The 144,179-nt window shown below is 36.9% G+C and overlaps 3 protein-coding genes and 1 long non-coding RNA gene across 17 annotated transcripts; 2 read left to right on the top strand and 2 right to left on the bottom strand.

The window, feature by feature from the left end:
• Positions 1-27,792: 27,792 nt before the first annotated feature.
• Positions 27,793-55,045, bottom strand: LOC149791061 (uncharacterized). 4 transcript variants are annotated; one of them, XR_016423921.1, is made up of 5 exons: positions 54,563-55,045; positions 48,730-48,844; positions 31,427-31,646; positions 29,085-29,212; positions 28,796-28,872 (listed from the first exon to the last, which is right to left on the bottom strand). XR_016423921.1 is itself a non-coding variant. In XM_089972984.1 (4 exons), exons 2-4 carry the CDS (start codon positions 48,842-48,844, stop codon positions 28,856-28,858), a joined length of 300 nt encoding a protein of 99 aa, XP_089829110.1. In that variant the 5' UTR covers positions 54,563-55,042; the 3' UTR covers positions 27,793-28,855. The 4 variants fall into 4 exon arrangements, 3 of the variants coding, with proteins under 3 accessions (XP_089829110.1, XP_089829108.1, XP_089829109.1); XM_089972984.1 differs by lacking the exon at positions 29,085-29,212 and having other exon boundaries at positions 27,793-28,872; positions 31,479-31,646; positions 54,563-55,042; XM_089972982.1 differs by lacking the exon at positions 29,085-29,212 and having other exon boundaries at positions 27,793-28,872; positions 54,563-55,030.
• A 5,850-nt stretch (positions 55,046-60,895) lies between these two features.
• On the top strand, positions 60,896-100,481 carry LOC149791060 (uncharacterized). Of its 4 annotated transcripts, none has more exons than XM_089972979.1 (6): positions 60,896-61,154; positions 94,070-94,149; positions 94,522-94,598; positions 95,699-95,974; positions 98,750-98,857; positions 100,141-100,481. In XM_089972979.1, the coding sequence occupies exons 2-6, from the start codon at positions 94,096-94,098 to the stop codon at positions 100,286-100,288; spliced, it is 663 nt and encodes a 220-aa protein (XP_089829105.1). In that variant the 5' UTR covers positions 60,896-61,154; positions 94,070-94,095; the 3' UTR covers positions 100,289-100,481. The 4 variants fall into 4 exon arrangements, with proteins under 4 accessions (XP_089829105.1, XP_089829104.1, XP_089829106.1 ...); XM_089972978.1 differs by having other exon boundaries at positions 60,896-61,159; XM_089972980.1 differs by lacking the exon at positions 60,896-61,154 and adding an exon at positions 64,186-64,384.
• Positions 100,482-101,442: 961 nt separating this feature from the next.
• Positions 101,443-115,133, bottom strand: LOC149791059 (uncharacterized). The gene is made up of 2 exons (XR_016423920.1): positions 108,765-115,133; positions 101,443-101,773 (listed from the first exon to the last, which is right to left on the bottom strand). It is a non-coding gene; the product is annotated as an uncharacterized LOC149791059 (long non-coding RNA).
• LOC149791058 (uncharacterized) lies at positions 101,769-143,142 on the top strand. Of its 8 annotated transcripts, none has more exons than XM_089972975.1 (8): positions 101,769-104,522; positions 107,828-107,904; positions 132,955-133,074; positions 133,545-133,621; positions 134,316-134,591; positions 138,708-138,782; positions 139,887-139,997; positions 141,296-143,142. In XM_089972975.1, exons 3-8 carry the CDS (start codon positions 133,018-133,020, stop codon positions 141,438-141,440), a joined length of 741 nt encoding a protein of 246 aa, XP_089829101.1. In that variant the 5' UTR covers positions 101,769-104,522; positions 107,828-107,904; positions 132,955-133,017; the 3' UTR covers positions 141,441-143,142. The 8 variants fall into 8 exon arrangements, 7 of the variants coding, with proteins under 7 accessions (XP_089829101.1, XP_089829099.1, XP_089829100.1 ...); XM_089972973.1 differs by having other exon boundaries at positions 132,925-133,074; XM_089972974.1 differs by having other exon boundaries at positions 101,769-106,147.
• The last annotated feature ends 1,037 nt before the right edge of the window (positions 143,143-144,179 follow it).

The following is a 144,179-nucleotide window of genomic DNA, read 5'->3' as shown; positions in this document are numbered from 1 at the left end:
AGAGGAGAAAACAAATCCCAAATATAATATCCATACAAACGTACGCGAACGCGTCCAAACCTCAGATATACTATCAACACAAACGTATGCGAACGCGTCCAAACCTCAAATATACTATCCACACAAACGTACGCGAACACGTCCAAACCTCAGATATACTATCCACACAAACGTACGCGAACCCATACAAACACAATATCTGCTATCCACACAAACGTACGCGAACGCATACAAACACACATTCTACTATCCTCACAGATTGGAAGGGTAAAAAACTCAATATCTACTATAAAAAATACCCTAATATTTGCTATAAAAAACACGAATATCTACTATCCACACAAACGTACGCGCACGCATACAAACAGCAGCAGAGAGGGTGAACAGACCACTTGCTGGAAGGTCCATTTTCGAAAATAAAGCTTTCTCAGAAAAATGAAAATAAAAGGTCAATAACGTCAAACCGAAGCCTCTAGCAAAAACTGAGTTTCCCTAATTGGGTTAGTTTATTTTGTTACTCTATTTTTGTCGTTTTTGTGTTTCTAAATTTGTGTGTTTATGTTTACCCACCGTGACACTTATTTGTGGTCGCACCCTGTTTGCTGCTGTATTGAATTTAATCATGTCCATATCCCCACTACATCAAGTCTGATGAATATCTCGCTAGATTTGATTGTTTGTAAATCGAGGTCATCTACAGATGGGAATTCATCAATATCGGTGATAAAATAAAAAATATCATTGCCATCCTCGTTCAACAATTTTGCATTTTCATTAAAATCTTTAAGTACATCGTAACATCTCTGATCATCAACTGACGGAGATACTAAATACAACTTATCCCATTTGAGCCATCTCATTATCAGATTAAGTAACAATTGTCTTTTACCAGACCCAGATGGACCTATGATAATTGCTCTGATAGCATTTGGTAGATCTAGATGATGTTTTACTGGCTCTTGCTTTCATGTCGCTTAGAAATAAATGACATCCTTGTTGTAAAAATATAATAAATAACATGGATCTGTATTGTGCTCGAGGCATAGCATCCACTCCCACAAGTGGATTAACAACAATGATAACAAACAAAAAAGCGAGCACTTATAGGCAAGTGTGTGAAATGTGGTATGAATAAATATAAGTTTGTTTCGTCTCGTATGAAGACAGACGGTGGCATTGCTGCTTCATTAGGAATATTACCAGGAACTCCATGGGCTAAGTATCCAGGAGAAAAACATCTTCCCTGATATAATTATTGTGGTCCTGGAACTCGACTTTATATCCGACTTGACGAGCGAGATCAACCAAGACATGGATAGTATCCAATAAATGCAATTGACCAAGCATGTCATGTTCATGATGTAGCGTATAAAACAAGGATTTACGAAAACGACATATTGCATATGTGAAATTTATTCACTCGATAAATTCCATAAAAAAATAAATCTTTCAGAGAAATCATTAGCTAATTGGTTCGTAAGATTTGCGATGAAAGGACAACTAGTATTATGGGCTGGTAATTAATCAACCGATTATTACAAAATAATGGAATCGATTTATTATAGCCCAAGAGGATATTAGAGGGGTAGAACAGCGATTAGTAAATTTGCTGATGCAGCAAATGTTATCCGTTCTGTTGCTGAAAATTGGTTAGCACGACAGGCAATATGGCACAATTAACTGCCACCACCTAAACAAACTAAATACGCACATTTTGATGTCAGCACTCCTAATGAAGTTCATCAAGCAGATATTTTATTTTTATCAAAAGATACTATTAAAATTGTTAGACGTCAACAACGTCTACACAATTTACGCGTTGACTGTCGTTGACGTTGCAAGTAGATATAAAGAAGGAGAGCCACTATCAACTAAAACAGCTGCTGAAGTTGTAACTGCTTTTGAACGAATTTATCAACGAGGACCCTTGCGATGGCCACAGTTACCACAGGTTGATCATGGCAAGGAATTTCTTGGTGCAGTATCATGTCTGATGAAAAAACATAACGTCAAAATCAGAAGACAACATACTGCAATTCATCGTGACGAGGAAATTGTTGAACGATTTAATCGAACACTTGCTGATCGGTTATTTGGATATCAATATGTGAAAGAAATAATTCGGAAAGATATGAGATCTCGAAAAGGGTTGCAAGATTACCAAGTGTGATAGCTGCGTTAAATAAATAAATTACTAGTGTAATTTCTATGAACCTAGTTAATGCTATTACAAAACAAGAATACGAATACAACGACATGACTTTTCAAAACAACCAGTGACTGCAAGATATTTATATGAACTAGATGAACTTAAAGGTGGTAACAAAAGAGCGACTGATCCTATTTGGAGTACTACGACACATACATTTTTCAGCGTGGTAAGATCTACGGGTAGAACTGCAATATACAGATTAGATTCAATTGCTCCTCAACGTGGATTTGTACGTGAACAATTACAAATAATTCCTGAAGACACACAATTACCACCGCATTCACTTTTGTAAACTAGCACCTCGACGTCGATTTCATTCAAGACATGTCAGCATCAAATTTTCGTGTGTATGACCAAACCAGTAAATACCAGGATGAGAAGTTTTATCGAGATTAATAATATCACTTTCAACATTTGGTTATTTTGGCAATTGATCACGCATACAAACACCTCTGAAATTTATTGTATTTAATTTTTTTATCAGCATCAATTAAATCAAAAAGAGTGAGGAGTTCCTGGCAGTTTTAGACCCCTTCCCTTTATTTTAGAAGTCTTTATTCCTTTTCCTATTTCTTCCTGTAGCCATTCCAGGAGCAGTTCCAACAGCACAAGTGCATCTACTTTTCCAACAGCTGGGTCTGCAGCGGCTATTAACGCTGGTATAGCTGCAATAAGTGGAAATATACCGCCTGTTTTGTTTGAGTGTTTAATGGCACCAGCAGACACATTACGTCTAACACCAGCTTTTGATTGTTTGGCGTCATTGAAATGCTTGCGATGACGTTATGACAATGATAGTTTATTTTGATCACCTGTGATCTGATCTTTTTAAGTGATATTTTTATCCCACATTTTGTTGCTGATTTTGATTGAAGTTTTTTAAAATTCTGACCAGGATTCGGACTGACACTAACATGATGATATGACATTGTAAATATCGTGCGTGATGGAATCACATGTTTTCTACTGGAGCGTCAGTAACTCCATTCGTCCACCAGAACCTTCAAGGTACAGCCTTTAGTCTGAAAATATAACAGCAATTGCTCTATAATTAGCAACAGCATCTGGGTTTATATGAGCTCGAAAATGAATATCAATAACAGATTGTGTAAATAAAACTAAATTTTTCCAGCGAAAAGTAATAGATTGGATACAGATTTGTAAAATCTAACTGTGATATTTGCAAACCGGTATCTAAATTTTAATCACGTCCCATGAAAGCCATTAAACGCTACATAATTTTGATCAAAATTTAACATTTTATCTTCAGATGGTTCTTGATATCCGTTTATTATTAAGGAAACTTCGTTATCTCCAAGTTTGTCAAATATTATATGGCTATGTGTTTGTGAATTTTGTATAGCAATAAATATATTTCTTGGTGCAGAAACTCCTCTTTGTGATGCCATTTGCCATGTAAACAAACCATTAACATTACTTTGAACGCTATTTGTGGCCACCGGCAACCACGATAACAATGATTTACCACCTGAATTCATAAAAGCAATTAAGTTTTCTTCTTCAACAAGTGATGGAGTCATTACTGGCATCCACAGTACAAGTTTAAATACTATTAGTTTGCCAGCTGCAACACCAGCGTTTTGTCGCCAGATTGCATCATTATCATCACCCTTTCTTACAAGTACATTTGCATGCTTAGCTCCAAAACTAACTTTTCTAGCATTTCTACAAAATCAAAAGATGTGGGATAATGGAATTGCGCATGACAATCTTCTACGAGCATCTTTCAACATCAATAGGCGTGAAGTAAATCCTAATTTGAATTCTTGATTGGCGCTATGTAATGTAAAATAAATCACCAGCGGGTCTATCTATTTCAGCTGGTTGTGGGTCACTTGCAGTATTTCATGATGTTTGTACTTTAAAATACTGTTTGTCATCAGGATGATCAGAATTATCCTTAACAAACATCAATGACGGGTCAGCTGATCTTGTATAATCACTTGAATATCTTCCTAGACCCAATATCGTTGTAGCAACATCAACATTATCCTGAACTGATTCAATCTTATTTCCATTGTCACAGAATTAGGCAAAGAAATAACTTGGTTTTGTCTTAAAACAATTCGACTATTTCTCGTTGTACATGCGTACAACGTTATCTAGGGTGAATGTGTTTTTCCAGGTAAGCGACTGTATTAACATGTACCTAGCCACAGAGAATACTTGTGACAGGTATCATGACTAACATGATATACACGGGTATTCTACCCTGACTTGTACTCACTCTCCTATGGATTTAAGTAAGACCAATTTCTAAAAATCACACTGGTCATTTTTGGATCACGTCAAGGACTATACACTCTCCATTGTTCTCCAGCCATAGGGGTAAGTGTTAAATTTACATTTTTATTTGATATGCGAAGCTTATTCGGTTTGTAATGTCTTATCGCGTAATAATGTGTTTATTACAACGCAGATTTAAAGTATTATCATATATCTAGAAATTATACAGAAACTATTATGTCCAATTTGGTTTTATTGTAGCTGATTCTGACTGTGTTCGTAGCTAACTGTGCTTGTAGCTGCCTGTTATGGTAGATGACTGTTATGGTAGCTGACCGTGTTTGTAGCTGTGATTGTCTATGAAATGTGATTGTGAATATGACTAGAGCGGTCTGAAGCTGTCCGAAGCCGTCTAAAGTTGCTTGGAGCTATCTGGAGTTTCCAGAATTATTAATGCTACGTGCTGTCGATACGTATGTACGTATGTCTGTGCTACGGACGTAGACGTAGCAAAAATTGAAAAAGTGCTGTCTGCTGTCTGTACGTGTAACGTATGACTATACTCGTAGTGGATTCATAAAGGGTGCGAGCGGTCGATAAGAGTGTGGACCAACCCAAGGAATCGTGCGACTGTACAAGGGTTCTAGCAGCATACGATTGGATCAATTGTTGTTCCATTGCATTTTTTGTTGTTGTTTATATTCATAAGATTATTGTGAATCTTAGTTGTGGTAAGATTATTGTGAATCTTAGTTGTGGTAAGATTATTGTGAATCTTAGTTGTGGGAAGATTATTGTGAATCTTAGTTGTGTTAAGATTATTGTGAATCTTAGTTGTGTTAAAATTACTTTGAATCTTAGCTGTGTCAAGATTATTTTTAATGTTAGTTGTGTCAAGATTATTTTGAATCTTAGTTGTGCTAAGATTATTTTTAATCTTAATAGAATTTTTGTTCGAGATTATGTGAATCTCTTGTTGTGTAAAATACTGTTTGAAGCGTATGTGCAGTCCATGAGGTTTCTTGGATCTGTACTTCATTTTGATTTAATATTTTTGGTTTATTTTCGATGTGTGAATGTTGTGTAGAGTGATTTGAGTAAATCTTATGTTGAGAGCGTGAGAGAATCATTGTATTTTTACATCATATATTTATCATTATTAATTCATTCATAAATTTCCATCTTTCCCACATTGTGTTTGTCTTGTTCATTTAGTCCAAAAACCCACTCGGTTGCAATTCTGCGACATCCATCCAGCATGTACACAGCAGTTCTGAATAATGTCATAATACCAATATTAACAAAACCAACTCTAACATCAGCTCCATATTCAGTATTAAGAACAACGTTTATTACAAGTTCTCATTCTACTTCAGTAAACGCTTCAGCAGGTAAGGAATATCTACTTGTATCTGGAACTTGCAATTGAATTCGTCCACGCTGATTTGGTTGTCGTGCTTCATAAGAATAATACTGATACTTACGTATTGATTCATCTTTTAGAATTGGTGCGTCCATATCAAAAGGTTTCGACAATTTCTACTTCCTGATATTAAACTTGTATTTATTTCTGACTGAGGTATATCAGCCAAGTCTGCTAGTTTTTTATTTGCAGCCTGATTTATTATTTTACTGATATGTGCAGGCATAACTTCAGTGCTGGATAATTTAACTGGCTATGGTGGTCGTACTAATCGAGCTAATCTTTCTTTGATTGCTGAAAATGCTTTACCGGCAACATTACCCACTGCGCTTGGAACATCATCCACATTATTCATTCCTAATTGTTTTGTAACCGGTATTGCTTTTGGAGCTATTTTCTTAAATAAACTTTGAACAAGAATTCCACGTTCATCTCCGTAAATCGCTTTGTGCGTTGTTAATCGCGAATTTATTTTTCTGACCATTACAGGTTCACGTTGAGCATTGTACAATCAGTTTTATTAATAATTAACCTAATGATTAAATTACTGATTTCAATCGCTATTATAATCATCAACAATTTCATGAATGAGAGACTCATAAACATTGCTATTCATAACACCGCCTGTAAATAATCTCCGACAAATATCAGATAGTTCATTAAAAATTTCTGGAGAATTATTTCCAGCTCGTTGTCTTCCGATCAGAATTTCTAATTGGTCATCATCAAAAATAACACTGTCAGAACAATTAACCTGATTAGAAAAACCACTTCCGGTTCTTGGACCTGATCTTGGCGTCTGCTTCAACAATTCAGCAATTAATTCGTCTTCTTCTTAGTCTTTTTTCTTCTCGTTCTCTTACAGAACTTTGAAAACATTGATAAGCAGTGCCATAATCCGCCATTTTATAACTATATTTAGCAAAATATACATTTTAATCCAATCATCTTTTTCACACGATTTAACAATATTCAGGTTTCACATAATTTTATATTTCATCATATTTTGCAGCAATATCTATTTCTTTGACCTTCTGCTTTCATAATAGCGCTTAAACCATCAGTTGTAAATTGACTTCTAAATTCAGCTTCAGGTATTTGTGGTTTAGGAGGTTATGGTAATTTTAATTCTTTTCTTCTTACATCATTTTGTAATGTTGAAAAATACGTGTCATTTGCTTTGAGAGAACTTTGACTTGTATTGATGAGATTAACATTTTTAATCCAATCATTTTTGTCCAAGATTTATCATATTCTGGTTTTACATAATTTTCTCTTTCATCCTATACTGCAGCAATATCTATTAGTTTTTCTTTTCTCGCAGTCACAATATTTCAGCTTCAATTTTAGGAGTTTTTTTGTGGCTGTTGTGGAATTTGTGATTTAGGAGCTTGTTGTTGCTTTTGTCGATTTTGTGGCTGAGTTTATTGTAATTGTTGCTGTTGTTCTGCATCTAATCTGTTTATTTCTCTAATATATCTTTGATGTGTTACATCAGTATTTCTAACACGTTTTTTGTTGTGATATATACGCTATATATATTTAAGAAAATTATCAACATTTATGCATTATCAAGCTTTAAAACTTCAGACTTTCGAAGAAAACCTAATTTTGCAAAACGACTTGAATCTTCCTCTTTAATATTTTTAAGTTCTTGAATAACACGTTCTGTACATTTTTTAATCAATTCAACATTTGTTTTTACTTTAGGTTTTGGTTCAAGAGCTTTTTTTATTTCACCAATATCTTCAAGTATTTCTTTTTCTTTGCAAGGTGGTTGAACTATTTCGCCTGGAAGATCTCTTAAAATACATTTTCTTCGTTTAGTTCTTCTTGTTATCTTTTCAGCTTGCTCATCAGTTTGTTTTACGTTGGACGAAGACCTTCAGTAGCTTCTACAACATTTTCAGTAGCATTTGTAACAGGTTGAAATAATCGTTCTTTACCTTCTGCATATTTAACTTGAGATTCTTAACGTTCTTGCAGTTTTCATTTGACAGAATCACGAACAGGAAGATAATTGTTTCTAATCTTCTAGAAGTATAAAATTCCATTGATATAATAATGATTTAATTACTCACACAATACAGCAGCAGAGAGGGTGCGAGCACAAATAAGTGTCACCGTGGGTAAACAAAAACACACAAATTTCGAAAAACACAAATGGCAAAGATAGAGTAACAAACAACAACAACAACAAAAATAACCCAATTAGAGAAACTTTCGGTCTTTGTTACAGGCTTCGGTTTTGTCGTTATTGATCTATTATTTTCATTTTTCACAGAAAGATTTATTTTTCAAAAATGGACTTTTCAGCAAGTGGTCTGTTCACCTCTCTACTGCTCAAACACAAGCTCTACTATTCACACAAACTTACATGAACTCACACGAACACACACACACACACACACACACACACACACACACACACACAGAGCAAAAGGAAGAACGAAAAAACCCAAATATAATATCCGCACACGGAAAGAGGAAAACACAATCCCAAATAGAATATCCAACAAACGTACGAGAACGCATACAAACACACACAGAGAGGAAAGAAGAAGAAGAAGAAAGAAACCAAAATATATTATCCACACAGAGGGAAGAGGAGAAAACAAACCCCAAATATACTATCCACACACAAGTACGCGAACGTTTTCAAACCCCAAATATACTATCCACACAGACGTACGCGAATGCATACCAACACACTCTACTATCCACACAGAAGTAAAGGGGAACAAACACTCTCTACAATCCACACAAACACGATCGCATACAAAGACACAAATACACACACATCAGTAAAGGATTTAGTGTTTATAGTCACACTACTCCACACTCATACCAACTGACAATTTGAATAGTCTCTAGAATATTGGTTAGCCCTGAATAGGGCTGTTTTTGTGGATGGAGATTTATGACAATCTGTTTTCGTCTACGACTGCGTACCCGTCTGGCGGCATTCTTTCCTACAGGATAGGGTCTGCTTCTTGGAAAAGAGAAGGAAAACTAGTTCATGTCCATACGACAGTCGACAAAACCTCTGTCTGGTTCCTGCTTTTGTTGCTGCTGCTGTCTCTGCTTCTTCGTCCATTCTTCTTTCTCCTTCTTTATTTCCTCTCTGAATACCTCTTCTATCAGATTTGCGAGTACTTTCAGTAGCCTAACATTGTCTCTTCAGGTTTGGGTATCAGGCTTTGCCTGACACGATGCAAATGCACGCATGTTTGGTTTAGTTCAGCTAAATTATAAGTCATCTGCAGAGGTGAACGAGTCAACAATGGGTGGTCAGACTGGAGACTGCCTCGCTTTAAATGGCTCAAGCACGGACGTGATAGAAAACATCCTTACGATTTTTTTGTTGGGTCGGAATATTATATAGTTGATTTTAGGGTGAGGGATAGAGAGAAGTCAAAAGACATGTATAAAGATAAAAATTGAAGAAAACAAAACCACAACATTTTTATACAAACAACTAAGAACCAACAATTAACCATAGATATTCTTTTCAAACAAACAAACAAACAAATTATCAAAAACAATAAACTATTTTGGACAAGGTTGACAACGTTGTGAAGTGAAGTTAGACTCCCACTGATGGATTTATTGGGTCATTGATTTACACTATATTTGCTAACCAAAGACAAGAGATACCCATAATAGTCACAAAACCATCGATCTACTTTGTCATTGTTTCTAGAAGAGTGATGATCATAATAAGTTATTAAATGTTATAAAGAATATCCAAGACTGCATTGATGAATAAAATACACACAACGATGTCCACACACCCTGATTCTGTGCCTTGTAATTTGACATTATTGAGTCGTGTCGTCTGGGCATTTCTTCGCATAAAGCCGAGGTCTTCCAAAGGTGGCAATCCATACGTATTAAAATGCTCCTCACAACCTTCGTTAGGAAAGTAGACGGCTACCTAGTTGGTTCCTGGCAGATGGTTGATGATATAAGCTGGATGATCTTGAGGTTTGCGATGAGACAGTTCATCTTTAACAAACACGACATGATTCCAAGAAGCAGTGTACAAACTGTTATTCAAAAGGTAATAAAGTATACAGGTATTCATTTTATATCTTGTTGGAGTTTCTTTTCTGTTTTTTTTACAGTAATGATAAGTCATCAATTCAATCCTGACTTTTTTCTTGAAATCTCTGACAAGTAACCCTTTGATATGTCCTTGCAATAGGACGTTCATGATTTCGACCTGGAAAATGTTTTGAGTTTAGTGATGTTTTAGATTTTTGTATGGTAAATAATCTCCACTAAAGCCACTTCCTAATGGGCTTCGTCATCTAATTTGATGGCTGAGGTGCTTTGGCTGTGTAACAACACAATGTATTGTTGGGAAACACCTCCATGGAACTGACACTGAGTAAAACGTTAATTAAAACTGGTTGTTGTCCATAATTCCATAGCTGTTGTCCGAGGGGTCACTCGAAGTCAGAGGAGTGTCTAAAAGAGGATTGCTGTTGTGGTTATGTTGGAGTGGTGACTGACGTTGGCCACAAGTCTCCCGTTGTTCCCGTTTGAAGAGTATTGTAGGGAAGGATTGGGGATAAGGTAACTGAAGTAACTGCTCAGTAAAATGATCCACCCTCCAGGTTAAAAAAATTATTTGCTTTTTGGTTTGAGTTGAAATGCGGAGATCGGCCAGTTGCGTCAATGCTACATTGTTTCTCTAAAGAAAAAGCGTTTGGTTTGATGTGGAATGTGAATGATGCCTTTCAGTAAGTGACGTGCTGTCGCCGTAAGCCATCGTAAGACTTCTGTGAGACTGGCTTCTAAAATACGAGCACGTATTTGTGGATTTTTTTCGCGACTGATGCCGAACAAGGCACGAATCAATTTGACGGGAAGCTGAGACGGAAGGGACGTCATGTTGACGTATGTGAGAGAGACCCAATGTGTCCGAGTTTTTTTGTTTTATAGATTTTTGTTGTTACTGTTAAGCCGCCGAATGAGACGTGTACAGCACAAGCCATTCGGTGTTTGAGTGGCATCGCAGTACGCATGAGTCAGCCAAGGTGTTCCTAACTGTTTGGATAAAATGTTCACTTGCGAGTTATCTATATGGCTTTTAAACAATACCACATCATGAGCATTGAGACTGATGGTGCGATGGGCTTTATTTTGTTGAAAGAAATTTTGGGTGATGTAAATGACAATGGCGTTACGATGATGTGTTTGCGTGTAAACCACAGTTTAATTTCTGCTTCGTCTTTTCATAATATGTCGTCGAAGATGACAAGATGAGTTTGGCTAGGGTCAGACACGATCACGTCGTCTTCGCCAGGAATGCCTTCCACAAACACGATATAATCTCATTGACTTTCACTCGAGAGACTGTATGCCGATTGCCACTCTTTGTAACACGACACGATCCGTTGAGGTGGACGATCGATCAAATGATGTTTATGTTCGATGAAGCGTTTGACAAATTCGGTTTTGCTTGAACCGCTAGGTCCAGCAATTACTATGTTAAAGGGATGGCCAAGATAGAAGGCCTCCAAAACAGCACGATCTAAGTGTACGTCGATGACTTTGAAAGCGGAGGAAGAGGGAGCGGAGAGAGCTGAGGTAGTTATAGTGCAGGGAATGTCACGTTTGACACGAAGACAACAAGATACGAATTTTATAAACAAAATTAGGACACATTTATTTCAACACGTGTTTGAAATGGAACAACACGAAAGACAAAAATACATAAAAGTCAAATGGTTAAATACAGTGTTGAAATATGCATGAAAACGATCAAATTGGTGTATAAACATATAACTGTACAACATGTTTTTGCTACCGAAGGTGTCCCCAGGACAGTGTGTAATATTCTTACAATCTCTTAGTGTCCTCCCATTATCAATATTCGTTTACTTTGGAAACGAGCATAGTTTAAAGATGGATAAATGAATTTTAGTTTACGTTTGACTTGTATTTTGACCAACTCATAATAAAAGCGTTCTCTCAACTCCACAGGAAAACCAGAGATTACTGAAGTCGTCCCACTAAAGGTTGGTATTGACAATGCGGAGACCATCCAGTATATTCCAGGCACCCGAATCTTTCTGCTCCCACTCGTGATGTAACATACCGCAACTGAAGCACTTGACTTTATCCCCTTAGTATATTTTGGTGTTTTTTTTTTCCCTCATTGATGTGTGTGTTTGTTTGTTTGTCTCTATAAAACTCCCATTATGCCTATCAAATTTATTTCACCTTCCTACCTACAATAGTGCGCATTCAGGTCAGCCCCTTGCAACACTGTTGCCATTATTTCCGTAGTTTCCAGTATAGTGGCGTCATTGAAGCTGGAAATTTTAAATATAGACTTAGAGTTTTCCACAGGTTGTAGCTATAAATAGATAATAGCGTTTTAAAACGGGAACGTCACACAGCTGAGGTTATAAATAAATAGTGGGTTTTTCCAATGGAAATTTCCCACAAGTTTTAGTTATAAATAGATAGTGGGATTTCATAGGAATTTCAACAGGTTATATCTATATATATATACATGGGTGTTTATCCACGATCGTCACAAAGTTGAGACTATAAATAGTTGCTAGGTTTATCCATTTTAGTCTAAACCGATGTAGTCTAATGTTCGGGATATATTAAGTTTCCTTTAGATTCTTCCACAATTTCGTCATTTTAGGGTTACTTTTAGTCACATCCATTTTGACGTTGATCTTTTCCTTGATTATATATACTTATAGCATCATTACAATTATGCAAATTTATGAACACCGCCAAAATAATTTCCGGTCTAGGTAATGATTTATATATAAATCTCGGGCTTGTATTATTATATGTCTGTCTCTGTTTCTGTTGTGTTTGGCCCTGTACCATCCTTGTCCCTAGACGGGCCCTATACAACGTCCCCGCTGTCACTTAACAGGCCCATGTTCAAGTTACCCTTACATAGATAGTCCCATGTTCAATTTCCCTTGTCCTTATACAGTCCCAACGTATGTTAAACTTTCCCTTGTCCCGCAATAGTCCCACCCACGATAAATTCACCCCTTGTCCCTATACGTTCCTATGGTGTTTTTCCTTATATGTTCTCATTTTATCAATCTATGTATATGTGTTATATCGAATCTATGTTGGGGTTTGGACAAGGAAATCGGTTGCATTATCCCCCCCCCCCCGAGGCTTGCCGAGGCGGGAGACATATAATGTAACCCTGCGACTGGGATTTCCTTGTCTCGGTCCAAACCCCAACGTAGATTCTTTTTCTCACCCAATTATTTCCTTTAAAGTAAAAAAGAACTTCTCACTTGTGCAATATAGTTCACGCGTCAGTGTTTACATGCGGTGCATTAATACAACTAAGTTAATGAGGACTGTGGTGTGACTGTGTCATCCGAATTACACAGTTTTTATGCGTGAGCCAAACAAAATAACAACATAAAACGTACCATAGTATTGAGGCATTATCACATTTAATATATGGATGCTATATGAAATTAATCAATAAATAGTTGTTCTTAAGGTCAGTCTGTGGAATTCATGTATCAAATTGTACAGTTTGTTCAGATATAATTCGAGAGGAATTATGTGTTTAAATTAGATTTACTGTTACCGACTTTGGATTACAACATTATTTTGAAATTACGGAGAACTTCTTCATGGTATTCTGACAATTCTATACTGTTGACTTATGATAAGGATTACCTGATATTTAAATCACAATTTTTTTCTTCATCTTTTAATACACGTAACGTATAAATGGATAACTTGAAACTGACTATAGTCTAACAGCATGGCCGTATATGATACATAACTATCTCTTTAAATCAGCTCATAAAAACGTGAAAAGAATGTGATCGTGTATTTCACTTAACCAACCAGTTTGTCTCTAAACGTTATTAGCGTATGTCTTAACCAGACGACAATCAACACCTGGTTTGGTTGGGCACATACGATTTTTTTTATTTTTTTCATTAATTACCTCACAAAAGTGAGGCTTCAAAATAATAATCTATAGACTCATTGAATGTTCCACCAAGGTAATCATTATTTGTTTAACTAGCATAATACCAACCAAAAAAATTACTAACTGTGACCGACTTTGGATTAAAGCATTATACTGAAATTACTGAGAACTTATTGAAAGACATTCTGGACTGTATCATGGTAGAACATCAGGATATTAAAGACTATTGGAATTTATTCTGAAAATTCTATATTGTTGACTTATGGTAAGGATTACCTGATATTTAAATCACAAAACTCTAAGTGTCTCTTGAATTTTCATTTTCGATTGCAGATAAATAAACATCTTGTTGAGTCCATTTCCGTTACGTTACCCGATTCAGATCTAGAGTCTTAACATACGTTAGGCATGCGCACAAATGCATCTGCTTCACATATATCATCAAAACTACTGTACGAGATTATTATTGTAATAACGAGGTTGGTACCTGATCTGTTTCTGACATGGATTTGGTTGTGTTTTTTCAAATAGCTGTAAAAAAAAAAATATCAGTCATATCGCTACGATTTCTGCAGTGTGTCAGTTTATAACGATGTCCGAGCACTGGGCCATCATGCTGCAGACATGTAGCGTGATGTCCCACCCAATCACATTATGCTGACAACAGGCCTACCAGTCCAACACTGACCTCTTAATGCTGAGCGCCAAGTGAGGCAGCTGTTAGTACCATTTTTCTAATATGACTTGGCCGGGGTTGGAACCCGCGACCTCCGGCTTCCGAGGCAGACGCTATAACCACTAGGGCACAGGTGTGGTCTTGTTTCTGAGACGAATAATCTCACTCATTTATACAAAGTCGAACATTTTTTCATCCTTTAATGCACGTAACGTATAAATGGATAACATGAAACTAACTCTAGTCTAACAGCATGATTGTATATGATACATAACTATCTCTTTAAATCATCTCATTAAAACGTGAAAAGAATGTGATCGTGTATTTCACATAACCAACCAGTTTGTCTCCAAACGTTATTAACGTATGTCTTAACTAGACGACAATCAACACCTGGTTTGGTTGGGCACACACGATTCTTTTCTTTTTTTCATTAATTACCTCACAAAAGTGAGGCTTCAAAATAATAATCTATAAACTCATTGATCATTGAATGTTCCTCAACGGTAATCTTTAGTAAATATGTTAACAGCTCTTAGCCCTTTTACAGCATGTCTTGCTATATAGGACTTAAACGTGACACCCATACAGTGTTTGGTGTTGATTTGTTTCAGATAAATAATAACATAAATAGTATATGAATTTTGCAGGGTTGCTTTTTGTTTTGCTCATCAAGTTGTTTTAGTTTCTTTATCCCATAAGCCTTAGAAATATTACGTACTCCCTTTCCTTGGCTTTGACTGCCCTTGGGCCTGGTTTCCGTTTTCCCTTGGCTTGGAGCTTTGGTCTGTACTCCCCACCCCTTGGAACCTTTTATGCCACGGGTGGGTTTCCGTCCCTTTTCCCATTGGTGGTTAAGAACGCGTAGTTGCTTTGCCAGTCATTTTTTCCTGTGATTGTAGTTTATGTGTATGTTTTGTTGTTTCTGTTTGTGTTATTGTGAGGACTGGCGCTATTTTGCTTAGCTCATGTATTGGTTTGGATGCCCTATCTATTCATACAATAAGATTTTGGAATATATAAGGATTTAAGCCGAAATGGGAAAATAATAATGTCTACTTGTTATGGTCTGTATTATGTGTGATTGTATGCATTTCTGTTTATATTGTATTGTTTCGTTCCGCTGTTGTTTTGAATTGTATTTTGGAAGAGGCATGTTTTTTTCTTCCCTTTTTTTCCCCTATGAGTTTGGATTTAATATTGAATAATTTGTTGAAGAGTTTAAGTTTGGGATTTGTAGGGTGATTTACTACAGTTGTGGGAGGCTCAGAATTTACGATTCTCTTGAGATGGCTCATCTAAGAATGGCCTTTTCGTATTTGAGCTTCCCCCTTCTGTTTTCCATGTGTATATTACTGAGTGTTTGTGCAGGTAACGTCAGATAAGTAGGATGCGGACATCGTGGTACGCGTTTGCTGTATAGTATTACACTTGAGTGAGCGCTTATGGCTTTTTGATATACATTGTTATTGGGTTTATTTAGGTTGATATATACATCATCATCATCATTTAAGTTATAGACCTTTTCACCATACGGACATGTACGTCTGGTTAATGTCCATAAACGGACTATTTAATTGATCCCGGGGGAAGCAATTAGAGCCTCATCCCCCAAGCATTACTGTGCATAAAAGGCACTCTTTAATGGAGCCGTCAGGTCTTGTGTCAATATGACAGGCTTCATAGACCCTAGCGACCTGAATGTAAGGCTATACACGAGTGGGGATAGACCCAGCACACACTCAAGTTACAGGTAGCAATTCAGTCTGCATTAGCTGCGCTAGGTCTCAACCAAGAACTATGTGCGCCAGTAGCGATTGGTCGTCACTATGAGGTCACATCAGGGCACCTAGGCTTTTATTCCCATGCGGAGGTTAATTAATTGTTGATGAAGAAAGCAAAAAGTGCCTCTCCCTTCATGTATTTAATATGTGTTATGCACGTTTATTAATTTAATGTCAGGTGGTGGCGAGGAGGAAGGTTCGGTTAGGGAGGAGTTTTCTCACTAGGAAGGCACCTTGGTTTATCCAGGGTATAAAGTTGTTGACTCCGTTGCCAAAAGGTTAAAGAATTGTCGTCTTGACGGATTTTTTGGAGACATATTCTGTTACGTTTTTTTTAGGGGCCCCGAGTGGCCGAGTGGTTTAAAGCGCTGTCCGTTACGGATCACTGCCATCTCACCTCTGTCTGCGTGGGTTCGAGTCTCGGATTTTGCCAATGTGAGTATGTGAAAAAGCTTGCTAGTAGCTTCTCGTGGGTCTGTGGTTCTTTCAGGGGTTTTCCCGGGTTCTTCCTCCACCATTAATACTGGCCACCATGTATAGCCTATCGTGTGCTTACAAATGGCATTAAATCCTACAACAACAACAACGTTTTTTTAATTTATGACAGTACCGCACCAGTGATCGCTTAGTGATAGTCTGTAGGGTTATTTAAACTTTATCTATTGAGTCGGATTTGGGTGGGGTGATTCTTGGTTTGTGTTCACCCTTTTATGTATGGTTATTTAAACTTTCCTAGGTTTGATGGTGCGCCGCTTTGTGCAGCTGGGCCTGATGGTCCTTGCGGTTTGGATCACCTCATATATTCTTAAGTTTAGGGTCCTAACTAGTTTCGCTAGGTATTTGGTTGCCACATTATGCAGCCGGGACTCATGGTCCTTGGGGTTTGGACCACCTTATAAGTATTAATTTTGGGGTTATAGTAAGTTTTCCTATCTTGATAGGCCTTGCCGTCTTGTGTAGCGGGGACTGATGGTCTTGGTTTTTTTTAGACCACCTTATATATTCTAGTTTTTTGTGGTCTTATCTAGAAGTTCTAATTGTTTTTAGTGTCCCGAGGACAGGCTGTGCCTTGGTGCAGTTGCGTTTGTTGTACTAAAGATAATATTCGGTCACCTTGGGGTAGAAAAAGATGTTAGTGTCCATAATTTCATGTTGTAGGATTGTGGTGCCCTAGAAAAATAATTAATTAATATGTTTTTTTTAAAGGTTTATGGCTGGGCTAAGTACGTGCTAATCTATCTTTATGTTTGATTTATTTTCCTAGTTTTATTGTATGAAGCTATTAGTATATTGTTATTTTATTTTCAGGCTAAGTCCATTTGATTAAGACATATACCTTTGCCGAATATTCGGGTCTCTAAGACATATAATGGACATCTGATCTTATTTATTCCATCATTTTAAGTTTATTAGCATGTCTACTAGTTATGATAATTTTTCCGATTTCGTTTTATTTATGTGATTTTTTAAACTATTTTCAGGCTAAATCTATTTTGATAAGACAGATATCCTTGCCGAATATTCGGGTCGCTAAGACTTGTCAAAGACATCTGTACTTATTTATTCCCTAATTTTTTAGGTTTTTAGCCTGTCTACTAGTTTTGGTAGGCTTTGACTTATTTTGCTTTGATTATTATCCCAGCTTGTGGATAGAGTTATTTATGTGATGTTATTTTCAGGCTAAATCTATTTTGATAAGACAGATATCTTTCCAAATACTCGGGTCACTAAGACATGTCAAAGACATCTGGTACTGTTGTTCCTTACATTTAGTTTGTTAGTCTGTCCCCTAGTTGTAATTTATTGAATGGTATTTATTTATTGTTTAGCGTGTCATACACTTTTGTTTACTCCCCCCCCCCCCTTTCCCAATGTCGGTGAAAATGTTCATAATATTTTTGTAAGTAATGTCATTATTTAAGTTTTGTTCTTTGAGGAAATCTGGATAGGTCGGTGGGGTCCCTATTTTATGTTGTTTAGTCCTAAACCTAGTTTTTGGGGTTCCATACTTATGGCAGGTGTTAAAAACATGTTCTAAATCTTCTTGGAGTGGACAGTGTGGGCATTTGCCATTGAGTTTATGTTGATTGTCAAATATTTCCCAAAGCTGCTGGCTAATTTAGTTTTGCCTATTAGTATCCTATTGATAGGATTTGATCCTGAGTTCTAACGTGTTGTGGTGGATTGGTATGTCTTGCGACCCTATAGTATGGAGTATAGCTTGCGTACCTTTTTGCTTTTAGCTACTTATTGTCGATTTTAATTCTGGTGATGCTATACAATTCTTGGACACTGTAGTATAATGCTATGGAGTCAAGTTCATGGAGATATTGTTTATCTACCATGGTCTGCTTTATCATTACCTGCTAGTCCGATATGGGAGGGCACCCACATGAACTCTGTTATATGTTTGTTATTTAGCAGTTATTTAAATAAGTGGTTGGTTTCCTACAGGAAGTTGCTTCTTGTGATAGAGTGATTTGATTTAATCGGGTTGATGATGCTAATTGAGTCGCTAATGATAGCTGCTTGTCTAGTGTTTGTTAGCTGGATCCATTCTGGAGCTTCAATAATGGCCCAGATATTCGGCTGTGTAAATGGAGCATGTGTCGGGTAACCTTGTTCCGAATTCTGTGTTGGTTTCAGGGATTACTATAGCCGCGGCAGTTTTGTACGGTTTTGTAATTTTTAAGCCATCGGTGTAAATCTTGGTGTATCCTATGTATTTTTCTTCTAGCTCGGCTAATATTTTTGTCCTTATATCATGTACCTGGTCTTATTTGTTGCCATAAGTAAGGGTTATTGTATTACAATAAGAGTTACCTCCTGTTCATGGTGTTGGGTTGGGGTAACTGCATTGTTCAGCTTGTAGAGGGGGTAGGATAAGATCTTTAGTTAGTTCATAATTTTTTATTTGCACCGGGTGGTTGTGGTTTCAGCTTTCTTATTGAAAGGGATATTGTTGAGTAATTTTCCTGGTGGGGTGGCTTGTTTTGTGGATCGAAATTCGTGCGGCATATCTTAAGATGCGTTCGTTTATTCTTAGTTGCATTGTAGTTGTCCTATCAGTATTTAGAGCTCTTCTAGGGAGGTTGAGTTTAGTGCTCTAGTGCAGATAATTAGTGCCTTATGTTGTATGGAATCTAGTTTACTACGTGATGTTTGGTTAGCTCATGCATAGACTTGGCATCCGTAATCTATTTTTGCTCTTATAAATGCCTTATGTATTGTTGAAAGCGTTTCTTGGTTGCCCCCCCCCCTCCCCCATGTAGTTCTTTTGAGGTTTCTTAATAGACTTAGATCAGCTTTACATTTTTGCGTGAGCTCTTTAATGTGGTGTTTCCATGTTTGGTTTTCGTCAAAGAACATTCCTATGAATTTGGCTATTTTGACAAATTTTATTATTTTCCCTTGTATGTGCAGTTTAGGGTATTCTATGGTATTTCTATTGTGTGGCGAGAACATAATGGCTTCTGTTTTAGTGTTGGATATTTTTAAACCCCATATATCTGCCCACCGACCTATTTGGTTAAGACTATCTTGTGTTTGCCATATGACTGTTTTGCTGTTTGGATTGCCTGCTTTCCAAACCCCACTATCGTCAGCAAATTGGGATACATCTACCTTATTTTTATTAATTATAGTGTCAAAGTCGTTTACCATGGTGTTGAATAAAGAGGGGCTAAGCACGCTACCTTGTTGCGTACCGTTTTCAAGGTTATACATATCTGAATATCCATCCCCTAGTTTTGTCAGTATCTTCCGATCTGTTAGGAAGTCTGCTATCCAGTTATGTATGCGGCCAGTTATTTCGTATAGATTCAGTTTTGCAATAAGACCTTTTGTCCAGACCAAATCGAATGCTTTCTCTAGATCGAAAAATACTGCGATTAGATGTCTATTGCATTTGTTTTTTGCATTAAATGCTAGTTTGAACAATTGGTCCATGGTGGATCTTTTGTTTCGAAAGCCGCTTTGTGTTTCTGCAATGTAGTTGTTGCTTTCTAAATGGTATTTTAATCTGTATTAATCATTGTTTTCATTATTTTGGTATCAGAGATATGGGTCTATAAGCATTGATGTCATTTTGTTTTTTTCCAGGTTTGGAATGACGATAGCTTTTTACCAACTTTTGGGTAGTTGGTCCTTCCGCCAGCTATTATGAAGTAGATCTAGTATGATTTCGGTTATATTTTCCGGGATGTGTTTGTATATTTCATAGCCATGTTGGTCTTCTCCGGGTGAGGTTGCTTTTCTCTTAGCAAGTGCAGCTTTCCATTCTGCTATTGTGAATTCCTCGTTTAATTTAGATTGATTGTTTGGATCCTAGGTTTGAGTGGAGGTTTGGATTCTTTTGTTCTACATTTTGGCGGTGCTCATGGAAATTTTGGGTATGGTTGGAGTTGCTGCCCATTCTTGCCAAGTGTGTTGCCAAGCAGTTTGCCTTTTCTTTGTTGGTTAGATTTCCAATCAATTTGGGAGTTGGTTGCTTGCTTTTCCCCTTTATTGCTTTTATCTTGTCCCATACCTGTTTTGCGTTGGTTTTGAAGTTTATGTTAGAGCAGAAGGCTTACCATGACTTTTCTTTTGCATTTTGAATTATTGTTTTCATTTCTTTTACCCATTTTTTGTAAATCCTAAAGTCATTAGAGTTCCCCGTGTGTCTAAATCGATTAAGGGCCTTTTTATAGTTTTTTGTTCAGCTACTTTACATTCTTCATTCCACCATGGGACAGTGGGTTTAAGTTGCTATCCTGCTCTGGGTATACTTTTTTTAGCTGCCTCAGTGAGGGCATTCATTACATTTAGATTGTATTGATCCATGTTATCATTATAAAGATCTACTAGAGTTATTGTACAGAAGGCGATTTTAAATTTATCCCAATCGGCTTTGTCACACATGCACCTTGGTATGTTGTTAGTTGGGTATGATTGTGTCATTATATTGAGGGTTAGTAGGATAGGGAAGTGATCGCTTCCAAGGGCGATGCTTTGATCAACTTCACAATCTGAGATTTGGGCCAGTTTAGGAGTGACTATGTTGAGGTCGATTGCCGATAGTGCAACTTTGATGAGGTCTAATCGTGTTCCTGCTCCATTGTTAAGGATAATTAGATTGGATTCGTTTGTCCATTTTTCATTTAGTTTTCCCCTTAGGTTTTGCGTTATTCCTCCCCATCTTATGTTATGTGCGTTAAAATCTCCGCATATGATAAGAGTTTCTTCTTAGTCAGTGGTCATTTTCGTATAGTGATTGATTGCTGTTGGATTATCCCCCCCCCCGGTCATATACGATTAGCAGTTTTATAGTATGCTGGCCAGTCTTAATCATGATGGTTTGAATTTCTGTTTGTTCAGGTGCGTTTTGGTTTTGATCTGGGGTAACTTCTGAGGTGTTTGGAAGTGAGTCAGTAATATAAGTTGCTAGCCCCCCCCCCCTTTTAATTTACCATTTGTTCTATTTTTAGTATATACAATTGAGTATCTTGGAATTTTGGGGGTGGTCTGAGAGGCCTGAGTTAGATGGGTTTCTTGTAAGCAGATAATGTCAGGTTTAGGTTTGTCGGAGTTTATTTTTTGGATTAGCTCGGAGATATTCTTAATTATTCCGCGGCAAGTCCACGGCCACAGTATCAAGCATTTACGTTAAGTTGGATACATATTGATTATTGATATTTACTATTGTTATGATTTGGGTATGGTTTACTATGATCTCGAGTTTTGATTGGGAAAGAATTTGTTTATTAATTTGGTTACCACTTGATGAGTCATGTCGACTGGGACATGATCCTTTCTTGTATTGTGTACAATGCTATTAGCAAATTCACTAATGAACCGGAGGACAACATATGTAGAGTACCTATTTGATTTGGTGGCGTGATTAGTCCTTTCCTCTGGTGTGCTAGTGGATTTGGGTAATTGGTTTGTTTGATATCTGGCTGCCTGATTATTATTATAATGCCTACTAGAAGTTATTGTAGGGGTTTGTTTGGTTTGGACGGTGCTGTTTTGCTTATGTTAGTTTTCCTGGTTTCTTTATTCTCATTTTGGCTGTTTTTTTTTTTTTTTGGGGGGGGGTCTATTTTGTTTGATTGGTGGTAATGTTCTGTTTTGAATTTGTGTATTTTGGGGGGTTGGGGTTTTCGGTTTTTGAATGATATTTAGTCATGCTTCTTTATATGATGTGTGGTTCGAATCCATATGTTGTACTATAGCAAATTCACGAGCAGTTAGGGGGCATTCATATGATTTAGGGTAGTGAGGTCCTGTACAGTTAGCGCATTTAATTTCTTTCCTCCTGCGCCGGGGCCCCGAGTGGCCGAGTGGTCTAAAGCGCTGTCCGTTACGGATCACTGCCATTTCACCTCTGTCTTCGTGGGTTCGAGTCTCGGATTCAGCCAATGTGGGTATGTGAAAAAGCTTGCCAGTAGCTTCTCGTGGGTCGGTGGTTCTTTCCGGGGTTTTCCAGGGTTCTTCCTCCACCATTAATACTGGCCACTATGTATAGCCTATCGTGTGCTGAAAAGTGGCGTTAAACCCAACAGCAACAATCTTCTTGCGCCGCCTGTTATGCGTGCCCCAACAGTGGTCGCATTTTGAATTGTTTTTGCAAGAGCTAGTGAAGTGGCCCCACCCTTTGCAGTTTCCGCAAAAGCGTGGATTCTTTCTGTAGTTTTCCAGTTTGTATAGCTTTCCGTAGGGACCTAATCTTACCACTGGTTTTGGGTGGGTATTGAATTCGATTATAGCAATTGGTGTTTCCTGTTTTCGGAAATTCTCGAGTTTGTATACCCTGTTTATATTAAACCCACAGTATGCCAGGTCTTCTTCGAGGTGTTTGATTGTTCTTTGGCAGCCTAAGGACTTTTTTGTATACTGTTGATGTACTGTTTTGGGTTGTGTTTTGATTGATCTCAGTACTAGTGTTTGCAGTTAGTGTAGGTTTCTTACTCCCCATGTTTCCTTTTAGAGCTGCGCGTCTAGTTATAGCAAATCTAACTTTTGCGATTTGTTCAATTTCCATATACATGTACTTATTTACTTGTTGTATTGTGCTGCATCGGATTATTATATAGTTTGTGTTGGGTCTGATGATTGAGATCTCCCCTCAGTGGGCATTTGTGAGTTCTCTTGCTATGTTAGTTTGGTTTAAGTTGATGCATTTTGAGTTTTTGCTAGAGATAAAGATTGTGAGATTGATAGGGTGAAATTTTTGCCTATGTCTTGGGTTTTGCTCTGTTTTTGGGGTAGGTTTTGGGTCTGGTTTGATGTTTCATTTTGTCCCTTGTTGATCTGTTTGGTATTTTAGTAACTGGTTGGTAATTTATGGTTTGGTATTTGTGGTTTCTAATTTTGGGTTCGCCTGTTTAATTCCTTCACGTTAGTGTTGTTTATGGTCATTTGGCTTGATTTTGCTCATAGTTAGTCAATTTTGGTGGGTTTGTTGTGGGTTGCGTCTCTTTGTTTAGTTCTTTCATGGGTAGCTTCCCTTTACCTAAGTATGTTTGTTTAGTCACTTGTTTTTTTTAAACTTGTGTTCCAGAATTGACTATCTAAACTATTTAAGAGTTCTGCCATTTTCCTTTGTTCTTGTTCTATGGTTTTGGTGTCTTTTGACGGCCTTGGGGTTTGGCTGCTATAAATGGTTTCTTTACTTTTTTGTGCTTTAAAGGTGTGTCAAATTGTGCGGTTGCTGATTGAGAGATTGATTTTGTTGCTGCATGATTTTCCTTGGTTTCTGGGTTTTGGATTTTGTAGGTTGTGGTGGGGTTATCAGTTTCCTTATCCAAGTTTGTTTTGGTAATTTTGATTGTGATTCGTGGTTTTCCGGCGTGTGTTAATGAAAGTTTTTGGTTGATTTCGTCTATCGAGGGTTTGACTTGTGTTAGTTTTGTCCTTGCTGAGTCATTAATTAAAATCGAGAGTGTGTCGTTATGGTCAGTATTTTCTGGTCCTGTACCCGGGTGTAATTTGGGAAAAGTGGCGGGTGAGATAAAGGGACTAGGAAAGGGAATCTGATCAGTATCCTCCAATTCATATTATTCCAATGAATCCGTACGGAATGTGGCGCCCACGACCTCAAGGTAATTGGTACATTATGCCTCCTTGGACTGCTGGACCTTGGACCCTGCGTGGAGACGATGCCGCATCTCGTGTCATACCACCACCTCTTCGTCAGGTGGCATCAGCGTCAAAGGCTGGAGATATAGCATCATCCAGGAGACACAACCGGTCTCGTCTTCATCACTGATGTTCTAGAAGACAAAGAGCCCATACTCACCATTACGAGAAAGGGCACAGTGCTCCTATGTCACTCCCTCCGAAGGATGTAGTGATGCACATGATCTTTTGGCACTGATGTGGGGAATATGAAAATTTCAGATACCGTTTCGGAAGCTAATTTTTCCTTGAAACTGACTACCTGCCTCTAAAGTGAACGTCGCCAACGCAAGATTAATGCTTCAATGACATTTATTTATCAGCACATACAGACTCCAAATCCCATTACGCTGCATCAGAATTATGTGGACAAAAATGTGTGGAATTATTTAATTATACGTTTTTCTTTCGTAACTTCACTGATACATGTTGCATATTACATAACTGAAACAGACTGGATATCCATATTACCATAATTGTTAGATATTTCTTCACACTCAGAGTATTATCCTCCACCCACTAGCAATGAATCGTGCATTATCAATAGCCCTTATCTTATATTTCTATCTGACTTGATGAATGACAATCTGTTCACGCAACATATTTGACTTGTTCATACACGATGCATCCGTACTTATATTGTCAGCCTTGGCTAGTTGTATACCACAATCACCTCGTGAAAGTTGGCCAGGACACTTTGATTTTCAATCCTTGCCTTTGACACTTACGAGATAGCATTTTAGGCTTGACCGATCCGGCTATACATTGCTCTGAACATCAATACGCCATTCAGAAAGAAAGTTTGGGACAATAGCGCGTACAAAACAAACTGCACGAAAGTCTGCTGGAGGGAAATAAGTACTGATAAGAAATGCTCAAATTATAGGGAGGGATACACGAGCTAAACGCACTGAATTGCGTATCTCAGGGCTACCCAATGAGATCTCTTCAGAAGAGATAGATATAAATTAGAATATAAGTCCGGAATACACTGTCTGTTAAACAAATATGCTACCGCTGTTGGGGGATATGGGTCTTTACTAACCTTAAAGAAGACGCGAGAAAAGCACCAACTTTTTCTATATGTATGGACTTCCTTCTCAAAACTTAGTACAGGCGTTCTAAATGGGACAGGAAATGCCCGAGATGCCAAAGAACTTGTCATACCCCTAAGGACCGTAAGAACTCAACAGAAAAAGGCAAGGGAGCACATATGCTGATAGGACAGGAAATGGGCCGATTCAAGCACAATGCCCATAGATAGTGCAGGAATAGAAGGGGAAAGGGAGTTTGAATAAATAGTTGCTGAAATAATCGGGGACAAAGATGTAAAGGAACAAATCTTTAATATCGATGCATAATGAAATACTCACCCCACATAACAAAACAAATGAAAATTCACAGGGCATGGCGTAGGAAAACCTCGGCCAAAGGTAGGGCGTCGCAAACGTTCAACCTGTTCCCGCTTGGAAGAAAAAAAAGTTCTAAGAAGAAGAAAAAAGCGCTAAAAACAAGAAGCAGTGGAAAGAAGTACAATATATCTCTTGGAACGTAATAAATTTTACATACTACAAGGTCTCTCAGGACAGTAGAGCCTCAGAAGAAGAATCTGAGAAAAGGGGGAAACTGGAATAAAGGACACGGCGTCAACCACACGAACAGCACAAAAGAAAAAAAAGACAAGCACCATTTCAGAAGAATGACAGATTGGAAAGGGATCAAACCCCAGCTAGGTGGAATAAAATCCCACTTACTGTCATACCCATGCAGGTTGTCGTGATAGAAAAGTGTAGGGCATGCAGAAAAATAAATTTAGGAGACCATGCCAATACTAATTCTGGAAATTCTGGGAACATGGAAATAGACGTGTAAAACGGAAATAGACGTGTAAAACGGTGAATGCATTGACAAAACTACTGACAGGGAATAGGACTCGGACACGGACATGGAAAACGATGAACACTTAAACAAAGAAACCGACGCAGATGGTGCTAATATTGATAATGAAAACGAAAATGGAACAAAAAGAAGGAAGTAACATCGATCAGGATAAGTCAGTGGAATCCCACAAAAATGACGATAAACGGGGAATGGGTGCGGAAATACAGAATTACTAGCTTAGACGCTTATAAAATAACTCAGATTTCTAAGTATCATCACAGTAGGAAGAGACGGAGGAAACGGACTTCCGGATGCTCTCTCTAAATTTGAGTGGCATTAATAAACTTTTTTAAAAATCTCATGCAGCTAAAATTTCCAAAATTATGATATAATTAATTTTCAGGAAACACGCAGCATAGACGACGAAAATAAATTATGTGTGGAAGAAAAACTGAATGCATTTGTAATGACAAATAATAGCCGTAATGACCCGCATGCATGGATAGCAAATGTAATAAATATTAAAGGGAAAGCACTGATATGAGAAAGCTTTAACATGGAATTTTTTAACGGGAAGACTTAACCAATTTAAAGTAAATGGGTGACATGTATTAAATATTTGTGTACCATGGGTGACATATTAAATATATGTGTACAATGGGTGACGTATATTAAATATGTGTACAATGGGTGACATATATGAAATATATGTGTACAATGGGTGACATATACTAAATATATGTGTAAAATGGGTGACATATATTAAATGTATATGTTCCTTCTCAATACAATACCTAAAAGGTAGACTTTATGAATGACTATACAAAGGACAACTCTATGGAAAATTTTATCTTGGTAGGTGATTTGAATAAAATAGAATAGCAAATGTAGCGTTATGGTAGCTTTATTTAATTCAAGTCTAAAATAGAATAGCAAATGTAGCGTTATAGTAGCATGTAGCGTTATAGTAACTTTATTCAAGTCTGAAATAGAATAGCAAATGTAGCGTTATAGTAGCTTTATTCAATTCAAGTCTACAAATAGAATAGCAAATGTAGCGTTATAGTAGCATGTAGCGTTATAGTAGCATGTAGCATAATAGTTGCATGTAGCGTTATAGTAACTTTATTCATTCAAATCAAGAAACATAATAGCAAATGTAGCGTTATAGTAGCGTGTAGCGTTATAGTAGCGTGTAGCGTTATAGTAGCATGTAGCGTAATAGTAGTATGTAGCGTTATAGTAACTTTATTCATTCAAATCTAGAAATATAATAGCAAATGTAGTGTTATAGTAGCTTTATTCAATTCAAGTCAAAAATAGAATAGCAAATGTAGCGTTATGGTAGCTTTATTCAATTCAATTCTACAAACAGAATAGCAAATGTAGCGTTATAGTAGCATGTAGCGTTATAGTAATTTTATTCATTCAAATCTACAAATAGAATAGCAAATGTAGCGTTATAGTAGCTTTATTCAATTCAAAAATAGCAAATGTAGCGTTATGATAGCCTTATTCAATCAAAAATAGATTAGCAAATGTAGCGTTATGGTAGCTTTATTCAATTCAAGTCTAGAAATAGATTTATTTCTCTAGAATACAAAGTGAAAAATGAGAAAAAAAGAACTTACGGTATTCCGAATTAAATCCGAAAATAATCTAAGAATTAAAGACACAAATCCTGGTAATAAAAGGTCCTGAATGAAACTGAGATCAAGTCCCGAAGAGATCCAAAATTGAAGGTGATGACGAGTATTTTATAGCCTATGAAGTACTGATGAGTTAACAAGTCTCTTGGTTGAATCACAGAAATATTAATCCAGTTTTTAATTCAGTATAAATTTCAATAAATGTCTCTATACAAGAATTTTGTCAGAGCACTTTTTTATTTACAGAGAAAATAATCCCTTGAATTCAATGATTTGAAGAAAATAAAATTCAGCCCAAACTGTTTACTACATAATATAAGTGCTGGATGTTAAAGCACGACTGGTAAACTTCTTAGTCACAAGATAATATAGTTCTCTGCTTGACCTTAGGTCACAATTATTTTTTTTTTAAACAACCATTACCGAATGGAAAATAACCTTCTAGATTGGTCTAATGAGTCTTGTTTATTTACAACACAATAGCCTATAAAATTCATTTAGGAATCTCCAAAACCCTGACCCTGATAAACATATTTACTCCTTCTTTGCTTACCTGAATATTATTCCTGATAATAAGTTTATACACATAGAGAATAATGAAGCTATTTATTAGTTCTTTACATTAAATGAAATAAATATTAAAAAATTATTTAAAAAAACAAGCAGTTCAAGCAGAAATGAACTAAGGTTTGGACAAAGTCAAGTCCAGCATACAGTGTTACATTACAAGAACATATAATGGAATACAACATTTTAAAACTGACAAACAAACAATTAAATTAAATATTCATAACAATATATATACATGTCATCCACTCAGAATTGTCTCGCCAGGCGCGTGCTGGTTTCTCTACTTCCTGTACGTCCGACTAGGGGCTCCAAGGACCTGAAAGAATAAGAATAAATAAATTAATGACCGAAAAAGACCTCTATTTTAATGCACAGTTATACATCTTTAACTCCAAACAAAAAGTATACTATCTTTATTACGATACCGATCACGATCAATATAAAAATAGAATCGCAAACATAGTATTATGATAGCTTAGACATTACATTTCTGTAATCTGTCTCCTATACACACATTTATTTTCCAACCTGATTTTTTGTTGTTGTTGCTTCTTTTCTTCTCTCAAATACCATGTTTATAGCGATCTAAAAAGGACCTCTATAGAATAATGGGAGGTATCCCACCCCCTATATATCCAGTTAGGGGCGCCATAGATCTAAAAGAAAGAAAACACTTATAACTTAACAATATGTTTCAGAGGATATATCTATATAATATAATGTTGAGACATAATAAAATTATCTTATATAATCTGAAAATGGCTCCTCTATCATCGCTTTCACCACTATATTTGAGAGCACCTAAAATATAAATTTCAAGGAACTTTCTAAGTCTTACATAAATGCTAGTCACCAAGTTTTACCTATTCTAGGTACAAAATGTATTTTGTTTAAAAACAACATTGGGAAAGGGATCTGTGTTTTCAAGAGACGTCGATCCCGCAGGACTATGTTATGAGGCGCTAAGCGAGGTAGGCAGGCCTGTGTGGGAGCCAGTGAAAATAAAAAGCAATGAACATCGACAAACAATACAAAAATACTTGGGAAACAGAATGTGAAGTTTCGAATTTTAAACTGCAGTGACCTTTAAAGTTCAATGCATTCAGCATTAAAATTTTATCACATTTAAGCCAGAAAAGTCTTTGTGAAAGGTCACTTCAACCTTTCTTCGTTCATCTCCCCCCATGCTAGTGTAAACTTCAAACTGGAAGCATTCCAACTCAAACAACTCCGGTGGCCTAGTGGTTAGAGCGTCGGACTAGCATGCGGGAGGTCGTGGATTATATCCCCGGCCGAGTCATACCAAAGACTTACACAAATGGTACTAACAGCCTCGCTTGGCGCACAGCATTAAGTGGTCAATGTTAGGACTGGTCGGCCTTGTGTCAAGATAATGTGACTGGGTTTGAGATCATGCTACATGTCTGCGTCACGATGCCCCAGTGCTAGACATAACTATAAACTGCCACACTGCAGACATCGTAGCAACACGACTGAAAAATTGTTAAAGCTACGTTAAAAAAACCAAATCCAAATTCCAACTCAGTGAAAATTTTATACTTTATTGTTCTTATATACAACTAAACCATACATCCAAAGGGAGGAGAGGGAAACGTGCACCAAAATACATGTTTAGAAAAACAGGGTGTCACTTCTAAATTCTTACCAGTCACAACCATAGCTAAAGTACAGAGAGGTGCCCACAAATTAAATGGCACATACGACGAAAGAGGTCGGTTTGTGGAAAGGAATCGCACAATGGCGCTTTAGGAACGATTACACTTTGCAAAGCAATTGCCCAACAGTGATAGATCGAATACCGTGACACATTTTCCTTGTGAGTTTGAGTAGATGAGTAGCAAACTTATATTTTAAGTACGCATGACTCAACAGACACCATTATGTCCTTACTGTCACTCAGTTGGTATTATCTGAAAGATTTACAGACCAGAAATAGGAACTGGACTGAAGCTTATGGGCGGAACACATTATGCAATGGAGGTCCTTAGAAGTTGATATCCGAAAATCCATATCGACAAGTTATTACACCGTACGATATCCATTAAACATGTTATTTGATTATCCCTGCCGTAAAGGAATCAGTAAAAATATCACTGAAACTAGGTCACAATCCCCATCCATAAGATTTAGGCATTTTGTTTTATGTATTCTTCTGATAGACAATTGATCAATATAACCTAACAAGCATATTAAGTCAAAACTGGCTACATTGACGTTCAGGAGGTATAATTGACTCATTGCAGTTTAACTGCACTCAGCAGAATATGGCTCGGGATAATTTGTTTGTTAACATTTCGGCCTAAAACAAGATTACACACACACACACACACACGAGCGCGCGTGCGCGCGCGCGAAATTAAACGAGTAGAATAATTGTTATTTACATTCTACCACGATAAAGATAAATATATCCAGATAAGAGAAAACGACAAAACTAAAGTAAAATAATTAATAGCAGAAGAATTAACTAGATGTATATAGAGGATTTATTATTAATGTACAATTAGTGGGGAGGGGTAAGTGTTTGTATTGAGAGAGAGAGAGAGAGAGAGAGAGAGAGAGAGAGAGAGCGAGAGAGAGAGAGAGAGAGAGAGAGCGAGCGAGAGAGAGAGAGAGAGAGAGGAATTAATGGATGGGTGTACTCTTTTGTAAGGTAGCAGGGGAGAGTTTTGTAAATCGTACCACGTAAAATTTCTTAACTAACGGCTATGGTGTGACTTTCTGCGTTATTATTGTGTAAATGTGTGCATAAAAAGTGTCCTTTGGACCTAACGTCTGACTCTGTACAGTAGGCATGCGTTTTATCTGTTTGATTCGCGTTCTTTTTCGAGTAGAGAAGAACCAATTACCCATAATATGGTATAAAACCCAACAGATCCTTACTGACCACTGCCATCTCACCTCTGCGTGGGTTCGAGTCTCGGATTCGGCCAGTCTGGTTATGTGAAAGCTTGTCAGTAGCTTCTCGTGGGTCGGTGGCTCTTTCCGGGTTGTTTCGGGTTCTTCCTCCACCATTGATACTGGCCGCTATGTATAGCCTATCTTGTGCTAAAAACATGGCGGTAAACCCTTTAACAAAAACAACAGTGATCAATGCTTGATTAAGCTAGTGCGGGGCCTGTAGCATATGTTATAAAGGGGCCAAAATTTAAAAAAAAAGAAAACACATACATATTAAAACACATACATTTTTAACTTGCATATTTATGTAATTGTAGTTTTTCATTTGCTAAACAGCCAGATAATACGACAAATATGTCTGACATTTCTGAAGGTGAAGTCAGTATAGTACCATAGTAATAGAGTAAGTGCTGAATCAATGAACCGGAATTGATAGCTCGAAAGCATTTAGCGCGGGGCTCTTGAATGTGCAGGGCCAGTAGCATGTGCTACTTTTGCTAATATGATCCTCCGGCACTGTGTAATATCCAACACGTCCCTATTGACAAGGTTTGGATAACGGTGTAATATCCAACACAACCCTATTGACAAGGTTTGCATTACGGTGTAATATCCAACACGTCCCTATTGACAAGGTTTGGATTACGGTGTAATATCCAACACGACCCTATTGACAAGGTTTGGATTACGGTGTAATATCCAACACGTCCTATTGACAAGGTTTGGATAACGGTGTAATATCCAACACGTCCCTACTGACAAGGTTTGGATAACGGTGTAATATCCAACACGTCCCTATTGACAAGGTTTGGATAACGGTGTTAGATTTGTTGTCGTTTTTGTTGTTTTGGGGTTTAACGCCATTTTTCAGCACAAGATAGGCTATACATGGCGGCCAGTATTAACGGTGGAGGAATAACCCGGGAAAACCCCCAAAAGAACCACCGACCCACGAGAAGCTACTTGCAAGCTTTCTCACATACCCACATTGACCAAACTCGAGACTCGAACCCACGCAGACAGAGGTGAGATGGCAGTGATCCGTAACAGTGAGCGCTTTAGACCACTCGACCGCTCGGGGCCCCACGGTGTAAAATCCAAGACGTCCCTTATTTGAAATGCTTTTGATTACGGTGGATCAACAAACCCGCACCCCCACCCAGTCCCCAGTATAAAATAGCGTAATCAGCAGAACCGATTGTATTATAAGAACAAGACAAATGTGTAGTTGTGATACAAGTCTGATTTGATTAGTTTCAACTGGATTGGTGTTCATGCGACACTTTCTGCAGATATGGCCAATTAAAAATTGCCAAAGGAAATGACGTACTTGATCTATTTATAGCTTATTTTCAGTTGGGCAACGAAAAGGCAGTATTCCATTCAGTGCTTTGCACTTGCATATTAAGCGGCCCCTGGTCGTGGGTGTGGTAATATACGTTATTAACATTCTGTTCCTACAAATGGTCTGAGAGTTACAGGTCACCTAAGGTCAGCTCCAGGCCCTCACTCAGTTGTAACCCTATATGCCTTATGATAACATTGGCGTGAGAAACTAGTGTGCGTGGGTATTCTCCGTTTGAGTCAGTCGAACCTGGTCATTAAAGTAGTTAGACCAAGCCATATTTTGTGTTATTTAGCAAAACATAAAATGGTGTCAGAAGTGAAAATTTTGGAATAAGTTCGATTTATATCATTAAGAAGTATATCTCCATAACAATACTAAAATTTGGATACAGACGTTTATGTGTTAAATGTGACATGTAGAAACTCAATCAGTCACCTGAAATGGACTTTATTTTCCACCATCTAGCAGAAACTTAGAGGAGGTGGAAGCAGACTATGCAGTTTTACTTAGATGTTGCTCTAACGGATAAAGAAGACAAAGAACAATTCAGTGCTTTCCTATATATTATTGGTCAGGATGGTAGAGACATTTACAACCCATTTACATTTGAGGCCAATGAAGCTGAAAAAATGGCTCCACTTATTAAGAAGTTTCAGGACTACTGCTGTCCGAAGCAGAACATTACAGTAGAAAGACACAGATTCAATACAAGAATACAACAAAAGAATGAAACCATTAACCAATATGCAACTGAACTTAAATTGATTGGAAAGAACTGCAAATTTGAATGGTTAGAGATACAATTGTCTGTGGGACTAATTCTGAAAAGTAAGAGAAATACTTTTACGAGAAGATCAACTGACATTACAAAATACACTGGGTATCTGCGGAGCAGACGAAGACTCCAAAAGCAGATTCAAAGTATGCAGAATGAAGCAGCTGCATCAGAAGTTCATGGTGTCAAAATGAAGAAAAAAGAAACGAAAATGTCACAACCAAAAATAGTGGAAATGTTTAATATATGAAATCAGACTCCATATTATTCAAATGTGATATATTTGGCAAATTACATGCAAAAGGTAGGTGTCCAGCTTATGGAAAAACTTGCTACAGGTGTCGAAACCAGCATAATTTTCTGAAATGATGCAAGACAAAACGGTTGCATGGCATGCAAGAATACTCCAGTGAAGAGGAAGAAACATCTTTTGTAGGAACTGTGACAAAGGCAAACACCGAAATCAGTGACAAAGAATGCTACTTCATGATACTGATGCCAAATTTAAAACGGATACTGGCTCGCAAGTTAACATCATTCCAAATCACATTTTTGAAACAATGAACATCGACAAGGTTGAAGTAAAACCAACCAAGACCTGTCTCACAAGTTATTCCGGTGACAAACTAATTGTCATAGGCAAATGCAAATTAAACTGCATGAATCAAGAACTTGATTTTTATATCACAAAAACAAACAAACCGCCCATTCATGGGTTGAAAGCGTTTCAGGATTTGCACTTAATACAAGTAGTTTGCAATGTTCACAGGATTAAGGACAATCGTATCGTGAAAGAATTCCCCGTGTGTTCAAAGGTCTAGGATGCCTGAAACAAAAATATTATATCGCAGTTGACAACAGTGTGAAACCTGTCATCAATCCACCAATGAAGGTTCCTACAGCTTTACGAGAACCACTTAAATCAACTTTGGAAGAGATGGAACAGAAAAATTTAATACGTAAAGTAGATGAACCAAGAGAATGGGCCAGTTCATTAGTAGTTGTTGAAAAACCCAAGTCGGGAAAACTACGAATTTGTCTAGATCCGAGAAACTTGAATCAAACTATCAAACGAACATTATCGACTTCCTACAATTGAAGATATAACCACAAAGATGGCTGGAGCCAAGGTTTTTTCGAAACTAGATGCCAATCATGGGTACTGCCAAATATCCCTGGATCTGGAAAGCCAGTAATTGACAACATTTAACACCCCGTTTGGTAGATATTGCTACCTGAGAATTCCATTTGGTATTGCATGTGCTCATTAAGTATTCCAGAAACGCATGGCACACTGTTTTGAGGACCTGCCTGGGGTGAAGACTGATATAGATGGCATAATTGTTTGGGGAACTTCAAAGGAAGATCATGACGGAAAATGAAAAATGCTTTAAAGAGATGCCAGGAAATAAATCTGACACTGAATTTTGAAAAATAACAATTTGGGCTAACAGAAGTGTGCTACGTCGGACACATGTTGACATCATCAGATATTTAATCTGATCCAGAAAAAGTAATGGCAATCACAGAAATGACCGTTCCAACGGACAAGAAAGGAATTGAAAGATTTTACTAGGTACAGTCAACCACCTAGCGAAATTTACACCAAATACGTCTACAGTGACAGAGCCAATCAGAGCACTTTTGAAAAGTGAAACTGAGTTTGTTTGGGAAACTGCACAGAAGCATGCCTTTGAAGAGATCAAAGAGTTTCTAAGCAAAGAACATGTGTTGAAGCCTATCATTGTTAGTTGTGAGGCATCAAAATCAGGACTTGGAGCAGTGTTGATGCAGTCAGGCAAACCCACAGCATTTGCATCAAGTTCTTTGACAGATACAGAAACAAGGTATGCACAGATTGAAAAAGAACTGATTGCTATGTTATTTGGTCTTCAAAGATTTAATCAATATACTTATGGGCGTCAAGTACAAGTTGAATTGGATCATAAATCTCTGGAATCAGTTCTCAGTAAACCTCTATCTGCCGCACCGCCTAGGCTTCAGAGAATGCTTTTAAGACTACAGAAGTACAGTTTTGACTTAACGTATTGTCCAGGAAAAGAGTTAATTGTAGCAGATACATTATCGAGAGCATACAGACAGACGAACACATCTGAGAGGAACATGGATAATGAAATTGACTGCAATGTGCACATGATCACGTGAAATATACAGATTGCAGATACACAGAAGCAATAACGAATGGAACTAAACGTGACAATAAAATGACCAAATTATGAGAAATAATTCAAAAGGGGTGGCCAAATGATAAACATCTCGTACCTTTCGAAATAAAAAATATCTGGAACTGCTGCTGCACTGCAGAGATGAACTTTCAGAAATGGACGGATTAGTTTTGAAAGGAGAGAATATTGTAATACCAGATGCTCTTCAGAAAGAAATGCTAAAAGAGTTGCACAAAAGTCATATGGGCATTAGTAAGACAAAGCAAAGAGTAAGAGACATTATGTATTGGCCTGGCATGAATGCACAGATTGCAGACACAGTATCGAATTGTTCTACTTGCCAGGAATACGTAAAGTCAAATAAAAAAGAACCATTCTTGTCTACACAACCTACTGCGCCATGGGAAATGGTTGGAACAGATTTACTTATGTGAATAATTACAACTATGTCTTGACAGTAGACTATTGCTCCATATATTTTGAAGTTGCCAAGTTAGAATATACACGAGCAAGCACAGTAAACACACACACACACACACACACACACACACACACACACACACACAGAGTCAGTTTTTTTGCAAGACTCGGAATACCACGAGAAGTAAGGAGTGACAATGGACCACAGTTCTCAAAAGAATAAAGTCAGTTTTCAAAAACCTGGGGGTTCAAACACACTACGTCAAGCCCCAAGTATGCAGTCTTCTGGACCATTCAGACTGTCAAAGGAATTCTCAATGAGGCAAGGAGAGATGGAAAAGTCCATATTTATCGATATTGGAGTATCGAAATACATCAATTGATGATATAAGATCTCTGACACAATTACTGATGAGTCGAAGACTTCAATCGACTTTACCTACAACCAATATACAGCTACATCTGGAAGTTATAAAAGAGAGAAACTTAAAGTGGAAACTGGGTGAAAAGAAAAATCAACAAGAGAAACAGTATGACAAGACAGCTAAAGAGCTTCCAAATCTGATTTTTGGAGACAAAGATAGAATCAGAAGACAAGATCATTGGGAATCAGTTGTAGTCGTCAGAAAAAGTAGCACTCCAAGTTCGTATGATGTGAAAATCCAGGATGGTGCTATATACAGGAGAAACCGAATACATCTGTTACAAACAAAAGAGACTACCAGAGATATATGATACATACGAAGATACTAACAAGGAGGTCACTGAACTGAATGACAAGACGCCATGCATTAGTTATCAATGAGCCAAACCAGACAAGAGATATTCGAACAAGGAGTGGACGCTTACTAAAAATAGCCTGCAATATGCAGATATTTTGTTACATGGATTCGATATTTTTTCTCAATTACAAAAATTGTGTCTTGTGCGTATTAGAAACTGGAAGTGTTTAAGAACATAATAACACATCTGTTATATCACATCAGTTTATATGCAGTGATACCAACTGGACTGAATAACAAAATATTAGAAATATAGGTTTAAGTGAGAATGCCAATATATCACCATATACCACGAAACTCATTTGTAGGGGAAGTTGTGGTAATACACGTTATTAACATCTCAGGCCTCCCTCTGGAAGTAGAGACCATAGAAGTGTTTACCAAAGTTGAGCGTAAACTAAAAACCAAAGTGATGAGAGCAAAAATGGCCACAGTTTGGGGCTTCGAAAATGTAAAGACAGGAAAACGAATCCTCACTGTGGTAAAAGAAGATGCCCCAAAAATTCCAACATTTTTTTTATGTAATGGGATTTAGGTTGAAAAGCTGGTTTCGGGGGTGCGAGAATTACTGGAAGTGCTCTAAATGTCAGCAAACAGGGCATAACCCCAAGGAATGCACAAACTAGAAGGTACAAACAACAACAACAACTTACGCTAGCAATGTTGCTAGTAGTCAACCAATAACCAACATTGACATTGACACACAACTAAGTAGACTAATACAGGAAATAAGAAAAGAGGGAAATGAATGGGGAGACAAAACTGATATCTTTGTAAATAACGAACTCATGACCGGTAAGGTAAAGAAATTGACGTAACAGAGATAAGGGACATGTCACCAACCCCTGAATGGGAGATAATCTTAAATCCCAATAAAACAGGGAAAATACAATTTCCATACAAGGGAAACCCAATAACACTAATAGGTTCTCTCACCCACAAGAGGAGGAAAACTCCTTGGGAGACGAGAAGGAAATAACGGAATGTGAAGACAGAAGGGAGCATGAAACACCTGACCTCTACTCCCTTACCAAAACTGAGACTAAAAAAAAGGAAAGCCATCTCCAGGTCGAGTTCATCCCGGGAGAGAGTCAATAGTGATACAGAACATGAAAGTCCACAGACAATTTATGAGAACAAGGAGGATAAGATCGGGGGGAGGAAAAAATTAAGACAGGAAAGTGACAGCGAAGACCAGTGTGAAGTGGACAACAATAAAGACTACAGTGAATATGACATTATGACAGTAATGGAAAATGAAACGGACTCAAAACTCACGGAACACGACAATGGAACGGAAATTGATACAGAAAATACCACAGACCAAACGAGGATAGAAATGACAGAAGACAATACAACGGAGGAAGTTACTCCAACATATATTTAAAAAAAGGGGGGGGGGATCCAGCGCCCCCTCAAACAAAAACAAATTATTTATTCAATAAACTAACATACATACTATACTTTTATAACTATATTTTAAATAATAATCACGGTATAACCGAAATGCGGTAACCTGGAAGGAAAATGAAAAATGGAGGGAAAAAATGTTCGTGTTTCATCTATAAATGTAAATGGGATTAATAAGGATAAACTAATTAAATTATGTAATGAAACCAATAATGACATTCTATTTATACAAGAAACACATAATGGGTTCACTAAAGAATTAATGGCACTATGTGAAGATAAAATGAATGGTGTACTGATTTTAAATGATTTTAAGGGGGAAGATGTAAGAGGAGGGGTAGCAGCACTTATTAAAAATAAAAGGGGATTAAACTGGAAAAGGGAAAACGAAGGAGAATTTTTTAAAGGGAGGATGATCCATATTATAATAGAAGATGTCCACTTTTTAAACGTATACATGCCCGCGAACAAATATCGTAAACAACAATTTTTAGAAAATTTATCTAAATACATGGAAAAATGTACCATGGAAAATTTAATTTTAGGGGGAGATTTTAACTGGGTGGGGAAGAATATAGATAGAGATGAAGAATTAACTACAAACGATGTAAAGTTTAAACCAGAGCTGGATTTTTTCTTAAACAAACACAAAATGGTAGACGTATATAGAAAATTAAATTTACTTACACGGGAATACACGTATGAATACAAAATAAACAAAAGGAGTAGATTAGATAAATTGTATTGTACCAATTATAAAAAAAGATATATAAAGAAGCAGGCATTACGGATTTTAAAGTTTCAGATCACAAGTTAGTATATTTAGAAATAGAATTGAAAAATAAACATAAATGGGGTAAAGGGAACTGGAAAATTTTGGAGGAGAAAGATTTTATCGAAGGAATTAAATTAGAAATTAAAAAAAATTATAGAGAAGGGGAACATAGAAATTTTAAATGAATGGGATAAACTAAAATCTATATTTAAAAAGAAAGCTATTACATATTCAAAAATTAGGAAGGAAAAAATGCGAAAAGACGCGATTAAAAGACAGCTAGAAAAAATTAATTCAAATGAGAGAGAAAAAATACTCAAAGAGAAATTAAATCAGATATTAGATGAAGAAAACGACGAGAGAGAAGTAAGGGCGGGAAAATTTACAATATACAAAAAAGCGGAGGGCCTATATAAAAGAGAGGAGTTAAGGAAGGGGGGGGGGCGAAAAATATATTGAAACTTTAAAAATTAATGAGGGAAAGGGGGTATCCAACAGGAAGGAAATTTTAAAACACATTGAAGAATTGTATAGTAAGTTGTATACATCACAACAAATTAATAACAACAGAATAGAAGAGTACCTGCAAGGAATAGATTGCGAGATGATATCACCAGAACACAAGAACTCATGTGATGATTTCATCTCAAGAGAAGAAATCTTAAATAGCACGAATAATTTGACTAAAGGAAAATCCCCAGGTAGAGATGGACTCTCCGCGGATTTGTATATGAAATTCCGTGGCGAGTTGTCGCCCATTTTAGAATGGTTATACAATAATATTCACTTGAGAAATGATACTATGACAGAAAGCATGAGGGAAGGGATTATAACACTAATATACAAAGGGAAGGGAGATAGGGAAGATCTAAAAAATTGGAGGCCCATCTCCCTCCTAAATACGGATTATAAATTATTAAGTAAAATTTTAGCAGAAAGAATTAAAAAGGGAATGGATAAAATCATAAACATAAATCAAACATGTGGGGCCAAGGGGAGGGGCATTCAGAATAACATTTTAGTATTAAAACAATTATAGATTATATACAGGAATGTGGGCTAAAAGGTGATATGGTACTTTTTGACCAGGGAAAAGCATTTGACAGATTAGAACACAACTGTATGCAAAAGGTTTTCGAAAAATTTGGATTTGGAAATAATTTTCAAAAGTGGACTAAAATCCTGTACAACAAAATAACATCAAGAGTACAGGTAAATGGAGCGAGCACGGGAAAATTTGATATACAAAGATCAGTGAGGCAAGGATGCCCACTGTCTATGCTATTATATGTAATAGCGATTGAGATCCTAAGTATAATAATAAGACTTAACAGTCAAATTGAAGGTATTAAAGTTCCAAATATAAAGGACGAAATTAAGATGCTACAACATGCAGATGATTCTACTAACTTTATAAAAGACCCAAACTCCTTCAAACACCTGGAAAAGGAATTTGAAAAATTTTGGATTTTGGTCAAGCTTCAGGGTCTAAAATCAACCACGAAAAAACAGCAATGTTAAAGATAGGAAACTGGTGAAGCAACCACCCCGGACAGCCCCCCCCCCAATCAAAGATCGAGTTAAGGCCCTGGGAGTCTTTTTTGGGAGAAGAGATAAAAAGGAAAACTGTAAAAACATGAAAAAGAAAATAAAAGAAAATGTGAATATCTAGGCACTAACGCCATTATGTATAATGGAACGGGCCCAGGTGGCCAAAACATACATGTATTCTAACATAAACTATATTTTAAAATCTACAGAAATAGAAAATGCCATATTAACCAAAAAAGATAATGACATTATTAATTAGATATGGGATTATAAAACCCACTACATAAATAAAGAAACTTTATATAGAGCGAGAGAAAGGGAGGTGTTGCAGTACCTAATCCCATTTTAATTAAATATGCCAATATTTTTAATAGATATAAAAGATTAAAATCTGAATCCAACCTACCGCCGTGGGAAGGGATATATATATATATATATATATATATATATATATATATATATATATATATATATATATATATATTGGTACGGTTATACTATGACGAATAGGAGGGAAATATATCAAAATAATAAATTAAAAAAATATTAGAAATACCTAAGAAGTTCAGGCTTGTTAAAGAATTACAAATTAAATATCGCGATAAAACAGAGTTATGGGAAAAAGATGAAAAAGATGCATACCAATGGATAAGAGAAGATACAACAAAAAAAAGTAGGAGTAAAGTAGAACAAGAAAATTTAGGAGTAAATTGGGACAGGGCCTGGGGGCACTGAACAAATTAGGATTACTTAAAATTCAAAGTCTCTGCTTCAAATACATGCACAATGCATTGTTGACAGAGAGGTGGCAGTGAGATGGCACATGATCAGAGAGTATCGCCAAAATGTCCCCTTTCAGTAAATATCATACTATGACATAATGTGAAAAAAGAAAGGATGAAAGACTAAAATTAATAGGGGAAATATGTATAAAAAAAAGACAAATATTAAAGAAATAACAGTTTATTTTTAGATGGGAAATTTGACAAAAATACACTTTTATAAAATTACAGATTACATTGTTGTAATAATGAGGGCCTCTGCGCAAATAATAGTGATAGGGAGATAATTATGAAATAACTTGTCAAGAAATTAGAATCCTGAGGAGAGGAGGAGAAAATGGGGATGAGAGGGAGAGCTTCGGCTGGCTACCCACTAGGGGTGTGATACTGTCAGTGTGCATGCCAGAGCCTCCAACTCATCCCCAGACCCAGACATGAGTCCCAACAAACCTTAGGATCCAATTCCAAATTTTAAAATTTCAACTGGTTTTAAATCCAAAATTTAATATAAATTAAATAGGAACCCCAACCCAATATAAATTACATAAAATTAAAATTGTAAAATTTTTAATAATCTGGAAAAATTTGAAAATTTCAAAAATTATATACGAAGTTTAACCGAGTTTAAAGTTTTTGAAACTTTAAATTTTGTTTATTAATTTTTTTCTTCTTCCCAAAATTTAACCTATATAGATAATTTTATAAATTTACTAAATTATAACAAGGTTTATATAGGATTCCTAACTACCGGAACGATCGCCAAAATTCTAAATTGAAAATAAATTAACGGAAAATAACATAAAATATATTGTAATGGATTTTAAATCCAAAGAATTGAAATAAGACAACTGGGAAAGAAAAAAAATTGATTTATACTTACTTTCTCAAACAGAAAATATAGCATACACACAATATAGCACTAATACACACAGCAAACACTGAGACTTTGGAGACCTCTAGCAAAGGCCACAAAACTTACAAGGGAAGGGACTTGGAGCAAGGCGAATAAAATCAAGCTCGGACGAACAACCCTTTAGATAACACTAGGGAAAAATAAATACCCCATCAAAAACTCAAATTAAAACCTTTGATACAAAATTCTTTATAAACAGAACATACAACATATCTGAGGGGGAAACACACAAACTTAAAATACTTTTTATATGTTTTTTAAAAGGGGGGGGGGCATCTGTCTGGTGCCCCCCCCCCCCAAAGACATAACAACGGTGGGTAAACAAAACATGCATTAAAATTTTGAAAAAAACATAAAAAAGATATAGTAACAAAATAAACTAACCCCGTTAGAGAAACTATTTTGGTTAGAGGTTTCGGTTTGACGTTATTGACCTTTCATTTTTTTCGTATGAAGTTTTATTTTCATAAATGGACTTCAAAACAACTGGTCTGTTCACCCTCTCTGCTGCTTGAGAAATGCATACACCAAAAACCTTTTACTATTTTGGCATAAAAGGCTTCTGTCTAACAATATGCTGAGTGCAGTTGATGCAAATTGTAAATTAATACGCATATACAAACACAGCACATATTGTACAGACATGTATCAAGTACGTGTTATTTACGCATATCATTTTACTAAACGTTCTTAATGTGCTTTCACTAAACCACACAAATGAAAGATAGGAACGAATATACCAAAGGGTACGGTTTCCCAGCTGGTTTCCACTTCCTCATGATTCACTATTTATCTTCCTTTTTTACTCCATTCAGTAATCTGTCATAAACTGAGACAGATGTGTTACAAAATGTTATCCACACTTGCTTTTAAAGGTAACCTTCAGCAGAAGGCGCAAGATTAATATTACGTGAATTGAAAAGTCTTTAGTAAAATTTGTTGACACCTCCTAGTGCTTTAAAAACAGGTCTTGTTATTTAGGTCTTAGAAGTGAAACCCTGTTGTTCTAAATTTGTCGACCGCTCCGGTGGCCTAGTGGTTAGAGCGTCCGCCTCGGATGCGGGAGGTCTTGGGTTCGATCCCCGGCCGAGTCATACCAGAGACTTAAAAAATGGTACTAACAGCTGCCTCGCTTGGCGTTCAGCATTAAGAGGTTAGTGTTAGGAATGGTCGGCCTGGTGTCAGGATAATGTGACTGGGTGGGACATCATGCTACATGTCTGTGGTGCTAGACATCACTATAAACTGCCACATTGCAGACATCGTAGCGATATGACTGAAAAATTGTTAAAGCTACGTTAAAAATCAAAATCACATCACATCTAAATTTGTCTCGTGTGTGTTTCACTGTTTCAAATAAATAGTAATATAAATTTTATATAAAAATGTTGCAGAGTTGCTTTATCCCAAAAGTTTCGGGAATATTACGCTTGGAACTTTGGTCTGTATTCCCCCACCCACTGGAACATTTAGTGCCACGAGTGGATTTTCCGCCTCTTTTGTCAATAGTTGTTAGGATCTCGTAATGAACATGAACTTGCCGGAGTCGGTGTGATATATAACTGTATATTACATGATTACCTGTATGTTTTATTCTTTATTTAACAAGTACCTCACCAAAGTGAGGCTTCAAATAATGGTCTATAGACTCATTGAATGTTCCTCTCCACGGATGTGAAGAGGAAACTTGTCACACGTTCAGCACCACAGTGTTCAGCGACAACACTATGTCAGGAAACAGATGATGAGATAATGAAGAGGCAAAGAAACCAGAGTTACGTTAAATGGTCTGAAATTCAATTTGAATAAAAATATTTCAATTGATAAAAGCTGATATTGTTTAGCAACATTGAATATCTTTGAGAATAAGCAACCAATAAAGAATCTAAAAAAGAGATTGAAAAAGAGATTGCAATATTCTTGTGAGCTCTATCTTCTAATATATAACATTTTGCAGCTTTTTTTTAAAGAATTTTATTTATTAGCGTTTATTTCCTTCCATATATATAAAAGAAACGCAAAATAGAGGAGATAATAAATAACTAATAAAGGGATGTAATCTTTATAGAGTAGAGGGCAATCATTAGAGCTGTAATGCAACGAATTCTGATATCGGCAACTTCCTACTTTTACTGGAAGTAAAAGCTGCTAATTTAGTCCAATTTTCCTATTTAGAAAATCAACATTTATTGATAGTATCTTTTAAATATGAAATGTGATTCGTGACTATTTGAATCACAGTGACTCGTAGAGTTGGTTATTTAATATACCTGTTTTACATGTACTATATAACAATACAAAGAGGACACTTCTCTCCCTTGTAGCGTAATAAATTCGGTAGCGATGTTTAGCTCAGGCATTTGACCTTGCATGCCAATCCAAATTCTGGCTTACAGCCATACCTGTAAGGAATGCAAGACAATTTTCCCACGTCACCGCTCAATATGGCCATTTTACGTAACACTGCATAGTCTCCTTCCACCTTCTCCACGTTTCTGCTAAATGGTGTTAATTAAAGTCCATTTCAGGTGACTGAGTTTTTCCATGATGTCACATTTAACACATAAACGTCTGCATCCAAATTTTAGTATTGTTATGGAGATATACTTTCTAATGATATAAATCGAACTTGTTCCAAAATTTTCACTTCTGATACCATGTTATGTTTTGCTAAATAACACAAAACATGAACTGGTCTAACTACTTTAATGGCTAGGTTCAACTGACTCCAAACGGAGAATACCCACGCCCACTAGTTTCTCACACTAATGTTATCATACGGCATATAGGGTTACAACAGAGTGAGAGCCTGGAGCTGACCTTAGGTGACCTGTAACTCTCAGACCATTTGTCGCGACAGAATGATAATACCGTATATTACTACAACTATGACACTTATGTATGGTCGCACCCTCTCTGCTGCTGAAATGTGTGTGTAATTAAATCATTATTATATTATATATCAATAATCGAATCTTACACTAGTAGATTAGCTCTAGAAAGATTAGAAGTAATCAGAAATCTTCCTGTTCATGATGCTCTCAAACAAAATCTGCAAGAATGCCAGGAAGCACAAGTTGAATATGCAAAAGATAAAGAACACTATTTTTAAACCTGTTACAAAAGTTACTGAAAGAGTTGGAGAAACTACTGAGGGTTTTCTTCTTGCGTTAAAACAGCTGAGCAAACTGAAAATATAGCAAGAAGAACTTAACAGACAAAAAAGTTTTTAAGATATCTTCCAGGCGAAGTAGTTGCCGCTCAACCACAACCTGCCCCTCTGTCACAACCAGAACTTGAAGTGTTATGTATTTTTGATTTAATTATATCTGATTTAATGCACATTTATTTCAATTAAATTGTTTGTCAGTTTTATTTTATATTTTATTTTTCATTAAATGATATTGTAATGTAAATTTATTCACTGGTGATATATTGTTTTAGAAAATAGTTTGACCTTGCCTTTTAGTTTATAAACACCAGGTGTCGATCTAAATCCTGACCTTGTTTCAGAATTTGTAGAATCTTCGTAAAACAAGTTATATTTTATTTTAAAATGATTGGTTGTTTCCAAGGTCATGATGGGACTTTGATTTTAAGATATAAACAATTGTTTTTATTTTTTATTTCTTAGAATAAAAATGATTTTTTTCATCAGAGTCACACTGGGTAAACGTGAACTGTAACAAATTTGCTTCTTTAAACTTCCGGAAGATGATCACTTGACCTATGTTTACGTTTTAGAAAGGCCATATAACCCATGTTTTGGACAATTAATATCAGTAGAAGTTGGGCTGTTAAACTTTTGTATGTTGTGCTGTTTGGACTTATTTCAAATTACTTGGATTCAAAAGGATTAATTCTGTTATTTTTCGGGGGGGGGGGGAATAAATAAATAAATAAATAAATAAATAAAAATAATTAAATAAATAATAATAATAATAAGAACTTTGTATAGCGCCTAATCTTTAGAAGCTCTAAGCGCTTTACAACATTAGACAACACGTATAACATAAAAAACATAATGATATGATTACAAAAACAAACACCATGAAATTAGAAAACATAAAAAACATGCTGAAAATAGTTAAGATCGAAGAGAAACATTATTAGGTCTTTAAGTTTGTTCATACGTGTGCTCATGTAATGTGGAACAAGGACAGGCTTTTTTTATTATAAAAATTTATTCAGCTATCAAAAACCGGAATGATCATTTTTATTTCTACAAGGAACTGTAGACTTCAACACTACATATTGTAGCATACGTCATAGTCATCCACCTTGGATTGATCTTCGAGATTCGAACGTGAAATCAGACGAACATTTTGTTATTAGGACTTCAAAAAATTTATTCTTGGATAATTCTATGGTTATTTTGGGTTTTTATTCTATAAAACTAAGTTCATATTTTTTCAGTTTTTACAGAATCTTTCCTGGGAAATAAATTATTGTATTTTTTCAAAGCTTCTTGTTTTCACTCTTTCTTGTGTTATTGTTTATTCGAGCCAAAACAAGTGACATAAGAGAAGGTGAACAAATACTTGAGGGTGATGTTGGTGAAGAACCAGAACCTAAACCAAAAAAGATAAAACTAATATAAGTGAAAACTTTAACCCAGGAATTATTGATGAAATAAATTAAACAAATCTTAATGACATTGATTTAGCTAAATTTGGATTATATTCCTATTATTATAGGAAAAAATATTTAAAACCTGGATATCAAATAGATTTTAAAAAATGGGGAAAAGGGGTGTATCAAGCAAATAAAGGTACCAGCCAAGCCAGAGATAATGATCCTGAATTTATTAAATATCTAACTAATATATATAAACTTGAAAACATTATATGAGGATTTCCAGCGCAGAAACAAGCTCAGATGGCATCAGAGTTTTTAAGAAAATCTGATGGTCAACCACGTCCATTTAGTAAAAATGTTTAAACCTGAAATTATTAAAGAACTTGAAAACCCCGCTAAATTAATTGATATAGCTGCATATGGTATCACGGTACCAATTGTTTTTCCATATACCTCAATGCTAATGTTTTGTGAAATAAATATACTTTCTGTCCTACTTGGGCATGCATGTCACACACTGTCATATAGAACAATGCTAGATTGTCAATTTGACAATGACATAACCAGGTACTCTATTGCATTTAAGAGAGATAACTCTACTGGAACTAGGCAGGAGTAAGAGTTATCTAGTCACAACAAGCACATTTTCAGCCATGTGTACCATATTTTAAAAAAATCATAAAAAATACAAAATATGATCTAGATAGAAATTAACACAAACTCACATGTTGCTAAGAGGCTCAACCTTTTTTTAAGCCAAACAGAAAGTACAACTCTTACATAATGCACCAATCACAGCTAGTGTTGTTCTTTAATTCTGAATACAATGTTCCATACACCTTAAGCTCCGCCCACCTGGACTTGCGCAATTGGTACCATTATACCTATAGCAAACCTTAATTTTTCCAATAATCTGTGAAATAGTTCAGGACTGTATAAGTAACAAATATACTTAGTCTCACTTGTGAAAAACAATTTGATGAGGTACTAACCTATGTCTTATATGAATGTGTATAGAAATGTCATTGAGCTGTTTGAACTATTGTTTTCTAACTTTTGCTTCACCATCAAAATCATCTTTTGAAATAAAATGAATTCTTTCAACTATGAGTTGTATCTTATTCATATCAGCACTTATTGAACTTCACATAGGTGATATGGGATAAATCACATTATGTCATATTATGTAATAACTAGGTCAAAGGTCAATGTACCAAATAGTATGTACCTGTCCTACTTCAAAATGTACAATTCACCTAAAAGAAAGGAATTTATATTTGTTTGGTAGGTGCAGAACTTAACATCAGAGACAGGTGGACATGACCCAATCTTATTAAAAAGTATAAGCTTTGACCACTTTACACTATCTGCAGATACAAGAGGTCACTAACCACCAGTCCTCACACAAAAGTCCACCTACCCATCCTCTTTGTAACACAAATAGTAAGCTTTCCTCCTTTGTAATGTGAATAAAATTGTTTCAATAAGCCAATCAGTCACAAAATATAGTAAATCACAGCTTCTAAGTGGTTATGTTGGATTGGGGGGTGAAATTAGGGGAATAAAATACAGAAAAATGCCAAATATAAACACTAAGTATAGCACATCAAATGGAGTTAAAAACAGGAGGAAAGTGTTTATCTAAAAGGGAGAGGTAGCTTATGATAAAGGAATTAAAGGAGGCAAAATCGGCAATGCAAAAAATGAGAAGTGAAAGTTTGATGACCTTACCTTGGACAAATATATGGGGAAGGGCCCAACAGGTCCAAGGACAGCCCAAAGGCAACTGTGCTATCACATCCCTTACAGGTACCCAAATTTCAAGTGAAGTTGTGTTCATTTCCATCTAATATAAAAGGGTGAATAATTTAAATAATATAGATACATATAAAGTATATTTCTTCTACATAAGAATTTAATAACATGTAATTCGCATAAGATAGAGAGAAACTTATCTCAGATCCAAGCAGAACATACCTAATCAGTTTTTAAACTTGTAAACTTTACTGTGAGAAATTATTAAATTGATTCTACTTACATTTGCATCAAGATTGAGGGCTAATATAATACTTCACAAATCTTCTCTTTATTTTCATAACCAGTCACTGAAAATGTGAGATTTTATTTCCTTGAAATGTTATGACTGGTGTAAGGGAGATAACTGAATGATATACATAAGGTGTGGTACTCTAATACATTATCCATGTAATATAGATGAGTTCATCAACAACCTGTATTAACTTCATTGCAATTAAATTATCTCAAAATACATTACTGATAAAGTGAGAACCTAACATTTTGACTCCTATATTTAGTGGAGACCTCAAGAGTCATGTAATTTTAATTTCTAAGATGATGCAGCTCTTTCATATCACATAGTTCATATTTTCTACAATGCCAGCATGTAGAGTGCAGCCTTCCATAACCATGCAGATATCATCTCATGCCAATTTGGATTCTTGCGATGGGATGCAAAGTTTCAAGAACAGTGTGGATTTTAATGGAATGAATACACACTGTGTGACTAAAATGGTTATCATTCTGTAATGTTGGACCAAACATGGAAATTCCACAAGAGCAGCTTGACGGAAAGAAATAGGATTAATTGAAAGTCAATAGTAGATTATAACTGGGCTTAAACAAGTGCCAATGGGAAATGCTGACTTAAGGAAACTGTTCTTGTTTGTTGGTGTTCACTGCTACTTCAACAAAAGGGAATGCAAGAGAACTGAACTAACAACATGAACAGTTTCAAAGCAGGAAAGTGTATAATAAAAAAAGGACAATTAGAGCAGGACAATTCAAATCAAAGTGGGAAGGGATACCATATCCTTAATAAATTACCTAAAAATTACTCATGCCAGAACATCCCACATGGTACAAGTGATCTATCTACAAATGTACTTACAGTGTTCTCTATCCTTGTTTATGGCATGCCTTACAAGAACAAGATAGCTGTTTTTGTACACATGATTTTTCATCTTTTGCAGGTAAAATAGCCAATATTTAGCCAAAATCAACTATATTATGTTCACATAACTTATTTTGTTGCATGCATTCCAATCTAGGAGGTAACAGCACATACATAAAGGCATCAGGTAACACAAGTCTATATCTATCATAGCTATAGTTATCAAAAGTCCCCATCCAAAGCCAACCTGTGCTATTTTCTGAAGATTTCATACATTTTATTCTTAAAGAACTTTCAATATTTGACCAAAACTGTTCAGCACACATTTGTTTTCCTACAACAAACTAGTATAGTTCATAAATGCCGCCCACATGTATCCGTTTCTATGGATACACTGTGAGGCTATTCTTTCCTCTAGGTATCACGGTACCAATTGTTTTTCCATATACCTCAATGCTAATGTTTTGTGAAATAAATATACTTTCTGTCCTACTTGGGCATGCATGTCACACACTGTCATATAGAACAATGCTAGATTGTCAATTTGACAATGACATAACCAGGTACTCCATTGCATTTAAGAGAGATAACTCTACTGGAACTAGACAGGGGTAAGAGTTATCTAGTCACAACAAGCATATTTTCAGCCATGTGTACCATATTTTAAAAAAATCATAAAAAATACAAAATATGATCTAGATAGAAATTAACACAAACTCACATGTTGCCAAGAGGCTCAACTTTTTTTTAAGCCAAACAGAAAGTACAACTCTTACATAATGCACCAATCACAGCTAGTGTTCTTTAATTCTGAATACAATACACTTAAGCTCCGCCCACCTGGACTTGCACAATTGGTACCGTTATACCATATGGATATGATGAAAAATAAAAATATACAATGCCTCAATTTCTTCAAAAGCGAGCACCAGAAAAATGGTTTTCTGAGGTATATGGAGCTGTAGGTGATTTAAATAAAATTAATTGGAATGACCCAAATCGAATACAGTTTCAAAAAGCGGTATGAGATTATAAAGAAAAGAGAGAAGAACAAAGACGACAACAAAAAGAAGAGGAAGAAGAAGAGGCAGATCTTTATACTCAGGTGAATGGAAAACGTCTAAAAACTGGAAGTGGCTTTGTTACTCAAGGAACTTGTCCTGACAGTGTTCTTTCAGATATTGAACGATTAGAAATTCTGATCGGATGAAAACGAGCAGAAAATGTTTCTCCAGAAATTCTTAATGAAATATCTGATAATTGGCGAAGATAGAATACAGGCGGCTTTATGGATATTAATGTTTATCGATCTCTCATTAATGAAGTCGCCGATGATTACTACAACGATTGAAACTTGTAATTAATCAACTTGTAATTGATTTTGTATGTATGTGGATGGATAGATGGATTGATGCATGTACGTATGTATGTATGTGGATGGACGAACAGACGGACAGATGGATGGATGGATAGATAGGTGAAGGTAAGGATAGATGCAAGAGTGGAGTTGAAAGAGAAGCAAGAATGGTATTTCGATCTAAGAAGATATTCAATATTCCAACAACCACATATTGCATTCCGTCTTTAAGAGATATTATCGGGAATGATTGGTTGTCAATCAAGGAAACTTAGCCTCGGTAGCATTTAAATCGTGTAAAAGTTGGTACTTACATGTACCAGTATTAACTAGTCTCAACAGGGATTACATGCCTTTAAAAAGGCATCTTATTATCCCCCCTCCCCCGTTCATTATGGATTAAAGTCAATAAATACTAAGAAATTCATCTCCATCTAATGCATATTTTACATAGATATATATTTAATAATAAGAAAGATTATAATTAATGGTATACATTTTTCATTATCTTTTTTTTATAGTTATATGTAATTATAGGTGTTGCTTGAAAACAGCTTTATTGATTAAAATATTTCTTTCAGAACATACTTTAAAACTTTTTTGTGTGCATCTTGTGCTGGTGTAAACTGTTTGCGATACGAATCAGACTACAGCTGAGAACGTTTAACCTCATGTTAAGCATAAATAAATATGCGAACATCTTTTACGCTCCAAATTCTACACACAGTGCATTACCACTTTCAAAGACGTCACCGAGACTAACACATGACTCACCATCGGCACAATAGCTACCAAGACGATGTACCAGTTAGACCTGAAGAAATTTGTTTTAAAACCAAAGATCAACAGATTATATAATATCGATTTCGGTAGTGTGTGGAACAATCTACACAATAACTTTATCGACCCAATTACCACAGACGTGTGCTTTAAAGTCATACACGACATTTTACCTGTAAACGATAACATGTTCTTAAAACGAATTACGAGGACCAAATTATGTTGCTGATGTTGTTGTTATTGTTGTGGGATTTAACGCCAATTTTCAGCACACGATAGGCTATACATGGCGGCCCGTATTAATGGCGTAGGAAGAACCAGGGGAAACCACCCTAAAGAACCACCGACCCACGTGAAACTACTGGCAAGCTTTCTCACATACCCACATTGGTTGAATCTGAGACTCGAACCAGCGCAGACAGAGGTGAGATGGCAGTGATCCGTAACGGAGAGAGCTTTAGACCACTCGGAGCACCACCAAATCATGCACTTTCTGCGGTGAAATTGAAACCCCATACCACTTATTTTTCGAATGCAAATTAGACACCTGTTAAAACTCGTGGCGATCAAGTGGATTAAGAAACTTGCATGGAACAGTTTTAACACCTTTTACACTTTTTGAGATTTGGTGTCACTCCCGTAGCCCGAGTTCGAAAATCTTTGTAACCTACTGGCAGCCGAGTAAAAATACGTAATTTGGTTTAAACCACAGGTGCTCGACGCGAGCTTGATGTTAAGAAAAAAATAATAATCTAAAGGAAAAAAATCATACAGAGTGACAAAAATACCCTAGATTACCCCCATGACCCGTTCTGACATAGGACCCTCTCTATCATAATATATAAGAGAGAAGGTACGGAACTTCCGAGTACTTCGCTCCACCCATGACCCTCGATTTCCTCCTGCTATTTCCGTCTTTAAAGGCACGCGACCATACTATATGGCTTGTTTTACTTCTGATATATTTTTTCTATCCATTAAGCCATCATTGACTTTTCTGCGTTGTACCAAACTGAAGTTACGGGCTCCGAAACGTGCGATTTTCACGAAATTTTCCTTTGTGGACACTTCCGTGCTCATCCGAAAACCGGTGACAAGAGCGATATGGACAATGTTTTCAACTCTATGGTGCATCATTTCTTGAATTACAGAACAGCGGTAGATGCAAAAGTAAGTTTTTTACTTAACATGAACTCGATTCAACCTTAGGAATTCTGTTCCATGCAAGTATTATACATTGTCTTCTTCACTGCACAACACATCGTATACATGCATCTCTATTTTCAAAATAGGCGGCACTAACGTCAACGCCGAAATATGATTGGCTCAAAAGGTTATTCTTATTATCATAGGAGCACGGAAGTGTCCACAAAGGAAAACTTCGCTAAAATCGCACGTTTCGCAGCCCGTAACTTCAGTTTGGTACAACGCAGAAAAGTCAATGATGGCTTGATGGATAGAAAAATATATCAGAAGTAAAACAAGCCATATAGTATGGTCGCGTGCCTTTAAAGACGGAAATAGCAGAAGGAAATCGAGGGTCATGGGTGGAGCGAAGTATTTGGAAGTTCCGTACCTTCTCTCTTATATATTATGATAGAGAGGGTCCTATGTCAGAACGGGTCATGGGGGTAATCTAGGGTATTTTTGTCACTCTGTATGATTTATTTTTCCTTTAGATTATTATTTTTTTCTTAACATCAAGCTCGCGTCGAGCACCTGTGGTTTAAACGCGTTCGATCACAAAGAAACCGTTAATGTGGACTCGCTACTATCATTCTTTCTCTCGAGACTAAACTGTAGGGTAAAAGATGACTTTCAACAATATAAGCTTGTTGATTTCTTTGACAACAGGATATTATCAGGCGTTTTATGCAGCATGTGTTCTAAAGTTTCGAACTAGTCATCACCCTTGATACACGACACCGGTTCATTCCTTCCCACGCGTAGCCCCTTTCCCCTGCGTAGGCAACTAGCCGGGGTTTAAATGTCAAACTAAAGCTAACCCTCAAAACCAGAGCACCACGGCTCGCTGCAAATTAAACGATTTTTCCGCCGTTACAAATTATCATAACGGAACATATTTCACACTTGCCCATCAGTTATCGTATTTATTGTACTCAAACTACATTGCACTTGTACTGAAACTACATTGCACTTGTCTACTTATATGAACCTGTATCCAGGTTCATAATTGTAATACACACCCATATTGAACACAACTTTGTCACCTCATTAACGACTGTACTTTTTATACACATTTGTCACAATATCACACACACCCATATAGTACTAATATTAGTACCCTTACTCGTTCCTTGTGGACAGGGTACTAACATGAGCATATACGTGTTAATGGAGCAAGCCGGGTGTGATTCACACCCGGCACTCTTTTAGCCTAATAATAACACTTTCAACATATTCCTTGCATATAATCCAATAAAATGAGTAGTCCTCTTATTTAATACAGGAAGTATCGAAAATCATTGTAGAAATAGTTGTAAAATCTCGTTTACCTTTTTTAGCCGATATTTTCGTTTAGATCGTCCGCCATATTATTTCAAATAATGATTACTTCCGTTCTCAGCCTCGTTTGTTTGTGTGCCATATAAGGACATTGACGCCTTATTTGGAAATGTCAACAAATCCTAGTAAAAATTTGGCGCCGTTTGGGTCAGAAATTCTTCGCATTAAAAGTAAATACGGTTTATCGGCAACTTTGAAATTTCACCAAGAAGCGATTATTCGCACTTGATTGATAATAATATAGCGTAGAATATCCAAATATGATTTGGCAAGCTTTACGTAGAAAAGAGGTAACGGTGAGAGTCTCGCGTTATCTGTCATGGCGGACAGAATGAGGTTAGTGTAACCATGCCAATTTATTTTATCGTGTAAGGGCTTAATAAATTCAAAATAAGCCAAACTTCTTTCACAACATGATTATACTTATGTAGTTGATTTCTACACTGTTTGTTTTTCTGACTTTAGTGATGATTTGTTTTGCTCCATTACATGATATGGGATCAGTTCGTAGCCTCAACCACAACAAATCAAGTTGAGGCCACGACATCGTAGCTAACACCCATATTGAACACAACTTTGTCACCTCATTAACGACTGTACTTTTATACACATTTGTCACTATATCGCACACTCTGACTTTCTCAAGTCTATTATCCCTATTTTCCTACTGAAACCGTCCGACCCTTGTGTCAACCATACGCTTTCTTAAAGTCATATGTGAAATTCTTGTACATCCCATTTATACATTACCTTATTATATTTTATTGAACCTCATTTTATTTGCGTTCTCTCATGAAATTGCATGTCCCACGTTCCCATTTATGTTTGTACTCAATAACATTCGACACCACTTCTCTGTGTTTACATATTATGTATACGCTTCTACATTTATCAGAGAACAGAAATGTACATCAATACTTTTTCGTTTCTTTGCACGGATTATATTATATTGTATGTTTTGAGTGCACGCCTGCACATATGATATTGTACAAATTGAATAAAAAATACATGGAAAAAAATTATTCTTGAGACTGGTTTCTCTTCTCTAAAAGTTACCGTGGTGCTTTCTAGCAGACAGCAAGGAACTGATTCCCAGGCGATCGGGTTTTATCAACAGGCACCAGAGAGTCCGACAACTGCGACTCGTCACACAGCCCGCCGCGGGAACCAGATATTCTCTCACTCTATCACGCGCTCTGTTTAAATTGATAATCAATTTTAAGTTAGCTAAATTTTAGAAATTAAACAAACTTTAGTTTTATTTCAGAACAAAATCCCACAAATTTTATTTAAATAATTTACGTATCTACCGTCCGTTAAATTTCATATAAAGGCTAATTCACTTAACCGTATCCACCATAGTACTAAAAATATGGATAGAAGCAATACAATCAGTGGAGAGGCTTTCCTCTACAAATACTTTCAGGTGGAAAGTGTGGAGTCTGAAAGAGGGACTCTGCTGAAAACTCACAGAAATAAATGGACCCAGGCCTCTGATTTGTCAGAAATACCGGCCCAGGAGAGACCCAGCGATACTACTATCATCGCTGCCTTGGCGGGCATTGGGACCAATAAACTCCAGGCCTTCTATAAAACTGGTACAGGCATTATTATCCTCTATCCCAAGAAAGAGGAAAAACTAATCAAAACAGACAATACTATCATTAATGACATGGTGGTACGAGTTACTCCTCCCCCTGCCCTCACCAAGATGGCAAAGCGGAAATAGGCAGACGTGTACATTATACGTTTTCCGTACGAAATACCATGGACGAATTCAAAAAAGGCTTGGAAGAACGCCTACAGATTAAAATTCATGACTGCCGACGAGACAGTTTCAAAGCATGGCCAGGATTGGATAACAATCGGATCATTGTGAAGGCCGACAGAAAAGATATAGACAAATTTCCCGAATTCTTTAAAATACGTGGACTTCTAGTCCAGTCGTGGTTATTATTGCCACTTGGTGAGGTCATGTGGAAGCTGTGGCAATACAGGCCACAAAAAAGAGACTGTACTGTTGTTAGACCAAACAAAACCTATGCTAAAGCAGTAGCCAATGAGATCATAGGGGAGGTCAGTGATGATGACAGTGATCCAGAGCCTTCCCCAGATACTGTAGAATTCGACGTGCCACTAACACAAACACCCACCACCTTCAGTGCAGATGCGAAAGCGATTGCAGAAGCACCAATAACAACACACATCACTAACACACTCACAGCAAACAATACTGACACAACTACTACTGAAACAAACATGGAGGCACCCATGGAGATAGCGACACCGACCAAAGGACAAAAGGGTACAAAGCGCAGACAAACGAGATATCCAATGAGCAAAACTTCCAAAACAAAGCGATTTTCAAACACGAAGCAAAGGAACAATCCAAACTGGGAGCCTCGACCGTGATTGAGACCGAAATGGATATTAACACGGATGATGATGACATGGAAACTCCCAGGACACAAGCAACAACACAAAGACGGAATAAAAAGCGGGGCAAAAAACAACAACAACTACGTTGACGAGCCCTATGACCAAAAACACTCCTAAAACACGAAAAATCAAATCCTACATGAAGGAAATGATTATAAGAGACATCATCCCTACCCTGGAAGGAAAGAAAGCGACAACACAAATTCATACAACACCAGACAGCCAACATCCGGAACCCCCAGAGGAACCCGCCGACAACAACTTAACAGACCAGGCCCCCAACACAGTCAACGATAGCACAACAGACCAGATGCACCAAACAGCAACAACAACAAAAACAACCAAAACGACGACCAGGCAAACGAAAACAACCAACACGCCCAAAAGGAACCCTATCACACCTAATCAAAACTAATGAAACATATACATAATGCAAACACAAACATGAAGACGACTTTTATTACATTGCCATAGTGACCTCCCCATTTTAAAATGGATACTTGTTGTTGTTCTAGAGTTTAACGCCATTTTTCAGCACAAGATAGGCTATACATGGCGGCCAGTATAAATGGTGGAGGAAGAACCCTGGAAAACTCAGGGAAGAACCACCGACCCAAGAGAAGCTACTGGCAGGCTTTCCCACTGTAACGTAGTCGAGCTGACCCTTTGAGACCGGGCAGGGTTTTAAAGAAACAATAAACACGTTCGTGGATGACAAATGACAATATATTAAACACTGGTACTAATGATATGAAAATAACACAGAAAAGCATATAAAATGAATATAAAACACATATGAAATATACTTTGACTACTATGTCACATTCAAGTAGTCAAAAAAGTTCTAGCAACTCCATATAAACTTCATGTATACAAATGCTTGTTGCAAACCTATATAATCAATTACTGGTTGCAAACATTTATGTAGTCAGACACTACTGCCATAGTTCACATGTAGTCAAACCACTACTTGTTATTGTTCTTTACTTGTAGTCAATACACTACTTGTTATTGTGCTTTACTTGTAGTCAAAACACTACTTGTTACTGTGCTTTACTTGTAGTCAAAACACTACTTGTTATTGCGCTTTACTTGTAGTCAAAACACTACTTGTTATTGTGCTTTACTTGTAGTCAATACACTACTTGTTATTGTGCTTTACTTGTAGTCAAAACACTACTTGATTGGAAAATACACGTTGACACGGCCTTCTCTCTGGCTCGGTCACTTTCCCCTCCGCACTTGTACCCGTGCGTTGGCACTGAATTGGTGGGTTATACTAGTAATGGTACACCAGACGTCATGGTATCCACAAGCCCATCCGGCTGCTCATAACCGGCGAGCTGAATATGGAAAATAAACACCTTTCCAAGAGTCTAGTTTAACTGGAATGGGTTTTGTTGCAACTACTTTAAGAATATACGATAGGTACGAAGTATGACATAGGAATGCTATGCAATAAAAATAAATATACGTAATGTTATAACATTAATACATACATATGTTTTCGAAATTAGTCGTGATAGCGACTAGATGAAATTAACTCGCTACCACATTGCCTAGGTTATATCTTAATAAACTGAATTGCAAATACGATAAACGATGTGACCACATAATACAACAATGAACGTGCTTTTACGAAACTGAATAATTATTGTAAATAATAAAAAGAGTTGACTAAAAAAACATTCGACTCATCCAACCGTTTGGCTCTAACTAAATTATAATGGCACCTGCCCGACAGCTGAACATGTTTAAGAGCTTCCCTCTATATTGGCTGTGCCCTTCAATATCTCTACCCGATATATATAGTAGTGCGCAATAATACATTATTTCGCACGTGCCGCGCGAGCAATAAAAGTGTCACGCGATACGACGAAAAATTACATTTACAGAAATATTACGGCGCGTGAAACAAGACAACCTGATTAAATGAAAAGTATGGAAGACTAAATGAGCCATATCGGACATTTCGTAACACCCACGTACCCACGCTAGCCGAGCCTTGGACTCGAATCCACGCAGACAGAGGTGAGATGGCAGTGATCCGGAACGGTGAGCGCTATAGACCACTCGGCCCCCACTCGGGGCCCCAAAATGGATACTATAATAAGTATTCTTAAAATACTATCAGTCAATACAAATGGCCTAAACTTCGAAAAGGCAAAGAAAATAATTGAAACAGCAAACACTTTCGACATAATTTGCATTCAGGAAATACACAACATAGAAAAAGTAGTTATAAACTATATGGAGGACAGACAAATGCTGTCTTTATCCTCCAAAAAGTAGTTACAAATTATATGGAGGACAGACAAATGCTGTCTTTATCCTCCAAAAAGTAGTTACAAACTATATGGAGGACAGACAAATGCTGTCTTTATCCTCCAAAAAGTAGTTACAAACTATATGGAGGACAGACAAATGCTGTCTTTATCCTCCAAAAAGTAGTTACAAACTATATGGAGGACAGACAAATGCTGTCTTTATCATCGAAAAAGTAGTTACAAACTATATGGAGGACAGACAAATGCTGTCTTTATCATCCAAAAAGTAGTTACAGACTATATGGGGGACAGACAAATGCTGTCTTTATCATCCAAAAAGTAGTTACAAACTATATGGAGGACAGACAAATGGTGTCTTTATCATCCAAAAGTAGTTACAAACTATATGGAGGACAGACAAATGCTGTCTTTATCATCCAAAAGTAGTTACAAACTATATGGAGGACAGACAAATGCTGCCTTTATCATCCAAAAAGTAGTTACACACTATATAGAGGACAGACAAAGGACAGTGCTAGACATCACTATAAACTGCCACACTGAAGACATCGTAGCAATATGACTGAAAAATTGTTAAAGCTACGTTAAACATCCTAATGACACACATACACATACACACACGTTACGCATTTAAAATGTATGCTTAATGACATGACGTCGCCTTTAGGACTTATATCGTCTAGCTCATTTTACATCATCAGGGCGTAGAATAAGAAATCTAGTCGTATTGGCCTAAACGTAATAAATGTCCTCTCTGACTCATGTGATAGATGCGCAGCGTTCACATAATCTTGTATACAATGTATTCTATATTTAATACTGTGTAATGTCTTTTCTTGGTAGATGCTAAGATTTCCTCTGTTCATCCTTGATGTATTTGTATGACTGATTGCACTCTTCGCAATGCTGAGGAAATCAATCAATCAATCAATCAATCAATCAATCAATCAATCAATCACAGACACATATTTACTATGTCCTTTATAGAAACGTGGTTAATTATTTGTTATTTTTAGAAAAAAGGCCTTTACATTATTCTTGATATTGTGGCAGAATGTAATTATTCTACCAGTGTCATTTCGCCCGTGCGAGTGTATAATCTTGTTTTATTCCGTAATGTTGAAAACGTTTTTCCGCGACCCATTTTCTGATGTGTGCAGTTAAATTGCCATGAGTCAGCGGACGTATAATTTATACCTCCTGAACTTGAATACAATCAGCTTGTTATCCTTAAATGGGCTTTTGATTTGTCTGTCAGAAGGATACATCACATAAAATGTATACATCTTAGGGATGGGGATTGTGACCTAATTTCAGTGATATTGTTACTGACTCCTTTAAGAGCAGGGATAGTCAAATCAGTATTTTAAGGGATATAGGATTGCGCATGTTGTATAATAACGATATGGATTTTTGGACATCATCCTGCATGGCTCTCTATTGTCTAATGTGTTCCGTCCATAAGCTTTTAATTCCTGTTACTATTGCTGGTCTGTAAATAGTTTCAGATAATACCAGTTGATTTACAGGAAGGGCAACCTTTTTTGTTGCGTCATGCATGCATAATATGTAAATTTGCTATTCACTTGGAAAACGCGTCACTGTATTTGACCTATCACTACATGACATCCGGTTTGCAAAGTGTAATCGCTCCTAAAACGATTGTGCTATTATCTTTCCCCAAAACACTCTCTTTCTTCGTATATGCCAAAGGCAATATTGAAAATACAACTGTGTCCTATCAAACTTTCATGAGGTGACTGTGGTGAAAACTAGCCTAGGCTACACTGGATGATGCATCGTGTGTGAGCAAGCCACAGACGTCGTTTTAAGACATCGTCATTCATCAAATCAAGTAAGGTAAGATAAGGGTTAATGGCAATGCACAGTTCAATACAGGTGGGTGGGAAATAGTACTCCCATTGTGGAGAAATGACGAACAAGTATGGTAATAGTGACGTCCATTATCTTTCATTTAAGTTTTATGTAATCTGTGACAGTGAGTGTACGAACGAAAAACGTTTAATTAAAACAATTCCATACATTCCTGTCCAGAGATTTAGATGTAGTGTACAGCGGTACGAAATCAGTAAGCAACAGTAGTGATAAAGAAATGTCACTGTCACTTACGTTTATCAATTTAGTTGCAAGAACAAAATTTTGTATAAAAATTGTAAAAACTGAACGTGAATTGTTTTTCGGCAAATACTGTTTGGAAATGAAACGGATACTGAGCAACCTTGATAGTAGTGCCTAAAACAAGGTATGGAGGTCTGTTCTGGCCATCTACAGCATTTTATGATGAAGTCGAAGATACAATTCTCCATGTATTTGGATTATTATCGTAATGACATATTTTAGTCCCAAACTTTATGATAATTCCTATAACAGACTAGTCTGGAGTATTTCTTATATGCTGTCTCCTACACATCTGTCTATTCTATCGCAATTTTAATGTAATTTAAGTACATAGTGTTAGACTTTGGTCTACTATTACCGCTTTATGTAGACCACCATCTATATTAAATTACATCCTTGTCTCCTGATTCCTAAATAACCCCCATGTCTTTGCAAATGACTAATACAGAGAAATGTCGTAAAATCACTAAAATGTATATAAGTAATCGTACAAGTAGGTGTTTACCCATTCCCTATTTGTGACTTTGTCGACACACCGTATAATTCACTACAGAAAAGCATATCACAACGCTACTTTGTTGAACGTCAACACAGAAAAAATGATGCAAGTGACAATCACTACTACATCAAACAGAATTGAACGTATGAAACTGTCTACTTATATGATCAGTTTGTAAATTTGTTAAGTGTTTTTTCTTCTTAATTTAAACAGCACTTTTGTTTGCGGGAAGTGCTCTCTTACACACGATCCTTTATAAGTCAGGAATAGCACTTTCCTCCGTTCTGTCTGGTGTATATTTATAATTCTTTATAATTAATTCTATATACCTTGATTTCTTTCATAAGAAGCCGGAATGACTGTGTAGATAGATGAGAATTAATTATTGAGTCGTCATGCGATTGTGTCTGCTACGCACGAGTGCATATAAAACCGATAAACTAGCATCATTCTTTGGTGATGTGTGCTTAGGCGTGTTTGAAAAAGGGCTGGTGAGTGCAGGCAAGGCGATGGGTACCGTTTACCCGTGATTCTGGGCTCGAATGTCTGTAGAGTACGAGTTAAAACTTGTCTAACCTGTACGATAGTAATATTTGTTTTAAATATTAATTCTGCCTGCTAGTATCAATCATTCTCCAAAAGAATCCAGGGACAGCACTTTCCGTTCTGCCTGGTATCTAATTATAATCATAATATATATAATTTATTTAGGATAAGTTTAGATTATGTTTTAGACATGTATTACAAAGACTGATGATACCATAATATATAAACTTAGGCGGATTATTATTTATAGAACTAGATGCGGTGAAAGAAAAGAGGAAAATAAGTAAAATATGAACAAGCAGACAAGTAATTTTAAATTGTATGTTTTAGGAATGTTTCGGAATTTTCTTCGCTAGTAACAGTACCGACCACAAACTGTACTTTAATATGGAAAATTTGATAGCCATCGGGTTAAAGGTATGCATGTAATATGATTCCAATAATGATACCCGGCTGACTGGAAATACACGAGTACGGTATCCCCCATAACATGGTATATGACAAATGTAATTACAACCCAAAATTTCAGCAGTATTTCGATTGATTGTTTTAGCTCATATAAATACAGTTTTCGGAAAACATGTCGTCACTGAACTTTTAAATGAATTTTTTTTTTAAAGTGAAAATTTATAACTTTGCACTTATTACTTGCTATACATGATATTTGGTTGTACCACACCCACATACCCTGCGAATGATGCTTGCATTACCAGCAGCCCTTACGAAATGTGCAAAACTGACTGATAATTTCCTGTCATAATACAGGTGAACACGGTATTTGTATTAGGACAGAATTTTTTAGTACAAGTAATAAGATTGAAATTTTCTCTAAATTGTATTAAAAGTAGGTTGATAAATTATATTGAAAGTAATTTTTTATTAAAATATATTGAGATTGAATCCATTATTTGGTACTTCAATTATATACTACTTAATGCAGATTGCGCTCTTATGATCAAGTACGAACCGTCTATACATACATTTGCCTTGTATCCTATGTCGGCACTACGAAGCCTCGTTTTGAGATTCTGGCCAACGCAAAAGAACTAAGACTCAAACCCATATTTGGCTTTGTCTTAAGAAACTGGTATATAAAGCCCCAGCCACGGGCTGACACCAGTTTTGCTGGCCAGAAGCTCAAACAGGCTTTGTCTTTACAGCTCGATCCCCTACCCTCGCAAGCCAAGACCCTCAAACATGTAGCTGTATTTACAACATCATTAAATGACACCTCTTTCAAGAGGATTGAACATCCTTTCTTCTTTCTTCTCTCTCTCTTTCCGCCTTTTCATAAAAATTGGCGGAGAATAGAACGAAGGGAAGATAACATGGATAAAAGTGTCACTCCGCTTAATGATGATTCACGAGAGAGACTCGCGCCAAAACCTTTGCGACCATCAGACGTCACGCCGCCCAGCTACGCTACATGAACTCCGGAACGACTTGACAACTCTTCTGTGATTTTCTTACTTTTCGCACACAAGAAGGGTTTGTTCTGAAACATCAGCGCCAGAAACATTACAAAGGCAACGAACATATTACAAGTATACAATGTATACATCGCCGGTGAGAATTCTTCTTGCAGTAACACCTGAAATTCTAGACATGTCGAATCAGTACTATATTTAGTCCAGCCCCGAAGTCGAGCTACCTACAACCCAGTCTGAAATACATCTATCCATGCCAAAAACAGATTTTCATGGGTCCAACAGCAACATCTCCGCCAGGCCCCAAGTCAACGACAGTAGCAACGACAGTTCCTTTCAAGTGATAGTGACTCGAACTTTTACAATTTGAACTCTTTCTATATTAAAGACAATAAGTGTATTGTTTACTATTCATTTAATATACAGTTCATTTCATAAGGAGAATATTTCTGGACTGTGGTAATTCTCACACAGGTATGTTTTTGCTATACCATATTTTGTATCTTGAATTACAAAACAATACAAGGTTAGTGCGTTAATTTCAAAATATTTCCAAACAAAATGATCTAATTTATGCTGTATTTAATGTCTTATTTAATAACAATAACCTTTTCTATATACCTACTTCATTAACATTCATCGCACTAGCAAAGGTTTCCACTACAGAGAGTGAATAAACCTGCCGACTTTAACTTGCATCCCAGACTAAGCTTTTACATCAAACCTGTTCGTACTGAAATCTGAAACCACCATATACGTTTCGCTGCCTGCACACATTTAACAATGTCATACCGTATTCGCCTATCTTAGCGAGAGTTGTAATTTCCGCCTAGCCGTCTCAAACATATTGATGCAGATGTTTATTGTGTCAGCCCAATGGGGTTCAATAATGTTATTGAGGGTTCTCTCTTATGTTTTTATACGAATCGTTTGAATGTATACCTTATGGTATTGTGTCACGGCGATAACGCCATAGAAACGGCTCTAATGCCTTCAAACCAGTCAGAAGAGGTGCTACCTTCCCTGGCTAGGCAACATCGACGTCTACTTTGTTTGAAACGATAACGGCGATACATTCTCTTTGCTACGTCACAGGTAACTTCGGTAATACACGCCCATTTCAAAGTTGTACTTGACCACACCAAACCAGTGTTACGATTATAATGATATTTTCACTTTTGCTCTATGTTAGATACGATTTCTAATTCATGCATACGCAGTTCAAGGTTTGATTGCAAGTGAATAGACGTTATGGTTATAAGGTAGGACATAACACAACATTAAAATTGTTACTTTCCTTATTCTTGGCTAATACCAAATTCTTACGACATTCTATTCGCAACCATTTTTACTTCATTGTTGCTGGTATTTCTTTTTTGATATTATCTATGCAATGGGGGGGGGGGGGGGAGGGGGATAGCAAACCAGGTTTGTTTCCTCGTTTGAAGGCTCCTACGAAATAATTATTTTTAGAAACTTTTATTTTCAAAGTTAAAAGCTTCTACGGGATGTTATTTTTGCCTCAATGGGTAACGGTGACATCATATATATGTTCGCGACATCTCTGATGTACATGAAAAAAATTTAAAATATTTGGTCGAGACCGATCCGATATCGTATTCGTGGATCATGCAAATTTATCGTTACAAATCCATGTGGAGTTGACTGAGCACGACTAAATAAATTTTTAAACTTAACAATATCCATATCATCGTTACACCAAGTTTGATGAATATTCCTTAGCCTGTGAGTGTCAACGCCGTTAAATACTGCTAGAATGTTGCAATTATCTCTAATTACTTTGGGATCTGCGTGTATCTCTGAGTTACATAAATGACATCAGTATTTGGTCGTCAAGCGAAATTATCATTTGCTTCGCGAAATGGAAACTCACATAGGTCACCGCTGCTCATCATTGTTAAAAAAAAAGATTTAACTTGTTTATGTTCAGGAAGTCTCAGCATCATCATAACAAAGAATTTTATTTTTTTTATCAATAAACTCATCAATTGATGGTGGACCTTTGCGTCTGATGAAATATTCTGGAGATCTTTTCGTGTAATAATAACACGAGGCGCGATAACCTTTTCCGCAACAATCAGAACAAATCTCAGTTTGGCCTCGAAGTCCACGTTGACAAACTAGACAAGGTTTCGGCCCTGTATAACCTAATTTTATGTAATTATTATGATATACACAATATTCTGTCCGACATTTTTTCCCACAAATATCAATCGACCCTAAAGGCAGCCACTTGCAGCAGTAGGTCATTATAGTATCATAATTATAATTCAAATTAAAATTTAATTTTCTATTTAGATTCAAATTTTAGTTCGTATAATTATATAATGGCAGAAAAAATTAATGGTGGTAGTGGTATATATAGTGACAAGAAAATAATTTAAAAAAATAATTATATTTGCGTCGAAAATGATCCAGAATTTATCCTGGACAATCTGTTTGATCAGAATAGCGAAGAAGATATTCAAGAGCTCGCGGCACACAATTATTTTATGTTGCGTGATTATTACTCGCTGTTCGACATTTCGACGTTAGAAAGATCAGTTACTGCTGATATTAAAAGATCATCGATAAGAGGGTTCCAAGGTTCTCATTACGATTATTATCTTCGAGGAATCATAATTCAGAATTTTGATAAATTATATTTATTTTCATCTGATAGTGATTTTGAACAAGTCGCCGATAAATTTATCGATAAATCATCGGTCAATGAAATTATACCGGAATTTCGCGATCGATATCCAGTATTCGATATTGACTTGTTCTATGAACAAATCGAGAATGTTTATGATTCAGGTCGGTGTGACGGTAAATCAAGAATATCTCATGACGAAATTATAAATTACTTTGCTAAGTTATTTGATTGTTCTAGTGATAAAATTTATTTATTTACAACGACGTGTGGTTATCACATTCATGTTAAATCAACGCCGGTATCATTGCTGCGGCATCAAGAATTAATTAGAGTCGTCGCTGCTGATAATCCTAGATGGAAACTAGACAAATTAGCTGGCTTACACGGAATAAAATTAGCGAATACACGATCATACAAGCCAGCGAAAACAACATCGAACAAAACCTGCATCTCACACAATAATGTTTCTGAGAGCGAATTATTAGTTTGTCCGACGTTAATTCAGCCCTGCGAAGTAAAATTTGTTCCTCAAGAACATCAAATATGTGAACATAACGATATTTCCGACGAAGATTTTGAAAAAATATCATTGGAGTTAACTGGCGAGCCCGATAATCTAACCGGGATAGTCGCATACACAAATAATTGCTATAATATTGGGCGGCGACCTGGTCATTACTGTAATATTTGCCAGAGAAATCATGGAGTCACTATTCACGGCCACGTCGAAGGTAAATGCAACAACTGTATTGTAATTGTGAATTCGCATCGATATGTTGTTTTTTGTCCAAGTTCGATGACGGGCCGAAGAATAATTATAGATCGTAGTGATACGTCGATGAGTAACGAGATTAGCGATATTCTCTCGAGGAAAACAAATCTCAAGTGAACTAACAACAATAATAAATGAGATACCGAAACAAAATCAATCGCGCGATTATATCATGTACATGCTAAAATTTACAAATAAATATTTTGGCGAATTTATTTCAAGGTCACCCGATTATAGATACACAAAATTGGCGCGACACGAACGTGGACCGGGTTGCGAAATATTCTTTATTGATTACTTTGACGGTTCGACATGTGGTATGGGGAAGTCAGAATCAGCTTGGGAATCAATAAGATCAGATCAATCTGTTTGTTACGTTAGTTATCGAAAAACATTATCGGAAAAAATGAGACACGATTACAATCTCGAATCATATCAGAATATTCGCGGTGAAATAGAATTTAAAAAAGATATCCCTAGAAGAGTTGTTGTTCAAGTTGAGTCGTTGCACCGTGTCAAAGGTGTCCCGGACGTGTTAATCATTGACGAGTGGCATGGCGTTCGAAGACAAATATTTAGCAACCTTAACATGTACAGAAAATACTATGATAAATTAACAGGACTAATAAATGTCGCTGGTAGAGTTATTGTCCTTGACGCTGATATTAACGACGACGACGTTAACATATTTAAATTATTGCGACCGAATATCAAATTTGTGCTAAATGATTTCAAGCCGGACCATAGCAAGAAATTTATCGTGGAGAATTCACACAAAGACAATTTGTCGTTGCTGCTCGAGAAATTAAAATCAGAAAAAGTTGCTATATTTACTCATAACAAGACCAACACAAAATATTCTGGCGAAGGCCTTGCTGCAACGTTACAGTCGCATGGATATCGAGTAAGATATTATCGCGCTGATACTGATCCGTCACAAAAACGTTAAGATTTTTCCAACAGCGGCGCATATGAGAAAATTGACGTCGTTATTTACAATCACACACTAGAAGCAGGAGTTAGTATAATTGATCCTGATTTTAAATAATTATTTGTGTTTTCAAATGGTATTGGATCAGTCGAGACAACGAAACAAGCTATCCACAGATTTAGATGTGTCAAACAGATACATTACTCGTCAACGTCACGACAATCCCGAGGAAATATTCCGACAAATATTGCCGATCTGAGAAAATTAATAATCTCGCTGGAAAAATCTGGAGAAGATAAATTATCGAGATCACCAACGATAGATGAACTATCAGATACTTGTGGGCTAAACTTTCTCGTTGATATCGTCGAGGAGAATAATTCGCGAAAATACTTTACAGAGAGATTGGCCGAATTAATGAGACAGTCCGGATATGAAATTATTCAGACACCACCAGATGATTTTGACACGTATATGTCGAAGAAGAAAATTCACATCAGCGACGGTAACAACGACGTTGATAGTTTTCTTAAATCATCAATAGGTGAGCGAATAAAACAGTCTGAGGGAAATCCTGACATGACTATCACAGATTATGATGAAATCGAATCCAATGAGACGATCGCAGATTATACTGAAATCGAATCCAACGAGAATGATGAAATCGAACCTGACGAGAATATTGAAACTGAACCTAAAGAGATATCCGCATTATATCACCGATATAAAGCCGAAGATAATCTTGATCCGTACTTGGCAAAGAAAAGATATCTAGATTATATATTTCAAGCTGATGTTGGGAAGTTATCCGCGGAGGAAATCGAGTCTTTGTACAAGAAAACCTCGAATATGTTGTTGTCGCAACGAGTCATCGTTGATAAATTCAATAATGGTTCAGCCGTGAACAACATCAAATTTCGGTCAGATAAAATATCGCCTCGAGAAAAGATCGACACGATCAGAGATTTTCTAACTGTACTTGATTTACCTGATATTGTCGCGGATAATCTTGAAGAATCGTCCGTGATCGTGTCGCGAGAAGACCTTAAAATGCACGTCGAGGTTATGATGACCGATCTAGAACAACTAGGCAAATATAACAAACTGATGAGATCCTGGAGAGATATATTTCCTGATACAAGAATTCGATCACGAACATTAACACTGAGAAGTATAATAGAGAAAATAAAATTGATTTACAAAGAATTTGGTGCAACATTAACGTTATGCGGTAATACAAAATTCAAGTCGAGAAAATTTTATACTACAATATCCGATTTGGATCAAATCTGACTTTATTAATGACAAAATATGGCGGGAGACATTCATTAACGAACCTGGACCGGCCGGTAGCGACATTTCGATAACAAATAATCACACCGAGTTGCTCAGATTTCACATTTGGAGCGTCAACAGTTGGTTCATCAAGCTAGATCGAGGAGATGAGTATCACTAACAATAAATTACGTCATGAATGAAGTAGCATAATTATTTATTATTATTAGGAAAAACGCTACTTCATTCATGTCCCAAAAATTATCATTCATGTCTCAAAAATTATATATCAATTACGTCATGAATGAAGTAGCATAATTATTTATTATTATTAGGAAATGTACACTTCATTCATGTCCCAAAATTGTCATTCATGTCTCAAAATTTATATATCAATTACGTCATGAATGAAGTAGCATAATTACTTATTATTATTAGGAAAAACGCTACTTCATTCATGACATAATTGGTCTGAATTATTTACTATATTTGTCTGAAATATAATCAATATTAGATGAATATAAATACTATAATGAGTGAATATATCAACGTGATGTTAACACAACCAACAGCAAGTTGTAAAATCAACAAAGACACAAAATACATCGGATTTACAATCACTAAAATTATCGATAAAATCAACAACGGATTTTCCCAGAATCGATCAGTACGATATCTTAACAGAGATGAATTATCGCGACGCCGCCTGCAGGATAAATATCGACAAAGAAATTTATTGTCGTGACATTTTTCCGCTTCAAGAAAATTTTTGCAATAATATCAATTACTGGTTTGGGGATGAATATAACTAAAATTTGTGATAAAATTCTTGCTGAGGAAAGTAGCGTTATTCCTAAATAATAATAATATTTATGCTAGTTTCCTCAACAAGAATTTTGCTAAATTTGAATCACCAACAGACTCATGATGATCTGTATTGATTATTATGGCGTTACAATGGCATTTTTAAGTTATTTCGATGCCATGATAAATTTAAATTTATCTGTTGATGATATTATTGCTATGCGAGATTCAGGCGAGATTTATTTCAATAACAATTAAATTTATCACAACATCACATTACACATGGACAATCATTTTAGGTTTCTCGTACTCGAATCGGTCAAACAGCGGCTGAACAGTAATCTCATTATATATTTTTCTCGCCGCGGGGTTTGTTGCAATTTTAGTGAAATTACTCAACCGAGATTTATAATTCTGCTCCATCTCGTCGAGTTGTTGTTGCTTTGCTGCGACGTTATTTATTTTTTCAATAATCTCGGCGCTGCGATAATTGAGTGAATTATTATCGCGATTGTTCAATTTATCGATGATCTGATGCAGATTTTTATTCTCCTCGGCGATATTTGTCGAAATTGATTCATAACTGTTGTTGGATAATTTTAATTTTTTTATTTTCTCACGACACAATATTATTTCTAATTTTAATTTATCGACTTCATCAAGAGCCTCTACGAGTTTTACTTCCGCGACACTATTATATTTTACTTCCGCGACACTATTTTGTTTTACTTTCGCATCTTTATTGTGCTTTACTTTCACAGGAGCTTCTACAACTTTATTATGATTTACTTCCGCGATATTATTTTGTTTTACTTCCGCGACATTATTATGATTTACTTCTACAACTTTATTATGATTTACTTCCGCGACATTATTGTGATTTACTTCCGCGACATTATTGTGATTTACTTCCGCGATTTTATTTTGTTTTGCTTCCGCAACATTATTATGATTTACTTCCACGACATTATTGTGATTTACTTCCGCGACATTATTGTGATTTACTTCCGCGACATTATTATGATTTTTATCTACAGATGCTTCTGCAGTTATCTCATTCCAGATTTTACAAATTGTGGTATTACTTATTTTATATCTATTCGATAATTTCCTAACCGGCTGTTCACCTTTAGCACGTTTTATTTCAGTAATTTGTTTATTGGTCAGTAAAGTAATTTTCGGCATGTTATTAATAACAGTAACATAAAATAACATCAGTAAAAAATAAGTAATATCAGCGAAGAATAATATTATTTTCGAACAACGACGAGTTATTTTTAAAAATATATTTTTTGTCCGGCATTAATATCTCACCGCTTTTTAAGTTACTGAAATTTGAGATTGCAATAAACACATTACTAACCTAAGTAATTACTCAAATTTCAGTAGCTTAAAGATAACAAGAACTGCATGCTAATATCAGTGTAATAATTATTTAATAAGCCTAGTCGAAGAAGTAGATTGCGTATAATTCTACAGAGTACTTTTCAGTGTTTTTTTCTCACTGTAATTTTTGTTTTTTACTGAGTATTTTTTTTCTCATTGTACCTTTGATATTTCACTGAATACTTGCATTGTTTTTCTCATTGTATAATTTGTATTTTACTCAGTATTTGCAGTGTTTTTCTTATGTATTTTTGAACTTACAGTATATCTCACATTGTTTTGTTATTGTTTATTACTGTATTTTTTGGATATGTCACCTTTTACCTTCTATTTACGAATATAATATTTTTTTTCTCTCGAGCCTCGAGGACTCGGCTCAAATGAACCGGAGGGTATTATTAGGACAGAATTTTTTAGTACAAGTAATAAGATTGAAATTTTCTCTAAATTGTATTAAACGTAAGTTGATAAATTATATTGAAAGTAATTTTTTATTAAAATATATTGAGATTGAATCCATTTATTTCGGAATTACAATTATATACTACTTAATACAGATTGCGCTCTTATGATCAAGTACAACCGTCTATGCATACATTTCCCTTGTATCCTAAGTCGGCACAAAAAAAAAAAATACATGTAAAGTACCACATTGCGGAAACCTATAAAAACCATAAACTTTGACTAATCGCGCTGACGTTGTAGAATTATCTGTCTAATGATGTACATAGATCTAGACGATAATCTATAGAGACTACGAAGCCTCGTTTTGAGATTCTGGCCAACGCAAAAGAACTAACACTCATAACCATATTTGGCTTTGTCTTAAGAAACTGGTATACAAAGCCCCAGCCACGGGCTGACACCAGTTTTTCTGGCCAGAAGCTCAAACAGACTTTTGTCTTTACAGAATAAATTCTCTTCATAAAATTTGAACCAAAATTATGACACATGGTATTGAATGACTAAGATAGCAACTAGTTCAAGTGTACGGCTTGAATAGTGAAGGAATAAAGATATTGTATATTGATAGTTTTGTAATAGCATCACTATACTCATATGACTGGCATGCACTATTCTTTTTTCCAGTGATATATTTTAAATAGGGATTGAAGGACAGATTTAACCCCCGATTGAAATCGCATGCTTAATGAGACTGTCACCTTGAAAGGACTCCACAAGGGAGGTTACTCTTAACGACTTGTCGTATATACGAACAGTTGTTCAATTTATAAGCAGACAACAACATGAATTCCTCACTGGTGGATCATGCGGTCAAGCAGATATGTTCATCCCTCCCACTCCCATGCACAATGTGAATGTAGATATCAAGAGCTGCGTGGGCAGGGCGGTGCTTTATTTAGGACAAATAGGGCATGATGGACATCCTCTGCATCCCGATTGCCTCTCAATGTGTCTCAATATTATCGTGCCACTGGATTCATAAAGGCCGAGACAAGAGAGTGAGGATGATTCTGGGCAACTTTCCCTCAGGGAAATCCAGCTCACGTGCAAGCAGTGATATCATCCATCTCAACCCGCCAGATAACTTCAAGTCTTGTGGCGAGAGGCCAGAGGCAAAGAAGCAATTTTTGGATGCAGTGGAACTTAGCTGAATCGGCAGTCGTGTACACAGAAGTAGTATAGTTAGAGGAGGTTATGAAAACACGGGTATATTTCCACATGGTCTCGCCTCGCTTTTCCATATAACATGAGATCGCAGACGATTGGTCGTTTTCCTTTGGAGATGACGAGGCCGCCTTGAAAACACATGAAAGGAAAAGGATTTTGTCGGCAAATTATGTTATCGGAAAAGCTCGGCAAAGGTACTGTGGGGAACTTAGCCATGTTCTTTATTAGACTTCAGTATGCTACTGATTCAATCCGTCTGTTTTTGCCCACAAGACTGATGGCTGCATATGATTATGAAAGTCTTTTGCATAAAACTAGTTGCTTTGGATAACAGGACGATATTTATATATTGTTTTTAAGTAAAACTGAAGGCTTGGTTAGCCAACAAGTTTGGTGACGGATGGTAGTTATATACTGATTTAGATATAACTGACGCCTTAGCCAGCGGATGATGAAGTTGCTTATATATTAATTTTATATATTAATTTTCACACAAAACGAAAGTGAATTTGCAATTAGACAATACAATGTTACGTATATTTCATGGCGTGGAGGAAGCACTCTACCTATAATCTGTATGAGGCAAATGAGCAAGGGGGATGACAGGCACATCTTGCATGACACCAAGAATCCAAATTCTAACGTCTACATTCCGATCGCAGTTGCCATCATAGAAAAATGCCAGAAGGTTTTGACTACACATATTTGTTTATGGACGTTTGCTTAGTATCTTTCCAAGATACGTTACTAGAAGCCACGTGAACGACAACATGTTGGATAACAGGATCAAGAAGCTCGAGGCGGTGTCACGACATGCAAATAATTTGAGTAATGAAGTAGGAAACCACAAAACAACTGCTCGTCCAGTACACGCACCAAATATCGATTCTGGCAAACAAGAAATGTTTGCTTCTATGTCTAAAACAGAGAAAGTTTTACATGCCAGTTGGCCAAATAATCGTGTTTTGTTGCTCAGGGATTAGAGATAAGTCTTATTCGCCAATTCACGGCTGCTGTCATAATTTTTCTCTTGTATTCTTTGTATTTTGTTTCTTTTCCTTATTTGCTCTCTTGCCTGATCTTATCTTACAATTAAAGATTATACTTTAAAATGGTCGACATGAGAGCATACACAATCTACAGATTTATGAAGCCAACAAACTTTGTGAAATAAGACATGCCGGTCGCAAGCATATTCTTACAAATCTGACCCATAAAAATGGTTTTAAGGGCGGCATCGCATAAAAGATTATGCGAGCGCACCGATTCGTGTTTGAATGTTATCGTGGAATAATTTCAGATGCTCTTGTCCAGGATCACTTAAATGGTGACAGAGCAAACAATCTTTTAGAAACTCTTGAGGTGGTAACTTAGCGAGACAATTACAGAAAGGCTAATATAGGAGACTGAAGCAAATTTAACAATCCGCGACCTGTCTCAGCGAAAAATTTGGAAACGTAGGAACGGATTTTTTTCTTCTTCTTCTTCAATTTCATAGTCTGTGTAACTCTCGGAGCATGCACATGTTTTATCTAATATTGCTGCACCGGTAGCATCAAAACATCTCACTCGACAGCAAACAACGCGCGCTTATTACCTTTAATTGCGCATGAGGTGTCATATATTTTTTATAATACAATCATGTCCATAATATTTAGCATAATCTTATTGTGATTAGATCAGACTTAACTCAGAAAAAATCTGGTGTCTTATGATTTTGATCTATAATCACTGTGAGCAAATGTGTTCCCATCATCGTCCAAAAAATCTTTTATCGTCGTAGCCAGAGAGACCGATTTTATTTAGTGCGATCATACATAGCACGGGCTGGTCTGATCGAAATGTATTCACTTTGACATATAGCTCCTCGCCAGCAAGCACTGCCAGGCAGTCTTTATAATGAATAACGTGTTTTACAACAGTTACTTTAATACCGGCAGTCATGCAACTTTAGCAAGTTCATTTTACTTCGCAATGCAACGATCTCTGCCATGTGCTTTTCTTTAAATCTACCCACATGTTTTTGTTTTTGTTATTGTCTTTTTTTGTTGTTGCTGGCATCATAGTACCACCTGAGCGGGTTATCATTTTATCTACTAGAACCAGATAAATCATATTTGTTTCGCATATCATCATAAACATTATCAGTCCTAATTTCTTAACACAGAGAGCAGCATTTGGGCTTGGTCGCCATATTTCGCTTTCATCTTATTTTAATGAAATTCACGGATAAGAAACGTTGACAACGAAAGCATGGCGAACACAGTGCTTACTGGCTTATTTAATTTTATATATTTTTTTTCTGTGGGTCGCGACCAAGTTCTTATAAAAAAAATTCATATAGACGGAGCATGGGTCGACCATTAATTGATTACGTCGCGCCATATCGCTGATAAGTTCGGCATTAACACGCTTCCTGATCTTTTCCATTGTACTGCAACTCTAAGATCATAAACTAAGTAAAATAACAAAGCGAAAACATAATATATTTGTAAAATTCAATAAATAATTCATTTCTCTGGAATACTAAGCGAAAATTTAAAAAAGAACCTGCATTATTGAGAATTAAGTCCCATATAGCCTAAAAGTTTATCACAAGTTTAAAATTAGTAAGAATTCCTAATGAATTCCAGTGGCGTTCCGAATAAATCTGTTGATGCGCAAATAGCCTTAAAAGTTCTAATTTGCCAACAGTCTTGAAGTCTCGGAATGGTATGATCCAAAATGTCCTTGAATGAATTCACAATAATTTCAAAGTTGTTACTTAGTCCTAGAGTCAATGATGACTTTGTAACTCCAATGCATAATTTAAATAAACAAATTATAACTGAAAGAAACTAAAAGACTGAGTTAACTAGTTAGATATTAAAGTAAGAATAATTAATTCAGTTGATCCCAATCTTTATATAAAAAAACAAAAGGAACAATAAGAGGATCCAAGATAAGGGTAAGTTACTCATCAACTACGGAAACAAAATCACTTCTGGAAGCTTCTGATGTCAAAAGGCCATCTAAACATGTTTACAAAAAAGGCATTATCTTAAGTGCCAACCCACAATCATGGACAAAAGTCAGTTATATAATAGGATCTTTAAAGAACTGACCCTTACAATCTACATTTATGGAAAAAAATTAAACAAATAGATACGTATGACAATAGCTTTTCTCCAAATATCAATGTATTCATTAGCTTGAAAAAAACTAATTCAAAATCGTTTCTTTCAGCCGCTCGATTGGTTGCGTTGAAATCTAGGTAACATTTTAGCCACGCTTTTTGTCTGAATTTCACAACACGGTGAAGACCGACTAGCCACAATCAATGTCTAGGCATTGTCTCTGGCTTTTGTAGTGGATAAATTAGAGCATTTTATCAAGTAAATTAGACTCAGTTTAGGTTCTCAAAAATTTATGACTCCTCGTTCTTTATTTCTTCAGTGCTACAGAAAACTGACCTAGCAATACATCTTCTACCGTCATACTTTCTTGTGAAATGGGATAGCCATTGTGCGCGTAATGTAGCTCAGCCGGACTATTTTTATTCCTCACGAGAATATAGCCTTTGTGGTCATCACTACGTAATATTGCTCTTTAGAATTATCTGTAACCATACGAATTCGTCCGCAGGAAGCTACTGCAATAGAGACCAGCCATAGAAGGTATTAGAATCATGGTATGCATTAAATTATGTGACCTGTACTTCGTTATTGTCAGGCACGTTATTATTGGTGGATACCGCATGTCGCTTGGTTGTTGTTGTCGTTGTTGTTGTAGGGTTAAACGCCATTTTTTCAGCATAAGATAGGCTATAAATGGCGGCCAGTTTAAATGGCGGAGGATGAACCTGGGAAAACCACGGAAAGAACCACCGACCCACGAGAAGCTACTGGCAAGCTTTCTCGCATACCCACATTGGCCGAACATGAGACTCGAACCCACGCAGACAGAGGTGAGATGACAATGATTCGTAACAGTGAGCGTTTTAGACCACTCGGACACTTGGGGCCCTGTGTCCCTTGGTAATGAAAGAAATTCTTCCATTTTAGATGAAAGTGTTCTCATCAGTATCAATGTGCTACTCCAGCCTGAATTTCGTTAGCATCAGCGCTGCATCCCACGACGAATAAAACCAAGCTGAATCTGGCGTACAGTATGACATACGGAGATCACGAAATATTTAAAAAATGTCGGCAAGCATGAGCATATCTGATTTAAATAAAGTTTATGATACTCTCTTAAATTTGTGATACCGAACGCCGTCCAGCTGATGTTAACGTAAGCGTAGTCTTCATCAGAAATATATGTGGCGTCAAACTTGATGCATAATTATTTTCATGCTCGCAGAGCGGTCTTGTCAATTGTTTTTCCCCACGACGTCATGAAATCATGCCGATAGATTTCTTTGCGATCTAGCAGACTGAGCTTGTCGCCACAAAGTTCTTCTGCAGTATATATGAACGACTGTGTATCCGTAAGCAGCTTTTCAAGCGAAACATTTATGAGCTGTAGGCTCTATATAAAATACAGCTTGCATAGAGAGAATGCTAACTATTCCTCTAGGCTATTTGGCATGCTAAATATTCCTCTAGGCTATTTGGCATGCTATCTATTCCTCTAGGCTATTTGGCATGCCAACTATTCCTCTAGGCTACTTGGCATGCTAACTATTCCTCTAGGCTATTTGGCATGCTAACGATTCTTCTAGGCTATTTGGCACGCTAACTATTCCTCTAGGCTAATTGGCACACTAACTATTCCTCTAGGCTATTTGGCACGCTAACTATTCCTCTAGGCTATTTGGCACGCTAACTATTCCTCTAGGCTATTTGGCATGCTAACTATACCTCTAGGCTATCTGGCATGCGCGTTGTCTTCTTCTCAAATTTTCCGAAATGTTTCACTGTCACATGTGAGTCGTAGCCTTTGAGATTATGAAATATCATTAGCATAAATTCTGGCGTCCTCAATATCAGATTGCATTTATTATGAACCAGCTCCGAGATATCGTCCAGTAAATTTAACATTGATATCTTACTTTGTATTCACCTTGTGGCTGCTAAGAAAGCCAACATAACGTAGCCAATAAAAAATTTCTGTCTTCTGCATCAGAAATTAGTTTTTGTAGTTTTGGTAGGTGTAATGCATGTCACGTAGCTGATTTCTCATGTTAAGGACTGTATGGGATATTTTGCAGTTTTGTACCGCATTATATGTTTTTGCTCACTTAGCTTATTGTTAACGCGGACGACTACGTACGGGTATCCACATGGGACATGACCTTGACATTTTCTTATCGAGCATTTCTCTGAATTCCTATCAACACTGGATATGGAAACAAGCAGTGACTCAAAATCAACATAAATTATGAATGGCTCACGTATCATACAAGTGACGGTTTCATATTTCGACACATTATTAATTATTATTATTATTATTATTATTATTATTCATGATAGCTTCCACGACGTTGGCACAGTATCTGCCATGATCACTATGGAGCTCTTCATCAGAAAAGCCTTGGAGACGATTTCGGCAATATTACTTCAACTTGTATATATTTTTTGGGCCATTCATTAAACCGGAGAAATTTGTAATTCACGGTGCTGTCGTGCACGAAGAACATGTCAATGTCGCGCTCCGATACCATTGAAGGAATATGTAGGCCTTATAGGGAATAGATACATGCGCTGTTACTAACACGAAATATATTTACCAAGATACTTGTTATTCGTTCAAATATCTATACGTCATTTACTTGAATTGGAAAAGCAATCACAGACCAAAACCTTACTTTCATCGATAGGTAACATAGTTTGTCAGGAAAATAATTTGGTGATCCCTCCCTTGTTATGGTGGTTTGGTTATCGTTATCTAGATGATCGACCACAATATTATTTCTTTTTTCCACTGTGCAGCACAGGTATGGAGCTATTTTCCCATTCAAGTAAATATAGTACACATACTAAATATTTGTCAGATTTTTTCCTTTTGGGATTGAACAATATTCCCACTATTTTTACGTCCGATATCGTCTATCATAACTCAGCAGGTTAAGGCATTATAATATGGTCAGTTCGCAGTTGACAGCGATACGCGCAATCCAATTACCATAAAAGTAATGTCTTTTATAGCTGCGACTCAGGATTCCTAACTGGAACCATGACATTACTAGACCTCTTTGACACACTATCACATCAATGAATTAATGGATTTCACGTTATGACTTGATGATTAGAAATTTACTGATATATATATATATATATATATATATATATATATATATATATATATATATATATATATATATATATATATATATATATATATATATATATATATATATATATATATATATGTATGTATGTATGTATGTGTGTATATATATATATATATATATATATATATATATATATATATATATATATATATATATATATATATATATATATATATATATATATATATATATATAGTAAAATCAATTGACATATACATACTAAAATTAATTCTTAGCATGCAGGGTCCATATCATCTAAGACAGGTAAATTAATCCTCACATTTAGTGTCAGAGTAATGCACGAAATTCCTATAATACACGACTTTTAGTACATACAAGCCACTAAATCCGAACATATTCATATCAATGAAATATTGTATGGCATTCTTACAGTGCAGGAGTTATACTATTCAAGACAGTGAATGCAGGATTAACTTCTGAACTAAAGAAAAATTGAAGTATGAATAAAAAACGAATAAATGCAACATACTTACATCAATGAACATGTTGCATGCGATTGGGGCAATATCTTTGTTCCTTTCTGATATTCGCTCTTAGTTTAGAGCCAAGCCTCTCTCTGGTTCCGGGTCTCTTACATTCTTCCAGACCCCCGTCCCTTTGAATATTTATTTAACGAGAAAAATGCTTGTTAATTTCCTTAGACTCCCCCAGAATTCCCTTTCGGCCAAAAACTTGGACTGCCGAATTTCGCAAGAGAAATTACATAAAACATTGAATTTCTTCTGGGAAACACACCCCTCGTTTAGTTTAGGCAATCTGGAGTAACTTCTATAGCCGACAAAATTTTAACATTACAATGGGAATAAATCTCGTTGGTCTGCCTTTGATAAAAACTAATCCTGGGGAATTTTAATTTTGTGACAACTATTTCAAATGGCCCAATATTGTTGCTGGCTTGTCTCAACTTTGTCATTTTCCGCTGCTTGACCTTGTGTTAAGTTAACATTGGCTTCGTCTAGCTGTCTGACCGTAATCCAAAGGGACTCTGGTTACAATTCTAGTATGCCCCCAAACAAGAGTGGTTAACCAACGAATATACCGATTTATTGAAAGCCTAGCCCATACGTCCATCCTAATTGTGACCTTTTGGGCCACGAAATAAAGTGAAAATAAACAGCCCCCGTGAAGCAGTTCGTGTCATTGCTTTTACGTTCACGAAGCTTTGAATAGCATTACATTTTGCAGGATGCTCTAAATATTATCGACCAAGCTGTGGTTTGTGTTTTGACCTACTTACTACGCACATTACTACGCTAACTAGAACCCAAGCAGATTATTGCGCTAGAATGTATCCTTCTTGTTTCTGAGCGAGGTAAGATCATTTTGTTGTCTTGTATATCTTAGCCCAGTGCTCGCACTGGCTTCGAAATAAAATGTGCTTCGGTTTCAGTATCATCTGTAGTTGTAAACAGCACGCTGATGCCAAGAGAAAACGTTATACCACAATGCAGACTGAACTCATCTGACAAAATCTTACATTAGGTGCTATGGTTTTGATCGAAATTTCAGATGACAACATCTTGCATTGTCGCATAACGAAAGTAATGTGAGAGCAAGTGAAGGCCCCCAGAACAAAGCTCATGTTTGTGTTTATTTTATTTAATAGGCAGATTGTTTCTCTAATTGAATATTCATAGCCTCGCGAGCAAAATATTTTTCTTGATACAAGCCAGGCTGTGGCGCATCTTCAGCACGTTGTCATAGCAGATGCAATCTTGTCTGCGTGAACGCAGCTCATAACGCGTATTTTCTGTATGCAAACATTCTTTACAAACTTAGGTTTTTCAATCACTGGTTTTGCAACATCTGTATTTCATGATTTCCTGTACGTGTCACCGTATCAAGATCCATATGAAATGTCATACAAGGATTGTAGAAGTTTACGATAGCTTAGAACAATATCTGTAACTTCTCCAGAGAGAATGTAAGCAATGTATCTGACATCTTTGACAGAAATTTAAGACTTCGTTTGATAGAAATCTAGCACGATGGGGCGACTGTTTGTGACTACGACGAATATGCTACTTAGAGAACGCTGTTTATGTTATAATACCAGGCCGCAGAGATATACCAGACAATACAGCATCAGAAATTTATCAACTTCGATTACGTCCTCCAAACAATATTTTTTCTGCTGGGTGTGCCAGACAAGGCCGCCGTGTATAAGCCTGTAGCGAGCAAAAAGTGTTAGAATATTTCTCAGATGAAAAGTAAATATAATTTCCCTTCAGAATGCAGATAGTCTGTGCATAGATTGCGTATATTATTGTTTGCAGAGAGCAGACATGCCTTGTGTGTAAGGGAGATGTTTGTTTTAATGCACGCTCATCATTGGAAAAGTCATAAACGATGGTGTACAAAGACTGTGACAACTACAAGATCTAGGCTTTTGAACAAGTTGGACAATTAACTCCAAAAGACATATTAGCGCTTACAGTGTTGGATGACAACGTAAAATATATACCTAACCGATACACATTTGACATGAAACAATATACGGACTATCATTAACAAAATGCCAAAACAGAACATTCTTTTTTTTGAAGTTTATCAATGAAGAGTTAAATGCTGAGCAGCAATCTATTTTTCAAAAATACTATTATTATTAAGTACTACATCAAATTCCACTGTGATGCCATTGAGATTCATGCAGCTCACGAATCGAATTGCTTATTCAGCAGATAATTGGATAATTATGTAAGCATCAGTAACAATACAAATACCACGAGGAATCTTTGCTGATGATCCAGTGGCTCCCAAATATAGCCAAGAAGAATAAACAAATAAAAAAACACACACATTGCCAAGTGTTTTCGTGATGGTATTCTAAAAGAAAAGTTGTCAGTTCTTTTCATAATGTCACTTTTTGCAGCTATTAAATATGCAGAAGTAAATGACAAAGACCTAGACTTTACTGAGCTACCGCAAAATATTTTCTTCACGAATTGACGTTGATATTCAATGAAAGATAGAGGAAAGATAATTTCACAGCAGCTTCATCAGAAAAGCATTATGTACAAACGCAGCATTGGTCAAACTTATTAAGTCAAGGTTAAACTTATTAAGTCGTGGTCAAACTTATTAAGTCGTTGTCAAACTTATTAAGTTCGGGCTTGCCGCGCAAGAGCCTTGGTATGTAAAAAAACCCAATTTTTTATTCGTACAATCTTAAGATATTATAGACTTCAAATGTATCAGTAGCCATTGTGAAAAAGAACAACGTGAAGAATTTGCTGCATATTAGAGATGTTTTCATAAATGAGTTTACTACTTCAAGAAATCTTACCGTTATTACAAGCCCCTGCTATGTATGTTGACAGCGATTCCGTTGGCACTTAGTATAGTAGGTACTGCTGGCACGTGTGATTTCCTAAATCAGTTTATTCTGATTATATCTGGAGCAGCAGAGAGGGTGAACAGACCAATGGTCGAAAAACGTCCAAATGTCGAAAATAAGCCTTCCTACAAATGATCGAGAAATCAAAAAAGCGTCGACAGATTTAAAAAAGCTTCGACACTTTACTGAGAAAATCTCTCCGGAATTTGTCTAATTAATATTACTCCATTGTCGTTGGTGATTTTTTCTATTTTATTATGCACGCGTTTTACGCAATTACGTCTTCGCGAGGTCCCACCCTCTCTGCTGCTATAATTAAATCATTATGTTATATTAAAATAATGGTACATCCGGAATCTCATACAGCAAGGATAGCTCGAGAACGATTAGAAGCAATCAAAACCTTTCTTCCTGTCAGAGACTCATTTAGAGAAAACTTACGAGCGCAGCAACAATCACAAGTTGAGTACGAAGAAGACACTAAAAAACTATTTAAACCCGTCACTGCAGTTACTAAGAAAGCTGCCGAGGCTGTTGAAAAAACTATATGGGGAGATATTGAGGATGATGAGAATTGGAAAAAGGGTATTTTTCCAGTATTAGAACAAACTGCAGTGCAGACTGAAAAAATAGCAAGAAGAACCAAACAAACAAAAAGATTTTACGAGATCTTCCAACTGAGATAGCTGCGGCTCAGTCTCCACCCGTTGGTGAAGATATTTGAAAACTTCGTACTGAAGTCGCCGACGTAAAAAAAGAACTTGCACCTGAACCCGAACCAGTAGGAGAAAACGTAGAATTGATTGCAAGATTTAAGAAAGGGTTTGTCGAAGATATTAGAAATACTAAAGGAGAAAAATTACCCGAAACGATATTATTTTGTATATTTAATAAATCTGATATTTTAAAACCCCGTCATGAAAAAGTAAGTGATAATAATCTTATTAAATTGATATATCGCGTATATAGAAACAAAAAACAAGCTACAGGTCCAGAATACAAAAATCTTGATAAAGAAGTAAAAAGACTTTATAGAGAGAAAATAAAACAACTAGAACAAGAACAACTCTCCCAGCAGAAACCTTCATATCAACTTCCTCCACCGCAGCAAGAACCCTCATATCAGCTTCCTCCACGTTTACAACGTAAAAAAATTTCTGCGCCGGTAATGACATTTACACCGACAGATTCACCACCTGGATTTCGAAGTGATTCACCTGGCACACACCGGGTCACCACTGAATCATTTTATCCGATAATGCAACCACCAGTATTTAAAACACCTCAAGATGAACCTAAAAAATGGTTCTAGTTTATGTCCTGACAATATTCTCAATGACGTGTCACGGTTAGAAGTTCTCATAGGGGGAAAACGTGCCGGAAATAACTCACCAGAAATAACCAGTGAAGCAGCTGATATTTGTCGGCGATTATTTCAAGGTGGTATTATGGATCGCAGCATTTATCGTTCCCTTATTGATGAAATTGCTGATGATTATCACAGCGACTAAACAATTAATTAATCAGTATATAAAAATGGTTATACACACTGCTCAACGTAGACCGATCATGGTCAGGGTAGTAAACTCACGACTGCCAAATTACAAAGCAATTTACGGAGATGGACTTGGTGATGTTGTTCAGGGTCTATTTAGAAGGATGGCTCCAAAAGCAATACCGACTGCAAAACAATTAGGGATGAAGGCTATTGAGGCTGTTCGTGATAAAATTCCTGGCACTATTGGTAATCTTGCCAGTGAAGCGTTCTCGACTGTCAAGGACAGACTAGCTCGATTAGTACGAAGAAAACATCAGCAACCAATGAAATTGGCCAGCACTGAAGTTATGCCAGCAAATGTCAGTAAAATAATAAATCAGGTTGCAAATCAAAAACTAGCGGAATTATCTGGCAGAAAGAAATATAACAGCAAATTTAATAGCAGGAAGCGGTCTTCGTCGACGATGATAATTTAGATTACCATTTGGAAAAATGGTAATTATAATAAAATGTTCAAGCGGATATCCGACCCAGCATTTGACATGGATGCACCGGTCCTCAAAGATGAATCAGTACATGATTATCAGTTTTATTCCTATGACGCAAGACAACCAAATCAGCGGGGGAGAATCGAATTACAGGTTCAGGATACAAGTAGATATTTCTTGCCCGCTGAGGCGTTTATTGAAGTAGAAGGTGAAATTGTAACGAATGTTGCGGCTAATACGCCATATGATGCCAATTTGCGAGTTGGCTTTGTCAACAACGGGATTATGGCGCTGTTTGATAGCGCCACATACATGATTGATGAAAAAAAATATTGAATCAATTCAGAAGGATGTTGATGTTGCTACAACAATAATTGGTCTAGCGAGATATTTCTGATGATTACACAAGATCAGCCGGTCCAACAATGATGTTTGCTAAGGATATTACCGACAACGCTGATCATGTTCAGTATACTAAAATACGGACACCACAAAATACTGCATCTGATCCACAACCAGTTGCTGATGGTCATGAATATGCAGCTAGACCAGCTGATGTTTTTGATATTATAGGAAGTGTTAATGCAACTTACAACTTAGGATTTGCAACACGCCGAGCAGCGTTGTCAGGAAATAATATAAATTTTTCATGTGCAATTCCATTGTCTCACATCTTTGGATTTTGCAGAAATGTTAGAAAGGTCATCTTTGGAGCTAAGCACACAGTTGAGCTCGTAAGAAAAGGTGATGATAATGATGCAATCTGGCGAGGTGCTTGTGTTGCTGATAGTAAAGTAAATATAACGAAACTTTCATTGTGGATGCCAGTAATGATTCCATCTATTGGTGAAGAACAAAAATTACCCTCTTTAACGGATAAAGGCGGTAAATTATTGCTATCAAGGTTAACAGTAACCACAGATGCTGCTCAAAATAACGCTAACGGTCAGTTTACATGGCATATAGCATCACAACAAGGTGTTTCTGCACCGCGGCATATTTTTATTGCGCTTCAGACCACTAATCGTTTTGGTAATCAAGAACGTACTCATATGATATTTGACAAACTTGGAGTTGATGAAGTTTCCTTGCGGATAAATAGACATCAAGAACCAGCTGAAGATATATTGTTAAATTTTGGTCAAAATCACGTAGCGCTTGTATATCATCGTTTGATGTCATTCATGGGACGTGATCAAAACGTGGATACTGGGGTGCAAATATCACAGTTAGATTTTACAACATTATATCCAATTTATTATTTTTCGTTGGAACATCTTGATTTATCTAGACAATCTGTCGTTGATATTCTTTTTCGAGCTCGTGTTACTGACCTGCCTGGTGGTGCCGTCTACAGAGCAATCGTGGTTATACTCAGCGATAAAGCCATGTTACTTGAAGGTGGTAGTGGTCGAATGAGAGTCGTTGATGCACCAGTGGAAAATCTTTAATCATTATTTGGAGCGTGGCAAGTATTTATCATAAAATGCCATATCATCACGTTAGTGTCAGTCTAAACTATCATTATCAGATCGTCAACTGAAACATTTCAACGACGCTAGACGATCAAAAACAGGCGTCAAACTTAATCTCTCTGCGGGTGCGATTAAGGACTCAATTAAAACCGGTGGTATTTTTCCACTTCAGCGTTAATAGCCGCTGCCGCTCCAGCCGTAGCAAACGCTGGCTCTAAAGAAAGCAACAGGGCGAGGATACAAAAAAGGGACGCGGCCTAAGATTACCGGGATCTCGTTGGGGAAGAGATCTGAGGCTTCCAGGATCACTTCGTTAGATGCTCCAGCATCAAATTTTGATTTACTTGATGCTGCTAAACGATTAAAAATAAAAAACTTCAGAGGTGTTTTTATGCGAGATCAATTACCGAAACAACCGAATGAATTCGAAACAGGCATTATTAATCTCGACTCGAATTCAGGACCCGGTACTCACTGGGTATCATACGCGGTTGATCCACGTGGAATCGTTTATTTTGATTCATACGGGTTAGCTCCACCGCGTGAGTTTATCAAGTATGTTGCACCACTTCACGCGCAAGTTTGGTTTTCAACGCTACCCACACAAACAATGACAGATCCGCCAATATCTGGTCGTGAGGCAATTAATGTACTTAACGCTATATCAAACTCATCCAAACCGCCACATAAAGTTGTGCATGATTATACAAGCAACCGATTCGTTTGAAACAGATCTTAAAATATAATGGTTGATATTTACGGAAGAAGATCTTCTTCACGCGTTAAGAAAAAAAAAACGGCGACATTGATCTGTCAAATTACGCGACTAAAGATGAACTCGCTGATATCATGAATCTTCCTGGAGTTTACCCAGATGAGGTTATTATTTTTCAGGATCGATATGGTAAACTAAAAACCAGCAATATTAAATGGAATGATATAATTCGACGAGTATTCGGTGCAGTCACGGATAATATCCCCGTGTTTACTGACAGCGGCAGAATCAGGTATTCAAGTATCTGGTTTACAACCATCAGAAATCAAATCACAGCAAGTGTTGCTAATCGCGTGAAAAATACCGGTGACACAATTTCGGGCGAACTCAGCATGAACGGGAATAAGATAGTAGTTTTAAGAGATCCAACATCCGACGAAGATGCCGCAACAAAACAATACGTCGACGTCAACTGCAATACCGTAGATGGTAAATTATCCACGCTGCGGGCCGAATATGACGTTCACGTAAACGCGTTTGCAAGACATCGTAGAAACCTTCAAAAAACTAATGAAACCGCAGAGGAATTGTTTGGTAATCCATTGGTCGTTGACGTAAAACTCGTTGATATCAAGACGAACATCGACACGATCAAAAAAACACAGCAAGACATCGTAGCGGAGATTCCTGAGATCGTTAATAAAACCAGTTTGATTAAAATTCAGCGGGAATAATTCCAGGGCATATTATAAACATCGTATACACGGTGTCATCTGGATTCGCAACCTGGTCGCAGCAAAATTAAACTATCAAATATACCGCAACAGTCACTGGCGTGTACAGGCTGTCTGTGTTCAGTGCTGCAAAATTTGAAATATTTACAACGTATCCATGGCGTCATTCAACTGAAAAGTTTTCCGGGTTTGTATCTGTTATATTAAATAGCGGAAACGAAGAAATATTTATTCTGGAAGCAGCTGATAAGAAATTAACCGCAACATCCTTCTGGTGGTGTTTGGAATTTGAGGCTGAAACACCTCAATTATTTACTGCATAAAATATAATGAGTACCTCAATCGACGACGCATCTCAATACAGGTATAATCAAGCGCGTGAATGGCAAACGAACTTAAAAGATCGATTCGAACAATACACGGTAAATGTAAAGAAATATCGACGACGACTAGTTATCGTCGACGTAATCGTTTATTCAGCATCCGCTGTTGTTGCGATGCCATAGTGGCGAAGAAGTTTCCAGAGTGTCTTGCAGTACACGCTGTCGAATGCCTTTTCATAATCGACAAAATTGATGTAGAGTGAAGAATTCCACTCCAACGATTGCTTGACTATGATGCGAAGAGTAACTATTTGGTCTGTACACGATCTGTTCTGCCGGAAGCCCGCTTGCTCATCTCGTAATTGTGCATCAAAAGCCTCCTTCATCCTCTCCAAGAGGACCCGGTTGAAGACTTTCCCTGGTTCTGATAAGAGTGTGATTCCTCTGTAGTTGGAGCAGTTGCTGAGGTCGCCTTTCTTTGGGATCTTGATGAGTGTCCCTCCTTCCAGTCAGTCGGTTTTTCTTCTTCCTCCCAGATCTTCTCAAAGAGGTGATATCGCATTTCCACTGAAGCATCTAAGTCTGCTCTGAGGTTTTCTGCTGGGATACCATCAGGTCCAGCTGCCTTGCCGTTCTTCAGCTGGGTGATGGCTTTCCTGATCTCGTCTCTGGTGGGATCGTCACAGCTTATGGGGAGATCTGCATTGGCTGGGTGGATTTCTGGGGGATTTAGTGGGGCTGACCTGTTCAACAGTTCTTCAAAATGTTCTGCCCATCTCTTAATTTGGTGTTCTGTACTTGCTCTGGTCTTTCTCTGCTTGTCCTTTACGGGTCTCTCTGTTTTGCTGTACTTGCCATACAGCTTTTTGGTGATGTCATACAGCTTCTTCATGTTTCCACTTCTTGTCGCTTCTTCTGCCTCTGCTGACATTCCTTCAACACAGTTTCTCTTGTCTATCTTGATGCTTCTTTTCACTTCTCTGTGGGCGTCAGTGCACTCTTTTTGTACCTTTACTTTTGTAGTTCTTGTCCTACTGCTATTTACTGCTGCCTTTTTCTGCTTACGCATCTGGACTTTGCGCAATGTTTCAGCTGAAATCCATTCTTTCTGTTGGTGCTTCATGGGGCCTAGTACTTCTTGGCATGTTGATTTTATTGCCTCTTTAACTTTCTGCCATCTGTTGTTTGCATTGTCTTCCTCATCTTCAAGAAGCTCTTGTAGCACTTGGTACTTGTTGTAGAGCGTCAGTCTGTATTCTTCTTTAGTTTTGGCATCTTTCAACAGGCTGGTGTTATACTTTGTTTTCTTCTCTTTGGTGCTCATCCAGTTCTTCTTCAGCTTAAGTTTCAGCCTTGCGACAACTACGTGGTGGTCAGATGCCACATCTGCTCTCCTCTTCACCCTCACATCTTGCAGGGATCTTCTGGACGTCTTGGCTATGCAGATGTGGTCAGTCTGATTTTCTGTCACATGGTCTGATGATATCCATGTGCTCTTGTGGGGAAAGATGGTACCCCCAATGACTAGCTTGTTCAGTGCACAAAGGTTTGCAAATCTCTCTCCATTTTCGTTCATCTCGCCCAGGCCGTGGATCCACATGGTTTGTTCATACCTTGTGTTGTCAGACCCAACTTTGGCATTGAAGTCACCCATGAGGATGTTGATGTCTTTGTCTGGGAAGTTCTCTACTATATTCTGTTGTCAGTTGTAAAACTGGTCCTTATCTTTTTTCCTATCAGTGTATTATATGCTTGCTTTGACAGCAAGATCCCCACCCCCTGTGTATGAGGTGCATTATCTTCCTCATGTCCTGAATACAGTAGCATCTCTCCTGTCATCAGTCTTCTTTGCCCGGATTGAGTCCATCTTGTCTCACTAATGCCCAGTAGAGATAGGTTGTGGTTCCTCATCTCTGCTGCTACCTGTGCTTTTTTTCCTGCCTCATACATTGTCCTCACATTCCATGTTGCGATGTTAATTCCCTGTTTGATAGAAGGGTGGTCTGCTTTATGGCATCCGCGGGCTGGCGGCTTTCACCACATAGCATCATAAATCTTCCAGAAGAAGACCCTTCCTCACTCAGGCTTTCAGTTTCTGGTTTTTCTTCTGTCGGCGTTTTTGTAGCAAGTTGGGGTTTTACAGGGTCGGGTTGCTAGCCCCATGCCCAACCATCCTCTTTTTACACCCGGGCTTGGGACCGGCCATGGCAGAGTTCGTAAAAATGGTTGCTGACAAAGAATTTGGAGAGTCTATAGAAAAGTTCAACAATGAATAATTAAGCAAATACAGTTGAACATCTTCGATGGCGGATTTAATAGTTTCACGAACTATTAATATATAAGCGTTACATTTCACGTTAAGGGCACAAACCATGGCAGGTCGAGGATAATTTCTTATCTCAGGCTCAAATAACTTTCTGCAACGGCAAGGCAAGGTCTGCTTATTGCACCAGACTTCACATATCAATCATGCATCTCACATTCGTCCGCGCGAGTTAGGGCCTCGCCCCGACCACTCTGGTATGTAAGAACGCTTGCCAGTAGCTTCCCTTTGATTGGTAGTTCTTCTCCGAATATACTGGCCGCCATATACAGTCTATCTTGTACTAAAAAATGGCGTTAAACTGACTCAACCAAGCAAAGCTCCGTATATTAAGGAGTTGCTATAACTTCATAAAACAAGGGCCTAGTTAGCTTGTCGGACACGTGACCAGAAGGTCGCGGTTGGAATCTTACAAGAGGATAAGCTAGGGTCTTTTACTGTTGTGTTCCTGGGCAAAGCAGCTTACTGTTGTTGTCTTGGTGCTAACAAAGTTTCTCGTGTATCTGTGCGTTTTAAACATAATCCAAAATCATATGTCTTTGAGCCAAGCACGTTGATCCAATTCTTTCAGCACTACACAACCCTCATGTTTTGCTGTGCGGTACCACACCAGACTAAACCAATCATAAAACTATAATTCATACAAATACAATTTACAATTCAACTACACTGAAACTGTCCAAGCGGACATCTCCAAAAACCGTGAGACTAGTTGCCTTAATAATAGCCTGTCATACACTATATCCTTCGAAAAGTGTAAGACTAGAACAATAGCCTGTCATACACTATATCCTTCGAAAAGTGTAAGACTGGAACAGTAGCCTGTTATACTCTATATCCATTGAAAACCGTGAACCTATTTGCCTTAACAAGACCCTGTCATATACTATATCTATTGAAGACCGTGAGACTAGTTGCCCTGACAATAGCCTGTCATACACTATATCCACTGAAAACCGTGAGAAGAGTTGCCTTAACAATAGCCAGTCATACACTATATCCAGCTCCAAGCGAGAACGGGGCAACACTTATGGAAAATAAGTACAGTAGGAACACAGTTATTAATCGGCGTGGGCATCTATAGATAATGACCTTGAAATGAACCAGGATTCTCAGCGATCCGTCAGAAACTGCAGACAGACATAGCTGCGATCGTAATGTTCTGTCAACAAAGGATTCATCTGCAAGACGAAAATGGCAATAGTAAGAGAAGCTGCAAGATGAATTTAATTATTCAATCTGCGTCTCTTCAAATGATGACCATAACATTTACAAAGATTCATGGAAATCCACTTAAATATGTAAGGCTAAAGAATCATCCTCAAATAATTTCCATTACGCTTTCTCAATTGCATGGTTATCCATTAAAATCTTCGAGACTTGTTGCACTCACAACCTTATGTAACACACTACACCCACCTGCAAGTAAAAAAGGGACATAACTCTTACAAAACTAACTGGCTGGCAGCAATGTTACCATGTGAGAGTCTTCAGATTTTGTCCAGTGCATCACGATTTACAGCGAACGATCCTATACTCCTAGACTAGTTAAGTTTACACGATTCTGTCTTACAACGTGTTCACAGCTATCGATCAGATACTCTTAGACTAGTTAAGTTTACACGATTCTGTCTTACAACGTGTTCACAGCGATCGATCCTATACTCTTAGACTAGTTAAGTTCATACGATTCTGTCTTGCACCGTGTTCACAACTATCGATCCTATACTCCTAGACTAGTTAAGTTGACACGATTCTGACTTACAACGTGCTCACAGCGATCGATCCTATACTCTTAGACTAGTTAAGTTCATACGATTCTGTCTTGCACCGTGTTCACAGCTATCGATCCTATACTCCTAGACTAGTTAAGTTGACACGATTCTGACTTACACCGTGTTCACAGCAATCGATCCTATAGGCCTACTCCTAAACTAGTTAAGTTCACCATATGAGAGTCTTCAGATTTTGTCCAGTGCATTACGATTTACAGCGAACGATCCTATACCCCTAGACTAGTTAAGTTTACACAATTCTGTCTTACACTGTGTTCACAGCTATCGATCAGATACTCTTAGACTAGTTAAGTTCACACGATTCTGTCTTACACCGTGTTCACAGCGATCGATCCTATACTACTAGACTAGTTAAGTTCACGCGATTCATGGTAAACAGGAACAAAATACTGTAATATCACAAAGGCCATGTCACCTAGATTGTGTGCCATATGCATGTGTATATGCGTGTGCGTGTGTGTGTTTTCTTTTTTACTTTCTCTGTAGATTATATTTATTATCCCTAGATTATCTGATAACCAGAAATGTTTGATTGTAAGGTGACCCTGGGATGGTTCCCCGACCCATTGGTCATCCTATTACGGGGTTAATAAAAAAAAAATTAAAACAAACAAAAAAAAAATTCACGTGATTCTGTCTTACACCGTGTTCACAGCGATCGATTCTATACTCCTAGACTAGTTAAGTTCACACGATTCTGTCTTACACCGTTTTCACAGCGATCGATCCTATACTACTAGACTAGTTAAGTTCACACGATTCTGTCTTACCCCGTGTTCACAGCGATCGATCAAATAGGCCTACTCCTAGACTAGTTAAGTTCACACGATTCTGTCTTACACTGTGTTCACAGCTATTGATCAGATACTCTTAGGCTAGTTAAGTTCACACGATTCTGTCTTACACCGTGTTCACAGCGATCGATCCTATACTCCTAGACTAGTTACGTTCACACGATTCTGTCTTACACAGTGTTCACAGCTGTCGATCAGATACTCTTAGATTAGTTAAGTTCACACGATTCTGTCTTATACCCTTTTCACAGCGATCGATCATATACTCCTAGACTAGTTAAGTTCACACGATTCTGTCTGTCACACACTGCGTTCAGCTTCGAGATGTAAATGCTAATAACTCTAACGAAAATTGCAGGAGCAAAGTGAATTGTCTAATAAGTGCGAGAAAACTGGTGTGCTCATCTTCAAGTGATGGTCATGATACTTTTTAAGATTCATGGTACTCCATGTCTAACTGTAGGGTTACTTACATTCTTAAGATATCGTGATGCAAGGACACGATAATTTTCATATTTATATATTTCACTGGCTCTATACGTGGTATTAAAACATAATTTCAGTTCGTTACACAGTTATCTTCATTGTATGTCTAAGCGAAATGCTATCGCATTGATGTATCCCCCAGCTCTGTATCATATCTCATTTTTGAAGGTAATAGCCGTTGGAGCTAAATGTTCTCACGAAATCCGATACAATGGTTGCATGAGGCAGCCACGTATCCTTGGTCGTTTTTTATAGGTTACTGCCTTTTAAATTTTGTTTTCTCACGAAACCCGATGATATGGCTATATCAAGCAGCAATGTATGTTTGCATTCGCCTTAGAAAGCATTGAACTCATTTATCTCTGTGACAAATGATTTGGTTTATAATTGCTCTGTAAAATAGACTTCCAATTTTGTGCTGAACTTTTTGCATTTACAGATCTAAGTATTTTCGTCAGTATACAAATGGAGAGAGAAGGAAGTAGAAGAACAACAGGAAGTAACATCAAAAGACTTTCTGTAAGTATTCATGGATTTTACTATTGAGAATCCTTGCGGTAAGTTTTGCTATCATACCAGCTATTGCATTTACGCACTCTGTCTATCAACGTTACTAGTTAATTATACTAGAATAGTAGAATAGATGCAAATTTGCTGCAGTTGACGTTGTGTCAGTATCGCATGTAGCTGTGTAGACGTCAATATCACGTGTCGCTCTTCACACACACAGAGACAGAGACAGAGAGAGAGAGAGAGAGAGAGAGGCTTTGTTCAATGAATTTCAAGCATAACACTATTGCAAACAACGATAAATTAGTGATTATGAACATAATGGTGTACTTGTAACTAGATATACACGTATATTTTCTAATACACGACCTTCATTTGCAGATCCTGACTGGCTGCCTTTTTGCCATACTTATTCTGGGACTGGTTTCTGCCACACTTCATTACGTAATACAACTTAGGTAAGTTGTGATGTAAATAATATGTAACCATCTCCAGGTCTAAATATAATGTATGTTGTTTTTTATGAGAAGGACGTGTATGAAAAGTAATGTAAAGGAAACTTGTTCATTAATTGACTATTATCATAGGTTACATGTGCAATCTCTAAAAATAAATATACAAAATTATTATTAGCACTTCAACTTAATCTTCTTAACCCAAACTCTCTCATGGCTATGTGATATCTCCACGACATGGCGAAGATCTCACAGAGGATAGCGGTCGTCTCGTTGACGAGACTACACTTCAATTTGACTCTCTTGAAAATTACGTTAATATAGCAATTTTTTAAAACTCTCTCTCTCTCTCTCTCTCTCTCTCTCTATATATATATATATATATATATATATATATATATATATATATATATATATATATATATATATATATATATATATATATATATATATATATATATATATATATATAATGAGACTAATAAAATCCAATTATTATAAGGAGGGTTATAATTTGTTCTTAGGATTCGATCTGAGAGTTAATGCATCCATCGCCTAGCTCTCGCGCATCAGCGCCCGAACCCACTCGAACATCCGCTCATCATCCAATCAAACATTCTATTGGCATGTTACCAAAGAAAGAATCGTGCACATTTATGAACTGTCTTAGGATTGCTAAGGATTTGATGAAATTACTAAATATTACAAGAACCTTCTCTCTCTATCTCCTACGCTTGAGTCAAATTTGTATTCCTGCTGGACAGTGGCAAAAGACAATCTTAGTTCTGTAAATACTCTCAGTAAACAAAAATAATGGGTGGAAACAGAGATAGTATATATTATGCGTGTATGTTATGTTAAAAATATGTTTTAATACTATCCATTTAAGGCGCTTATGTATGTATGTATGTATGTATGTATGTATGCATGCATGTATGTTTGGATGGATGGGTGCATGTATGTATGCATAAAAGTATGTAAGGGCGCCAATTAGTCAGTCAGTATATATATATATATATATATATATATATATATATATATATATATATATATATATATATATATATATATATATATATATATATATATATATATATCTTTAGGAATGATGCAAGAGATTCTTCACCCTCCCAGCCCGACAATACCAAGACCTCGGAGGAATTCCTCAGAAGCCTCCCCCTTCCGGTGCGCTTTCCGGGATATTTCCGTAGCCCCGATGAGCAAAAGCTGGCAGAAGAAAGGCTGCTGTCAAGAACTTTCGTGCCGGCTCCTAATGGGACAGTGGATGGATTGGTGAACACGTGCAGTGGCGTTTGTCACAGACCCACTGACTGGAAGCCGGTCAGTGTCAGAACGATCTACCACGCTTGCTGTATATCGTGAGTATTAAGGGAACAACGTGTGTTGTTTATATAATCTTCTACCGATCTCATGATCTTTCGAGTCATTGCTTTCTAACCAATCAGATAAACTAGGAATCTTACTCTGATATATTAGAGCAGGTTTTCGTCTTTTATATGTTTTAGTTTTTCTTTGCATCATTTCCTTCGTTGTTTATTTATCGACTTATTCATTATTCATATGAAGTTATTTTCTGCATACGAGATTGACAAATATTAGGTTCCAATACCTTTTGTCCGAACCGTACAACTTCATATTGTCCTTTCAATGCAACCAATACGGTACACGTAAATCGTGTCTTTGGAACAAACGACAAATATTTGCGTGTGTACGTTATACAAATTTTGAAGAAATAAAATCCGAGAGAAATTCTCATATATATTTACACGAAACGGATCCTTCACTTAGAAAATATGAGTTTTTGTAGTAATACTATTGAAGTGTTTTGGGACATAATGATGAAATGCGTGCTTGGATCAAATGTTTGCATTTGCGTTACCGGTACATAGCAAAGTGGAAGGAAATCATTATTAAATGATGGATGTTTGGCGAAATCGGTCTTAATACGGGCAGGTCCAAAATACCACATGGCCAGACCAAACTGCCTATCAGAGGACATGGCTGAGGACACAACAGAAACCCATATCCGACACCACTGAGGAATTTCGGGTGGTGTGAATTAAAGCTATTTCTTAGCGCGAGATAGGCTATATATGGCGGCCAGTATACCTGGTTGCGGAAGAACCCGGGAAAATCCGGATAAAGAACCATCTACCCAATGGACGCGACTGGCAGCTTTCTCACATATCCATATTGGCCGAGTTCGAGACTCGTACCCAAGCAGACAAGGTGAGATGGCAGTCAACGGTAAAGGCGATCGCTTTAGATAACTAAACCGCCAGGGGCCCCTTAATTAAAGTAACGCAAGCGGATTGGATTGCACATAAACTGAGGAGACACCAGCCCATCATCGCTTGCCGTGTCTGGATTGGGACCCTCAAGGCAAACACAGATGAGATTGACCAGTCATGACTTGGCGATGAAGCTTGGACACCTAACTCAAGATCATCCGCATGCCCTGGATGGTTGCAAAACAAATAGCCAAGAACGTGCAAAATGACATTTTCCAGTGTGAACAAAGAGGAATGATGATGATGATGATGATGATGATGATGATGAGCCGTATAAATTACACAACATACATAATTATCAAATTCAATTTATTAAACCATGCAAACATTGTTTAAAGCAAGTGGCGTAAGTATAAGTGGACTTGATTGTGACTTTTCTTTAGTTTATTGGGAGTGATTGGCACTCTTTTAACTTCTTAATTCTTAGAGTCAATTTTCTATTCTAGTGTCTTCTTATGTTCTGGAATCACGAACCACTTTGACGATTGATTTCAAGGGATTAATCAGTTATGATTTATGGTTACACATATGATGTTTGTAATCCCTCAGGGACGAGTGATTTTAGGATTCGTGGGTAATGAAACAAGCCTAGAGTGCGTGCTATGTTTATTTATGTCCTTGATTGTGATAATTTGTTTGACTTTGTGGAATCTGGATTGGGAAGATATTCCTCTGAACGAGTAATTAACCAGTTACGCTGGTGCGCAAGACGTACATATTTAATTCTCTATATATTCCTACGTGCAAAAGTCTGATAATTTGAGATAGGAATATTTTTGCATTAGGTGCTTGATCATGTGCGTTGCTGAAATATCTACGTATGCCTTAGTATCGCATAATGATTCATTATACGAAACTGTAGCAAGAAACACCATTTACAAGCATGAAATTAGCCTCATGAAAATGTGGTCGTGAGATTAATTAGAGGAAAATGGGCCGTGGTATTAGCGGGCTTCAGATACATTTGTTATCTTCAAGTCACCTCTACGGTCGCCTAAGGGGTTAGAGCGTCCACCTTAGATGCGGGAGGTCGCGGGTTCGTAACCCATCCAAGTCATACCAAAGACATTTTAAAATGGTACTTTCAGCTAGAGATAAAGTACAGTGAATGTCTTTATCCAAGAATTTTGTCAGAGCAATGTTTTATTTCCAGAGAAAATAATCAATTGAATTGAATAATTTGATAAAAATAAAATACAGCCCAAACTGGTCATAACATAATACAGCTTAAATTGCCAGATGTTAAAGCACAACTGGAAAAATCCTCACAGTCACAATATAATATTGTTCCCTGCTTGACCTAAGGTCACATCAGCAGTTTCTAAAAACAATCATTACTTAATGGAAAATAACCTTCTTGAATGATCTAATGAGCCTTGTTAATTTCAACACAATATCCTACTAAATTTAGATGGGAATTTCCGAAAACCCTGACCACGATCAACATATTTACCTCTTCTTGTTTACCTGAATCAAAATCTGATAATAAACTCATACACATAGAGACTAATGAAGCTATTATTAGTTGTTTACATAAATAAATAAATAAAATAAAAAAGTCACTCAGGTCAAACAGAAATGAACTCAATTTCGGACAAGGTCAAGTCCAGTAAACAATGTTTCATTGCAATAGCATGTAATGAAATATAATTTATTAAAAAAAACGCTAATAGACAAACAATTAAATTAAACATACATAACAAGACTAATTTGTTCTAATAACGTGTACACTCAGCTATGCTGATTTTTCTATTTTTTAGGTTGCTTTTACAATCCGCAGATGTGGTTAGCCGGAATACTATTTTGTAAAAATACTTTTGATTCATCTTTATTTTCCTAAAGGAACAGCTTCTACACCTCCCCTACATGGGTGATAGATATTAATGGCAAAAACAAAACTCTGGCTACATTTAAGGACAAGAAGCAATACTTTGTCAAGGAAGATTGCATGTAAGTATAATTTTGTCGTTGAAAATGTTTACAGCTTACCTTTATCCGGCTATAAAATCAGTTTTATTTCTTTCGGACTTTGAATAGCTGCGAAAATGGCGTTTTCATCACCCATATGACAAAGAAAGAAGCGTACTTTTCTTATCTCGATCAGATTGTCTCAGCCAGGTTGTCTGAATCATAGTGTCCATGCGCTGTTTTTTTAGTGTATCTATTACCTATTTCTCTCGATAAGATAATAGCTCAGTTTTGTGATCCTTTCGTTTCAAAATCTCCATGTGCACAGGAAAACTGATTTGTCTCCTAATGTTTCAGTTTTACAGTCTTTCCGAGCATAACAATAAAACAGCCATATCTATAATTTGATTTGTGTAGCCTACTTTGCACAGCTTCAAAATAAGTAATTTCGGTGTATGGATTGACAATGTCTGTCCCTTCGTATGTTAGCATGACCGTCTGGCGTCATCACTAAGATTCGTAGAGGCATTCAGGTTGTTTTTGTTTTGGTATACTTTGTTGTAGAAACACGTGACTTCTTATGCAAATATTTGAGAATTTTTGCAACCATCACTGCAAGTTGGTCACTGTGATTTATATTTCGTGGTTAGCAATTCGTCTATACCCCTTTTGACGGTTTTCTTGCTTTGTAATTCTTTGTTGAAACACTACAATGTGGATGCTTATGACAAGTAACGTATTACATATATAATGATGCTTCTAAAGGCTTTGTGTTAAGCGGCCTTACTTGTGATCATGACGCTTCTACAGCTTTCTAGGTTTCTGTATACATTTATCCTTCACATACATACTTATCATTCTGTCTGCGGAACATGAAATTTGTGTACTACAGTCTTACATGATATCTGTACTGTTCTAAAGCTTCCGAGGCTTTCGTACTGCGTTCGTGTATTAGTAGCAACGCTAGTTCTATTTTATAATGTCTTAGTTCAACAGCCGCTTGTAAAACATCATTGAAAATAACTTCTGATATTTTGATTCTGTAAACAAATGTAGCGTCGCTTCGAGAACATACATTTCTTTTCTCGTTTTTGTTCACAGGATACTTTACACAGTGAAAATACGTGTTGATCTCCTACATTTTGATGTTCATGTTAAATAACATTCACATAAAGAAATGATTTAGGTTAAATGCTTCATTTTATGGTATTTACTCAGCTTGGTTCTGCAAGAGACTTTCAATATTTGCGAGAAGAATATATTCATTCTTCAGTTAATGCAATGCAAATAGTACTTAAAAACTTTAATATTTTTTTCCCTTTCAGACAAGTGAATGGTTGTACAACTTGCCAATGCCAAACAACGTCTTCTTACGAGACTGCTGTAGTATATACAGATGATGATAAAACGGATTATGAAATTTCATGGTTCAGTTTTCACGGTTGTTGTAAATGCTTTAATAGGTTGTTGTAAATGAAGTAATATGTTGTTGTAAATGAAGTAATAGGTTGTTGTAAATGAAGTAATAGGTTGTTGTAAATGCAGTAATAGGTTGTTGTAAATGCTTTAATATGCTGTTTTAAATGCAAGAATATTGAGTAAGAAATACTGCATTCGGCACTGATGTATCTACAGACAAAAGCACGAAATAAAATAAAAAATAACAGTAGCATGTTCGGTAATTTTGTGCACAAACGTCAATCTATGCCCCTCTAATTAATTTTTGTTTATTTGTTTGCTACTGATGATTTATTACACTGTAACATATAGATCAGCGTTATATTCGGCACGTATAAACTCCAGTCAATGCATTAAACCCTAAGTGTCAACAGGAGTTGTCTACTCATGAGAGTGTAATGTTACTGTAAACTGGCTGATTCATGGATGCGCGTGAATGACTGGATTTAGGTGACATTTTACATATAATTTGTGTTGATTGCAAAGCAAACCAATCTTTTCAGTTTTGTAAATTTGACGTCTATCATTCTATTCTCTAGATAGTTTGACGCATTTTTAAAATCATTTGGCTATAAACACATAAATCAGACTTGGTACTATGTTTTCTGAATTTCTTCCTGATTTTGATTAACAGCAGATATTACGTTTTTATGGTCTACCCTGAATCCGATAACCGGTAGAGATTGTTTAGCGTTGGTGCTTTTAAAAACTGTTCAAAAGTATATCTAATATAAGATACTATCTATCAATATAAATATAAAATATTTTAAATGTTTGAGAATCTTTTCTGGTAATTTAGATTTGTTTATTTGCTGCGCATTAGGTGACTATATAAAGGAGTTAAAAAACACCACTATCTTATTCTATAGTTTTATATCAGTCTTGTGACAGTAAGAGGTGATAAATAATTTATATATTTTATTGTTCGTTGAAACTGCAGAGATGTATCATTTATTCTTTAACAGACAATACCTTACTGGATTATTATGAAATCATTCTAGGATTTGTGTAACGTCGCCCTCTTAGTAAGAGGGTGGTTAATTGGATTTGGCTGGTGTAATCTAGACGATGACCTCCATCGATAGTATAGCCCGGCGGGAGTGGACGATATAATATTATCAGAGAATTGAGCAAGAATATTGGGAAGAAATAATGCAATACGAGTCTCCTTAGACAAGAAAAATAACAAATTTAATCGAAACAAATTAATAGCGGCAATTCTAATTCAATCTAAATCATGTCGACATAATTTAATAGCATTGTCTAATTTGAACTTATTTCAACATAATAACGAGCGGCGAGAACGGCTCGATGTCCACGACTGATTTGCATTACATTCCTCCTGTGACCGTGTATAAACGTATTCCTGTTTCTTCGATCCTTCCTTTTCTCTAAGCTTCACCCATTTCTGGAATTCCTAGTCCTTTATTTTGAATTCGTCACTTCTTTTCTTTGGACTTCCGTCTTCGGACTGTCCCGTCCCTCCACAGAAAGTTGCTCCTTAAAGGACCAAATTACATCTAAATCTCTGTATGCACCACTTTTTACACTTTTTTGAATCGCGCGTGAGATACAATTTTTTTTAACTTCTGTATCTTCAACCAAGCCAAACATTGGAACATAGACTGTTGGATGAGCTTTATAAATCTATACTCTGCTGCTAGTATTTAACTAGATTCAAACGTTCGAGTTTCCAAAATCACAAAAACAATTTTTTTATTATCAAGTTACATTTTTATACCGTCATATTTTGATTTTTGAATTGCAGAAATAATAACAATACTATTTTCCTAGTTCATTATATAGTAATAATAAATACATATTTAAAATAAAAAATATTTACAATGTATATATTAGCATCTTTACAGTATTGTATTAAGCTATATACAATCTTAATTCTACGAACGACGCAATACATATAGTAGCATATTTACATCACTGAAGTTATGCTATTTACAGGACTGTGTACAATCTTAGTTCTAAGGAAGGAACAACATTAACTTAATACATATCATATACGGGGCCTAATCTACGTTTAATATATTTCTGCAAAAGAGAACCCAACACCTGGTGACATAGTCTGAAGGGTGCATAATTTTCTCTTAAAGTTTGATTGGGTTGGACCCCCACTTTGTTAATGAAGAAATGTGAAATATCGTCACCGTCCACATTATGTCAGTCACAGGATTTGAACGTCAACCCTCGAGTATTATTTGGTGAATTCAACGTGCTAGCAGTGTACCACTGTTCACATCGTATAGCTTTACGTTTCAGAAATTATGATGAAGTTACCTATGCTGGATTTCCTAAAAATAACCACAGCGTAGATTTATGTTTCATTTTCCAGAACTGTTTTCTGCCTTGATTTTGTCGATAGAAAGTATATATATCCTTCTACTAATTTAAACTGTTATAAAATTATATTACTCGACTGATAATTAATATCACACAGATAGTTAATAATTGGTACGACAAAAAAAAGCTCTACCAGAGAAAGATATGCTACAGAGTTATCTCTATTTTTAGGTTATTTGCAGTTACAAGCGAGGTAATTACTGAACCACTCTGTCGGAGAGAGTTTTAGCTTGACAAAGTTAACTCCCTTTAACAACAATGAAACATTATCTTTTGGGGGTTTTTTTCTGAGAGAAAGCAGATCTGGTAATATTATTTGGATACGCTGAACCGAAGGCTTAACGATATTTCTCATCACGCGATACACTGACTATACATGGCGGCCTTTATTTCTGATGGAGTAAGAACCAGCGAGCCTAGAAGCTAATGGCTTCTAATCACATACCCACCACGCTGGTGGGCCAAGCCCGAGATTAGAACCCACGCCGACAGAGGTGAGATGATCGGAGAAAGCGACCACTCGGCCACCCAGGGCCCTGCAAAATTGTGCAATGGATTAATCGAATTTGATTTTAATAACCTTGAACTGGAAAATGCAATCGCACTACGATGATAAAATGCATTGATTGACATCAGCTTATTTTGTATATATATTTTGCAGTATTTCCAAAAGGATAAGCTACGTTTTTAATTAGTAATAGTCAAGCCAGTGAACTAAAGATTAAACACTATTTGCAACTGTTTGAAATCCGCATGAGTAACAATGTATTATACTATGGTATTGTCACACTGTAAGCAGCAGTATTAATAGCTCATATATACTATGTACTACCGTCAGATTCCATAATTTTTGACCAGCAATACACTTCAAGTGTTAAGTAAACGGAAGGTTAACTTTTTTTTAAGATTGCATTACGTCAAATAATTTATATTCTGAAGTAAAAAATATCATCAATACCAGACTAAATTAAAAAGGAAAATATTATATTTGAATATGCATTATGTGAAAATCTCTTAATATCGCCAGTATTTAACAGCGACCAGGTAAGCCTGTCATCTACCTTACAACAGAGTACATCCCGCCCGTCCCCACTTTTTACATTGCTGAGTTAATAGCTACATAAGTCTAATAATTTCGGTGTCAAAACGAATCAGTGATTTAAATTATATTCCCTGAGCATTGCCGTCGTACTCGCTTATAAGACGAGTCCAACTGCAAACTGCATAGACCACTTCTGCCCTCGCATAATTGTTTTCAACTTAAAAAACAGGATATAATGTTATTTTTCCACAAATTAGAGCGAGATGTTTCAAAAAGTATGTGTGTGCTGGAACTTCCATTGTGTGTGAATTTGGCATGGGTATGCTTGTGTGTGTGATTTGGATTTTTAACGTATCTTTAACAATTTTTTAGTCCAGTGGCGGACCGCACCGGGTGACACCATCTCAGAGGGGTGACACCAAAATGAAAAACTGCAAATTTTACAGAGCACACACTGCTCGGTCTAGTCGGATTTCATAAGCGGATAACCGATCATAGTTAAATACATGACTAGCAGGCACAGGGTGCCACCATGCAGTCTACAGAGCGTCTGGTGCTTATTTTTGTCATTTTTATACTGCGGACTTATTTTAAGAAGAAGAAATCCATGGTGGAAGTCTGGAGGGGTGACACCATGAGTTTACCGCACTGGGTGACACCAACCCTAGCGACGCCGCTGTTTTAGTCATATCGCTACGATGTCTGCAGAGTGACAGTTTATAGTGAAGTCTAGCACTGGGGCATCATGCCGCAGAAATGTAACATCATGTCCCACACAGTCACATTATTTTGACACCAGGCCGACCAGTCCTAACACTAACCTCTTGATGCTGAGCTTCAAGCGAGTCAGCTGTAAGTACATTTTTGTAAGTCTTTGGTATGACTTGGTCGGGGATCGAACCCACGACCTCCCGCATCCGAGGCGGACGCTATAACCACTAGACCACCGGAGCGGTTGGGTATGTGTGTGTACTATATCAATAAACATGTAGAGGCTGATACTATTATTACTGTAGAGAGAGAGAGAGAGAGAGAGAGGTGTTTCTTCAACTTTCATTCGGTAACACTTTGACCCCCACTCCCATCATCCCATTACACAACAAAATTACTTGCTTTATCCACTGTTATATTATAACTGCTATTCTTAAAAGAAAGCAAATTACTGTGTATTGAAACTGTTCATCACATCGGAGATGTGCGCGTCTTTTATTATCACACCCATTAATGTAAAAGAATAAACATCCGCTTTCACGCTTGTTTACGCAATAGGTTACTATTTTAATTTGTCACGTGATCATATTAGTTGCCAATATCTATTTGTAGATGAGGAAATCCCATACGTACGTTGAATTTCGGCGATTTTCAGCCCGATTAGATTGAACTTAATTTCGAACTTTCTCGACATTTCGAATCAAGCAGTGACAATGAAAGCAAAGTTATTTATTTTTTTAAAAATGAATGCATTACAGCCTTTTAAGATACATGCAGATTTAATTTGTTTAATTGTTTAGATTTGTATGCCTTTACTGATTTTCAAAACAGAGTGATATTAACTTGACGGCCACTGGGCTAATCGCACCAGATTTATTTTAATACAAGAATTAAAAATGCCTCACGTGTGAGCTAATGAATGAGGAAAGTCTATATGAACAATGCAATACAAAAGGTAAACGCGTAAAAATGACCTTTGCCTGCCAGGTAAATACAGCAGGTAGGTGTATATATATATATATATATATATATATATATATATATATATATATATATATATATATATATATATATATATATAAAATCAATAAAACATTGTTTCTATTTTTCTTTTTTCAGTTACAGTTAGGATAAATTCTCAAAAGATTATTTTCACTAAAAGTTTACTTTGTCAACAAATCCTGGTCAGTCAGACCATATATACTCCATTTCTAGACTGGTTCCTGTTTATCCTTATCGTTAGTACCATGAGTCATTCAAAGTACACTATCAAATACGAAGACTTGATACGTTTTAATAGTCATGTTAATACTAAAATAATCGCTTTGATAAATGCTTGCTAATTCACATTTCTGAGTGACACTTTCTGGCGTTAGATTTTTTTACCTTTGCGTGAAAACCTACTTTTAATTTATAATCTCCATATCTGGCATATTTCACCTGACTTGAACCTGACTTACAGTCAGCTTATTGATCTATAGATTAAAGACGCACAGGTATTCTCTCTTCATGTCTGACATCATAATGGGAGGAACATTTCGATTAGACATTTCTCAGCAGTCAGGTAGTGATGCAAAGGCCTAATCAGAATCTATTCATAGTCACCGATTCTGCTGAGACCACCATTATGGGATATAGTAAATTAAAGACATCAAGATCAACTCTTCATCAGACTGTTACCATTCAAGGATGTACAGAAGCGTATTTTCTACTGCCTGCTCACCAGTTATAGTTGTCATCACAGTAAAAATATCGCAGTTTTGCAAGTAACTAGATAGCACATGTTATTTATTTCCCTGTTCTTTGCTACAAATCATTGTTCTGGTCCTATAATTGAGTGTAATTGGAGAGTGCTGTTATCTTTCCTAACCACTAGTAAAGTAACTTGCATAATAAACTTAGAACATAACACTTGTCTTTCTTCAGTATGTAGGTCTGTAAAAATTTGAACAGGTATATTGCATCGTGCCTCGAAAACCAGTAAGAGCTACTGTCGTACACTACTTTTGGATATACTACTAGAAGCTGCAACGGCTCAGGCTGCCACTTATCTTAAAATCATCCATTCGTCAATTTGACTATTTAACATTTTGCAGTCTTATGGTGAAATTTTGTCTGATCAATGATCACTTACTTTATGTTTGCATTTTCTAATATAATCTTATTTATCAAATTTTATAAAAATGAAATTTATGAATTGTCTTTTCCATTTGAACATTGTATGATGTATATTAACATATGTCAGAAATAATACCGTACTACTTTTACCAGTTCTCTTGATTAAAGAGGAGATGGCAAATTAATCGAAAGGAGTTGGCAAAAATAGTGCATCTTGGTGGACACCAACAACAATTGTAAACAGCTATTGGGTTCCTAGTTGGCCGTCTAAAATTATAAATATTTAGGATTGACCCTAACGGAGAATGGTACGATATTTGTTGGGAATTAAGACCCTAATTAGTCGAGCCATGAATAATATGTACCTTCTTGAAGAAAGAATATTGAATTTGAAATTGTCTGTTGACTGTCAGCATAAAAGTTTTGATGTCATAATAGTTCCATTTCTCACATATGTGGCTGCGATCTGAGGTTTTGAAGGATCAGACATGATTGAACGGGTTCATTTAATAGTTCTTAAATATGTGCTTAAAGTTTTTAAACAAAACCCCCTAAAGTCTTATGGTGAGCTTGCTTGAACCCAGTTGCATTTGCAAATAAAAGGAGAATGGCTGGCTATTGGGTAAATCGCATTAATGGTAGAAAACGAAACTATCTTCAGTTATGTTTGTGAGGCTATTGCAAGATTAAAACAATGGTCTAGGCAGAAACAAATGGCGTGAGAGCATTCAAAACAAGCTATCAGAAACTGGATTTCAATTTATTTGGGTTAATGAAAACATTCCAAACAAATGCTGGCTAGATGCCATATTTAAGGAAAGACTTCTTTATCAGTTTATATATCCATTAATACCTCGACAAAAGCTGATACATATAGAATTTTTAAAATGGAATTAAAATTAGAAAGTTATTTGTTGAAAGACCTATTAAAAATATGAGACAAATATAATAAAATTTCGAACGTGTAATCACTGTTTAGCTATGGAGAAAGGAAGATGGGAAAATGTACCTAGAGATGAATGATTGTGTACGCTTTGCAAGTAAAACCGTTTGGGTGATGAGTGTAATTATATCCTTGCTTGTAAGCAATTTCAGAGAATAAAGAAAGCAACTGCCACCAAAACACTCCCATACGAGACCAAATACTCCCATACGAGACCAAATACTCCCATACGAGACCAAATGTACCAAAGTTTAAAGAATTAGTGTGTTCTGAAAAACTTGGTGTTTAAAGAAATCTGGCAAAAATGATATTATTTTTTTTAAAATTTCCTTAATTTCATGTTATCTTTACTCGATGTGTTTATTGTTCTTTCCTTTTCTTTTAGGAAAAGTGAAGTACCAACGGTTCCAGCACATCAAATAGTCCAGCTCATGTGGATACCGTCGCACATTGGAATCTCTGGTAACGAAACAGCAGACAAAGTTGCACAAACCAAACTAGGAGATCAAAACTCTATCAAGCTTAACTATAGCTCTACAGAAGCACTAAGCTTTGCACAAACATATATAGACCAAAAATGGCAAGATTTTTGGAACTCCTCCACAAAAGGTGAAAAGCACCATGAAACCCAAAGAATCGTAGATAGGAACATACAGCTACCTAAGGGTACTTATTTAGAACAGAAAACCATAAACAGGATAATAACTGGATAAACTAAACTTGGAAGCAGTTTTGGAAGGTTCATGGGACCCATACCAGCAACCATTAACTACTTTAACTGCCACACCACCGAAGATCTACACCACGTATTCAATATATGCCCAACATATCAACCCGCTAGGAAAATATTTATCAAAAACCAAAAAGAGATTCCATCACCACACACATACCCGAGCTCTCCGTCCCACTAATGACAACCAACCATTCAACTGTAAGGGACCTTTATGGACCCACAGATTGAGGCCAAACTAGGAGGTGGCACCATTCCCTTCCCCAGGAACAACTAGCAGGCTGCTGTGCAGTCAGAAAAAAGTGGCACATGCACAATTGTGCGCAAGCCACTATAATTAAACTCAACAACAACAACCAACGGTTCACCATTGTATCGTAATGAGCTTTAAACAATTTAATTTGTGTTCCATATATAGTAATTATAACCTGTCTTTCCAAATATATCGAGATCTAAGTAATCAAGTTTCAACATCATTTTATTCCATCGAAGTAACGAATGTAATAAATAATGCTGTTAAATTGCAATTGCTGTGAAAAAATATATCATCCACGGCTGATGTACCCGCATGCAAAGTGATATACTATTTTACCTCTTTTGTTGCGTATTGTAATCCGAGCGTAATAAGTAGGTTGTCATTGCCAAGATGTAATCATATGTGAGGAGTACGTTCTGAGTACAAGCTCTGAATGGCATGTTACGGCTAAATGATCCAGAGAATAGAAGGGTAGACGTCAAACTTTACACACTTGTGTAGATTGTTACAATTGCAGTCATGAAGTGTCACCTAATTCCATGTCAATCAGGCCTATGTCCTGAATCCATGTCAGTCAGGCGTATATCCTGAATCAGTCATTTTGCCGTAGTAATGCTCTAAAATAGGCCGTCAGCTCCTGATGATTTAGTGCATGAAGTCTGTCTAATGTGTGCAGAATATTACATAGATCTATCAGTTATAGTAACACACTGTACAGTAATGAATGACGTAATATAAAGTGAAAAGAATGGAAGACGGAGGCCAGTAAACAATAAGGTATAGAGTGATGTCGCTGTACTTGGTAGCTAATGTCGGATGACCAAGATCGTAATCTCGGGGGTGGTCATCTTTTTTATGACGTGTTAATCAATTTAATACAATAAGGTTACCCGTTGCCACAGTTATCATTATTTTGTTACGACTATACGCCTTAAATTATGTAACAGAAAGAAGGAAAGAAAAAAGAAAAAATAACGAAACCATGTCTCTAAGTCACAGAGTGAAAATTTCAGAAACAAGTTACTATGAATTAAATTCTAAATAATCGTAAATGTCATATCACAAGTCGAAAATTATAGAATGTAGTGAATAAATTCAAATAGTCTTGAATTGTCTGATATACCAATTGTCTTGAACTGATTAGTAGGCAGAATTAATAAATTAATACAAATAATAATATCATAGAGGTTAGAGAATTTTTAATTCGTACTCTACGCAGATTTGAACCCAGGTCCGAGGGTAAACGGCACATACGATCCCATATTCCCTTACGACTAAGCACACATCACCAAAAAGTGATGCTACTTAATCCGTGTTATATGCACTCGTGTGTAGCAGACACACTCGCATGACCACCCAATTAATTATTCTCCGCAGAGTAAGAATTAAAAATTATCTAACCTGTTTGAAATTATTATTTGTATTAAATTATTAATTCTGCCTACTATTATCAAGCATTCTTCTATAGGAATCCAGGGATAGCATTTTTCGTTCTGTCTGGTGTATATTTATAATGCTCTATAATTAATTATATATACCTTGATTTCTTTCATAGGAATCAGGAATGACTGTCTAGAATTATGAAAATTAATTATTGGGTCGTCATGCGAGTGTGTCTGCTACACACGAGTGCATAAAACACCTATTGAGTAACATCATTTTTTGGTGATGTTTGCTTAGTCGTTACGGAATATGGGTTTGTGTGTGCAGGCAAGGCGATGGGTGCCGTTTACCCGCGGACCTGGGTTCGAATCTCCGTAAAGTACGAACTAAAGATTCTCTAACCTGTATTAAAATATTAATTCTGCCTACTATTATCAAGCATTATTCTATAGGGATCCAGGGATAGCACTTTCCGTTCTGTCTAGTGTATATTTATAATTATATAGTTAGGCATATTTGATTTTATTAATTGTTAATTTTAATTTTTTTTATTCCAATGCATGTAATAGTAATGTAATTTTGTTTACTGGAATTTGACACTTTCCATAAATTAGCTTGACCTGACTGTTTTTTTGTAAACACCTAAATTTAGAACTTTGTATCTCAATGCTGACCTAATACCTGGCCTTGACTCAAAATCAGTAAACAACTTCTTTTTTTAATTCTCAGTGTGGGATTGATAAGAGTGAACTCGAGGCTGACTGGGAGTACGTGATGTTAAGCATTTCAAACTTTGATCTTCTCCTAGAAAGTGATCACTTGACTCTCATACGGCTATCTATTTTGCGTCTTACTTAGACTATATAATTGTTGTCTTGAAATGAACCAGCCAGTGGGGTTTTTTGCCTTTGACACTGAAAGGTATTTTGTTGTGACCAGTTTTAGTTGAAATTCTATTTTATGGAATTATTAATCCTTTTTCCTGTGAATATTATGTGCTCATACTGAATTCTTGGACAAAGACATTTATTGAAATTTTATTCGGAATTCAAACACCGGAATATTATTTTCTGTGGTTTAGAAAAAAACTGTTGACCAGTCAATGCCATACTGGCTATAGTATACGTTATCGGCTTATGTTTTTTTTTTCGTCAGGACTGGAACACAAATTAATTAGAACATTTTACTACTTGGACTTCTAATTTTTAATCTTTGGTTATTCATGGATTATTTTTGGATTTGATTCTCACAGTTCTTTTCTTCATTTTTACCTTGTTTTTCTAAGGAAATAAATAATTTGTTAAATTTTACAAAGCTTGTTCTCTCCGCTTTTTCTTTGTTACTGTTTATGAGAGCTTAAACACGTAACAAAGAAAGTGGGGTGCTCGTCCTTGGATATATGAAGTCTGGCTAAAATATTTCAGAAAACGTTCTGTTTTTTTAAAATTTAAATTCCCAATGTTTTGTTTAAAAAATTAATCCTAAGTATTATTGTACAATGTTGAAATCTTTAGTGGAATCAGCAAGCTTTGTCTACAATGTCATCAAATGTCTTTCAAGTTCTATCCAGGAAAAATTAGACCTTTTGAAAAAAGATGAAAAAAGATGAATTAATTCAACCTGCCAGAAAATATGATCTTTCTGAGGCCAAAGCGTCCTTAACGAAGCAAGAAATAGAAAATTATTTTGGTCCAGTATTTAGTAGAAAAGAATGTTTTGGATAAAAGTGCTTTGGTTTCGACCAGTAAATCTCTATCAGACTCTGACATAAAAGTAAAGAAATTAAAATTAAAATACAAGATGGAATTGGAGTTAAGGAAGATTGAACTTCAGAAAGAGGAAAAACAAATGCAGTTGCAATTAGAGAAAGAATAGATAAAGAGAGACATGAAGGAGAGAAAGAAAAACAATGCAAATGCAGTTAGATAAGGAAGAAAGAGACAGCGAAAGCCAAATGAATTTACAAAAAGAACAAAAATAGTTACATAAAGAACAAATGCAAGTAGATAAGGAATACAGAGAGAAAGATAGACAGATGAAGAGAGAGAAGGAAGAGAGGAAATATCAATATAGAATAAAAGAAATGGAGCTGGCAAGTGAAAAACACATTCCTACTGTAGACACAAATTCAAGTTTAGATGTTACAAAGCATATTGGGTTAGTGCCCCCTTTTAGAGAAAAAGATGTAGACAAATATTTTCCTTATTTTGAAAAAGTTGCTAAAAATTATATATATATGCATCCATGTCAGTACATCAGAGTGCTATATGATTTGGTGAAGGAATGCATCTAAATGTGTTATGAGTTTGTCCCTGAAGCTTATCGGCCAAATTTCAAACTATAAAAAAGTAGCTGGACAAATTCGTGTCCAATTTACAAGAGAAAAAGAGCAGTTATTTGATGGATGGTGCTTAGCCAAGAAAGTTGAACAAGATTATGAAAGTCTCAAAAAACTTGTATAACTTTAAGATTTTTAGAATTGTATCCATACTGATCACAGTGATCCTCTTAACGAATCATTCTCTTTATTCTAATTAGGGTGATAAACGACAATCACTTGTCGCCGAACATGAAAAATATCATGAGATCTACTGTTTGTTTCAAAGGGCCATTAGCGAGACTGAAGCCACTGACGTTCCTGTCTGTTATTTCATAAAAAATGAAATTCTTATGAGAAAATGGAGACCTCCCGATTTACCTGCTGATGACGAGTGGTCAATGAACTACCAAATTGTAGTCCCAAAATCTTACAGGCAGGAAATACTTAGTCTGGCCCATGAAACTCCTTTGGTTGGTCATTTAGGGATTAAAAAGACTTATCACAATATCTTGACTCACTTCTGTTGGCCAAAAAATCAAAAGAGATATTGGTAAATACCGTAGATCTTGTCATACCTGTCAAATGATAGTAAAACCGACTCAAAAGATACCTAAGGCTCATCAACCTATTCAGCAGGTAAATCGGGAGGTCTCCATTTTCTCATAAGAATGTGTTGGTCCCATCCCTAAGACCAAGGCAGGTAACCAACGCTTGTTGACCACAATGTGTGCGTCAACAAGGTTTCCAGAGGCAATTCCTTTGAGGAATAAGCAATCAAAAACAATAGCGAAAACTTTAATAAAGCTTTATCTTAAAACTCAGTTTAGCCTTCCCAAATATGTTCAAATTTCATGTCTGGAATTTTCCAGCAAGTGATGTACAAATTAGAAATGCAACAATTAAAATATGTTGCCTATCACCTGAGAGCAAAGAGGCATTAGAAAGATTTCATCAGACTTCACAAAATATGATTCGATCATATTGTTTTGATACGGGTAAAGATTGGGATGAAGACATTCGTTTACTGTTGTTTACTGTTAAGGAATCAGATCATTACTGTTTAGGCTTCAGTCCCTTTGAGCTGGTTTTTGGACACACTGTGCGTGGACCATTGATGGTGTTTGAGAAAGTAACTTCTTTCTAATGAAGATACTGAAATCAATCTTCTCGATTATGTTTCCAATTTTAAGTGCAATTTGTCAAAAGCTTGTGAGGTTGCAAGAGCAAATCTGCAATCTACTCAATATAAAATAAAATTAAGATACGATAAAAACTCAAAGGAAAGGAGTTTTCAGCCTGGTGATAGGGTTCTGGCTCTCTTGCCCATACCACAAAATCCGCTTCAGGGAAAGTATTATGGTCCCTACACGGTTGACAGGAAAGTAAATGATTTAAATTACTTCATAAATACTCATGGGAGGCGAAAACAAAAACAAATGTGCCAAATAAGCATGTAAAAGGAGTATATGGAAAGAGATAGCCAGGTTAAACATGCAATTAATTTAGTTGTACCAGTTACACTCAGTGAAGATTTAAGTGAAAGAATATCGTCGGATTCTACTGATGTTGGAGTGACAAATCTTCAAAATTCAGAAATCATGAATGATCGGGGCCAGAAACTTCACAATTGCAAGAGCAAGAAAGAAATGAACTTTAACAGTTATTATGTGAATATGACCACTTATTTCCAGATGTTCATGCAAGAACCAATAAAATTTTCCATGACGTTGAAATTGTAAATTCCAAATCTGTGAAACAACACCCGTACAGAATGAGCCCTTAGGTAGGGCCAGATACTATCGAAAATTTTGTTCCAATTTTTATATAATTCCTGAACCCCTGACAAATTTATTGAGTACGAAAAACAAGTTCCTTTGGACTGAAACATGTCAGGAGGCTTTTGACAAGTTCAAAGCCATACTAAAAAGCGCGCCGGTTCTTACAGCTCCAAATTTCAGCCAATCATTTTACTGTCTGTTGATGCTAGTGATGTTGGGGTGGGAACAGTTTTGATTTAAGAAGAAGAAAATGGTGTTGATCATCCAGTGTACTATTTTTCAAAGAAATTAAATAAGCACCAAAGAAATTACTCAACAATCGAGATGGAATGTTTGGCTTTGATGCATTACAACATTTTGAAATTTATCTAAGTTCAGCTCCTTCTTCGATTATTGTGTTTAGTGACCACAACCACCTTACTTTCATCGGCAAGATGAAAAATAAAAATCAAGACTACTAAAGTGGAGTTTGTTGTTACAGGTATATCATATTGAAATCAGGCGCATCAAGGGAAAGGATAACTTAATAGCAGATGCACTTTCCCGTGTATAGAAATGTATTATTTCATGTACACTGTGTATATTTCGCAAGAGTTCTTCTTACGTTTTTTTTAAACCTCATGTATAATTAATTTATGGTAAAAAGAAAGCGTTATCATATAAATCTTTCGTTTTCTTTATGGGGAAAGTGTTATGTATATTTAATTCAATTTATATTTGATTTAATTTAATTGTTTCTTTCTTAGTTTTAATTTTTTATTCCATTACATGTTATAGTAATTTAATTTCGTTTACTGGAATTCTATATTTTCCAGAAATTTGCTTGACCTGACTGTTTTATGCAAACACCTCAATTTAAAGGTGTTTTGTTATGACCAGTTTTAGTTGAAATTCTATACATACATACATACATACATACATACATACATACATACACTTGATCAAGAGCAGTTTAACAAGTCATTGAAAATACAATCGTAGTTTATGAACGTGAAGTTAGCCAGATTTTCTTATTAGGCTTGTTAGAGTTTTAGGAAACAGGGTTTATTTGTCCTTTTTATAAATGCAATAACAATTTATTAGTATTAGGGATGGGATTGAAAGCCAAGTTTCAGTGGTATTGTTACTTGTTCCTTTAGGGGATATTCAATAAAAATGTTTAAAGGATATTAAATAAACTATGGAGTATCAACGGTGTGATATGGATCTTTTGCATAATGTATCGCTCCCAAAGGCGTTTAATGCCTACTACTGCAGTGCAGTACATATCCCCATAAAATAGCACATACTTGTCAATAAACGAGATCTTTCGGGTAACGCATGCGTGCTTAGAATTATACTCGTTACTTATGGAATAAGGAGACTTCACCTCCCACACAATGCTAATATGTGCCACGTCCTTCAGCCAGGAGTGGCGGCTTCTTCACGGATGTGAAATGACATTCTTCATTTCCTTGATGCACACCATTGTCCAAAGCAACGCCCGTTCGTATTCTTTTCAAGGATGTACAGGTTCAGTAAATAATATCAAGTCACATCAAGCTTGCATGAGGTGAGGTGTGGTATATAGCTTTCATAAGCTGTCTATATAAGTAAACATTCAAGCAAGTCCCGTGTACCGTGTGAAGTTTTTGCGATTTAAAGAATCAGATAGTAACCACACAATAAGGTAAGTTAAGAAACATGTCTTACCGATTCTGAAATTGTCAATTATGAGTATAGGACTGTATATTTCAATCAAAATTATAACCGAGCACATATTAGTGAATTACGTTTAGCAAATGAAGCGTTTAATTGTATTTCCGCTTGATTTAAGTTTACATGAAATTAGTGGTTTACAAACGTTATGCTACATATCAGTAACTACTACCTGTGTAGTTCAATATGAGGTTAATAAAATTATATTCCTAATGATTCCATGTCATCTAAAATAACTTGTGTATTTTCGTGTTAACTTGCTTAACTCAATGAACCATTAGATATTCACCTGAACCCATCCATGTCTCCTATTATTGTTGTGTTTATAAAGATGGGTCATATTATCGTTGTCGATCAGTGCTACCATACGAAGTCAAAGGTCATGGTATGAGTTTACCTTCTATATTTTATACTGTGTGTATATATTTTTCTTTAGGTAATATGTGAATCACATATGAGAACAATAGTTTCACGTCTTCAGATCATGGTCATGTATGAAGGTTCTTAGCCATCCAACAAATACACCGAGACTAGTTACGTTAGCACGATTTTGTCGTACACAGTATTCAGCTTCACAACGAAAAGGCCAATAACTCTAACATTGCAGGAGCAGCAGAGGGGCTGTACAGACCGAAACTTTTTGCACAATAAACCCCTCCAGGAAACTATTCCTCGATAGAGGGCTTATTTCGACGAAATAAACCCTTCTATTCAGAATACAGGACAAAAAAAAATGTCCCCCGAAAACTCGAAGAGTTTCCAGGGACAAACTCGTTGAGTTTGCACTGACAACTTGGGTTACTTCAATAAATCTGAAACAGTTTCCGTGGCGGGGTCGTTATTGAAAAATCCATGGGTCGGGTCCATCCCCTCTGCTGCTCTGGGAAATGAGTTTCCAAGGAAAAACATTTTTATGTTGCAAATAGTGTATCAAGTCCAATACGGTATCTTGTTCTGGGATCGTGTAAATTTATTGTCACAAATCCGTGAGGTTTTCTTTGAGCATGACTGAAGAAATTTTTAAATTTATTTAAATCCATATCGCCACCACACCAGGTTTGATGAATATTTCTCAGTGTATGTGTATCAACTCCATTGAATATCGCAAGAAGATTACAATTATCCCTGATTACTTTAGGAATTTGTGTATAACGCTGAGTAACATAAATCACATCAGTGTTTTTGTGACGTCCCCGGGAAAATATTCTTGCGGGATTTTTTTGCTTGTCCAACATAACATCATCATACACTACTAGGTTGTTAATTGATTCATCAAGATCCTCGACGCTGGGGGCTTCTTCGATATCAGTGATAAATTCAACAACATCCTCACCGTCTTTACTCAGCGCGCTTGCACTCTCATTAAAATCTTTTATAACGTTATAGCATCGTTGATCATCTACAGATGGAGCTATCAAATACAGTTTATCCCATTTCATCCACTTCATTATCAAGTTCAGCAACAGCTGTGTTTTACCTGAACCGGATGGCCCAATTATAATCGCGCGGATAGAGTTTGGTAGCACTGAATTATGCTTAACTGGCTCTTTCTTTTTTGTCGCAGAAAAATCTGTAATTTCCATTTGTATATAAAGAATAATAATTATGGATCTATATTGTGTGAAGTGTAAGGCACGAACCCCTACGAATGATCTAACAACCATTACAACAAAAAATAACAGACAAGCACTTTCTGGTAAGTGTACGCGATGTGGCACAAAAAAATTTAGATTTCAAAAAAAAAGCGAGAATTTAGCGGAGGTGACATTGCAGCCAAACTTGGAAAGCTCCCCGGAACTCCCTGGGCAAAGTATCCCGGAGAAAAACATCTCCCAGGATACAATTACTGCGGTCCAGGGACCCGACTAGATATCAGACTTGATGAACAATCTAAACCAAAACCGGGAGAGTATCCGATAAACGCTATCGACGCAGCGTGTCACATACATGATGTTGCTTATCGAAGTAAAGATCTACAAGACAGGCATATCGCGGATGTGAAATTAATTCATGCACTAAGCGCCATAAAAAATAAATCATTTAAGGAGTCACTCGCTAATTGGTTAGTAAGATCAGCGATGAAATCTAAATTAGTATTAGGCGCTGGATAATTAAATAAAAATGCAAGCGATTTATTATTCCCCAATCGGATACTGGAGAGGTAACTCAGCAATTAATAAACTCGCCAACGCGGCATCAGTAACACGCGAGGTTGCCAAAAATTGGCTATCAAAACAAGCAATATGGCAAATCTACTTACCACCACCTCGACAAATCAACTTTGCACATTTTGATGTTAGTGTGCCCAATGAAGTTCATCAGGCTGACATACTATTCCTGCCTCATGATACTGTCCGTAGAAAAATATACAAATACGCGCTAACAGTAGTTGATGTTGCCAGTAGATACAAAGAAGCAGAACCGTTAGCGACTAAAACAGCGTCCGAAGTCGCCTCTGCGTTTAAACGAATTTATCAACGAGGACCTCTAAACTGGCCACGATTATTACAAGTTGATCCTGGCAAGGAATTTCAGGGCGCGGTGTCATCACTGACAAAGCAGCATAACGTTACCATACGACGAGGACATACTGAAATTCATCGGGATCAGGCAATTGTTGAGCGATTTAATAGAACACTCGCTGAGAGATTATTCGGATACCAGTACGCGAGGGAATTCATTTACGATACGAGATCTCGTGAATGGGTTGCAAGACTGCCAAACGTGATAGCCGCACTGAATAATGAAATTACCAGAACAACAAACATGAGACCTGTAAATGCAATCACAAAAAAATATATACCCCGCGTCAGTGAACGCGGACAACAGCAACAAAATGTTTCAACGCAGCCAGGGACGCTAGCGTCCCCACTGCTGGGTAATGTCACCGTTAGGTATTTATACGAACCAGGCGAACTAGAAGGAGGAAAAAAAAGAGCAACCGATCCCACATGGAGTGTTACTACACATAAGATATCCAGCATAACCAGATCAACTGGGAGAAACGCAATCTACAGATTAGATTCGACTGCTCCTCAACGCGGATTTAAACGCGAGCAACTTCAGGTGATTCCCGAGGATACACAATTACCACCCCGATCACTAAAGTGATCCGCACTGAAGTGATTCAATCATTTAAATAACTGCAGCAACACCTCTGCGTCGGTTACACTCAAGACAGGTCAACATCACATTTTCACGTGTATGACCGCGACTGCTATCTATTCTATCTACGGTGAATTGCCTTGGGTCGTTTTTCGAATACTGCCACAGCAATAAACAATTACAACTCGCACAGTGATTATTCTGCTGTTGTTGTAATTGTATTACAAATTCAACATCCAAACTTTGTTTGGGATCAAACTCTCTACCATTTTTTTTGTCGCTCTGTTTGTAACCGGCTAATTTCTTTCTTATTGTGTCATCAGCGATTGAGCTGTCGTTGACAACATCATCTAATACAATTCTTCGTAACTGACCTATCCTTCTTACTCTTGACACGGCTAAATAAACTAAATTTGACCACTCGATGCGATCATCAACAATCCAAACTGTTGTATCTGAAATAGTTAGTCCCTGCGAACTGTGGATGGTCATAGCGTATCCTAGCGTCCACGGGGATTTGCTCATTTTCAGTGCCTGTTCAACAGCATCAACATCAACTGTGACAATATCATTTAATACTAAATTCTGTTTCTCCGGACCCGACGCAGTCAGGCGCACTGGAATATCAACATCAATATTCTGCAATCGCGTATCAGCTGGTCTATAACACAACGGCACTGGCAACATGGGAAATTTCTTCTGATGTAACTGAAATAACCGCTGCTGAAGTGTGTCCCTGACTATCTTTCTACTTGCCACAATTAAATCACCTGGTTTCCACGTTTCCCAAAAGTCGCTCAGCGAAGTCTCTGGAATTATTTCACGCATTATCTCACACTGGACTTTATTGGTTTGTAGCCTGATCAGTGCCTTAAACTCTTTCAGCGTTTCATCGAGTGCTCTAACATCGTTAGTTATTTCCTCATAATAATCTACAAAAGTTTTCAGCCACTCGTGTGGAGATTCACCTGTAAATGGGGGTGGTTGACCATGATCGCCGCACATCACCACTGCGGTATTTTTCTTTAGCAGCCAATCCAGAAACTGTTTTAATGTATCCAACGGCACAGTGTCTATCTCATCCCAGATGATTTTCTCGGGAATATATTTCGTTCCCATTCGTTCAGGTGTCCACGTGCCGCCGCTGTATTTGAAAAAACTGTGATACGTGCACGCGTTAACATCCCGTTGTCTCATCTCCCTGGCAAGTCTGTGTGTGGGTGTTAGCACAATCATGTCAGAGTTTCTAAATAATTCAATCGCTCGAGTTGTTTTACCAGAACCACCAGGACCGTTCAGATAAACTGTTTTGTGTCTTGTAACAGGATCGTGCACCGGCGGCAACAACGAAGTTGCCCCCGACGAAACCATCGAAGATATTTCTGCGCTGCGATACTCATCCTCGATTTCAACATCAGCCGATTTACAATATCCGTGTAACATTTCATTCTTTATTCTCCACGAGCCCCACGATGGATCATCCGATATAACATTATCCAACAGCGCTGAGTGTTTTTTATCAATATAAAATGAATCCGTTGCAACTCTCACTGCGGCAACAGGGAATCTATTGATCATCGACAACAAATTTATGGATACATAAGCCAGCATCGAAGATCTCAAATGTATGTACTGAGATGATTCTCCGTCAATATAACTAAAAACAGTCCCTAGTTTTTCCCCGTTTGACAGAAACACATCTTTGCGGTTACAGAACATGTTGTTCGTGGCTGCATCAGCGACAATAAGATCCAATTCAGTCTTGTCCATGATTAATCGACTGTGATGTTGTTTATGATCATACGCTCCACCTTGAGTGAATTTTCCTATTATTCTTCGTCCTAGATCTTTTGCTGTGCTTTCATCATTTCTGAGTTTGCTTTTAAGTACTTCAGGAGCTTTCTTGATGATAGCGTCGATAGAAGTTTCTGGATATTCTCGTGACCAATCTTCGATGACTTCTTCTAACGTAACCGGCGTTGGAGTTGGCAACCAAACTTCGGTTTGACGACAATAACATATAATCGCTTCGCTGACCGTCAGCGACAACAGTATTCGACTGTCAAGCATGTATCGCAATAACACTATCGGTGCCCATCGCTTCTCAACGAAATGTCTGCCAAACCAAACATAACACACAGGATGTAAATCCTTAGCGAATTTAAACGACGACACACAAGCAAATCCGGTCAAGTCAAAATCGGGTAAAACACCGTTGACAGCTACTCTTGTCATGGTATTGCCAGCGTGGCCAAACCGTTTAAAATATTCGCTGCATTCTCCACGCCCAAGGAAACTTCCTGGATAACACGCCGTCATGTCCACGGATATCATACCGCGGTGATCATACTGAGTATTCCACAAACCGCCGTGTCCGTATTCGACACAGCTCTGCTGGATATCAGCAAGAAAACTTTTCGGAGTTGGTCTCCATGAATTTCGTTCCCGGGCTACATGCGCGACAACACCCGGGACAGTAAAACAGTGTGTCAGTAACGTATCAGTGTTGCCAGCATGATATTTTTCTGCGAGTTTTTTCATTTCCTGCTGTAACGCCATTGTTCTGTATATTTCCCCGTTGGGTCTCACAAACTGATCATATTCTCCATCTTCGCTACTTCTGAATAACCACACAGACACTGGATCGGTTTTACTTATCTGATAAATAAAATCAAACATGCTCCCAGAATTGCTTTGCAATTCCGGATAATACTTCACAACACGGTCTTGCGGAAATATCCTAACCGAGTCAGTCCAGGCGTGACTGTTATGATCGATAATAGTTATTGGTGTTCCACGGGAATTGTATTTACACTCATACAATACCTCACCGGTTAACGATGAAACCGTTATAGGAAATTTTAGTAATCGCTCTAGCTCAGCAACATCATTTATTGACGCTCCTTTATCCGCTACTCGTGTCGCCCACGCTGTTATTTTAGTTTGTCTTAGCGGTGTTAGGCCGTTTCCTCGCATTGCATTTTTAAAATGTTCCATTACTCGCTCAGCTACACAATTCAACACCGACACTTTCATCGGTTTGAGTTTATCAACGCGTGGTTTCTTCATCGGATAAATTCCATAAACAACTGTGGTCACAGGATACGCTCTGGCATAATATGGTATATCAATCCCAACAAGTACTCCCGGTTTTGAGTCTTTACTTAACAGAACGGTTTTTCCACGAACGCCTCTGGCATCAAGAACAGGGTCTAGTTTGTCTCTGATAATCCACGTTCCCTCGCCGACTCCAACAATAAATTTTATCTGTACGAAATATCTTCTATCGTCGAGATACCCAATTATGTTACGCGCGATTGTATCGTTCATGGTAGCATCAATGATACGGTCACGAGAAATGCTTTGCATTTCCCGAGAAACGCTCGCGTTTCCGAGGATAATTTTATACGAAGACCACGTGTGTGCGGCACCATCACGACGAAACTCTTCTTTGGCATTCTTGATAACACCAATTACCTCTGCTAACTCTCTTCGTCGTGGATCAGCGGTTAACCGGTCAAGATCGAATCTAGAACCTGATATGGGTTTTATTCTGGATAGTCTTTCAAAACCCATTATTATAATTAAGACAAATATTTAAATAGACAAATATATTATATGATGAACCAATGCAAGTGGATCAAACTAAATTCATCAGCGCCGTGTAGCAAACCCTGCAGAGGCGAATACTGTGGACAACATGCTCAACAGGTCCGCGGTGGGAGTCTAGGACCGATACCGTGTATCAGATGCGGCATTGGAGTACGAGGAAAAACGCAATTATGTTCAGCGTGTGGTGGAAAACGCTATCGAGAACTAAAACGGTATTATGATAAAAAAAATCCAGACTGTGATAACGCTCTCAAATGCGAGCGTGATTACATAAATAAGTTTTCAGACAAATTATGAATTAGACAATGATTTGCTTATAGTATAATGAATCAAGAATTCGTCCGACATCCAACTATTCCAAATTATGAGGCAAACCGAGATGGCATAGTGAGAAACTACAGGCTGAGGAAACAAGTTGGTACAGTTGATAATGCTGGTTATTTAAGATTTACTGTTAGGAAAGGGAGGTATTTATGTCATCGTTTCGTCTATGAGGTTTTTAACGGAGAGATCCCTAAAGGCCTTGTCATTGATCATATTAACGGGAACAGACTTGATAACAGTATTGAAAACCTTCAAGCGATCACTCAGAGCAAGAATACCATACGAGGAAGAGTTAAATGTAAAACAGCTATAAGAAGAGCAGTGAAATCTGTGAATGTTGAGACTCGTGAAGAAATAATATTTCAATCAATGAGCGCAGCCGGTAGGTATTTCGGTATTTGTCCACCTTCTGTACAGCATGTCGCAGATGGGATCTACAAAACAGCATTTTCAAAGAAGCTCAAACAGAAGATTTCATTCTGTTATATAACTCTTATCGTTGACACAAACGACGATAACTCCTCCGAGAGTGTGTAACGCTTTGCAGAGTTGTCGTTGCTGGTCAGAGGATTTGCTCCCCCTAAGAAAGCCACCTTGATAAAATATTTTATCGAGTTCATAACATGTAATCATTTATTTACCGTAGAATATATATTTTTTTACAAACAATATCCTCGTTTTACTGAATATATCCGACTGTTTTGCTCTTCTGTGCTTGTTATATGACCGCGCTTAAGAAAACATACAATTAAAATATTTTAAACAAGTCCCGCCCACTGCTAGAGCGAATTTCCAACTCGCAAGTAACAGTTGGGTTATATACGAAATCGCTCCCTAAGACCTTTGGGTCGATCGAAAGTCAGCACGCGCAAGCAAAACCATAAATTTAATCCGCCAATGGCGGGTGTCTTTTGTGCACCATCCAATGGTCGATTCAATGGATGGTTTTGCTCTGCTGCTGACCGTAGAAAATGACCCACCTGTGTATGTTTGTGTCGTCATAGGATAAGGTCTTAGGATAAGTTAGGATAAGATTACATGTTCATTGTGCCTTTACTTGCTGTCATACTCGAATCAGAGGTTAAAGGTTGTCTGTTCTGTACCGTCTCTTAGGATAAGATTACATGTTCATTGTACCTTTGCTTGCTGTGATACTCGAATCAGAGGTAAAGGTTGTCTGTTCTGTACCGTCTCTTAGGATAAGATTACATGTTCATTGTACCTTTGCTTGCTGTGATACTCGAATCAGAGGTAAAGGTTGTTTGTGTTGTCAAATAAATGTTTGCCGGGCCTGCTAGAGAACTCGATCCTAGAAGCCAGGGCTGTCTCGTCTTGTAAATAAATGTGCCTCTGAGTCACTTGGCAGTCAGAGGGGTCCGTCCTTAGGATAAGTTACGTGTTATATGTTTGTCCTTGTCAATTCACTAAACACGTCTTCTTGAGCCTATAGAACGTTATTTGACGATCTAGAGGCTCTTGCAGGGGATAAAGTGTTTCGTGTTACATGTTGTATTGTCATGTCGGAAGCAGTCCTCGTGGGGTTCTAGAACGTTATTTGACGATCTAGGCCCTTGCAGGGGATAAATGTTTCCGACTGTCTCGTTTTGTTTTGGAAAGCTAGCGTTTCTCATGCAAAGTGTTTCTATTAAAAATATAAAAATATATAATAATATGAATCACGAAAATATAAATACCATACTTGTTGAAATTAAAGAATTACAACAGCGAGGTTTTAATATTTTACTAGACACTGAAACAATTATGTCAGATTTTGAATCCTTGAATGAGCTATCACGCTTGGGGAAGAACAATCTCCCTGCTCGTTATAGGTTCATTAAGGGTTTGCAAGATCGTGTTTACAGATCACTTGCCGGGATAACTGAAAATCAGGTATCTGAATTTATTCCACTGTGCCGTGCAGTTGAGAAGATTCGTCTTGGATTGTCACAAGAGTATGAGACTCGAAAATTAATTAGCACCAGGGTGAGACGGTTAAAAGGTTATATAAAGAATCTAGACACGGAAATGCCTTGCATTTCTGACAAAAATACTAGTGTTTCTGACTACGAGGCCGACAAGGAAGTATAAACCGCATAGCGTGTGACTCACAGCACAAAGTGAAAGTAGAACCTGAGAACGCTAGCGCCCCCCCCCCCCGCTTGGAGTGTAAAGCACATTTCCACGGGTAAAAAAAAAAGTGTATTATTTTTTTTGCCCTTGGAAACTCAAAGAGTTTCTCAAGTGAAGGGCGCTTTCAGATTTTCAGGATTTGCTTAAGCGTTTCAACATCAATACAGGAATGAGAATAGTTCATAATCTGTTCTCGTTGACACCAAACTATGATCATATGATTTTGCTGTAGCTCTGTTAATTGTGACGGAGTTAACAAGAAGTCTTCGTCACCATACACGTCAATAACTATTTTAACGGGGAAATACTGTTCTGGGAATGTCTGTATTTGAAATGCGGTTTTTATTGCCTCGTAAAGAATTTGCTTATCATGAATATGAACTCGTGCATGAATGTACTCGGGTTGATACATTATACACAACCGTTTTTTTTTAAATGCGTGCTAGCACTTTCAACGATAACTTATGCTGGTTTTGATAGGGTATTTGCACGATAAAATGACGAAAATGGATCAGTGCAGAAAAAAAAAACTATTATAAATATTATGGATCCCTTGACTTAGGACTTCACCAGTAAGTTTATACTAACAGTCTCGTCACGCAGGTCCAACAAATTCCCCCTCTGGTCGGTGAGTTTGAAATTTATCGTTGACAACCACGGGTTATGACACCGTAGATAGACCGGATTGATTGGTTCTTGCACAATCAGAAAACCAGGGGGGTCTCTTGGTGTGAACGTATACAGGATAAACCCCTGTTGTGCCGTCGTAGTATCTGATGCGCTGTAACTGCCATCGATGACGTCACATACAAGATTGACCGCAATAACATCTGTGATATTTACGATCCCGGGTGAGATGTGTCTGCCATCGGATGCTGTACTGTTGTCGTGCTTGAGAATAACAGGTTGTGGTTTTATTCGTTCGTACGCGGCAAGAATATCTTCGAAAGATTGATCGATGAGATCAGAGACTGATTTTCTCAGCTCGGGCACGTTATATCCAGGAAATTTAAAATCTGAAATATCATTCACTTGAATACCATATTTAATTGCAAAATCTGCTCTGGCTATCTGTCTATAATTATCATCGATATAGTCTTTAAGATCCAGTAAAGCCTGAATTATTCTTAGATTTATAGTTTCCATGGCCGATGCGAGTTTGTTTAGTTTTTCTATGGTTATGATAATATTATCACGCGGACTTGTTAAATCAGAAATATAATCTTGGAAATATACTCGCAGGAGTTGTAGCTGTTGTTTATGTACTAGATTGATCGGAATAAATAATTCAGATTCTATATCATCTAGACGGTAAACACGGAGCTCCTGCCCCCCCTTAACACGTGGAGCTTCTATACTCCAAGTATCGGGCATTAAAGTACTTTTTCTTGCTAGTAATTGATCTGCAAGGAGTAAATAATAATTGTACTCGAGGTCGTGTAGTGCTTCTTTATAGGTCATAAAATCCGATTTTTCAGGTTTTGGTGGACGAGGTTTAACCTCGGGGGCCTTTGGCCATCCTAATAATGTTCGGATTGAGCTGTTATAAATATCCACGGCGTATCCTGGCGTTGAGATTTCAATGACCGCAGACAGCGTTGGTTCATGAGCTGTTATAGATATTTTGGCTTCCTTGCCGGTGATTCGTTTTATTTGGCGTTGTATCTCATTATTGATTTCTTCGATCTGATAACTCCCAGTGGGAAGTGTAATTGTATTCCAGTCAAGTTCACCCTGTTCGCCGGAGTCGGCTTTGCTTTTCCCGAACACGAATGAATTATTTGGCTGCAGACCACCAAATGATGCCGACCTAACATTGGGCCAGCTGTGATACACACTGAGCTTTGCTAACGCGATTTCACTCACTGGAATTGGAGTTCGAAAATTAATACCGAATTCTGGTGTCGTCGAGGACACTGAGATCATTGTGGTCCTTACCGGTGTTGTGTTTGTGACTATTTGTTGAAGCAGTTCTATTGACATTATTTATTTGTTTAGTTTTCAAATAGTCATTGTACGCATCTGACATTAGTTTGAATTCAGAATCTGATATCGTAGCGTCGCTACTTTGCACGTCTAACGATGATGATATCAGCGATGATAATTTCTGATATGCGGTCGTGGCTGTATTTAATTTTGTCGTGTAATCGTGTAATTTTGTGTTAGCACATGATGATATTTTTTTTGCTATGATGCCGAAAACTCCAGCTGTTGTTGTGGCCGCGGAAACACAGATCGTGGCGGCGACTGCTGCAGTTACCGGAGTGACCGCTGATAGTATTGCTCCGGCAGATGCAACAACGGCAGATACTGAATAAACCATAATATCCAGCACTGTTATGCGGCGCTTGTATTTTTTTACTTTTTGACTAGTTACTTCGATGACAGTTTTTAACTCAGATTGCCACTCACGGACTTGATTGTATCGATATTGTTGAGCATCTGGCGTCGTTGACATTATTCAATTACGCGGTAACCAATTGAGGCGTTGCAGCGACGAATTCCAAACAAAACCAGTAAGATGTTGCTGTTAAACTATCGTCCTCGGCTTCAAGCATAAATGTTTCCTCGGTTCCGCTGTTTAGTATTACAGTGCAAACCCCGGAATACTTATCGGTGGAATGTCTCCAAGGATATGTTGTGAAGATTTCAAATTTAGCGGCTGAAAACACAGACAACCTGTAAACACCGGTGGCTGTTGCTGTATATTTGATAGTGTTATTTTGTCGTGACCATGTTGCGAATCCCGATGATACCGTGAATACGATGTTGGTGATATGCCCCGGAGTAACTCCAGTGGGAACTTTAATCAAACTGGTTTTGTTAACGATATCAGGAATACCCGATACGATATCCTGCTGTGTTTGTTTGATCGTGTTAATGTCGGTCTTTACATCAGCGAGTTTTACATCGACGACTGGAGGAGTCCCAAAGAACTTATCCACAACCTCATCAGTTTTTACGAAGTTTCTTCGAAATCTTGTAAACGCGCCCACGTGAACATCATGCTCTGCACGCAGCGTATTTAGTTTACCGTTGACGATGTCCACGTATTGTTTGTTTGACGCATCCTGGTCGGATTCGGGATTCGCTAACGCGGTTATTTTGTTGCCGCTCATGCTGAGTTCGCCTGTCATCGTGTCACCGGCTTTTTTCACACATTTATCAACACCTTTATCAATACTGTCTTTGATGCTTGCGATTGATATATTCGAGTCCTTGATCCGGCCGCCATCACTAAATGCAACGAAGTTATCCTTGGTAGCTCCAAGAACTCTGCGAATTATATCATTCCACTTAATGTTGCTCGTTCTTAGTTTTCCTTGCCTGTCTTGGAAAATAGCAACTTCATCTGGGTCAACTCCAGCTATATTCAAAAGATTATCGACTTCATCTTTGGTCGCATATTTTGAGAGATCAGCATCTGTGCTTGGTTTACCTCCTCGTGTGAAAGGTCTTCCGTAAATATCCACCATTATTCTTATTGCTGTTTTTCAAATGCTAGCATTTCTCGATGCGGTATATTCATACACTACTTTATGAGGAGGAGTTGCTGGATTTCTTGAGATTGCATCAAGAACATTTAAAACCTCCCTCCCACAAATGGGCGGATCAATTAATGTTGTGTTGGTAACGTCGACTGCCACACTGGAACATTAGAAAATCTGCTGACATACTTGAGAAACTCAACTGGCGGTGCTAAACCGTACGAATCAAAATAGATAATTCCACGTGGATCGATCGCGTAAGCAACCCAGTGAGTTCCCGGACCATCTTTGTTGTCGAGATTGATAATGCCAGTTTCTGGATTATTCGGTCGTTGCGGTAATTGATCTCGCATAAATACGCCTCTGAAATGTTTTACACGCAATTTTTTAACAGCATCGAGTAAATCAAAATTGCTCAACGGCGTTAAAATTTTTTTGGATACCATGATGGTGGAGTTCCTGGTAGTCTTAGACCGCGTCCCTTTTTTTTCTTGTATCCTTTTCCCGTTGCCTTTTTTAGTGCCATTCCAGCTGCAGTTCCAACTGCACCGAGTGCTGCGGCTTTTGCTACGGCTGGTGCTGCCGCGGCAATCAACGCCGGTATTGCTGCGAGAAGAGGAAATATTCCACCGGTTTTAGTCATGTCCTTGATAGCTGCAGCAGAGAAATCAAGTCGGACACCGGTTTTTGCTGTTAGTGCCTTATTAAAATGTTTAAGCTGAGTATTAGTCAACGACAATTTGTTTGGACCACCAGTAATCTGATCTCGTTTTAGTGTTATTGATGTCCCGCACGTGCTTGCGTTCTTTGATTGCAATTTCTTCGTTTGACCGGAAGTCAAGGTGACATTAACATGACTGTATGACATTATATCCTAAGTTTGATTTTAATTGCGTTACATATTCTCGATTGGAGCGTCGATGACCCTCATTCGTCCGCCAACACCTTCAAGCAGCATTGCTTTATCGGAGAGTATGACAGCAATCGCTCTGTAACCACCAGCAGGAACACCTACACGAGCTCGGAAATGTAGGTCGACAACAGATTGTTTAACCAGATCAAGATGTTCCAGCGAAAAGTAATAAATCGGATATAAACTCATAAAGTCTCGCTGTGATATTTGCAGGCCAGTGTCTACATTAAGGTCGCGCCCCATAAATGACATCAGACGATGATACGCGCGTGCGACACGATGATGTTCGAAATCTATTAATATATCCTCAGATGGCTCCTGATGCCCATTTATTCTCAACGAAACTTCAGAAACTCCAAGTGTATCAAATACCATTGGATTTCTTTCCTGGCTATCTGTTCTAGCACGGTATTGAAATGCAATGAAAATATGTCGTGGTGCTGATACTCCTTGTTGCGATGATATATGCCATGTAAACAACCCACCATTATCACCCTGAATAACGTCTGTGGTTGTTGTTTTCCAGGATAGCAGTGATTTACCGCCCGTGTCCATGAAAGACAACAGTCGTTGTTCTTCGGTGATTGACGGAGACAACACTGGCATCCACAACCACAGTTTAGTTAGTATTACCTGACCAGGGGCAACAGCAGCATCTCGCCAGATAGCGTCATTATCATCAGGTTTTCGCACAAGTACAACTGTGTGTTTGGCACCGAATATGACCTTGTGGACATCTCTGCAGAATCCAAAGATGTGAGACAATGGAATCACACCTGAGAACTCTTCATCTCCACTTAACATCGATCTACGTGTTGCAAAACCCAAATTAAAATTTTCGTTCATCGATGCAACTGCGTCACCGGCATTATTCATTGTTACATTCCTGTTCTCGGGGCTGTCGGTTATATCCTTTGCAAACATCATTGATGGTCCGGCTGATCTGGTGTAATCATCCGAGTATCTCGCCAACCCGAGAATTGTTGTGGCAACGTCGACGTTATCATGAATTGTTTCAATTTCTTTTCCATCTATCATGTAAATAGCGGATTTAAATAACGCCATGATGCCGTTGTTAACAAATCCAACTCGGTCGCCGATTCCGTAGTTAGTGTTATCATTCTTTAAAAGCCTACCTTCAACTTCGATGAAGGCCTCAGCGGGCAAGAAGTATCTACTTGTATCCTGGACCTGTAGTTCAATTCTTCCGCGTTGGTTAGGATCACGTGCTTCATAAGAATAATATTGAAAATCACGTACAGAATCATCTTTAAGTACTGGTTTGGACATATCAAACGCGTCATTGGATTTTCGTGCAAACATTATTATTATTTGTGATGATCTAATTAAAATGTTATCGTCACCGGAAACCACTACCAGCTATCAAATTAGCAGTTACACTATCTTGCAACGCTTTGGAGGTAATTCCTGCTGTTGCGATCTCAGCTAATTTCTGATTTACGGCCTTATTTACTACGCTACTAACATTTGCCGGCATAGCTTCAGTGGATGGTAGTTTTACTGGCACCAACCTCTCGACTGGGTTTTTTTTTCGTATCAGCTGTGCTAGTCGATCCTTGATTGATTGAAATGCTTTCCCGGCAAGACTACCAACAGTGCCAATGGCTTTATCCTTGACAACATCAGCGGCTTTCATCGCGAATTGTTTTGCTAACGGTCCAGCTTTCGGAGCGATTCTTGTGACTAAATCCCTAACAACATCACCGACTCCATCTCCGTAAACAACCTCGTATACTGGTAATCGTGAGTTTACTACTCTGACACTTCTTGGTCTGCGAAAAGAATCGTGTAGTATCATTTTATTTAATTATTGTTTATCTAACTGAATTTGCTAGCAAATTTAATTATTAGTCGCTGTGGTAACCGTCTGCGAGTTCATCAATGAGCCCCCGGTAGATGCTGATATCCATGATGCCACGCTGAAATAGTCTCTGACAGATATCTGCGGCTTCATTTATAATTTCCGGAGAATTGTTTCCGGCACGTCTTCCTCCGATGAGAACTTCCAACCGTGATACATCATCGATGATATTATTAGGGCAGGCAATAAAACCGGATCCTAAACCCTCCCCTGTTGATGGTACAATTCTTGGGGATAAAATGTCTTGAGGCAAACTTTCAGAAGATGTTGTTAAGCTAATTATCGGCGACCTAGTTTGTTTGAATTTTTGGCCCCGCGGACTTCCTTCAGATGCAGCCTCGTATTCACTTAACGGAGTTAGGTCAGGATCTATTGCTCTTCGCCGTGAAGGATATTGTTGTCGTTCTGTGTGTTGCAACGGTGATTTTTCTTCTTGAGGTTGCGATGGTGGAATTTCAAGTTTACGTATAGCATCTACAAGTCTATCGTATTTTGTATCGTCCCTGCTGATTTGTTTTTTATTTTCACGTATACGATACGAATATTTGATAAAATTATCATCTGTCATAGAACCGTGTTCTGGGTTTAAAGACACATCTCTTCTAATCAATCCTAACAGTATTGTCTCAGGTAATTTCTCTTCTGGTACATTTTTAAGAAGTTCAATATAATCCGGCGTAAATCTTTTGGCGGGGTCAGTAATTCTCCCTGTTACTCGCTTACCAGCAGGTACTGACACAACAACTTCATCGGGTGGAGGCGGGGGTTTAAGTCCAGCTGAAATATCCTGTAAAATTTTCCTTTGCTCTATTAAAGCCTCTTTGGTAACAGCTGCGGATTTTTCAGTAGCTTTGGTCACGGGTTTAAATAATTCCTCCGTAGTCTCTGCAAAGCCTTCCCGTGCTTGCTGTCTTAGTTGTAATTTTTGTCTGACACTATCACGGACAGGAAGAAATTTCTGAATTGCTTCGAGACGTTCTCGAGCTAATCTAGTCGTATGTGCTTCTCCAATATTTGCCATTATTTATTTGTCAATGATTTAATTCCGCTAACATAAAAATGTTTTTCCTTGGAAACTCATTTCCCAGAGCAGCAGAGGGGATGGACCCGACCCATGGATTTTTCAATAACGACCCCGCCACGGAAACTGTTTCAGATTTATTGAAGTAACCCAAGTTGTCAGTGCAAACTCAACGAGTTTGTCCCTGGAAACTCTTCGAGTTTTCGGGGGACATTTTTTTTTGTCCTGTATTCTGAATAGAAGGGTTTATTTCGTCGAAATAAGCCCTCTATCGAGGAATAGTTTCCTGGAGGGGTTTATTGTGCAAAAAGTTTCGGTCTGTACAGCCCCTCTGCTGCTGCAGGAGTAAAGTGATTTGTAGACAGGTGCAAGCAAACGGATGTGTATCTTCAGATGTTGTGCTACTGACGTTGTCAAGATTGTGTAACGAAAGGACACGATGATTTGCACAGTCATATACTTCCACGCCTCTATACTGAGTAGAAAAATATCTCGATTTGTATTTCTGTTCGAACACCTGTTATGTGTCTTTCTTAACCAGCTATGTATCAGAGATTGTGTTAGAACTAAGTTTTCGCACGAAATCCGATGCAATGGTTGAATGAACAAGCCACGTGTTGTTGGTCATTTTGATTACAGCCCTGAGTTTTCTCACAGAGCCCATTGCTATGGTTGCATGAAAAGCCACGTATGGTTGGTTATTTTGATTACATTCCTGAGTTTTCTCAAAAATCCGATCCCATGACTGTATCAAGTAGCAATGTATTTTACGTTGCTTCAGAAGATAACAGAAGTTTTAACTCGGTTTTCTCACTGGCAGATAATTTTGTTTTTGTTGCCAGTTTCTAAAATCAGTGAATTGTTTGGAACAGACATCCAATTTTGGTGTTGAACTCTCTGCACTTAAAGATCTACGTATTTTCGTCCGTATACAAATGGAGACAGAAGAAAGTGGAAGAAGACTAAGAAGAATCAACATGAACATAATATGTGTAAGTATGCTTTCCCTATCTCTCTCTCTCTCTCTCTCTGTCCGTCCGTCCGTCCGTCCATCCATCTATCTATCTATCTCAAATATCGTTACAGGCAGTTCAAATATCGTTACAGGCAGTTTGCGGGACTGGATAAAATGTTTATGATTCATTGTTCACATAATTTAGTTATAATATTATCAACAATAACCTGGATCATAAATTATACTAGAATTTATGTTAATAGATGTATGCATTTATCTGTTTGATGATCTTTTCCAAATATTCATTGCGTGTCAGTATCGTCAGCGTCGCCGTGTAGATGTACACACACACACACACACACACACACACACACACTTTGTTCAGGGCATTTTAAGCATAATTTTATAACACTGTTGCTAACAATGATTAAAAAGTGATTGTGAATTATACTGGTATACATTTAGTTAGATATATGTATTTTTCAAATTTATCTCCTTCATTTGCAGATACTGATTGGCTGCCTTTTTGCCATACTTACTCTGGGACTGGTTTCAGCCACACTTCATTACGTAATACGAATTTGGTAAATTGTGATTTAAATATTTTGATTATCATGTCACATGTGCAATCTCTAAATATGAAATTCCAAATTATTATTAACGTTTCAATTTTCCAATGTTAAACCAAATTCTTGTGTGATATCTCCACCATTTGGCGAAGATCTCGCAGAGTAACACGATATTCTTTCTGAACGCGACTAGACTTCAACTTGACTATACTGAGAAATACATTAACATATATTTCGCCCTCGACATAAATGGCAAGCGTGATTTTTTAAATTGATCCCTCTCCAAATCTCACTTCATAAAGTTAAGTTTTGGAAAATGCATCTGTATTAGTCATAATCAAACAAAAACCATTTCATTCGCGTGACCTTGTTAACACAAATAAATGAGCACACACACGCACATCTCACTCTCATCTTTCTCTCTCTCTCTCTCTCTCTGACAAGTGGAAGTTAAAGATAGTCATTAGCCTTGAGCAAAAGTTGTTCGTGTTGGACAGAATAAAAAAGATTTTGAGGGATGTATATACTTTTTGTAAACTATTAAAGATTTGTGGAAACAGAAATAGTACATCTTATGAGAGTAGGTTATTTCATAAATATTTTTAGTGCTATCCATTGAGTGTGTGTGTGTGTGTGTGTGTGTGTGTGTGTGTGTGTGTGTGAGCTTGTAAGGACGCCAGCCAGTAAGTCAGTATCAATGTTTCTTAAGGAATAATGCAAGAGATTCTTCAACCTCTCCGCCTGACAATACCATGACCTCAGAGCAATTCCTCAGAAGCCTTCCCCTTCCAGTGCGCTTTCCAGGATATTTCCGTAGCCCCGAGGAGCAAAAGCTGGCAGAAGAAAGGTTGCTCTCAAGTACTTTTGTCCCGGCTCCTAATGGGACAGTAGACGGGTTGGTGAACACGTGCACTGGTGTTTGTTTTAGATCCGAAGACTGGAGGCCGCTCTATCCCAGCGCGATCCATCACGCTTGCTGCGTATCGTGAGTATTATGGGGATTGTACTTGTTTATAAAGTAATGTTTTGATCTCAGGTTCTCTTGAGTCATTGCATTCCTGTCAATCAAATTATCAAGCAATCTTATATTGAACGATTCGAGCATTTTGTCACATTTAAGTGATTTTAAAAAAATGTTTGATCAATTTCTTCATTTGGAACTATTGTTTTATTCATGGTTCATGTGGAATTATTACCTGCATTACTAGATTGGGAAATATTTGGTCGTAATACCTCATTTCCAATCTGCACATTGTCATTGAAGTCAGAATCATTAAGCATAGTCCTTTAGAGTATGCCTTTTGAACACATTGCATGTCTTCGTTATATCAATTTGAAGAAAACAAATCCGAGATTCATTCTTATATTGATGTACACAATGCTTTTTCATCTCTTAGAGACGGGCGATTTTCTCAGTTACTTTCGTTCGGTGCTGTATTAATATCGTTCATGTGGTGATAGGACATACTAGTAGTATGAATTGCATCAACGTTTTCCATTTGCATTACTGGTACATATCAAAGCTGGATCAAACGAAAGAAATAATTATAGATGATGGCTGTATCGTAAAATCGGTCCAACGATCCAACTATAGGTGCTAATACGGGCAGATACAAAATCCACATGTATTGTATGGCCCTTGTCACGGAATTTTAAAATCATTTTATTTATTAAATACATGTACGTGTTTTGGTTTTTTGTGTACAACGATACCCGAGGGTGATATATATAAGCAAGCAAGTGGGGGCATATGAAACAGTGTATTACAAAGGAAACGACTCTGAACGGACATGAACTAGGATTCAATACAACGGATACAGGAAATATTTATAAAGGAAACGACAATGAACGAACATGGACTAGGATATAAGACGATGAAAATATAATTAACACTACACTAAAATGAATACGACTTGGAATGAACACGGATACAGGAATTAGTATTCTGATAATATTTCTTTCTGTGGGGTGGAGTCTTTTCGACTATTTTCGCGATTGATTAACGTCTCGCGATTATTCTTGCGATAGAGGCTGCTTAACCTTGAACGGCACGTATAACGAATCATACAATTTAAACAGTACATTACAATGTATATAGGGGGTCCCGAGTGGCCAAGTGGTCTAAAGCGCTTTCCGTTACGGATCACTGCCATCTCACCTCCGTCTGCGTGGGTTCTAGTCTCGGATTCAGCCAATGTGGGTATGTGAGAAAGCTTGCCAGTAGCTTCTCGTGGGTCGATGGTTCTTTCCTGGGTTTTCCCGGGTTCTTCCTCTACCATTAATACTGGCCGCCATGTATAACCTATCGTGTGCTGAAAAAGTGGTGTTAAACCCTACAACAACAACAATAGCAACAACAAAAATTTATATATGAATACAATTCGATATAATCATCGAAACAGGAAACGAGTCTGAATGAACATGGACTAGAATTCAGGATAAAGGATAAAGGACGTTTCATATTTCTGAGGTAATATAAGTAAAGGTATACTACTATGGAAATGACTCTGAATGTACAGGGATATGATTCAATAACGGATTAAAAGATGTAGAACTGAATAACTAATCTAGGGATACAACTCGATAACAAAACAATATAAAATGATGCATACAATAAGTATGCTATACTTAAAATGAATACGAGTTGAGGATACAACTCAAAAACACAATTAACAATATATATGTATATGGTAATATTCAGATAATGGAACGCACAAATTCTTAATGGACGAACAGACAGACTTATAAGCTTTTCTACTTCTTTACTAATTACTGAACCACTCACTATAACTCTAAAAATATATTAGCAAACATGCAAAGACCATTCAAAATAACTACTTCAAGATATCGTATGTTAAGATCTGTTACCAAATTGCTATAACTTACAACTTGAGTTTAAACAAATGGACTACACAAAGAGGCAGTGTGCCAGAATTTTCACTAATGTCATACTAACCACAAATAACAAACATTATTTACTTAATTTTCTTATTTTTGCTAAAGAAACGTTTTCAGAAAGGAAACACACTATGGCGGAATGTTATAACTTGAACTTCTTGAAAATATTTAACCATTTACTAATCAACTCTAAGATGAACGCGTGCGCTATGCAATCCCAGGTGACCAAATTTTCTTACTTCTCTCTGTACAAAACAAATACATATACATAATACTCCTAAACTGCTTCCAAAAATTAAATTTAAGATAAATAAATAATAACTCAAAAGAAATTGATCTTTACAAGCCAGTCCGAACAGAAATACAAGGGATAAGATACAGAAGAATATAGCATAAATCACATAGCAATTACCGGACACTATTGATCCCTGGCACGGACTACTTATGTAAATAACTCTTTAAGACCAGCCAAGGTCAAGGAATAACTATACACTAGTTAGGGAGGTGTATAAACCCTAGAACAACATGTAATAAAATCGAAATTTATACCAAAAAAAATATACAATAAAAACATGGGGAAAAACTACAAAAACACATAAAACCGTTTAATTTAGACACTAGGGGGTCTCTTCTATGATGTAAATCTGAGGGGGACTACATCAATAAATTTAAGGACTTGCACATCTTCAGCTGTAAAGGTATGCGAGGTATTTATTAATTTCTTGCGTATAAGTTATAACTATTGTACTACCACGCTTATTTTTGTATATTTTCTTTGCAGTTTCGGCTTGCGTAGTATATTGCAAATATTTTCTATTCTTGTTTATGATTAGAAAGAGATTTATATTAGCAATATAAAAAGTCGCATTTTTAGGAAACGTTTAGTACCTTAGGATTCTTATTGGGCACGGGTGGGTTCACTTCTGAACCTGTGTATTGTTTTGTAATTATTTGGCCGATAATGTAATATGTATAGCTTACCGTATATAGCGTCATTACTTTTAATCGTATATGCCTGTGTCATGCATAGTACACGGTGTGAGATGTATTTTCTGCTAATCGGAGTCAACGGGGTACCAGCTGGAGAGCTACCCATAGAAGTTGAACAGAGTAGCTGTAAAGCTGAACCATAGCATCCGTAGAGCTGAACCATAGAAGCTGTAGAGCTGAGTGAACAGTGTTGTTGGTCGAGTAGTAGGTGATCGGGCGTTGCTGACCGATTGGTGGGAGCTGATTGCTTGATTGACCAAGGAATTGAATGGTGGTGGGTGACTACCTTAAACACTGACTGTTTCATTGACCAGTGTGACTTGTAGCCAAGTGTGTTGGTGAAGGAGTGTGTAACACCATACATATAATCTTTTAGCCGTGGGCTAACTTTGGGGTTCTAAAGATATTTTGTATATCTGTCCCTTTGTTTTCATCATTTTCTATGAGTAAAATGCCTCGTATTTCACTATTTGAGTGAATACATTTTACTATATGAATAAAGTACCAAATTTTTTACAATCTGAGTAAAATACATCATTCTTTTCGTCGTGTGAAATTACTTTGAACCATTCACCTTTGTCATTGTACTGTGTAAGGTCCTTTATCTGTATTTTCATTTGTTGCATTATTAGGTTCGTGCGGATTATATTAATTTGTCCAATATTTCGATCTTATACACGCACGTGTTAATAATTCTTTTCTCATTCAAGTCATTCATCATTAAACATGAATTTGTGTCACCATAAAAAGTGTTCTGTTATAAATCTGAAATCCAACCCGGTTATCTTGTCACAGCCCGACTGAATTCTCAACAAATCAGTCCAACCAAGTGTTAATACGGCCAGGAGTTTACATACATATGTGAGAGGCGACACCGTTGATCTGTACTGCATGTTGTCACCAAGATGCTTTCGCTGTCTACAAACCCTACCGACGAAAACGCCAGGAAGGTTTCTAAAATAAACGTGTCCTTCTAAACAGCAACAAGAACTGTACCAACCGGAGATCATATAACTGAAACTATCAGTAAACATGAAATCAATAATCGAAAAGGGTACGAAACCTCGGTGCCCAGAACATATCTGGTTCAAAAATGCGCGATCATAACATTTTCGGACGTAAAACGGTGCAGTCCACCTTAAAATACATCCCCATCACTGAAATGGAAGAGAAAACCTATTCACTCTAGTAAGTCATATTCTTTGTTTTTCAGGCGCAACATTACATTGAGAAGGAAAAAAAATCATCACAAAACAACGAAGCCACATGCGGAGCCGAATAATCCGATGTAGTTGTCAATTAGCGTACTGTCTTTTTAAAAGACCACATGCTTTATAATTTATTGACACATTTTGGTACTTTGTTAGGAACTAGATGATATCATAGGTGTTTAATACAAACTTATCTGTGGTGTTACAGTCTAGATAAGATTAAATGATAGTTGACCGCAGTTGTAACTGATTTACTTCTTGTTTGATTAAATTTCCTTAAGTATGTCTCCAGAAAAATTAAATACAAAACATGTCTTATTTAAACATTGTATTGTACATATTCAGGATGTATGAAGTTTCATATTTATTATTTATTTATTGAATCATAGTTTGTATATTATTGCTGTGTGAGCACCGGTCGGCGTATGGGGGCATCTTTAATCTCTGTAGACATTTCGTTTTAATTAGTCGCCATTTTTAATCATTCTTTGACTTAGTTAAGGTTTGAGAAGAGACTAGCAATAGAAAAAGACCCCGCTCTGTTCAAAAACCATAATTACGGTATCGTTTGTACAAATTTTACCCATCTAATTTTTAGCCATCACATGTATTCTTATATAACCAATTTGTACTATGTTATTTATGACAACGGAAGTTTAAACTATGCTCATATCCCTAGAAGTTCAAAATTCACAGAAAATTGGGTCAATAGTTAGTGCCATACCAAGCTCGAAAAACTTAAACCTTAATTGTGGCGATCCTGATATGAAAACGTGAATTATCTAATACCCGTTGTCAATAATTTGCTTTTGATAAGAAACGACAAGTAGCCGTTGCCATAAGGTTATAACGATTTGTACATAATTTAAGAGAAAATATTTCCTCAGTTACGGTTAGACACCTAGGTAGCTTTTATTTAACATATACGGTCTTAAGAGTGAAACATCTCATCCATGTCTCATTTAACTGAGGTGACATGATCGCTGTAAAGTGAACCCTTTTATTTAATTCGAGAAAGAAAACCCGGTGAGTTTACACAGGCTATGTTGATGTAATAAGTTATACCTACTAAACTTATCAATGCCGATTCGTCCATTCTTTAATTTAGTTTTAAGATTCACAGAAGTGTGCAGCCGGAATATTTATTTTCACTCTTTCAATTCAACTTTATTTTCCTAAAGGAAGAGCTACTTTGTATCCCCCACCTGGGTGATTGATATTTACACTCGCAAAAACAAAACTCTGGCTACATTTGGAGGCAAGAAGCAATTCTTTGTTCAGGAAGATTGCATGTAAGTATAGTTTTCTTATGAAGAATATACAGCGTAAACTTAACTGGCTACAGTTACCGTTTTATTCTTTTGTCGAACTTGAATAGCTCCAAAGTGGCTTTTCACTCACCCATGCCACAAAGAAATCTAACTGATTAACTAACTGTACCTTTCTTATCTCAATCAGATTGTTTGAGCCTGATTGTTTCAGTCATGGTGTCCACGACCTATTTTTCGTTTATAATCTCAGTTCTGTAATCCTTTGACTGCAATATCTCAATTTGCACAGGAAATGTTTAAGTTTGACAGTCTAACCCAAGCATAGCCACAAAACGACCAGATTTAAAATTTTAATTGTGCAGCACACCTGACATAGCTAAAAATAAGTATTTTTCGGTGTATGGACTGATAATGTCTGTCCACATTTTACCTGCATGACCATCTTTTGTCAACACTAAGGTTCGGGGAGGCGTTGGGTTGTGTTATCTTAGACTTTCTTGTAAAAGCACGCCACTTCGTATGTAAATGTTTAAGGATGTCTACAACCATCAAAACAAGTTGATCACTGTGATTTACATTTCTTGGCTTGCAATCCGTCTCTACTCCCATTTACGGTTTCTTGTTTTTTTTTTTTTTTTGTTTTGTTTTTTGTAATGCTTTCTTGCCATGGTTTAAATGGCATACTTATGAAAAGTAACTTAATATACTGATGGTTATCCATCTTCTTGGTTCACGTACTACACAGCCTTACCTAATATAATATTCTTCTATAGTTTCCTAGCTTTCCAGTTATCGATAATATACAAACTGATCATTTTGCGAATTCCGAAATTCGCGTACTAAAGCCACACTTAATAAACGAATGCTTCTACAGATTCTGAGGTTTCCATGCTGAATTCATATATTTCTTGACAATGATAATTATATCTTCTAATGTCTTAATTCAACAGCCTGCTTTACAGCATCACTGAAAATAACGTTTCTTCTGATAAATTTTGGTTCCATATCCAAGGGTAACATAGCTTCGAAAACATGCATATCATTTCACGTTTTGGTTTACAGGTAACTTTAAGTAATTTAATTATTATATAAATACTGGACATACCTGTGAAAACAAGTTTATCTCACACTAGTTAGACGTACAGCCTACACGGCAGAGTTACAAAACCAACTTTCATAAAATTTTGTTATTCTATGAGTTGTACGACATGGTACGGCATGAGAGGTTCAATAATTTGGGATTACGAGCATATTAATTCATGATTTAATGCATAGCAAATAAAAGTTGATAATCTATACTAAACTTCTTTACATTTCAGACAAGTGGATGGTTGTAAAACTTGCCTATGCCAAACACAGACTACTTTCGCTACTGCTGTAGTAAACACAGATGATAAAACGGATTATGAAATTTCTTGGTTCAGTCTTCCAGGGTGTTGTAAATGCATAAATACGTTGTTGTAAATGCATGAAACTGTTAGATTTCTGCATTCGATACGGCTGTATCTATAGATAGGTTGTTTGAGACATTAATAACATTTGAATATATTGTTGTTTTTTGGAAACATAAATACACACCGCTCCTTTTATGTAATGTTTATTGCTCATTTTCAAATTGCTGATATTTTATTACACATGGACCATAATGAGAATTTCACTTTGAATATATTGTAATGCTTTATTTATCATTTATAATATGTCATTTTTTATCTAGATTGTGGCAGTGTCCTTCTTAACATTTACCGTTTTGTCACGTTTTCACGATGTACTATAAATAAGAGTCTGGAAAATTACATTTCCTGACTATTTCAATGCTAAATCATTTCATCAAAGACAGCGATGGACAAATCATCTAGACATCACATGTTGTTAAATAGACTAGTTCATATGAAGGTTACAGCGATACAGCAAATACAAATACAGTATAAATGGTACAAATAATATATATATATATATATATATATATATATATATATATATATATATATATATATATATATATATATATATATATATATATATATATATATATATTACTCAAGTGAAACAAGACATGCTGATTAAGCCTGGGATTAAAATATTGATGAGACTTACTTCTAATGGACTCCTTGCACATGAGTTTTAATATTTAGCTAACAAACATTTTAGGATCAACATACGATATTAGTAAATAAGCAAAATGATGAGAAGAATTTGCTTCCACGGACCACCAAGCTGTATTACAAAGAATACAAATGAGATTGATAATTCGATGACGTGAACATAAGGTGAGAGATACTGCATTGATGTGTGGATTAAAATGTTCATCTTGAAAGAAAAGTTCCACAAATTCATTAATGTGCTATTTTAAAAAAATCAGGACGGTTTGTTTTAGAAGTGCAGCAACACAAAGTTGTTATTATTACAGAGTAAAGTGGAGCAAAGTATCTTACTGAAAACACACCTCGATATGTCTGATAACAGGATTCGAACCGTACCATTTTGGACGCGGGTCTAGCACGCTTACCACTAAACAACATGATTCTTACCTTCAATCAGTAATAGAGAAATCTCTTTCATTATTTGTATTTTATTCGGTTTTTAGTGAGACTTTTGTAAAGTATTCAGTTATATTTGTGTGTAATACGTTTGATATTTTGTTGTAATACGTTTGACATTATATTGCAAGAAATTTGAAATTTTGTTGTACGGCATTACAATCTTTTGTTGTTGTGTCTAAATAAATTTATGTACTAATTTATTAGATAAATATGATGACGGTAGCATTATTGTACAGGTGGCATGTACAGGTGGCATTATTGTACAGGTAGCATTATTGTACAGGTGGCATTATTGTACATGTGGTTTAGAATAAGGTATGTGACTTAATTTTCAACCCAATTCTTAAAAGAACGGACAAGCAATAGCTGATCATGATATATAATTTTAAAATAAATCCAAGAAATTTATATTAAATATATATAAAATTTCTTTTTTAATACTGACGGTGTCAAGGAAACCACGAAGATGAAGACTAATTTCTACGGTTTCAGTCACTGCAGAGCACGTGCATAATTTTCATCTTGCCATTAAAAAATTAGTGTCTGTTTTTGTGAATTTCTTTACAATTGCACGTGCTGTTGATTTGTCATTATCAGTGTTTTAGTAAAATAAAATTGAATATTGTTTTGATGTTTGTGCCTTGATGACATACACATTAAACACTATACGGATATCTGTCTGCATATGGTGTGCCTCTAACACAGACTTAGTCAATGGTCAGTAATGCATTCTGCTCAGGCTACAACATACACGTTATACAAATATGTCAATGTACTGTCACTCAGGCTACAACATGCACCTTATACAAACATGAAAATGCACTGTAACTCAGGCTACAAGATACACATTATACAAACAGTGCAATGTCCTGTCACTAAGGCTGCAACATTCACGTTATACAAACATGGCAATGCACTGTCACTAAGGCTACAACATGCACGTTATACAAACAGGGCAATGCACTGTCACTCAGACTACAACATGCACATTATACAAACAGTGCAATGTACTGTCACTCAGGCTACAACATGCACCTTATACAAACATGAAAATGCACTGTAACTCAGGCTACAAGATACACATTATACAAACAGTGCAATGTACTGTCACTAAGGCTGCAACATTCACGTTATACAAACATGGCAATGCACTGTCACACAGACTACAACATACACATTATACAGCAGTGCAATGTATTGTCACTCAGGCTACAACATTCACATTATACAAACAGGGCAATGTACTGTCACTCGGGCTCTAACATTCACGTTATACAAGCATGGCAGTGCACTGTCACTCAGACTACAACATGCACGTTATACAACAGTACAATGTACTGTCAGTCAGGCTACAACATGCACGTTATACAACAGTGCAATGTACTGTCACTCAGTGTACAACATGGACGTTATACAAACATGGCAATGCACTGTCACTCAGGCTACAACATACACGTTATATAGACATGGCAATGCACTGTCACTCAGACTACAACATGTACTTCATGGAAACATGGCAGTGTACTGTCACTCAAGCAACAACATGAACGTTATACAACAGTGCAATGTGCTGTCACTCAGGCTACAACATTCACGTTATACAAACATGGCAGTGCACTATCACTCAGACTACAACATGCACGTTATACAAACAGTACAATGT

The sequence above is a fragment of the Sinohyriopsis cumingii genome, chromosome 10 (genome assembly GCF_028554795.1).
Source record: "Sinohyriopsis cumingii isolate HCF-2022 chromosome 10, ASM2855479v2, whole genome shotgun sequence".
NCBI classification, from domain to species: domain Eukaryota; kingdom Metazoa; phylum Mollusca; class Bivalvia; order Unionida; family Unionidae; genus Sinohyriopsis; species Sinohyriopsis cumingii.
The sequence above is the reverse complement of the archived record's forward strand: the minus strand, read 5'-3'. Positions and strand labels throughout refer to the sequence as shown.

Coding starts and splice junctions, on each gene's coding strand:
- LOC149791061 (XM_089972982.1), bottom strand. CDS start 48,844: ATGGAAATGAACACAACTTCACTTGAAATTTGGGTACCTGTAAGGGAT. Junction 31,647..48,729: donor TCCCCATATATTTGTCCAAG/GTAAGGTCATCA, acceptor TTTTTGTTAAAG/GGTTTACCGCCATGTTTTTA. Junction 28,873..31,426: donor GGTTTTATACCATATTATGG/GTAATTGGTTCT, acceptor TTATTCTTTCAG/GTCCTTGGAGCCCCTAGTCG.
- LOC149791060 (XM_089972979.1), top strand. CDS start 94,096: ATGGAGAGAGAAGGAAGTAGAAGAACAACAGGAAGTAACATCAAAAGA. Junction 94,150..94,521: donor GTAACATCAAAAGACTTTCT/GTAAGTATTCAT, acceptor CTTCATTTGCAG/ATCCTGACTGGCTGCCTTTT. Junction 95,975..98,749: donor TACCACGCTTGCTGTATATC/GTGAGTATTAAG, acceptor ATTTTCCTAAAG/GAACAGCTTCTACACCTCCC.
- LOC149791058 (XM_089972975.1), top strand. CDS start 133,018: ATGGAGACAGAAGAAAGTGGAAGAAGACTAAGAAGAATCAACATGAAC. Junction 134,592..138,707: donor CATCACGCTTGCTGCGTATC/GTGAGTATTATG, acceptor TTTGTTTTTCAG/GCGCAACATTACATTGAGAA. Junction 138,783..139,886: donor GCGGAGCCGAATAATCCGAT/GTAGTTGTCAAT, acceptor ATTTTCCTAAAG/GAAGAGCTACTTTGTATCCC.